At 42.7% G+C, this 107,625-nt stretch overlaps 4 protein-coding genes and 2 long non-coding RNA genes across 9 annotated transcripts; 3 read left to right on the forward strand and 3 right to left on the reverse strand.

Annotated features, from left to right (window-relative positions):
- Positions 1 to 1,547: 1,547 nt before the first annotated feature.
- LOC310669963 (multifunctional methyltransferase subunit TRM112-like protein) lies at positions 1,548 to 2,024 on the reverse strand. The gene has a single exon (XM_083458538.1). The coding sequence runs from the start codon at positions 1,983 to 1,985 to the stop codon at positions 1,608 to 1,610; it is 378 nt and encodes a 125-aa protein (XP_083314664.1). The 5' UTR covers positions 1,986 to 2,024; the 3' UTR covers positions 1,548 to 1,607.
- Positions 2,025 to 5,205: 3,181 nt separating this feature from the next.
- Positions 5,206 to 26,349, reverse strand: LOC310669962 (DGAT1/2-independent enzyme synthesizing storage lipids-like). The gene is made up of 3 exons (XM_083458537.1): positions 25,227 to 26,349; positions 5,713 to 5,814; positions 5,206 to 5,496 (listed from the first exon to the last, which is right to left on the reverse strand). Exons 1-3 carry the CDS (start codon positions 25,275 to 25,277, stop codon positions 5,305 to 5,307), a joined length of 345 nt encoding a protein of 114 aa, XP_083314663.1. The 5' UTR covers positions 25,278 to 26,349; the 3' UTR covers positions 5,206 to 5,304.
- On the forward strand, positions 12,658 to 74,197 carry LOC310669964 (DGAT1/2-independent enzyme synthesizing storage lipids-like). Of its 3 annotated transcripts, none has more exons than XM_083458541.1 (7): positions 12,658 to 12,819; positions 14,293 to 14,668; positions 15,897 to 16,061; positions 17,528 to 17,718; positions 18,114 to 18,174; positions 18,654 to 18,793; positions 19,396 to 19,927. In XM_083458541.1, the coding sequence occupies exons 2-7, from the start codon at positions 14,389 to 14,391 to the stop codon at positions 19,498 to 19,500; spliced, it is 942 nt and encodes a 313-aa protein (XP_083314667.1). In that variant the 5' UTR covers positions 12,658 to 12,819; positions 14,293 to 14,388; the 3' UTR covers positions 19,501 to 19,927. The 3 variants fall into 3 exon arrangements, with proteins under 3 accessions (XP_083314667.1, XP_083314666.1, XP_083314665.1); XM_083458540.1 differs by lacking the exons at positions 14,293 to 14,668; positions 15,897 to 16,061; positions 17,528 to 17,718; ... (1 more) ...; positions 18,654 to 18,793; positions 19,396 to 19,927 and adding exons at positions 63,705 to 64,079; positions 70,209 to 70,373; positions 71,843 to 72,033; ... (1 more) ...; positions 72,972 to 73,111; positions 73,713 to 74,197 and having other exon boundaries at positions 12,690 to 12,819; XM_083458539.1 differs by lacking the exons at positions 12,658 to 12,819; positions 14,293 to 14,668; positions 15,897 to 16,061; ... (2 more) ...; positions 18,654 to 18,793; positions 19,396 to 19,927 and adding exons at positions 62,083 to 62,236; positions 63,705 to 64,079; positions 70,209 to 70,373; ... (2 more) ...; positions 72,972 to 73,111; positions 73,713 to 74,197.
- On the forward strand, positions 40,533 to 48,029 carry LOC310669965 (DGAT1/2-independent enzyme synthesizing storage lipids-like). The gene is made up of 7 exons (XM_083458542.1): positions 40,533 to 40,668; positions 42,146 to 42,521; positions 44,339 to 44,503; positions 45,971 to 46,161; positions 46,577 to 46,637; positions 47,094 to 47,233; positions 47,832 to 48,029. The coding sequence occupies exons 2-7, from the start codon at positions 42,242 to 42,244 to the stop codon at positions 47,934 to 47,936; spliced, it is 942 nt and encodes a 313-aa protein (XP_083314668.1). The 5' UTR covers positions 40,533 to 40,668; positions 42,146 to 42,241; the 3' UTR covers positions 47,937 to 48,029.
- Positions 54,267 to 58,041, reverse strand: LOC310669967. Its single transcript, XR_014507463.1, has 2 exons — positions 57,843 to 58,041; positions 54,267 to 54,625 (listed from the first exon to the last, which is right to left on the reverse strand). It is a non-coding gene; the product is annotated as an uncharacterized lncRNA (long non-coding RNA).
- Positions 74,198 to 79,423: 5,226 nt separating the features above from the next.
- LOC310669966 lies at positions 79,424 to 106,762 on the forward strand. Of its 2 annotated transcripts, none has more exons than XR_014507461.1 (3): positions 79,424 to 80,850; positions 104,318 to 104,693; positions 106,518 to 106,762. It is a non-coding gene; the product is annotated as an uncharacterized lncRNA (long non-coding RNA). The 2 variants fall into 2 exon arrangements; XR_014507462.1 differs by lacking the exon at positions 79,424 to 80,850 and adding an exon at positions 90,444 to 90,563.
- Positions 106,763 to 107,625: the final 863 nt, after the last annotated feature.

Consider the following 107,625-nt stretch of genomic DNA (forward strand, 5'->3'; position numbering starts at 1 on the left):
TACTCCTGTCATTCATCATTGTGCCATACAGTGGCATGTAAGAAAATGTGTTCTGCAGTTGCTGTGCCTCCTTAATGGCTTGGGAAACACCCACACCTCCAACTAAGCTGGCATGGTTTTGAAATGGGCTGGCACACCCCCCATTAAGGTGTTATCCACCCTGCATTGTTGAAACTCTCACTATGTGGGTAGTGAGAACTTCAATCAATAATGCTATCAGGGTGACAAGAATGGAGCCACTGCTGAATGAATACCACATAAAAATTGCAACAAGTGTGACTGATTTCCCCATGACTGCTTACTTGGATATTTTCTGTAGATATTTCTGCAGATTTCATTATTCTAGTATCATTATTTTAGTAAAAGGAACCGGTCACTTTGAGGAATTTTGTCAAAAAGCAGGATATAAATCTAAATAACTTAAACTGTGTAAAGAGTAAGCATACTGTGACTAAACTTGCACTAAATTTTTATTGCCATGGCACAATCTACATCCGCGGCACTTTGCAAATGATTCTAATTGTCAGGCCTGAGGAATCTCTCCCTCCCTTCCTGATGTTTTCAAGGAGCCAGGAGAAAACAAGAAGGCTTTTAAGTATGATTTATTCAGTCACTGCTGTAACACAAAGAATTCCAGTCTTTACACCATCATGGAATTATTCATTCTGACTCCTCCTCATTTCCCCTCCCCCAGCAGCATCGACTCCTATGGAAGCTTTCCATTGCCAAACATTGTTGTGTACGCTGCTCTGGTACCCTCAGCGACTGCTGCATCCTAGGGGATGGAGGATCTCCCATCTCTGCCTGGTTTTTTCTCTCATAGTTTGGCTGCAATTCAAAGCCGTCTCTCTCCCCCCTGTCAGCTCCAGGAGAAGGGGGGGGGGGAGAGATTCCTCTCATCCGTCTGCTTCTTCATTCCAGTCCCTGACACCAATACTGTCAGGCATCATAAAGAATATCTACCTCTCATCTCTATAATAACATTCCCCAACACACCCAATGATTTTCAGATTGAAAGCTTGGGCCTTTGTTCACATCATCTTCAGGAACAAATGCCCAACAAATTCTTAAATCCTGATCAGGCTACTCTGGTATTCATAATTGAGGCTATGGCAGAAAGAAATCAGCTAAGATGGAAACTTGAGTCTTTCAGGAGCTAAAAGATAAAGGGGTGTGTGTGTAAGTGTAAGCCTGGTTGCTCCCGCAACTCTAGGTAGCTAAGAACATAATAAAAACACAGCAACACATCATCGATTAAAAGCCTCCTGATACAGGATTGCATTCAGATGTCTTCAGAAATTTGTGTAATTGTTTATCTATTTGACATCAGATGAGGGTGTTCCACAGGGCAGGAGCCACTCCCAACTACGAAGGCAGCTTGCCTGATTCCTTGTAACATCACATCTTGCAGTGAGGGAACCACCAGAAGGCCCTCAGAACTGGATCTTAGTTCACGAGCTGAATGATGAGGGTGGAGACACTCCCAATATTCAGAGCATCTCCTCCCACCAAAAGAAAAATAAGGGTGCTGGGCTTTCCACAGGAACATATCCTACCCCCCTCACCCGCAAGACTTGCTTCTCAAAGCTCCATTGACACAAACCAGCTCAAGTCTCCTCTTTGCTCAGCAACATGTTGGGTATCCCTTTAGTTATGGGAAATTCACGCCCAGTATCTGGGCATTTCAGCACACCTTCCACCACTTCCACCTCCATCAGCACATGATGGACTTTTCGAAGGAAATCCTCATTGCTCTCGAAGTCAGGGATGGGCTCAGGGGACAGGTCTGATCGGTGAACAAAACTCTCTGCTGCCTCTACCAAAGCTGCCCATTCCACCTTGGGTACCATCCGCGCTGTGAACTCCGGGTTGAAATCGACATTGTTCACCTTCACTTCTGTGGCCTGGATACGAAGGGGGAATCCTCCACCGGGCCTCACTCCTCGCACGTGGGAGGTGAGCATGTTGTGCGTCAGGAGCTTCATGTTTTCAGGACAGCGGCCACCAAAGCAAGCGAAGGTAATATGTGCCGGTGGAGACACTCCTCAGGTATACAGTGGCAGGGCCATTTAGTGCTTTAAAGGTTAACACCAACACCAACACTTTGAATTGTGCTCAGAAATGTACAGAGAGCCAATATAGATCTTCCAGGCTGGGTGTTATATGGTGCCAGCGGCCGCTCCTTATCACCAGTCCAGCTACCAGAATCAACACAGAATTAACCTGTGCATCCATGGACAGCTGTGAGTTCATAATGACCCCAAGGTTGTGCACCTGATCCTGATTATTCAATACCTTCTGAATAATCCTATTATTCAATACATGGCAGCACGGCTTAGGTTTGCAAAGTTGCATCTGAAAAAACCACAATACTTCTGGAACAATGTCCTTTGGACAGATGAGACCAAAGTGGAGAAGTCTGGCCTTAATGCACAGCACCACCTTTGACGAAAACCAAACAGCATATCAGCACAAGCAGCTTGGGGGGGTGTGATTTGGGCTTGTTTTGTAGGCACAGGAGCTGGGAACCTTGTAGTCATTGAGTCAACCATGAACTCCTCTGTATACCAAAGTATTCTAGAGACAAATGTGAGACAATTTGCCCGCCAGCTGTAGCTTGTTCAAAATTAAGTCATGCTGTTAACAGGACAAGGATCCCAAGCATACCAGGAAATCTACCACAGAATGACTGGAAAAAAACAGAATCAATGACCTAGTCAAAGTCCAGACCTCAGACCAATTGAAATGCTGCACAATACTTTAAGATAGTTGTGCATATACAAATGCCAGCAAACTTCAATGAGCTGAAGTGAATGTGAGAGACTGATAAAGTCCTACGGAAAATGATAGCTTCTTATTGTTGCTAAACGTGGTTCTACAAGCTATTTAATAATAAGATGTACTTAGTTTTTCACACATGGCTTTTCCATATTGTCTTTATTCCTGTTAAAAAATGGCATGGTGTAATGTGTCATGTGTTGCTGTTCATCTGAGGGGGGGTGTATAATCACATTTTTAAATGTGGAATTGTTCCCAATGTAGTAAACATTCATACAGATTTGTTTTGGGGTGCCTCATAGGAATCATAGAATAATAAAGTTGGGGTGAACCACAAGGGGCATCTATGCCAACCCACTTGAAGCCGAATCACTCCTTTTCGAGAGCAGATGGGCCTCATGCCTTCCTCCACAGACATCCTATTGGGAGAAAGCCAGCTAATGGGTGCTAGACGAGCAGGCCTCTGAGTTCCTGGGCCCTTGACCAGGACTTGCCAGCCACAGCTGCTTTGTTGACCCCTTGGGATAACTCTGTGTACCTGCAGAGGTCTGCAAAACACAGGTTCAAACCAAGTGAAAGCTTATCTCTCTTGTTACAGTCAACAGGCCTTAAACCTGTTCAACGTTGACTGTATTGTTTCCTACATTGTCCTTTGCTTTTTCTTTGAGAAAAAGCATTTTAGTTGCACTTGCTCTGATGTTGTTAATGCTCTCTAAGTGATACTCTTCAGTTGGAAAAAAGTGTTCTAAAGTTGTTGCTCTAAAATTTTACTGATGTTCTATTTCATATAGTATCATGATTATGTTGTCCAGGTCTTGAGACTCTATTAGCATGCACAAAAACATCTACATATGGGATGAGTTCCACTTTCAAACTGTTCAACCATTTTGCAAGGAAGGCAGCCATGTCTGTCCCCTCTTCTTACTCTGGGACCCCCTCCCATCTCAGATTCCTTCCCTTGACCCCAGTCAAGGGAATATTCAACTTGAATATTCCTCAAGTTGAAGCTGTAAAACTGAGGCAACTTACTTTAGCTGTTTAACTGCACTTGGATTACCCTGATCCAGATTCATTGCTGAATTGACTGTTTTCGTTAGGTCAGTTGCTATTTCCACCAATTATGGCTATCTTTTTGTTTTCTCTACTTTTTTCCTGTATGTTTAGAAAGGTTGAGCCATTATAGGACTCAAATCTTGGAGCGACTTTATAAACATAAAAGAGTTGTGAATTATAGACATTACTCTTTCACTTGTAATATTATTTCATGTTTCAGTTAAGCACTCGCCTTCCCATTATAAAAAGGGAATTATGGGTGTATTGCAGGATAGGGCAAGAAAGCACTCGTATGTCTTTGAAAACGTAGGACCTTCTGCACACACAGCAGGTGCTGGGTTACTGAGCTAGGGTCCCTTCCAGATAATTAATAAACAATCCAGCACAATTCTGTGTATATCAGCTTAGCTTTAATAACATAATTATTAATGCTTCCTATAACAGACATCTCATCAGAAACACTGCAACTGTTTTATATGGACTAGTTAGCTTTGCAATGCTTATCAAATCGTTCTGAAAGAGCTCTTAACATACACACAGTTTTTTCCTCCTAGAAAGTGCGTGTTATGGAGAAAGCTAAAGGCATCAGAACCAGAGGCAACTCATTTATTCCAGCTATAGAAGCACAATATGTAACTTCTTTCATGCAAATGTCTTTGTATACTGAGATGTGTTGCATGATAGTCCTTGTCGCTCAATCCTGAAAAGTGGCTTCTTCAACATGGAGGGTTGGGCCAGAGCAGCCAGGGTGAGGAACCCCCACTAGGAAACTGCTCATCTGTCAGTGAATCCAGCCCACTCTCTTTATGGTTTTTTTTTTACCAAGAGCACTGTATGAGAATGGCAGAGATACAACCAAACATAAGTGCCTTGGGCTGCTTGGTACGTATTAGTTTTCCTGCATAGTTGTTACCTCCAGCTATGTGAGGAAAACTGCAGAAATGCTATTGAGTTATATTTCACTATGCTCAGTGCTATTTTTCCAGAAAAAGAGGTGCCTGAACTCACTATGAACACCTCCCTCGTTCTCTTAGAATGGCAATGGTTGGCAGGGCTAGTGACAGAAATCAGTCACCTCCTGGTTCCATGCCTGAAAACAGCACAGCAGGGCATGGGTGAAAATAGCAGAGTAGCATGGAGTCACATTCACGTACAGAGTTGCAATAAGTCACAGTGCTTATTGGGTCCCCCACTGGGGGAGCGGGGTTGCAGGGACCCTCCGGGGCAGATTCTGGGGCATATGGTGGGGAGAAGAAGTCCTATTGCATGAGCAGATCTTTGTGCAGCACTACATAAAATGCATAGGTTTTTCGTGGTCTCAACAAGTTCCGGAGAGGGAAAGCTGACTGATGAACATAATGAACAAAAGTCGTATAGAATGAGCAAGTCAGTAGGCAGAATACAATTTATACAACTGAAAGAGAGAAACCAACAGGAAAACAATATTCTACTTTTTTACTTCCTTGTGTAGAGTTAACTTACTTTTTCAGCCAGCTCTGCAGCTGTTATATTTGGATCATATGGGATGGGTTCTCCAATATATGTCCTCAGTTTCACTGGAAATGGCCCATATCCGGGAAGGCAGATAAGTCGTGTTTTCCCATATAACCACTTGTCAGCCCTATGTATGAAAGGGAAAAGAGTCTGTAAAAAAGCGATCCCATATCAAATTTGAAATTAGTTGGCATTCTGAGTTTTTAGCAATCCCAATCAATCCATCCCAGACATGAGGTTAAATAATTTGAGTGCATATTTTTTAAGAGACATCACAATTTTTTCAGATAAGTATACATTGAATAAACTACTAGTAGGTACGAAATAGATTTTTTAAAAAAATATCATTGTACTGTATATTATTAATCTGTTTATTGCCTGATATCAGATCTCTTGATCAACCAAGGAATATAAGATATTTTTCTCACTTGACTTTCCAATGTTCCTGTATGTTTCACAAACATTTTGTGTAAACATAGGGATGATGGGCTGAAAGAATAAAAGAAATACAAAATCAAAAGAAAGGTGAAAACTGGAGAATTACTGCACCCCACCTGCCCCACCTTTATTTTGGTTAAGGACTAGGAATAATGCTCCCCATCTGGGATTACAATGACAAGCCAGATGCAATTGACTTCAAATTGCACATGCTGTCCCCCAGATTTTCAAGAATTGAAGAGGAAAAAAGCTATTTTTCTTTTTAAATGTACCGTATTTTTCACCCTATAGGACGCACTTTTCCCCCTCCAAAAATGAAGGAGAAATGTGTGTGCATCCTATGGGGTGAATGCAGGCTTTCACTGAAGCCTGGAGAGTGAGAGGGGTCGGTGCGCACCTAGACAGTGAGAGGGTGCTAGATCAAGGATGTCAACACATTATGTCTTATCTAGGATAATCGTGAAGGCAATGCAAATTGGAGAAAGATCACTCACCACTTTTGCCTCCAAAGCTACCCGAGCGAAACCAGTGCTGTTATCTCGCTTTATTGGCTGAGGGAGCCAGCGTATAGCTTCTGGGTCATGTGGCCAGCAGGAATAAGCTGCTTCTGGCGAACCAAAACAGCGCATGGAAATGCCGTTTACCTTCCCGCCAGAGCGGTACCTATTAATCTACTTGCACTTTGACGTGTTTTCGAACTGCTAGGGTGGCAGGAGCTGGGACCGAGCAACTGGAGCTCACCCAGTTGCAGGGATTCAAACCACTGACCTTCTGATCGGCAAGTCCTAGGCTCTGTTGTTTAACCCACAGCGCCACCAGTGTCCCGTTGGAAACATAGCCTGATTCAAATAAGGTGCCTGAAACATTATTGGAAGAAGAGGTTGAGGGTGTAAATGGCCAAAAGCAAGCCTGCAGCTTCCAACTTTCTTTTTTGTGTGAACACTCCATCTCATTCTGGGCTCATCCATTGTTGTAACTCAGATGGGAATCTGTCAGGGCAACTTGTCACTGGGAAATGAAGTGAGGCATGCTTTGAGAGGATTGCCCCAACAGCATAGGTGGGATACAATGAAATATCAACACTTGGTTACGAGTTTTATTTTTCCTTACATTCCTCATGGTCACATCCATCATCTTGCTGATATTTTATTTGTATGTTGCCTGATACATGGTTTGATATTTTATAGAATTGTTTTATGTCACATTTCACATATTTTTTGACAAAAAGCATGATTTGAATTTAATAATTTACCTGGTAGCCGATATATGCTATGATCACATATTGAAAAGCACTCTCTCCCTGTCTCCTTGAAAAGTCTAGCGACAAGGAAGAAATAGTCAATAGTACAAACTGGGTGATAATAGATAATAAGCACTGGTCCTTTAGGGAGATGTTCCATGCCAAAAACTTCATAACCTGGAAACAATACAAAATGCCACAAATAAGTATTACTTTGTGAAAAATAAATGAAAGATTGCAATCTTTTATTGGAAGAAAACAGTGCAGTTCAGAAAACTGAAATTTAAGATCAGGTAAAAACCTCTCCTATATGTTTCAGTGTTCTGGATGCTAGGTTGTCATCTATACAGATCAAGACTTTCTCTGTTGTGATCCCAGAACAAATATCTCTGCTGGAATATTCCTTCCTTGCTTACTTTTGGGTGCAGGTGAAAACATTTTTGCCTAGTCTTTGAGTATGCTAAAACTGTGACACTCTTTCAATCTCCTTTAAGCATTTAGATGTGTTATAATACTCATATCTTCAGACCATTCTCTGAATCACTTTATACAAAATGAGAAAATAGTTTCCCAGACAGATGCACCCTTGACCAATGTCCTAAGTAGCCACAGGGTTTCATCCTTATGACCCAAACTTGGTTTTAGTAATGTATTTCTGATTTATGCTTCAACATCTAAAGCAACATCACTCTGGGAAGCGATGAGAACATAAGATGGATCCTCTTGATCAAGCCAAAGCTCTCTGTATTCCATCATCCATCCAAATTAGCAGCCATCCAAATTAGCAGCCATCACCACATCCTACGCTGGCAGATTCCAAATGTCCAATACTGTCAGGTGGAGGTGAAGGACTCAAGTCCAGCATTCATTTGTCAGTTAAGTCAGAGCAGTAATCGCATACATATAGGTTGGTCCATTTTACTCTGTCATGTAGTGCCTGAAATTCAGTCACAGACTCATTAAAAACTGAAATTCATCAAGCGGTTTACAATATGATGATGATCATATCTATCTACATCTACATCTATGTCTACATCTATATCTATTGTCAGGCTTTGGGGGGTTTTATCCCCCCCTCCCCCGGTGGCAGCAAGAAGCAGAGAAAAACAAGAAGAGTTCTTACTAATGAGTTTATTCAATCATCACAGCGAGTGACAATGGCATTGCTCCAACTAAGATCCTCTCCACTCCCTTCCTACCAACAGCACTTTTCCTTACAGTGGCCTCCAGGGGCTAATTGTCTCTGAGTCCTTTGCTCTTGCACTCTCAACGAACGCCGGGTTCTGGGAGAAGGGGGGTCAGAAATACTCTCCAGTGATAACATCTCAGCTGGCTGCTCTGGCTCTGTCTCCTCACCAGGGCATATCTGTAACTTGCCTTGGAATGCCCCAAAATTTGCTATCAGCCTCAGTTTTTTGCTGGTTATTCATCTTCTTGTAAAAACAGAGCAAAAATGAGGATGCACAGAGAACCAAATAGACTACTCTCAATAATGGATAAAGCAAATCAGAAGCATAACTAACCACCCTGGGTGATCCACTGAGCTCAGGTATTGCTGTGAGTCATGAAGGCCGCTCCCTGCAAGGCCCTTTCCACCTGGCCTAGGGGCTGGGGCCCAGACTCACCAGCTCTGCTAAAGCGGTGCCTGGTGAGACCAGAGGGACATTGCCTGACAACAAACCCTAACTATTGGATTATTTTGCCCCATCTTTTAGTGCCTGCCAAACAGCTGTGACATGCTTATGATAATGTTTTATTCTTTTGTTAGTTAGTTATGCTGTTTTAAATGTGCATTTTATATTTGACCTCACTTAGCAGTGGGTTTTTTTAAAAAATGTTTAAGTTTTGTTTTTTCTTAACTTATTTTGTGGAATGTGTATTCTGTAGTTGACCTCCTTTCTAATGTTTTATTTTGAAATCTTTGGGATAATTTAGTTTGTTTGTTTAGTTAATTATGTTGCTTTGACTGTATACTCTATATTTGACTTTCTTCAGATTGTCTTATTGATGTTTTAATGTGTTTTAAACTGCTTTTGAGATTTTTCTCAAAATATAAAGTGGTATAGAAATGAAATAAATAATTAGATAATCTAATAATTAAATAAATGGTACTACTATTGCAAACAAAAGTGGGCCTAAAAAGGTTGATGAGGGCGTTCTCAGGATACTGCCAAAGAGAACACCTGGCTGTGAATTGCAAGAAGTCAAACTAAAGAAAACTAAATTTTCAAGAAATTATAGGACCCATAGGTGGTATGTGAATAATCTGTTGATTGAACAAGTTAAAGTCTTTAAATACCTTTGCCCTATTTTTCATTCAGCAGGGTCATGGGGAGCACATCAGAAATATGCAAAGGAAAAAGCATCTCAAAGCGCCAAAATTCTGACAGGCTTTTTACATACAAAGGTGGCAATCGTATACCATCAGACCTGTTTAAAGCTAAACCCCTGGCACAGTTATTATATGGGCTCAGATTTGGACAGGGCCTCACCTTGGATCTACAGAAGCTGTTCAACCTAACTTCCTAAGGCAATTTGTTTCTGTTCCATCCTGTGTTCCAAATGCTTCATTGCGCTTAGAGGCTAGTCTCCCCTCAGTTGAATTACAGGTTTGGTGTAGGACATTTCATTATTGGCTTTGCCTAAATTTAAACCCCACTGGTCTACTACCCTTAGTATTGTAAAATGGTCATCAGAGTGCTTGGACTAAAATTGTCAACCAAAAGCTTTACTTTTCTGGTTTATCATCACAACAGTTATTAACACTGGGATTCAGTAAAGTAAATAATTAAATTAGACAGCACCTAATTGAACGACAGAATAATTTGGCCACAATAAGGCAATTTTGTCCATGGTATGATTATTTTCTACCTAGTCATTTTGACAGTTGGGCACCCTATTTGCGAAATTTAACAATTCCAAAATACAGTCATGCTTTCACTTTCGCAAGCTTGAATAAACTGCCTTCAGCTGTACTTGAGGGTCAATTTCAGAAAATTCCACTGGAAAAACAATGATGTCCATTTGGAGATGGCTCATGAGCTTCTGGTTGAGCTTCTGGTTGAGTCAGTGGCTCATGAGCTTCTGGTTGCACTCTTTATAAAGATTTGAGGAGTGAGGGTATTACCCTTCTACTATTGTCCATGCTGGGTTGCTCAACCATTGCTACTGTGTCCTTTCTTCCAGCAGATCAAGATGACCAGGTGGCAGCAAAACCAGCAAAATACAAGGTTTTTAATGGGGGCAATTAGAATAAGATCTATTATTTGATTATTTGATTACTGATGTGTACCTCCAAAATGTATTTTGTATAGTTAGGTTTTTACCTCTATCTTCAGTACATTTTATTTTATTGTATTCCAATGGCTAGTGGCTGAGGCAAATAAAGATTCTTCAGATCAACTTCTCAGGTTTTATGAGGATTTATAAAGGGAAATGATCTATCTGACAATGGGCTCAGCACAAACCCCGCTATCGATGCATTTCTGTTCTGCCTTGCCACTCCCTTGCAGAAACCTGAACCAGGGTATGCCCTGCCTAGGTAAAGGTAAAGGGACCCCTGACCATTAGATCCAGTCGTGGCCGACTCTGGGGTTGTGGCACTCATCTTGCTTTATTGGTTGAGGGAGCCGGGTGGCCAGCATGACTAAGCCGCTTCTGGTGAACCAGAGCAGCACACGGAAACGCCATTTACCTTCCCGCTGGAGCGGTACCTATTTATCTACTTGCACTTTGAAGTGCTTTCGAACTGCTATGTTGGCAGGAGCTGGGACCGGGCAACAGGAGCTCACCCCGTCGCGGGGATTTGAACCACCGACCTTCTGATTGGCAAGTTCTAGGCTCTGTGGTTTAACCCACAGCGCCACCCGCGTCCATACCCTGCCTAATGGGCCTTTAATTTACTGAGACAGTCTCATGGTTGCCACAGAAGGAATGATTCCTGAGCTGCCCCAGGACCTATAGGTTTTATGATCAAGAGCCATGAGTTACTTCCCTCCCTTGGGACAGTGAATTCTCAAAACTTATTGTGAAAGTGAGCAGAGAGGGAGAGATTTCTTGGCAGTGATGGGAGACTGAGTATTGGAGGGATTGTTCTGTGGTATTACGGCAGAGGATAAAGGTGTAGTGTAACTTGATTTTGTTTGAAATGTATAGCACAGGATAGTACGCACCCTGGAAATGATCTCTTTCAGCTTCTGCCTTCTGGAAGAAGGTATAGGGTTATAAAGGCCAGGACTAGCCGCCTGAGAAACAGTTTCTATGCAAATGCAATTCTGGTTCTAAACACAGCATAAGGGGTCTCTATGTATAGTGTATTTTAAAATGGGGTTTTAGAGTTTTTAGGGGGTTTTGAATGTTTTATTTAGTTTTTTATGTTGTTTTATGTAGTTTTGTGGTAGTTTCATGTAGTTTTTATGTAGTTTTTCAAATTTCATTGTTCTGCATGGGACAATGACAATAAGGATATGGTAATCATAATCGTAATTGTTATGAATAGATTGTGGACTTCCCTTTTTTTGCCGCCATGGTGAACAATGGTTCTCACCATAGCATTAAACTCTCCAACGTGGTCACCATGCACAGAGATTCTTCTGTTTTTTAAGCTATATCCGAATTCAGACTTGAGAAGCAGGCATGTTCTGGAAGAAGGAGACAAGTTAACCTGCTGCTGAATGAATCAGCCACTGAGTGCCAAGGTCTCCATCTGGATAAGATTTTAATCATAATTGGATTGGTATGTGGTAGAGAGAAGCCTTTGTTTTCTCTTTATATATTCACCATGCTTTTTTTATAATATGGCATCTCTTCACCGAAGCAAAACATTAGTTACTAATGGATTGCAATTATTAATGGATTGCAAGAGGGAATCAATCAGAACTTTATAATGCTTATGGATTAATTCAAAGAATGAAACTGCGTGGAACATATTGGGATGTTCTGTGGCAATACCCTCCCACGGAGGATTATAACTTTGACTTATTATGGTGTTGATGAGATATCAGCTTGTTATATTCTTGTTATAGAATTGGGAATTAAGGTAGGCACTTGACAGGTTGGCTCTCAAGTGTCATCCTCAACACTCTCAAGTGCCTTCCTCAACACTAAAGCAAAGAGGGCTCCCTCATATTCTCAGGAGTGTCAGGCGATGAAGTAGAACAGTGCCTGGAAGGGAATCAGCAGCTTGCAAGGCAACATCTCACTCTGGAAAGCCTGTGGTTTTTATCTGCCTTTTAGAAGACAGGAGTGCCTGGCTTCCTGTGGTCCATGGGGTCACAAAGAGTTGGACACGACTAAACAACTAAGTGGTTTTAATGAGTTTTAATCAGCTTTAACTCTTCTTCAAGTGATTCATGAAGTGACTAGTGAAGATAAGATACATGTGCTTTTATGTTTTCTGGTTCTGTTTGGCTTTTACAAGCCATGGATATTTGTTCTTAATGAGTCTATGACTGAATCGCAGAGTGTTGCGAGTACAATTCCTACCTTTATTCCTTAGTCAAGAACTGGTTTTCTGTGACCCAATATGTTATTGTACATTATAAATGTTCTTGTAGGTGTGACTCCATACTTATGTATGATTACAAATGGCCACGACTTCCCAGAAGCAGCCTCCCCATGTCTTATCTCTTTTTCACAATGCTTGGTTTGTTCATACAGATGGCACACCCACCACTGTCTCTTTAAACCTCCACATAAAGGGACATGTCTCCATAGTGGTGGAAATTAGCCTACGAAAAAGTAGAGCACCAGACAAGACTTTTGCTGCTCTCAGAGAGAGGTGACCAACGTGAAGGCAATTTAGGCTTACCAGGAATGTAAGTAAAAGGTTTTGTTCATAGAAACATAAAATGTAAAGTTGGAAGGGGCCCAACGGGTTGTCTAGTCAACCCCCTGCAATCTCAACAAATGATTCTTGCTTAGTTTTGCAAATGTGCTAGTAGTTGTGTTATTTGTCAGTTTCTGTGCATGCGTCAGCAGAGAGAGAGAGACAGAAATTCTGCCTTGTCTATGTGTGTGTGTAAAAACCAGTTGTATGGAAATCTTAGCCTGTTTCCACATTGTCAACTTAAAACACAGCTAGGATGTTCTCTATTTACGGAGATGAAATTAAGCACTTACAGCTTTTCAGATATTATAACACTGAGAAGCAGAAATTAAATTCCTCCCTATAACACAGCTATTATTGGAATCAAAACAGCTGGGGTATAAAGCCTGCAAACCCTTATCAGTTTTGTCACTTTTCCCATACTTTTTTGTTGAAAGATGTAGTGGAGATAAAGTAAAAAAATATGCAATATAACTATGTAAAGGTCTGTTTTCAGCTGACTTAGTAATTTGTAGACAAAAATGCAATGGTTGTGTATTGTGGCATGGTCCCCAATAACCCAACCGGGAAGAAGTTCTAGAGGCAGTGATAACAGGGTTTGGCCATCGGCATCTGTTCTTCTCTGGCAGCAATGCTGCTATTCCACTTCACATCCCCAGAAAGAGGCACTTTGCAGTGAATTCCAAAATGCTGCCACCCATCAGCTCACTATTTCCCCCACCCTCCCTCTTGTTCAGTGTTGTGTTCGCTCCATATAATTTGAGTCAAGTGGATAGCCTCAGTACAAGAAACAACTGTGTAGCAGAGATCGCTTTTACTTTGGAGGCACAAAGACACACACTCTCTCTGCTACAAGAAGTCTTCACTCTCTGAGCCCAGAGAGCGTTTCGACGTATAAAGTTTTTGCTGAGGAAAAGTGCACACAGAAAGTGCAAAGTCCGCATGCTCAAAAAAGTCCTGCAACTGCCAGAGTTCCCTCTGTGCAGACGTCTTGCAATGTGTCTAACTTCCTTCAGATAAGCTCTTCACAAATCCGACACATTTTCCCCAGATCATTCCAACAGTATCCATGTCTCCAATGCCCCCAAACAGCGAATGATGTGAATGTAACTTGAGTTCTTTATCTATCCTGGGATATGTGTTAGTTTGCCCAGCAACACAAAGAGGACAGTCACAAGATGCATGCAGCTGCACTTTTAGGAGGCGGGGAACCCTTTCTGCTGACTCAAAGAGAAGTGACCCTTTCTCACTTTCCTTAATACTTCAGCAGTGGACTGAAACCAGCTTGCTTTACAAGAAATAAATGGAGTCATACACTTGTCATTTTGTATCTACTTGTATCTACTTGGCAAGTTACAGTGGGGAAAACTAGGAAAATATTAAATAGCAGGAGATTTCATGTAATCATGAACGCTTCTGGAATGGCAGTTCAAACTGATATACTGCATTTTCTGTTTTCCAGGTAAACAGTGGGGGGAAATACCATCAAAACCAAAGAAGGTTTAACTGGATTGGCTTCCTTCCTTGGCATACACGTGGGGCTTCATATCAGGAAACCATGAGCTTCTTTACTCAAATGCTGGGAAACTGGATTAGTTTTCCTTACTTGGAAGAATACCTGAGCTCAAGGACTTACTCTTGGTGGTTGAGTATGCTTCTGATTTTGCCTTGTTCAATCATTATAATGACGTATTTGTTTATCTGTGCAATCTCATTTTTGCTATATGTCTACAAGAAGAGGAATAACCAGCAAGAAACTGATTTTGATACCAAATGTTGGAAAAAGCCAAAGCAAGTTACGGCTCAAATTTTAGATACATATGGAAAGATATGGCATGGTGAGTAAATGTTTCTTTCATACCAATAATTCAGCTACTATACTTTCATAGGACTGAGCATCAGAATTTCAGACTTGAGGCCCTGGAACAATAGTTACCACTACTGGTGTTTACCATGTGGTGGGTACACAGCAAATTTAATGAGTATATCTTTGTGTAGTGAGACTTTGAGGGTGCAATTTTGTTCAGCATGGTAAATCTCTAGGTAACCCTGAAGCATACTCCAACGCTCGCTCCCAAACTCGCACCAACCTGCCCGCACAGAAGAGCCTGCCGGCTCTTGCCCCAGCTGCATGGCAGCTAACTGTTTCAGTGCCATGCCCGGAGCACCATGTAACGTTGTGGGTGTGGCACGATGCATCCTGTTGCATGTGCTGAGCTGTGGGTTCCTTTGCTGGCTTTTCCGCTGTCGTCGCACTCTCCCAGCACCGCCCAACGTGATGTGCCAGCGCAGAACGGTGGGGAATGCTAGCAGCAGGAGAGGAAGATCTCTGGACGGGATCCGCCGCACACCAACAGCACCGACGGCAGGAACAAGTCCCGACAAATAAGAGTGCATGGATCCCAGCCGAAACAGTTAGCCGCCATGCAGCGGGGTGTGTGGAGGCAGTGGGTGGACATCACAGAACTGTGTCACCCAACATTTTGTTCCCCCCTAGCATGGAACCCACACCCACCTTCGTACGCCCCTGTGCGTTGGGCGCTGGAACCCCCGTTAGTTGGCTCTGTGAGTCACTGCGTCTGCAACCATTCTAAAGGTAAACAATTATCTCCATAAAAAAAGTCAACAACTTTGGGGTCCCCTGTTAAGAAACGCTCGACAACTCTGGGCAACCTAGGGGTGCCTGGTGGATCTTTGCACCCTGACACCGAAAATGCTTAAGATGGCCCTGATGAAAGTTTCAAGGAGATTAAAATAGCAAGTCACAGTTTTAGCGCACTCAAAGACTAGGCAATTTTTTCCCCACCTGCGCCCAAAATTAAGCAAGGAATGAAGATTCCAGCAGAGGAGAAATATCATTTATTATGTGAGCACAACAGAGAAAGTTCTGGCCCATGTGGATGACAACCTAGTATCCAGAATGCTGCAACATATAGGAAAGCTTTTTAACTGATCGTAAATTACAGTTTTCTGAACCACAGTGTTTTCTTCCAATAAAAGATTGCAATATTCCATTTATTTTTCAACAAAATAACATTTATTTATTGCATTTTATATTATTTCCAGGTTATGAAGTTTTTGGCATGGAACATCTCCCTAAAGGACCAGTGCTTATTATTTATTATCACGCAGTTAGTACTATTGACTATTTCTTGCTTATCGCTAGACTTTTCAAGGAGACAGGGAGAGAGTGCTTTTCAATATGTGATCATGCAATATATCGGTTTCCAGGTTAGTTATTAAATTTAAATCATGCTTTTTTTCTTAAAATATGTGAAATATGATATAAAATAAAGCTATAAGATATTAAACAATGCTATAAAATATAAAACAGCGTATCAGGCAAGTAGGTGAAAAACAACACATGAAATATCAGCAGGTGTCCTCACAAAAAAGGAAGTTGGAAACTGCAGGCTTGCTTTCGGCCATTTACAACCTCAACCTCTTCTCCCAATAATGTTTCAGGCATCGTATTTGAATCAGGCTATGTTTCCAATACAGCATGTCAACCTGAGTCTTTTGGCCCTTGATCACAGATTGCAGGAAAACCTGACCTGACCTCAAAACAGCTATGAGAGTGCTTCTGCTTCTTCTTCTTCTTTTACTCTAGTAATTGCAAGACAATTCCTGTGCTTCCATGCAGAAATTCCATGCTTTCTTGTACAACTTGTCTACATTCTTCCTCAGGGATCTAAGAACTGAAGGAATCTGGATAATGTGACATCTGATCTCTATGCTGTAACTGGAGGCTCTCATATAATAATTGCTGCTTAGTTTAATACTAGAATAGGACAAGATTTAGGAAAATGCATCTCTAAGTTGTTGATTTCCTCAAGTACAAAGAGTTTTGCAAAATTCAATCATTAGTAAAGATGGATGTTCCTTACTGGAAAGAACAACGCAAAGTATGGGATTCTGCTTTGGAGCATCTGCACTAGCAAACCACCTGTGCAAAATCCTCTGTGGCTGCTGGGATGGGGTGGGAGCTAATGGCCAATCAAGCCCTCCCACACACAGCTTTTATGCCCCCATGTGACACTGCAATCAAACACATGTGGCACCCTTGTTGTAGTGTTCATGGCCCTCCACTGCCACTCCCCCCACATTATCTTCCTCTGATGACACCACAAAAAGGTCATGGAAGGAAGGAAGGAAGGAAGGAAGGAAGGAAGGAAGGACGGACTAAGCCCAAAGTGTGCTCTTTGGGGGTATTCTACTGGTTCATTAATGTAGCATATATTCTCCACCCATATATCCGTAGATGAATCTCTGCTGTTTTGCACCAGCAAACCCTCCTCTGTGCCATGTGTTTATCTCTCTCTCTGTCTATATACTATATCCAAAAGCTCTGCAGCCTAAAGGGATTGAAGTTTTGGGTGGTGCAGCAAGCACTATGGAATGTATTTTTATCATAATGCAAACTTGAATGTACTACAAACTTGACTTGAGGAATCCATTTCCAAAAAGGTGGCCACCTCAGCACTCAACCCCACTCAATGTGCTTTCCAAAAAAAGCCTACTGTTAGAACATCTGAGCAAAAGAGGAATTAGCAGAAAGTCCCCCTCCATGAAATCCTAATTGAAATGGACTGGCAGAGAGCTATGCTTGTGATCCATAATAGTGCAATATCTTTGGAAGATATTGCACTACTGTATTGTATCCACACTCTTCTTCTATTTGGGTCTTATTTTGTCAGGATGGAAGACGGCTTTAGATGCAGCCGGGTTGAAAGATTTCAATAAAACTGAATGTGTGGAAATTTTGAAGAAAGGCCATTCAGTGGGCATTTCCCCTGGTGGAGGTAGAGAAGGAAACTTCAGTACTGACTACAACATAATGTGGGGTAACCGCACAGGTTTCGCTCAGATAGCTTTGGAGGCAAAAGTGGTGAGTGATCTTTGTGCAATTTACATTGCCTTCAGGATTATCCTAGATAAGACGTAATGTGTTGACATCCTTGATCTAGCATCCTAAGTAGTTGAGGATGTCAAATTCCCTGGTTGGGGGTCAGATGATATCTGTATTTCCCACCCCTGCTTTTTTTTTTTTTAAAGCTATTATAATCACTTACATTTAAAAAGAAAAATAGCTTTTTTCTTTTTCAATTCTTGGAAATCTGGGGGACAGCATGTGCAATTTGAAGTCAATTACGTCTGGCTTGTCATTGTAATGCCAGATGGGGAGAATTATTACTAATCCTTAACCAAAATAAAGGTGGAGCGGGTGGGGTAAAGTAATTCTCCAGTTCTCAGCTACCTTTGATTTTGATTTTATTCTTTTAGCCCATCATCCCTATATTTACACAAAACATTTGTGAAGCATACAGGAACATTGGGAAGTCAAGTGAGTATCAAGAAATCTGCTTTCAGGCAATGAAGATTTTATAATAATATACCGGTACATTTTTTTAGAAACAGAATATCTTTTTACTACCTTCTAGTAGAGTTTATTCAGTGTACACTGATCTGCAAAAGCTGTGCTGCCTGTCTCAGGACTGAGTGAACATGTCCTTGCTAAGTTTTTTCTTAGATTTAAAAGATAGCTATAATCTATAAAAGTGGTAGGAACCCCAACATGGAGAGGAACTGAGCAGGAAAAATACCATATTCTGCAGTCTGTTCTACAACTTATGACCTTGATTTTTAAAGAGCAGAGAAGAGCTGGCAGAATATGCTGCTTTTTCTTTTCCAAAGGACTCATACTATTTAACGCTTCCTCTCTGGGATGGATTGACTGGAATTGCTAAAAACTCAGAATGCCAACTAATTTCAAATTTGAGATGGGATCGCTTTCTTACACATTCTTTTCCCTTTCATACATAGGGTTGACAAGATGGTTATATGAGAAAACACGGCGTATCTACCTTCCCGTTTATGGAGGATTTCCAGTGAAACTGAGGACATATATTGGAGAACCCATCCCATATGATCCAAATATAACAGCTGCAGAGCTGGCTGCAAAAGTAAGCTAACTCTACACCTGGAAGTAAAAAAGCAGGATTCCCCCCCCCCCCCCCGTTGGTTTCTCTTTTTCAGTTCTATAAAATGGTTTCTGCCTACTGACTTGCTCATTCTATATGACCAAAGAGATAAACTCCATTCTACTCTGCTATTTTCACCCGTGCCCTGCTGTGCTGTTTTCAGGCAACGAACCAGGAGGTGACTGTTTTTTCTCACTAGCCCTGTCAGCCCTTGCCATTCTAAGAGAACGAGGGAGGTGTTCATAGTGAGTTCAGGCACCTCTTTTTCTGGAAAAATAGCACTCAGCATAGTGAAATATAACTCAATAGCATTTTTGCCATTTTCCTCATATAGCTGGAGGGAACAACCATGCAGGAAAACCAATACGTACCAAGCAGCCCAAGGCACTTATGTTTGGTTGTATTTCTGCCATTCTCATACAGTGCTCTTGGTAAAAAAAAAATCTGTAACTGAAAAAAAATGGGATTCTTTATTCTAATGGTTCTGATCGCTTTAGCATTTCCTCACAGATATGAATAACTGTGAATATCCATTTTGCAATATATTGATGTAATACAATATTCCTTTGTTCTTCTTTCAACAGACAAAGACTGCAATTGAAAATCTTCGGGATAAATACCAAAAAAGGCCAGGAAATATATTAAGAGCTATTTCAGAACGATTTGATGAGCATTACAAAGCTGACTAGTCCATATAAAGCAGTTGTAATGTTTATGATCATGCATTTGTAATAGAAAACTTTAATTATAATGTAATTAAAGCTAAGATACACAGAATTGTGCTGGATTGTATATTAATTATTGTGAAGGGTCATTAGCTCATTAGCTCAGCCCCTGGTGTACATGCTGAAGGGCCTAAGTGCCTTCTTGTCCTATCCTGCAAAACTCCCAGAATTCCCCTTTTGGAGACTTACACTGGTAGCACCAGAATCAAAGAGTGTAACGGGAAGGCGAGTGTTTAATTGAACCTTGAAATAATGCTATATCTGAAAGAGTAATGTCTACAAATCTTCTGTATCAAAACAGTGACACTTCTTTTATGTTTATAAAGGGCTGTTCCAAGATCTGAGCCCTGTAAAGCCTCTCTTCCTTCCGGAGGGGAGGGATTGTGAGCGGGAGACGATTCCCGTGTCACTCTCATCATCGCTGGCGCGCCATGCCTCCCAGTTGGGCACCCAATCAGGGGCCACCGCGGGGGCATGGTTTAGCTGCTCAAATGTGGCCGTGCCAGCTCTCCCCACCATTGCGCTTCAGATTTTCCACGAGTCAAGTGTTCCTGCTCATCATGATCTTGTTTGAGCCAAGCACGTGGAAGAGTTACAAATTCGGAAGTTCCTGTTCCGATTCTGGAGTTGTGAGGTTTGGAGGAAGGGGTCCAGTGATTTTACCTGCATTTGTACTCTTATTTCGCCTTAGTAATTTTTGTGGGGCATCTGGAGGGTTCCTGGCTGTTGTTTTGCTTTAGTTAGAGTGAGGTCTCGGGTGGCTGCGGGTCGCTCCAGCACTGCCGACAGCACTGTTCTCCCAGGCTCCTCACCAATCCGGCGAGCCTCTTGGGCTCGGGTGGTGGTTAGGCATTGGAATGTGTTGTTGGTGTATGGAAGGGCAAGGTGTGGCCATCGCCTACCCCTTCGCTTATGAGTATTCTGTTAAAGGAATCCGGTGGTCGTGGATCCTGTCCGATGCCCTGTGTGGCGGGGGGCCTCTCCGAATGGGTGGAGTCAAATTTGCTGTGGTCCAATGCCTAAGCCAATACATTCTCACGTGCTGTAATCAATAAAGTTGTGGCCCTTTCTTGCCCATTAACCTAATATACTGTCTCCACGTGTCTTCATTACCTAAGCGGGGATTGGGTCCTCGAATCACAACACAAATCTTTCTGCAAAAGCTCTTGTGTATGCTCATTGAGTCTCAGGACTTGGACAGCATAATGACGATACTAAAACACTCACTTGCTGAACAAGAACATGGAATACATGGAGTAGGCTTTGTTGTGTGGCGAATCCCCTCCCCCCAAGTGAAATGAACAGACTGGACACATTATTTAAGGTTAATGGGCATAAAAATGCCACAACTTTATTGATTACAGGAATTGGAAGGTATTGGCCTTAGGCATTGGCTCCTATCGACTACCCGGCATGGGGACCGGGAAGGGTTATCCACCAGCCATGGGAGTCCTGTTGAAGTACACCAACTAGGATCCCACGGGTGTCACCGCTCGGGGGCGTGCCGGAGGCCCTCACCTCCCTAGGTTTCAGACAGGGCAACGCCCCCCGGAGTCCTCTACCGGACTACCCGTTTCATTGGGGGAAGGTGATGGTGCTTCCTTCCCCCCTTCATTTGCATAACAGTTAACCCCTGCTAATGCCTAACCGCCAATACCGAAGAAGTTGTGACGTTTGCTACGAGGTAGGCGAAAAAACCAAAAGGCTGGAAGTGCGCCAAGTTGGAAAAATTCCTATGAGGCCCCTTGCGGTGACCAACCGGAGTCCATAGCAAGGTCAAAGCTAGCTAAGCCTAAAGGGTGAGTGGGATGGGAAAACCGGGCAGCTGGAACGGGGCAAAGACGGCGGTCCCCGGGCGTACCTGGCCTTAAATGGGCTAGGCCACACCTCTCCTGCCCGTCAATTGGCAGGCAGGGTCGCGGACACGCACGGGGATTGCCTCTTTTCACGGGGGATAAAACCAGCCCCCTCGTGTGTGGGAAGGGGTGGCCCGCAACCCCCCCTCCTCTCGAGCTCGGAAGTGGCTCTATCAAAAACGATCTTATGAAGCTCTTGTCAAAAGTCCCTACCGGCATTAATGAACGACTTTCAACTCTTTGAATAAAAATCACCAAAAACCAACAGGTTACCATTCTAACTGCTTATGCACCAACACGGGATGTCGATGAAAACATTAAAGATAATTTTCACTCTCAGCTGGATATCAGGGTTTTATATAGTGCAAGTGTAGAATTCTTTGTTTTTGTTGCAGAAATTAAATCTTGTAGCAGCAAGGGTGTTTCCGATGCTGCTATAGCCTCAGGGCCAAACTCCCTTTCCAACATATGTTTCGATTGGATGTTTTGCCATTGTTTTTCACTGGTTAATCCATACTTTACTTGCAAAGTCTTATGTTCCACAAATTTGTAATTTTCATCAATTAATTGATTCAATGTCAAAATACCTTTTTTCATCCAATTTTGCCAAATTATTACAGTATTTTTCGCTCCATAAGGTGCACCAGACCATAAGGCGCACCTAGTTTTTAGAGGAGGAAAACATGAAAAAAAATATTCTGAATCAAATGTTGTACTAAACTATTAGTAGGAGGGAGGGATTCCCGTTGCAGCCAAAGGATTGTTTGAGGCCACCACGAAAGAGCTGATCTTAAGCTTGAAACCAGGACTTGCTCTTTAACCATGCTGCTCCTCCAGTTGCCAATGCCATCCATGTAACCTGTGTGAAGATCAAGCGTGGGTTGTGTCCAGGAACCTGGATGGATTTCTTTCATGTGTGTGCATGTTTTCATCTTTAAATAAGCAGCCCATGCACGTTTCCGGCTCTTATGGCCATTGAGATTAGCCTGGCCGTCTCAGTGGAAATCTGGGGAGGCTGAGGTGGACTTTCCAGTGGTCAAAGTGTGGTTGTGTCTTCATGCCCAGCATCTATTTCCTGCCCTCTTTCCCCACTGCACCCCGCATCCTGCTTCAAAGGAGGAGGGAAGGAAGGGGAGCCATGGATCCTCTGCTCGCAACTGCAGTGGATTCCCTCCGCTTTGAAGCAGGAAAGTGGGAGAGGAGCTGCTTACATGAGTGTAAGCTGCTCCCCTCCCTCTTTCCTGCTTCAAAGGGAGCCAGGGAGGAGGGAGGGACGAATGGAATCCCCTTCCCTCCCTCCTCCCCAGCTCAGCAGCAGCGGTTCTTGCTGGCCTTACAATGAGCTGGACAGCAGCCCCGTCCATCCCATCCCTCCTCCCGCCTCGCTGTAAAGCCAGCCAAAGCCACACACAGGCTCTACGCAGCTCTTGCTTTAAAGGGAGAGCTGCGCAGAGCATGTCAGCAGCAGCGGCTCTTGCTGGCTTCGCTCCCTAAGACGCACAGACATTTCCCCTTACTTTTTTGGGGGGGTTGCGTCCTATGGAGCGAAAAATACTGTACTTGATTTCCAATTTTTATTTTTGGGTTGGCCCATATTGTTAATTTCTCATGCCGAAAGGGGTCAGACTTATTATTTTTATTTATATTCATCCAAATTTTTATAGGTGCTTTAATAGTCTCCAGGATAATAGGATGTTTCATAAAATTGGAGCCGAGTTTACTCAGCAGGTAGGCCAGGTGATATAGTTCCAGATTTGGGAGACCAAAGCCACCTTCCTTAGTTGGAAGTTACATTTTATGTAGTGATATTTTTGGTGGCTTTGTACCCCATAGGCATGATCTAAATAGTTGATTTGTTTTTTGGAAGTAAAATTTGGGAATATATATTGGTAATCCTCAAAGAATATATAAAAGCTTTGGAACAACACTCATTTTGAGGACATTAACCTTTCCCCAAATTATTCACCTTTCCCCAATTATTAACCTTTCATTAATAATTTGATTCAAATTTAATTTTACAATTTGGTCTATATCCAATGAAATCATTATACCCAAGTCTTTGCACTTCTGAATTTGTTGGTTTCTATACTATGTAGCCCTTGGCCCAACTGGTTAAATCTCTGATTTTGTCCAATTTATAGAATATCCCGATATTCTGCCAAAGGTTTTTATTTTCTGCATAATTTTTGGAATTGTTTCTCCTGGTTTTGTAATAAATAAAAGGATATCATCCACAAATAATGAAATTTTGTATTTATCTTTGTTGTGTTTTACACCTTTGATATGCTCATGCTTCCAAACTACTCTTAAGGACCATCTACTTTCGGAGTTCCCTGATAACATTGAGGAACACTGGACCAAAATAAAAACATCCATTGTTGCAGCCCATGAACACCTGATGGATAAAAAAATGCTCAAGAGATCCAGCACTTAGCCAACACTCATGATGCATACAGTTTCTTTAAATCCACAAAGACCATCTATGGGCCACTAAATCATGGCATATGCCCCCTATGCTCAACAGACAGTACCACACTTCTAAAAGATAAAAAAGCTATTGCACTGTGATGGAAAGAACATTACCAACATCTCCTTAACCACAACTCTCTGTAGCTGCTGAAGTCCTATCACAAATTAGAGATGAGCTTGCAGTATCTCCAAATCGGGGAGAGTTGTGTACAGCTATTAACCAAATGAAAAACAACAAAGCGAGCGGATCTGATGGGATACTTACCTGTATATGGTGTTTATTGACATGACTAAGGCCTTCGACACTGTAAATCGTGTTTCCCTTTGGACTATACTTATGAAAATTAGTTGCCCAGATAACATCATTCGGTTCCTCCATGATAATATGACAGCAACAATCACAGATAACAGTGAACCATTCACAGTGCGTTCAGGTGTTAAACAGGGTTGTGTTATCGCCCCAACTCTATTCATTCTATTTAATGCCATGATCCTGCACTTTGTTGAAGGGAAACTCCCCACCAGAGTAGAAATTATATATCTAACATATGGAAAGCTCTTTAATCTGAGTAGGCTGAAAGCAAAGAAAGCAAAGAGTAGGCTGAAAGCTAATAGAGTCTTCCCTTTCTCAAGTCTGTCAGCCAACTCTCAACTGCAGAGTCTTGTCCTTTGTTCACTTAGTTCAATTTCTGAGTCTAACTCTTCCCCTGGGCTCTGGGGGGCCACGTTCCCGACACAAGAGAGGATGAAGGAAGATACTGAAGCGGTGAAATTCATAAAGAGGCTCTAGATAAGATGACCATTTTGGAATTAAATCAAAAAGATCTGATTCTTTGTCTGAGAGGTATATCAGAAGATGTGATGGTGGAATTAAGTGAAAAAATAATAAAATAGCTTACTAGCCTGATTGAATTGGAAGAAGAAACGGTTAGCGTGGCGGTGGACAAAAATTTTCATGTGAAATCTAGATAGGCTAAAGCAAAAACAAGCAAACAGACTGCTGAGTGACTGTTTGTTGTTTTTTAATTCAAAGAGAATTCAGGACAGAGTAATACAGATTCACTACAATGATTACAATGACAAGCCAGACGCAACTGACTTCAAATAGCACATGCTGTCCCCCAGATTTTCAAGAATTGAAGAGGAGAAAAGCTATTTTTCTTTTTAAATGTAAGTGATTTCAATAGCTTTTTTTTTTAAAAAAAGCAGGGGTAGGAAATAGTTGGAACTCCAGATATCATTTGACCCCTAAACAGGATGTTAGCAGTCCTCAACTGCTTAGGATGCTAGATCAAGGATGTCAACACATTAAGTCTTATCTAGGATAATCGTGAAGGCAATGCAAATTGCACAAAGATCACTCACCACTTTTGCCTCCAAAGCTACCCCAGCGAAACCAGTGCTGTTACCCCACATTATGTTGTAGTCATTACTAAAGTGTGATTCTCTACCTCCACCAGGGGCAATACCCAGTAAATGGCCTTTCTTCAAAATTTCCACACATTCAGCTTTATTGAAATCTTTCAAATTGATGGAATTTAAAAGTATCTTCAGCCCTGAAAAAAGAAGCCCCAAATAGAAAGAAAATGCATTTTATATAACGCTTATTTAGGAAATATTGTGGACGCTATACAAGTGTCATTATTCCAAAGATATTGCACTGTTACAGATCACAAGCATAGTTCTCTGCCAATCCTTTTCAAGTAGGATTTCGTGGAAGTGCTGAGGTGGCCACCTTTTTAGACATGTGTTCCACAAGTCAAGTCTGTAGTACAACAGAATGACATTCAAGTTTGCATTATGATAAAAATACAGGCCACAGTGCCTTGCGGCATGCATAGAGAGACAGATACACACATGGCACAGATGAGCCCATGCTGGCTGAATCCTGCCTACACCAACATAAGTTCATCTTTTCATGCACAGGTAAGTGGGTGGAGATTATATGCTGCATTAATTCACCCAATGGACAAATTCACCCCCCAAACAGAGCACTCTGTGCTACTGGGCATTTTTGGGCTCTGTACTTCCTTCCTTCCTTATTTAAATAACCCTTTGGTGGTGTCATAGTTCCTTACTGTGGCTGCTGTGTGCATGCAGAGGAAGATGATGTGTGGGGAGTGGCAGTGGAGGGCCATGAACACTCCAGCAAGGGTGTCACGTGGGTTTGATTGCAGTGTCACATGGGAGCATAAAAGCTTTGTGTGGGAGTGCTTGATTGGCCATGTGTTCGGGTGGGGCCCTGTTTTCTGGTATCTTTGTACCTGAAGAAATCATCAAGTTGGAGAACCAGTTTCCTACGCCTTGTCCTATTCTGGCATTAAAGTCAGAAGCAATCATATGCAGTTACAGCACAGAAATCAGATGTCACTTTATCCAGTTGGCCCCATTTTTTAGATCCCTGAGGAAGAATGTAGAAAGTAACCTCATAGCTGTTATGAGGCCAGATAAGGTATTCCTGGAATCTGTGATCATGGGCCAAAAGACACAGGAGCTGGGCATGTTTAGCCTGGAGAAGAGGAGGTTAAGGGGTGATATGATAGCCATGTTCAAATATATAAAAGGATGTCATATAGAGGAGGGAGAAAGGTTGTTTCCTCCTGCTCCAGGGAAGCGGACACGGAGCAATGGATCCAAACTACAAGAAAGAAGATTCCACCTAAACATTAGGAAGAACTTCCTGACAGTAAAAGCTGTTCGACAGTGGAATTTGCTGCCAAGGAGTGTGGTGGAGTCTCCTTCTTTGGAGGTCTTTAAGCAGAGGCTTGACAACCATATGTCAGGAGTGCTCTGATGGTGTTTCCTGCTTGGCAGGGGGTTGGACTCGATGGCCCTTGTGGTCTCTTCCAACTCTATGATTCTATGATTCTATGACATGCTGTGTTGGAAACATAGGTAAAGGTAAAGGGACCCCTGACAATTAGGTCCAGTCATGGCCGACTCTGAGGTTGCGGCGCTCATCTCGCTTCCGGGTACAGCTTCCGGGTCATGTGGTCAGCAGGACTAAGCTGCTTCTGGCGAACCATGCTTCTGGGTTATTGGAGATCATGCCACAATACTCAGCCATCATATCATTATGTGAGATGAGTTCTTCAGAGGTCCAGAATATGAGAAGTCCATGTGAAATCTACCATATTTTTCGCTCCGTTAGACGCACCTTGTTTTAGAGGGGGGAACACGAAAAAAAAATTCTCACCCTCTCTGCTCAGCACCCCTTCAGCGAAGCTGCATGAAAAACGGAACCCCTTCCATTTCTCCTCCCGCTTGGCTTAAGGGTCGCTGCTCAGCTCTCTGCTGAAGCTGGGAGAGTCTTCCTCTCCTGGCTGCAGCGAAAGGAACCTGAATCCTGCGGAGTGCAGTGGGAACTCGCGCTGTGCTCCGAAGGCTTCAGGCGGCTATCCCTGAAACGTGGAGAGCGAGAGGGCTCCCTCTGCGCTTCGGAGCCTTCGCGTTGCTATCGCTGAAGCCAAGGAGCCTGCATTCGTTCCATAGGACACACACATTTCCCCCTAATTTTTGGAGGGGGAAAAGTGCATCCTATAGAGTGAAAAATACAGTAATAATAAATAATTCAGATTGTAATTTAGTTTTTTGTTTTGTTTTGTTTTTGAATTGGATTATGATTTGATTTGATTTGTTATTAATTGGATGTTCTTAATGGGAAATTTATAAAAAATATTATTATTATTATTATTATTATTATTATTATTATTATTATTATTTAAAAACATCCTTTCCACCCACCCTTGCTAGGAATAGGGGAGCCCTCATCACTGGTATTTGAGGAATGATGAATTCCAGAGGTGCACTGTTTCAGCTAAAACAACATGTTTTTATCTCACATATATCTGAGTCTGCATGCAATGCTTTCCCCCTGTTGGCGTGGACAGTAGTGTACAGTTGACATTAGCTACCATCCATATCTATCCCAGCTTCAAATCAACCCTGACTAAAAGAAATGAACATCCTAGCTGTGTTTTAAGTTGACAGTGTGGAAACAGGCTAAGATGTTCATGCAACTAATTTTTACACACACACACAAACACAGAGAGAAAGAGAGAGAGAGAGAGAGAGAGAGAGAGAGAGAGAGAGAGCACATCTCTCTCTCTCCCTCTCTCTCTGCTGACACCTGCACAGGAAGTAACAAATAATACAACTACTAGGACATCCTAAAAAGCAGAGGCATCACCTTGCCAACAAAGGTCCATATAGTTAAAGCTATGGTTTTCCCAGTAGTGATGTATGGAAGTGAGAGTTGGACCATAAAGAAGGCTGATCACCGAAGAATTGATGCTTTTGAATTATGGTGCTGGAGGAGCCTCTTGAGAGTCCCATGGACTGCAAGAAGATCAAACACATCCATTCTTAAGGAAATCAGCCCTGAGTGCTCACTGGAAGGACAGATTGTGAAGCTGAGGCTCCAATACTTTGGCCACCTCATGAGAAGAGAAGACTCCCTGGAAAAGGGAGGGGGAAATTGAGGGCACAAGGAGAAGGGGAAGACAGAAGACAAGATGGTTGGACAGTGTTCTCGAAGCTACCAGCATGAATTTGAACAAACTGCGGGAGGCAATGGAAGACAGGAGTGCCTGGCGTGCTCTGGTCAATGGGGTCACGAAGAGTTGGACATGGCTAAATGACTAAAAACAACAACAGGACATTTGCAAATGAAGCAGGGTCTACTATGGTTTCAAACTGAATGAGAGACTTTGATGAGATTCCTGCATTGAAGAGGGTTGACTAGATGACCCTTGGAATCCCTTCCAGTTCTACACTTTATGATTCTAGGAACAATTTTTTTTACTAACATTCCTGGTAAGTCTAAATCGCCTTTGCTTCAGTCACCTCTCTGTGGATGCAGCAGAAGTCCTGGCTGGTGCACTTTTTTGTAGGCTAATTTCCACCCCTATGGAGAAACGTCCCTTTCTGTGGTGCTTTAATGAGACTGTGATGAGTGTGCCAGTTGTATGAAGAAACCAAGCATTGTGAAAAAGACTACAAAGAGGTTGTGCCCATTTGTAATTAAAGATTATGAAGCCACACCTACAATAGCAGCCATGTCACATAACCAGCTATTGACTAAGGGGTAAAGGTAGGTATTGTGACAACTGTGTTACCTCCATTTGCTGGTGGCTTCTCCCACTATAATATGTGTATGAGATAGGAACATGATGTAAAACACAAACCTTAATAACATGTTCGGTTTATAATATTGAATCCTAGTGCTGCTCCAGTAAAAGCTCTTTAATTGGCACCATTTAATTATGCAGCATGTATTGCTTGCTTTGGAGCCCCAGAAATTCCAGGTTGACATGCTCTGATATCACAGGGTCTCTGGCAAATACACTACTCTCAATAATGGATGAAGCAAATCAGAAGCATAACTAACCACCCTGGGTGATCCACTGAGCTCAGGTATTGCTGTGAGTCGTGAGGGCCACTCCCTGCAAGGCCCTTTCCACCTGGCCTAGGGGGTGGGGCCCAGACTCACAGCTCTACTAAAGCGGTGCCTGGTGAGACCAGAGGGACATTGCCTGACAACAACATGTTCAATACTGTCAGGTGGAGGTGAAAGATCCAAGTCCAGCATGCGTTCATCAGTTAAGTCAGAGGAATAATCGCATACATACATGTTGGTCCATTTTACTCTGTCATGCAGTGCCTGCAATTCAGTCACAGACTCATTAAAAACTGAAGTTCATCAGGCAGTTTACAATATGATGATGATCATATCTATCTACATCTACATCATCTACATCTACATCTACATCTGCATCATCTACATCTACATCTATATCTATAGTTTTATCCTTCCCCCTCCCCCAGTGGCAGCAAGAAACAGAGAAAAACAAGAAGAGTTCTTACTAATGAATTTATTCAATCATCACAGCGAGAGACAATGGCATTGCTCCAACTGAGATCCTCTCCACTCCCTTCCTACCAACAGCACTTTTCCTTACAGTGGCCGCCAGGGGCTAATTGTCTCTGAGTCCTTTGCTCTTGCACTCTCAACGAACGCCGGGTTCTGGGAGAAGGGGGGTCAGAAATACTCTCCAGTGATACTCTCTCAGCTGGCTGCTCTGGCTCTGTCTCCTCACCAGGGCATATCTTTCTAAGGTAAAGGTAAAGGTAAAGGTACCCCTGCCCGTACGGGCCAGTCTTGACAGACTCTAGGGTTGTGCGCTCATCTCACTCTAGGGGCTGGGAGCCAGCGCTGTCTGCAGACACTTCCGGGTCACGTGGCCAGCGTGACGAAGCTGCTCCAGCGAACTGGCACCAGAGCAGCTCACGGAACGCCGTTTACCTTCCCGCTAGAAAGCAGTACCCATTTATCTACTTGCACTTATTTGTGCTTTCGAACTGCTAGGTGGGCAGGAGCTGGGACCGAACGACGGGAGCTCACCCTGCTGCGGGGATTCGAACTGCCAACCATGCGATCGGCAAGTCCTAGGCGCTGAGGTTTTACCCACAGTGCCACCCGTGTCCCTTTATATCTTTCTAAACATATCTGTAACTTGCCTTGGAATGCCCCAAAATTTGCTATCAGCCTCAGTTTTTTGCTGGTTATTCATCTTCTTGTAAAAACAGAGCAAAAATGAGGAAGCACAGAGAACCAAATACACTACTCTCAATAATGGATAAAGCAAATCAGAAGCATAACTAACCACCCTGGGTGATCCACTGAGCTCAGGTATTGCTGTGAGTCATGAAGGCCGCTCCCTGCAAGGCCCTTTCCACCTGGCCTAGGGCCTGGGGCCCAGACTGACCAGCTCTACTAAAGCGGTGCCTGGTGAGACCAGAGGGACATTGCCTGACAACAAACCCTAACTATTGGATTATTTTGCCCCATCTTTTAGTGCCTGCCAAACAGCTGTGACATGCTTATGATAATGTTTTATTCTTTTGTTAGTTAGTTATGCTGTTTTAAATGTGCATTTTATATTTGACCTCACTTAGCAGTGGTTTCTTTAAAAAATGTTTACCGTATTTTTCGCCCTATTGGACGCACCAGCCCATAGGACGCACCTAGTTTTCAGGGGGGGAAATCAAGGAAAAAAATATGTTTTCCCCCCCGCAGCTCTGGGAGCAGCGGACAGGCTGCACACAGCCTGTGCGCTACTCCAAGACCTTCTCCCTGCTTTTGCGGGAGGTGGAGGAATTCCCCCACCTCCCCCAAAAGCCCACAGGAGCCCTGCGCGACTCCTACGGGCTTTTCGACCAGGAGGGAAAAGGGACTGAAATGGCCAGTCAGTCCCTTCTCCCTCCTCGGGAAAAGCCCCCAAGAGAGGCGCGCTCTTCAAAGGGTTCGTGGCTCCTGCTGGCTTTTCTACGTGGCTCCTGCTGGCTTTTCCAGCTCCTGCTGGCTTTTCCATCCTCTGGGGCTGACGATGGGGGAAGCGCTCCTTTCCCCCCCGCCAGCCTCAAAGCCGGGTTGGAGGGTAGCGGGAAGGCGTCGCGCGCCTTCCCGCTGCCCCCCATCCTCTGGGGCTGACGATGGGGGAGGCGCTCCTTTCCCCCCCGCCAGCCTCAAAGCCGGGTTGGAGGGTAGCGGGAAGGCGTCGCGCGCCTTCCCGCTGCCCCCCATCCTCTGGGGCTGACGATGGGGGAAGCGCTGCTTTCCCCCCCGCCAGCCTCCAAGCCGGGTTGGAGGGTAGCGGGAAGGCGTCGCGCGCCTTCCTGCTGCCCCCCATCCTCTGGGGCTGATGATGGGGGAAGCGCTCCTTTCCCCCCCCCCGCCAGCCTCCAAGCCGGGTTGGAGGGTAGCGGGAAGGCGTCGCGCGCCTTCCCGCTGACCCCCATCCTCTGGGGCTAGCCATGGGGGAAGCGTTGCTTTCCCCCCCGCCAGCCTCAAAGCCGGGTCGGAGGGTAGCAGGAAGGCGTCGCGCGCCTTCCCGCTGCCCCCCATCCTCTGGGGCTGGCGATGGAGGAGGCGCTGCTTTCCCCCACCGCCAGCCTCAAAGAGCAGACTCTCCTGGCTCCAGCGGAAGCAACACAAAGCCTCCAGAGCACAGGCTTTGGAGGCTTCGCGTTGCTATCGCTGACGCCAAGGAGCCTGCATTCGCCCCATAAGACGCACACACATTTCCCCTTCATTTTTGGAGGGGGAAAAGTGCGTCTTATAGGGCGAAAAATACGGTAAGTTTTGTTTTTTGTTAACTTACTTCGTGGAGTGTGTATTCCGTAGTTTACCTCCTTTCTAATGTTTTATTTTGAAATCTTTGGGATAATTTAGTTTGTTGCTGTTTTTTTTAGTTAATTATGTTGCTTTGACTGTATACTCTATATTTGACTTTCTTCAGATTGTCTTATTGATATTTTAATGTGCTTTAAACTGCTTTGAGATTTTTCTTAAAATATAAAGCGGTATAGAAATGAAATAAATAATTAGATAATCTAATAATTAAATAAATGGTACTTCTATCACAAACAAAAGTGGGCCTAAAAAGGTTGATGAGGGCGTTCTCAGGATACTGCCAAAGAGAACACCTGGCTGTGAATTACAAGAAAACTAAAGTCAAACTAGAGAAAACTAAATTTTCAAGAAATTATAGGACCCATAGGCGGTATGTGAATAATCTGTTGATCGAACAAGTTAAAGTCTTTAAATACCTTTGCCCTATTTTTAAGTCAGCAGGGTCGTGGGGAGCACACCAGAAATATGCAAAGGAAAAAGCATCTCAAAGCGCCAAAATTCTGACAGGCTTTTTACATACAAAGGTGGCAATCGTATACCATCAGACCTGTTTAAAGCTAAACCCCTGGCAAAGTTATTATATGGGCTCAGATTTGGACAGGGCCTCACCTTGGATCTGCAGAAGCTGTTCAACCTAAGTTCCTAAGGCAATTTTTTTCTGTTCCATCCTGTGTACCAAACGCTTCATTGTGCTAGTCTCCCCTCAGTTGAATTACAGATTTGGTGTAGGACATTTAATTATTGGCTTTGCCTAAATTTAAACCCCACTGGTCTACTACCCGTAGTATTGCAAGATGGTCATCAGAGTTTTACTTTTCTGGTTTATCATCACAACAGTTATTAACACTGGGATTCAGTAAAGTAAATAATTAAATTAGACAGCACCTAATTGAGTGACAGAATAATTTGGCCACAATAAGGCAATTTTGTCCATGGTATGATTATTTTCTACCTAGTCATTTTGACACTTGGGCACCCTATTTGCAAAATTTAACAATTCCGAAATACGACATGCTTTCACTTTCGCAAGTTTGAATAAACTGCCTTCAGCTGTACTTGAGGGTCAATTTCAGAAAATTCCACTGGAAAAACAATGATGTCCATGTGGAGATGGCACTATTGAGTCAGTGGCTCATGAGTTTCTGGTTGCACTCTTTATAAAGATTTGAGGAGTGAGGGTATTACCCCTCTACTATTGTCCATGATGGGCTGCTCAACCATTGCTACTGTGTCCTTTCTTCCAGCGGATCAAGATGACCAGGTGGCAGCAAAATCTGCAAGGTTTTTGGTGGGGTCAATTAGAATAAGATCTATTATTTGATTATTAATCTAAACCTCCAAAATGTATTTTGTATAGTTAAGTTTTTACCTCTATCTTCAGTACATTTTCTTTTCTTTTCTTTTATTCCTATGGCTAGTGGCAGATGCAAATAAAGATTCTTCTGATCTGAACTTCTCAGGTTTTATGAGGATTTATAAAGGGGTGCTGCATCATTACTCCAAATGTCACCAGGAAATGATCTATCTGACAATGGGCTCAGCACAAACCCCGCTATCGATGCATTTCTGTTCTGCCTTGCCACTCCCTTGCAGAAACCTGAACCAGGGTATGCCCTGCCTAGGTAAAGGTAAAGGGACCCCTGAACATTAGGTCCAGTCGTGGTCGACTCTGGGGTTGTGGCACTCATCTTGCTTTATTGGCAGAGGGAGCCGGGTGGTCAGCATGACTAAGCCGCTTCTGGTGAACCAGAGCAGCACACGGAAACGCCGTTTACCTTCCCGCCGGGGCGGTACCTATTTATCTACTTGCACTTTGAAGTGCTTTCGAACTCCTGGGTTGGCAGGAGCAGGGACCAGGGAACGGGAGCTCACCCCGTCGCGGGGATTCAAACCCACAACTTTCTGATCGGCAAGTCCTAGGCTCTGTGGTTTAACCCACAGCGCCACCCGCATCCATACCCTGCCTAATGGGCCTCTAATTTACTGAGACAGTCTCATGGTTGCCACAGAAGCCATGAATCCTGAGCTGCCCCAGGACCTATAGGTTTTATGATCAAGAGCCATGAGTTACTTCCCTCCCTTGGGACAGTGAATTCTCAAAACTTATTGTGAAAGTGAGCAGAGAGGGAGAGATTTCTTGGCATTGATAGGAGACTGAGAATTGGAGGGATTGTTCTGTGGTATTACGGCAGAGGATAAAGGTGTAGTGTAACTTGATTTTGTTTGAAATGTATTGTTATGAATAGACTTCCGTTTTTTGCCGCCATGGTGAACAATGGTTCTCACCAGAGCATGCAGCCGATTAAGGATAATTTGAGAGTAATTTCATTGCAAACTCCCCACCCCAGGTCGGGGGGAGCGCTCTCACTCACAGATTGCCCAGTAGCTGCCTCCCGCTCCTACGGAATGCCCTGCATGCATTGGAAACTCTCCAACGTGGTCACCATGCACAGAGATTCTTCTGTTTTTTAAGCTATATCCGAATTCAGACTTGAGAAGCAGGCATGTTCTGGAAGAAGGAGACAAGTTAACCTGCTGCTGAATGAATCAGCCACTGAGTGCCAAGGTCTCCATCTGGATAAGATTTTAATCGTAATTGGATTGGTATGTAGTAGAGAGAAGCCTTTGTTTTCTCTTTATACATTCACCATGCTTTTTTTATAATATGGCATCTCTTCACCAAAGCAAAAAATTAGTTACTAATGAATTGCAATTATTAATGGATTGCAAGAGGGACTCAATCAGAACTTTATAATGCTTATGGATTAATTCAAAGAATGAAACTGCGTGGAACATATTGGGATGTTCTGTGGCAATACCCTCCCACAGAGGATTATAACTTTGATTTATTATGGTGTTGTTGAGATATCAGCTTGTTATCAGATGGGAAAGTATTGAAAGAAAATATTGGAAGTCTGCCCAGATTAATGGCCAGATGCCAGACCACTTTCGGTTTTGAGAAAAGCAAGGTGGTGAAAGGTCACTACACAGTAAAACTGAGTCCTTGGAGCAGGGGGGAAATGCAGGAAATGATTGATTGCAACAAGAAAGGAAGGTTGAACATTTAAAAAAAAAAAACATTCCACACAGAAAGTTACCAGATATAAACTCCTCTTGCAAATTAAAGGATATGGAACAGTTAAATACGAATGAAAGTCAATGCATCAGTGGCTGATAAAATAAAGGATCAACATAGGAACTGTATTATTTGGGTTAGATTGGATTGAAGCAGCAAAAAGGAATCAACATCTCCTAAAAAATCTCCTAAAATCAGAACATGGGAACTCAACCAAAATGTTTAATTTGAAATCTGACAATTGGCTTTTAAAATTGGATTATGATTTGGTATTGTATTAATGTGGTCTATATTGGATTGTTATTAATGAAAAATTATTAAAAATTATTATATTTAAAATGCAATGTATTGTTGTGGACTGCTGCAGGCTATGGTGGATGATGGGGATTGCTCGCCCTGAGTGACCCGATTGCTGCAAATAGGCAGGAAGGGAGCTTGGGCAAAGCACCTTCTCTAAAAAAGCCCATAAGGAAAATTCTGGTTCCGAGGGGTCCAGTGGTGTCGGAGAACGCTCCCTAGGAGTCTCCAAAGCTCCGAAGGGAGCCACGGAAGCTCCAATATTGAACGCAGAGACACTGTGCATTCAAGACCTCTCAGCAAAACACCTCAAGTGCTACCATTAAAGCAGCAACTTCTCTATAAAGGAAAAAGAAATCAGACCAATTTGGGCAATTTTATATATATATAATATTTGGACAAACATATATATATATATATATATATGCAGGTTTTGGTGTCCTCGGGTGTCTTCCCGTGTAAAAGTTGGGGTGTCTAGGCGACGTTTCGACGAGGTCTCACTCGTCATCTTCAGGCTGGTGCTTTCGGCTTCTTGTTACTGGAACAGAGCAGGATCTCAGTGTTTGAGTTCCTATAAATACTGTTGAGGAGGTGTGGTGTATAGCCTCCAATGTTCTGGGCAGAGAGGAGGTTCCCAGGCTAGTGTGCCTTTTCTTCTTTTGTTCCTTAATTACTTGAGGGATATCTTGAGTGATTTCTTGAGTGATTTCCTGAATCCCACTTAGGTGGGTCATTAGGTGTGGATTAGTTGCTAAAGCCTTCGTGTCTTGAACTCTTGAACTTTGTGAAGAGTTTTTCTGAGAAGATGGCTGTACTGCACTTGGTTGTGCTCTGGCTTGGCTTCGTGTATAGGGGCGAGCTGTGGTTTTGTGGCCTGTGCCAGCCAGATCTGTGTAGGGATTGCAGGGGGGTGCAGCATCCGGAGGTGCCACCCTGGTTTGGCTACTGGATGGTGTCTGTAATTTATCTGTGGAGAGGGTCTGGGTTTGGGTCTGGTGTGGTTGATTGGTGATGGCGTTCTGTGTGCCTCTGGATCTGGTGTCAGATTTTGTGGGGAGGGCTAATTTCCAGATGTCTGGCAAGCGGGATGTGTCGTCACGCTTGTTCATGTTGTGAGGGTGTTTCTCTATCTCGATGGCTTCCATGATTATTCTCTTGTGGTGATGTTCCATGTTAAAGAGCAATTTGGAATCTGCAAAATTAATTTCGTGTCCTGTTTCTTTCATGTGTTGGAAAAGAGAGGAAGTTTTTTCTTCTTTTTTGACGGCATTCTTGTGTTCTGCGATACGTGCATTTATTCGTCTGTTTGTTTGTCCAATGTACGTGGCTGGGCAGACTTTGCAGGGTATTTCATAGACCCCTTGGTTTTCCAACTGAATTTTATCCTTGGGGTTTCTGAGGATATTGGCTATTTTTTGGTTGGTGCAAAAGGCTGTTTTGATATTGTGTTTAAGGAGGATTTTGCTAATTTTATCTGTAGTGCCCTTGATATAAGGAAGGAGGGCTATGCCATTGTTTTCTTCTGTGTCTTGGTTTTTGGGGGGTGTTTCTTTTTGGATTAGCTTCGTAACCCTGTTTTGCTGGTATCCATTGGCAATTAACACATTTGAGAGATTCTGTAACTCAGTTGTCAAGTGGTCTTCGTCAGCCAGGCGTTTGGTTCTGGAGATGAGAGTCTTGGCTACGGAGTTTATTTGTGCAGGGTGGTGGTGTGATTGTGCATGTAAGTAGCGGTTGGTGTGTGTTTTTTTCCGGTAGATAGTGTGTCCTAGGGAGCCATCAGGTTTTTTGTAGATTAGGACGTCAAGGAAGGGAAGTTGGTTGTTGGCTTCTATTTCCATAGTGAATTGTATTTTGGGGTGTAGGCTGTTGAGATGTGTGAGGAAGCTATCCTGGATAGCTTCCTCACACATCTCAACAGCCTACACCCCAAAATACAATTCACTATGGAAATAGAAGCCAACAACCAACTTCCCTTCCTTGACGTCCTAATCTACAAAAAACCTGATGGCTCCCTAGGACACACTATCTACCGGAAAAAAACACACACCAACCGCTACTTACATGCACAATCACACCACCACCCTGCACAAATAAACTCCGTAGCCAAGACTCTCATCTCCAGAACCAAACGCCTGGCTGACGAAGACCACTTGACAACTGAGTTACAGAATCTCTCAAATGTGTTAATTGCCAATGGATACCAGCAAAACAGGGTTACGAAGCTAATCCAAAAAGAAACACCCCCCAAAAACCAAGACACAGAAGAAAACAATGGCATAGCCCTCCTTCCTTATATCAAGGGCACTACAGATAAAATTAGCAAAATCCTCCTTAAACACAATATCAAAACAGCCTTTTGCACCAACCAAAAAATAGCCAATATCCTCAGAAACCCCAAGGATAAAATTCAGTTGGAAAACCAAGGGGTCTATGAAATACCCTGCAAAGTCTGCCCAGCCACGTACATTGGACAAACAAACAGACGAATAAATGCACGTATCGCAGAACACAAGAATGCCGTCAAAAAAGAAGAAAAAACTTCCTCTCTTTTCCAACACATGAAAGAAACAGGACACGAAATTAATTTTGCAGATTCCAAATTGCTCTTTAACATGGAACATCACCACAAGAGAATAATCATGGAAGCCATCGAGATAGAGAAACACCCTCACAACATGAACAAGCGTGACGACACATCCCGCTTGCCAGACATCTGGAAATTAGCCCTCCCCACAAAATCTGACACCAGATCCAGAGGCACACAGAACGCCATCACCAATCAACCACACCAGACCCAAACCCAGACCCTCTCCACAGATAAATTACAGACACCATCCAGTAGCCAAACCAGGGTGGCACCTCCGGATGCTGCACCCCCCTGCAATCCCTACACAGATCTGGCTGGCACAGGCCACAAAACCACAGCTCGCCCCTATACACGAAGCCAAGCCAGAGCACAACCAAGTGCAGTACAGCCATCTTCTCAGAAAAACTCTTCACAAAGTTCAAGAGTTCAAGACACGAAGGCTTTAGCAACTAATCCACACCTAATGACCCACCTAAGTGGGATTCAGGAAATCACTCAAGAAATCACTCAAGATATCCCTCAAGTAATTAAGGAACAAAAGAAGAAAAGGCACACTAGCCTGGGAACCTCCTCTCTGCCCAGAACATTGGAGGCTATACACCACACCTCCTCAACAGTATTTATAGGAACTCAAACACTGAGATCCTGCTCTGTTCCAGTAACAAGAAGCCGAAAGCACCAGCCTGAAGATGACGAGTGAGACCTCGTCGAAACGTCGCCTAGACACCCCAACTTTTACACGGGAAGACACCCGAGGACACCAAAACCTGCATTCCTGTACCCGTGAAAATCTACGAAAGCAAATATATATATATATATATACACACACACACACACACACATATATATATGGACAAACATATATATATATATAGGATCCACACCACGGAGGTAAAGAGAAGCCGCCCCCCTCCGTCATGGCATAAAATCTGGAGGGACTAAGAGAAGAATAAATGACATACCCCTTCCACCCCATTGTAAATTGATAATAATGCTACCTCTGAACTTTTGATCAGCTTTAACCCAGTGATTTCTGTGATCTCTTTAAACATACTTTGCCAAAAAAATTGCACATATTTACACCCCCACCCCATTTGAACATAATTCCGCTTCCTGGCATCCCCTCCAACATAACACCGAATATTCCTTGTTTATTTGATTTAATCTGACTGGTGTTAAATACCATCTCTAAAAAATTTATAATAATTTTATTTTATTCTTATGGACAGCCTTTTCAACATAGACTGAAATTAGTGGAGCTCCATTTTTAAGACTGAAATTAGTGGAGCTCCAACCAGGGCTTTTGTTGAACCAATAAATCTTAAATAATTAACGGCTGGAGTCATCTCGTGGGGCGGGGAGGAGACCCAAGCCTTGCATTCTTGATCCCCCTTTTCTACTTATATTTTATAAATTTCACTGATTTCCCTTTTTATAACTGTATTTTCTTCTTTATCGCCTCTTTTTGTAGAGCAGTCTCTATCCTCCTACATTATCTGTTCACAGACCAGAAATGCTACAACACATGGCTCTTGACCAGCTCACTAGGTCCTGGTCTCCATGGCAACCATGAGACCATCTCAGTAAATTAAAGGCCCAACACATAAGACAGAACATATCCTAGTTCAGGTCTCTCCAAGGGAGTGGGAAGGCAGAGATCCATTCGTAGGGACATTTGTGCTGAGCCCATTGTCTGAGATGGATAATTTGATGGTGAAATTCAAAGTGATGATGCAGTGCCCTTCTATAAGGCTGGGGGATCCATAAAGGTGGTCTGTTCCCAGAGACTTATGGTATCTGGTGGGTTCCTGAATACTCAGGAATTTTCAAGTTGGCATGCTCACCACTTCTGTCAAAGTCTTGCTATAGAATTGGGAATTAAGGTAGGCACTTGACAGGTTGGCTCTCAAGTGTCATCCTCAACACTCTCAAGTGCCTTCCTCAACACTAAAGCAAACAGGGCTCCCTCATATTCTCAGGAGTGTCAGGCGATGAAGTAGAACAGTGCCTGGAAGGGAATCAGCAGCTTGCAAGGCAACATCTCTCTCTGGAAAGACTGTGGTTTTATCTGCCTTTTAGAAGACAGGAGTGCCTGGCTTCCTGTGGTCCATGGGGTCACAAAGAGTTGGACACGACTAAACAACAAAGTGGTGTTAATGTGTTTTAATCAGCTTTAACTCTTCTTCAAGTGATTCATGAAGTGGCTAGTGAAGATAAGATACATGTGCTTTTTATGTTTTCTGGTTATGTTTGGCTTTTAGAAGCCATGGATATTTGTTCTTAATGAGTCTATGACTGAATCGCAGACAGAGTGTTGCGAGTACAATTCCTACCTTTACTCCTTAGTCAAGAACTGGTTTTCTGTGACCAGTATGTAATTGTCATTATGAATATTCTTGTAGGTGTGACTCCATACTTTATGCTTGATTACAAATGGCCACAACTTCCCCATGTCTTCTCTCTTTTTCACAATGCTTGGTTTGTTCATACAGATGGCACACCCACCACTGTCTCTTTAAACCTCCACATAAAGTGACATGTCTCCATAGTGGTGGAAATTAGCCTACGGAAAAGTAGAGCACCAGACAAGACTTTTGCTGCTCTCAGAGAGAGGTGACCAAAGTCAAGGCAATTTAGGCTTACCAGGAATGTAAGTAAAAGTTTTTGTTCATAGAAACATAAAATGTAGAGTTGGGAGGGGCCTAACGGGTTGTCTAGTCAACCCCCTGCAATCTCAACAAATGATTCTTGCTTAGTTTTGCAAATGTGCTAGTAATTGTGTTATTTGTCAGTTCCTGTGCAGGGATCAGCAGAGAGAGAGAGAGAGAAATGCTGTCTTGTCTATGTGCGTGTGTAAAAACCAGTTGTATGAAAATCTTAGCCTGTTTCCACATTGTCAACTTAAAACACAACTAGGATGTTCGCTACTTGTGGATATGAAATTAAGCACCTACAGCTTTTCAGATATTATAACACTGAGAAGCAGAAATTAAATTCCTCCCTATAACACAACTATTATTGGAATCAAAACAGCTGTGCTATAAAGCCTGCAAACCCTTATCAATTTTGTCTCTTTTCCCATACTTTTCTGTTGAAAGATGTAGTGAAGATATAGTAAAATAAAAAATATGCAATATAACTATGTAAAGGTCTGTTTTTAGATGACTTAGTAATTTGTAGATAAAAATGCAATGGTTGTGTACTGTGGCATGGTCCCCAATAACCCAACTAGAAAGAAGTTCTAGAGGCAGTGATAACAGGGTTTGGCCATCGGCATCTGTTCTTCTCTGGCAGCAATGTTGCTATTCCACTTCACATCCCCAGAAAGAGGCACTTTGCAGTGAATTCCAAAATGCTGCCACCCATCAGCTCACTATTTCCCCCACCCTCCCTCTTGTTCGGTGTTGTGTTCGCTCCATATAATTTGAGTCAAGTGGATAGCCTCAGTACAAGAAACAAGTGTGTAGCAGAGATCGCTTTTACTTTGGAGGCACAAAGACACACACTCTCTCTGCTACAAGAAGTCTTCACTCTCTGAGCCCAGAGAGCGTTTCGACGTATAAAGTTTTTGCTGAGGAAAAGTGCACACAGAAAGTGCAAAGTCCACATGCTCAAAAAAGTCCTGCAACTGCCAGAGTTCCCTCTGTGTAGACGTCTTGCAATGTGTCTAACTTCCTTCAGATAAGCTCTTCACAAATCCGACACATTTTCCCCAGATCATTCCAACAGTATCCATGTCTCCAATGCCCCAAAACAGTGAATGATGTGAATGTAACTTGAGTTCTTTATCTATCCTGGGATATGTGTTAGTTTGCCCAGCAACACAAAGAGGACAGTCACAAGATGCATGCAGCTGCACTTTTAGGAGGCGGGGAACCATTTCTGCTGACTCAAAGAGAAGTGACCCTTTCTCACTTTCCTTACTACTTCAGCAGTGGACTGAAACCAGCTTGCTTTACAAGAAATAAATGGAGTCATACACTTGTCATTTTGTATCTACTTATATCTACTTGGCAAGTTACAGTGGGGAAAACTAGGAAAATATTAAATAGCAGGAGATTTCATGTAATCATGAACGCTGCTGGAATGGCAGTTCAAACTGATATACTGCATTTTTTGTTTTCCAGGTAAACAGTCGTTGAAAATACCATCAAAACCAAAGAAGGTTTAACTGAATTTGTTTCCTTCCTTGACATACACGTGGGACTTCATATCAGGAAACCATGAGCTTCTTTACTCAAATGCTGGGAAACTGGATTAGTTTTCCTTACTTGGAAGAATACCTGAGCTCAGTGGCTCACTCTTGGTGGTTGAGTATGCTTCTGATTTTGCCTTGTTCAATCATTATAATGACGTATTTGTTTATCTGTGCAATCTCATTTTTGCTATATGTCTACAAGAAGAGGAATAACCAGCAAGAAACTGATTTTGATACCAAATGTTGGAAAAAGCCAAAGCAAATTACCTTTCAAGTTTTAGATATATTTGGAAAGATATGGCATGGTGAGTAAATGTTTCTTTCATACCAATAATTCAGCTACTATACTTTCATAGGACTGAGGATCAGAATTTCAGACTTGAGGCCCTGGAACAATAGTTACCACTACGGTTTTAACTGTGTGGTGGGTACACAGCGAATTTAATGAGTGAGACTTTGAGGGTGCAATTTTCTTGAGCATGGTAAATCACTAGGTAACCCTGAAGCATAAACTCTGGACACAAACCATGAAATTTGTCAGCACAGGATGTGATGATGAAGTGATGGCTGCTAATTTGGATGGACACTGCGTGAAAGAGGATGATGGAATACAGAGAGCTTTGGCTTGATCAAGAGGATCCATCTTATGTTCTCATTGCATCCCAGAGTGTAATGTTGCTTTAGATGTTGAAGCAGAAATCAGAAACTCATTATTAAAACCAAGCTTGGGTCATAAGGATGAAACCCTCTGGCTACTTAGGACATGGTCAAGGCTGCATCTGTCTGGGAAACTTTTCTCTCACATTGTATAAAGTGAATCAGGGAATGGCCTGAAGATGCCTGAAATCAGAGCTCTTAGGGATGGGGAAATAATGTGCAACACTCTGTAGGGAAGGGTAATATTGTTCTTCAAATAAAAAAGGCTCAGGAAAATATAGTATTATAACCCATATGAAAGTCAGGGGCATCTTAACCATTGGCGCTAGGGGTGCACAGGACCCGGGTGCCGGGCTCACAGTGGTGCCAGGCTGAGAGTCCAGGGCCGAGCGTTGGAGTCTAGGGAAGAGCTGCCGACAGCCGAGCGGAGCAGAGCCCGTCGGAGTTCTTCTTCTGCAGGCAGCTCTTCCCCGGACTCCAACGCTCACTCCCAAACTCCCACCAACCTGCCCACAGCAGAAGAGCCTGTCGGCTCTTGCCCCACCTGCACGCAGCTAAGTATTTCAGTGCCATGCCAGGAGCACCATGTAACGTTGTGGGCACTGCACGATGCATCCTGTTGCATGTGCCGAGCTGTGGGTTCCCTTGCTGGCTTTTCCGCTGTCGTCTCATGCTCCCAGCACCGCCCAACGTGACGTCCCAGCGCAGAACAATGGGGAATGCAAGTGGCAGCAGAGGAAACATCTCTGGACAGGATCCGCCGCGTGCCAACAGTGCCGATGGCAGCAACAAATCCGACGAATAGGAGCGAATGGATCCCAGTTAGCTGCCATGCAGCGGGCGGTGTGGAGGCAGCAGGCAGCAGGGCGGTGTGGAGACAGCGTGGCAACTGTGCCGCCTGATATTTTGTTCCCCCCTAGCATGGAACCCGCACCCACCTTCATGCGCCCCTGTGCGTTTGGCGCTGGAACCCCCGTTAGTTGGCTCTGTGAGTCACTGCGTCTGCAACCATTCTAAAGATAAACAACTATCTCCTAAAAAAAACTCAACAACTTTGGGGTCCCCCCTTAAAAAAAGGTCGACAACTCTGGGCAACCTAGGGGTGCCAGGCGGATCTTTAAGACGTCCCTGATGAAAGTTTAAAGGAGATTGAAACAACAAGTCACAGTTTTAGCTCACTCAAAGACTAGGCAATTTTTTTCCACCTACGCCCAAAATAAAGCAAGGAATGAAGGTTCCAGCAGAGGAGAAATATCATTTATTATGTGAGCACAACAGAGAAAATTCTGGCCCATGTGGATGACAACCTAGTATCCAGAATGCTGCAACATATAGGAAAGCTTTTTAACTGATCGTAAATTACAGTTTTCTGAACCACAGTGTTTTCTTCCAATAAAAGATTGCAATATTCCATTTATTTTTCAACAAAATAACATTTATTTGTTGCATTTTATATTATTTCCAGGTTATGAAGTTTTTGGCATGGAACATCTCCCTAAAGGACCAGTGCTTATTATCTTTTATCACCCAGTTTGTACTATTGACTATTTCTTGCTTATCACTAGACTTTTCAAGGAGACAGGGAGAGAGTGCTTTTCAGTATGTGATCATGCAATATATCGGTTTCCAGGTTAGTTATTAAATTTAAATCATGCTTTTTTTCTTAAAATATGTGAAAAATGATATAAAATAAAGCTATAAGATATTAAACAATGCTATAAAATATAAAACAGTGTATCAGGCAAGGAGGTGAAAAACAACACATGAAATATCAGCAAGAGTCCTCACAAAAAAGGAAGTTGGAAACTGCAGGCTTGCTTTCGGCCATTTACAACCTCAACCTCTTCTCCCAATAATGTTTCAGGCATCGTATTTGAATCAGGCTATGTTTCCAATACAGCATGTCAACCTGGGTCTTTTGGCCCTTGATCACAGATTGCAGGAAAACCTGACCTGACCTCAAAACAGCTATGAGAGTGCTTCTGCTTCTTCTTCTTCTTCTTTTACTCTAGTAATTGCAAGACAATTCCTGTGCTTCCATGCAGAAATTCCATGCTTTCTTGTACAACTTGTCTACATTCTTCCTCAGGGATCTAAGAACTGAAGGAATCTGGATAATGTGACATCTGATCTCTATGCTGTAACTGGAGGCTCTCATATAATAATTGCTGCTGACTTTAATACTAGAATAGGACAAGATTTAGGAAAATGCATCTCTAAGTTGTTGATTTCCTCAAGTACAAAGAGTTTTGCAAAATTCAATCATTAGTAAAGATGGATGTTCCTTACTGGAAAGAACAACGCAAAGTATGGGATTCTGCTTCGGAGCATCTGCACTAGCAAACCACCTGTGCAAAATCCTCTGTGGCTGCTGGGATGGGGTGGGAGCTAATGGCCAATCAAGCCCTCCCACACACAGCTTTTATGCCCCCATGTGACACTGCAATCAAACACATGTGGCACCCTTGTTGTAGTGTTCATGGCCCTCCACTGCCACTCCCCCCACATTATCTTCCTCTGATGACACCACAGAAAGGTCAAGGAAGGAAGGAAGGAAGGAAGGAAGGAAGGAAGGAAGGACCGAGCCCAAAGTGTGCTCTTTGGGGGTATTCCACTGGTTCATTAATGCAGCATATATTCTCTACCCATATATCTGTGGATGAATCTCTGCTGTTTTCCACCAGCATAGCCTCCTCTGTGCCATGTGTTTATCTCTCTCTCTCTGTGTATATACTATATCCAAAAGCTCTGCAGCCTAAAGGGATTGAAGTTTTGGGTGGTGCAGCAAGCACTATGGACTGTATTTTTATCATAATGCAAACTTGAATGTACTACAAACTTGACTTGAGGAACCCATTTCCAAAAAGGTGGCCACCTCAGCACTCAACCCCACTCAATGTGCTTTCCAAAAAAAGCCTACTGTTAGAACATCTGAGCAAAAGAGGAATTAGCAGAAAGCCCCCCTCCATGAAATCCTAATTGAAATGGATTGGCAGAGAGCTATGCTTGTGATCCATAATAGTGCAATATCTTTGGAAGATATTGCACTACTGTATTGTATCCACACTCTTCTTCTATTTGGGTCTTATTTTGTCAGGATGGAAGACGGCTTTAGATGCGGCCGGGTTGAAAGATTTCAATAAAGCTGAATGTGTGGAAATTTTGAAGAAAGGCCATTCAGTGGGCATTGGCCCTGGCGGAGGTAGAGAAGGAAACTTCAGTACTGACTACAACATAATGTGGGGTAACCGCACAGGTTTCGCTCAGATAGCTTTGGAGGCAAAAGTGGTGAGTGATCTTTGTGCAATTTGCATTGCCTTCAGGATTATCCTAGATAAAATGTAATGTGTTGACATCCTTGATCTAGCATCCTAAGTAGTTGAGGATGGCAAATCCCCTGTTTGGGGGTCAGATGATATCTGGAGCTCCAAGTATTTCCCACCCCTGCTCTTTTTTTTTAAAAAAAGCTATTATAATCATTTACATTTAAAAAGAAAAATAGCTTTTTTCTTTTTCAATTCTTGAAAATCTGGGGGACAGCATGTGCAATTTGAAGTCAATTACATCTGGCTTGTCATTGTAATGCCAGATGGGGAGCATTATTACTAATCCTTAAGCAAAATAAAGGTGGAGCGGGTGGAGTGAAGTAATTCTCCAGTTCTCAGCTACCTTTTGATTTTGATTTTTGATTTTATTCTTTTAGCCCATCATCCCTATATTTACACAAAACATTTGTGAAGCATACAGGAACATTGGAAAGTCAAGTGAGTATCAAGAAATCTGCTTTCAGGCAATAAAGATTTTATAATAATATACATTTTTTTAGAAACAGAATATCTTTTTACTACTTTCTAGTAGAGTTTATTCAGTGCACACTGATCTGCAAAAGCTGTGCTGCCTGTCTCAGGACTGACTGTTTTTTCTTAGATTTAAAAGATAGCTATAATCTATAAAAGTGGTAGGAATCCCAACATGGAGGGGAACTGAGCACGAAAGAAATCATATTCTGCAGTCTATTCTACAACTTATGACCTTGATTTTTAAAGAGCAGAGAAGAGCTGGCAGAATATGCTGCTTTTTCTTTTCCAAAGGACTCATACTATTTAACGCTTCCTCTCTGGGATGGATTGACTGGAATTGGTAAAAACTAAGAATGCCAACTAATTTCAAATTTGAGATGGGATCGCTTTCTTACAGACTCTTTTCCCTTTCATACATAGGGTTGACAAGATGGTTATATGAGAAAACACGGCTTCTCTACCTTCCCGTATATGGAGGATTTCCAGTGAAACTGAGGACATATATTGGAGAACCTATCCCATATGATCCAAATATAACAGCTGCAGAGCTGGCTGAAAAAGTAAGTTAACTCTACACCTGGAAGTAAAAAAGCAGGATCCCCCCCCCCCCCGTTGGTTTCTCTTTTTCAGTTCTATAAAATGGTTTCTGCCTACTGACTTGCTCATTCTATATGACCAAAGAGATAAACTCCATTCTACTCTGCTATTTTCACCCGTGCCCTGCTGTGCTGTTTTCAGGCATGGAACCAGGAGGTGACTGTTTTTTCTCACTAGCCCTGTCAGCCATTGCCATTCTAAGAGAACGAGGGAGGTGTTCATAGTGAGTTCAGGCACCTCTTTTTCTGGAAAAATAGCACTCAGCATAGTGAAAAATAACTCTATAGCATTTCTGCCATTTTCCTCATATAGCTGGAGGGAACAACCATGCAGGAAAACCAATACGTACCAAGCAGCCCAAGGCACTTATGTTTGGTTGTATTTCTGCCATTCTCATACAGTGCTCTTGGTAAAAAAAAAATCTGTAACTGAAAAAAATGGGATTCTTGATTCTAATGGTTCTGATCCCTTTAGCATTTCCTCACAGATATGAATAACTGTGAATATCCATTTTGCAATATATTGATATAATACAATATTCCTTTGTTCTTCTTTCAACAGACAAAGACTGCAATTGAAAATCTTCGGGATAAACACCAAAAAAGGCCAGGAAATATATTAAGAGCTCTTTCAGAACGATTTGATAAGCATTACAAAGCTGATTAGTCCATATAAAGCAGTTGTAATGTTTATGATCATGCATCTGTAATAGAAAACTTTAATTATTATGTAATTAAAGCTAAATTAAGATACACAGAATTGTGCTGGATTGTATATTAATTATTGTGAAGGGTCATTAGCTCATTAGCTCAGCCCCTGGTGTACATGCTGAAGGGCCTAAGTGCCTTCTTGTCCTATCCTGCAAAACTCCCAGAATTCCCCTTTTGGAGACTTACACTGGTAGCACCAGAATCAAAGAGTGTAACGGGAAGGCGAATGTTTAATTGAACCTTGAAATAATGCTATATCTGAAAGAGTAATGTCTACAAATCTTCTGTATCAAAACAGTGACACTTCTTTTATGTTTATAAAAGGCTGTTCCAGGATCTGAGCCCTGTAAAGCCTCTCTTCCTTCCAGAGGGGAGGGATTGTGAGCGGGAGACGATTCCCGTTTCACGCAGGTGGCATTCTGCCCCCTGCACTCTCATCATCGCTGTTGCGCCACGCCTCCCAGTTGGGCACCCAATCAGGGGCCACCGCGGGGGCATGGTTTAGCTGCTCAAATGTGGCCGTGCCAGCTCTCCCCACCATTGCGCTTCAGATTTTCCACGAGTCAAGTGTTCCTGCTCATCATGATCTTGTTTGAGCCAAGCACATGGAAGAGTTACAAATTCAGAAGTTCCTGTTCCGATTCTGGAGTTGTGAGGTTTGGAGGAAGGGGTCCAGTGATTTTACCTGCATTTGTACTCTTATTTCACCTTAGTAATTTTTGTGGGGCATCTGGAGGGTTCCTGGCTGTTGTTTTGCTTTAGTTAGAGTGAGGTCTCGGGTGGCAGCGGGTCGCTCCAGCACTGCCGACAGCACTGTTCTCCCAGGCTCCTCACCAATCCAGCGAGCCTCTTGGGCTCGGGTGGCGGTTAGGCATTGGAATGTGTTGTTGGTGTATGGAAGGGCAAGGTGTGGCCATCGCCTACCCCTTCGCTTATGAGTATTCCATCAAAGGAATCCGGTGGTCGTGGATCCTGTCCGATGCCCTGTGTGGCGGGGGGCCATGGCATGACCCTCGGTGACATCAGGGGAGAGCTTATAGTTGTATTTGCATCAACAGGCTCCCCCTACTGGTGGTTAACCCCTCATCAGACTCACCCCTCTCCGAGTGGGTGGAGTCAAATTTGCTGTGGTCCAATGCCTAAGCCAATACCTTCTCACATGCTGTAATCAATAAAGTTGTGGCCTTTTCTTGCCCATTAACCTAATATACTGTCTCCACGTGTCTTCATTACCTAAGCGGGGATCGGGTCCTCGAATCACAACACAAATCTTTCTGCAAAAGCTCTTGTGTATGCTCATTGAGTCTCAGGACTTGGACAGCATAATGACGATACTAAAACACTCACTTGCTGAACAAGAACATGGAATACATGGAGTAGGCTTTGTTGCGTGGCGAGTCCCCTCCCCCCAAGTGAAATGAACAGACTGGACACATTATTTAAGGCTAATGGGCATAAAAATGCCACAACTTTATTGATTACAGGAATTGGAAGGTATTGGCCTTAGGCATTGGCTCCTATCGACTACCTGGCATGGGGACCGGGAAGGGTTATCCACCAGCCATGGGAGTCCTGTTGAAGTACACCAACTAGGATCCCACGGGTGTCACCGCTCGGGGGCGTGCCGGAGGCCCTCACCTCCCTAGGTTTCAGACAGGGCAACGCCCCCCGGAGTCCTCTACCGGACTACCCTTTTCATTGGGGGAAGGTGATGGCGCTTCCTTCCCCCCTTCATTTGCATAACAGTTAACCCCTGCCAATGCCTATACCGAAGAAGTTGTGACGTTTGCTACGAGGTAGGTGAAAAAACCAAAAGGCTGGAAGTGCGCCAAGTTGGAAAAATTCCTAGGAGGCCCCTTGCGGCGACCAACCGTAGTCCATAGCAAGGTCAAAGCTAGCTAAGCCTAAAGGGTGAGTGGGATGGGAAAACCGGGCAGCTGGAATGGGGCAAAGACGGCGGTCCCCGGGCGTACCTGGGGTTTTTTGGGCTAGGCCACACCTCCCCTGCCCGTCGATTGGCGGGCAGGGTCGCGGACACGCCCGGGGATTCCCTCTTTTCACGGGGGATAATACCAGCCCCCTCGTGTGTGGGAGGGGGTGGCCTGCAAACCCCCCTCCTCTCAAGCTTGGAAGTGGCTCTATCAAAAACGATCTTGTGAAGCTCTTGTCAAAAGTCCCTACCGGCATTAATGAACGACTTTCAACTCTTTGAATAAAACTCACCAAAAACCAACAGGCTACTATTCTAAGTGCTTATGCACCAACACGGGATGTCGATGAAGACATTAAAGATAATTTTTACTCTCAGCTGGATATCAGGGTTTTATATAGTGCAAGTGTAGAATTCTTTGTTTTTGTTGCAGAAATTAAATCTTGCAGCAGCAAGGGTGTTTCCGATGCTGCTATAGCCTCAGGGCCAAACTCCCTTTCCAACATATGTTTCGATTGGATGTATTGCCATTGTTTTTCACTGGTTAATCCATACTTTACTTGCAAAGTCTTATGTTCCACAAATTTGTAATTTTCATCAATTAACTGATTCAATGTCAAAATACCTTTTTTCATCCAATTTTGCCAAATTATTACAGTATTTTTCACTCCACAAGGTGCACCAGACCATAAGGCGCACCTAGTTTTTAGAGGAGGAAAACATGAAAAAAAATATTCTGAATCAAATGTTGTACTAAACTATTTAAAGCAGCAAAGCAGGCGGCTCCTGTCCACTTTGCTGCTTTAAGCGCGCCTCAGAGGAGGGAAGGAAGGGTAATCATGGCTTATCTAAGTCCAGTTAATAATGCTGAGCCTGACTTTATATGCATCTCAAAGCCCTTGACATATATACATTATAATGACATGCAGAGATAAGCCTCCTGCAGAGGAGCAGGGGAGGAGAAGGGAGAGAGCCATCATAGCTCAATGGGGAGAGCATGGAGATGATCCCATCCCAAGTTCAGTCCTTGAAAGATTCTCCAGGTAGGGCTGAGGGTATGTCTCCTGAAACCCTGGTGAGCCTCTGCCCATCGGTGAAGACAAAACTGAGCTAAATGGGCTCAGGGGTCCTGACGTGGTACAGGGAAGGTCCCTCTGTTCCTGTTTAAATTAGCCCTTTCCTCAGAACCACGAGGACTACTATCTTAGTTTGTTTTTAAAGGGAACAGCTGTAACCTCAGTGGCTTTGCATGCAGAACATCACACGTTCAATCCCTGGCTTCTCCAGGCCTGAAGCCCTCTTGAAGTTGCTTTTACAGCTCAGGGGAAAGGGTAGGCAGCCACAGCATCTGTAGACTGTAGCATCCTGAATTAAGGGAGGGAGGGATTCCCGTTGCAGCCAAAGGATTGTTTGAGGCCACCACGAAAGAGCTGATCTTAAGCTTGAAACCAGGACTTGCTCTTTAACCATGCTGCTCCTCCAGTTGCCAATGCCATCCATGTAACCTGTGTGAAGATCAAGCGTGGGTTGCGTCCAGGAACCTGGATGGATTTCTTTCATGTGTGTGCATGTTTTCATCTTTAAATAAGCAGCCAGTGCACGTTTCCGGCTCTTATGGCCATTGAGATTAGCCTGGCTGTCTCAGTGGAAATCTGGGGAGGCTGAGGTGGACTTTCCAGTGGTCAAAGTGTGGTTGTGTCTTCATGCCCGGCATCTATTTCCTGCCCTCTTTCCCCACGGCACCCGGCACCCTGCTTCAAAGGAGGAGGGAAGGAAGGGGAGCCATGGATCCTCTGCTCGCAACTGCAGCGGATTCCCTCCGCTTTGAAGCAGGAAAGTGGGAGAGGAGCTGCTTACATGAGTGTAAGCTGCTCCCCTCCCTCTTTCCTGCTTCAAAGGGAGCCCGGGAGGAGGGAGGGATGGATGGAATCCCCTTCCCTCCCTCCTCCCCAGCTCAGCAGCAGCGGTTCTTGCTGGCCTTACAATGAGCCGGACAGCAGCCCCGTCCATCCCATCCCTCCTCCCGCCTCGCTGTAAAGCCAGCCAGAGCCACACACAGGCTCTACGCAGCTCTTGCTTTAAAGGGAGAGCTGCGCAGAGCATGTCAGCAGCAGCGGCTCTTGCTGGCTTCGCTCCCTGAGACGCACAGACATTCCCCCTTACTTTTTTTTGGGGGGGGGGTGCGTCCTATGGAGCGAAAAATACTGTACTTGATTTCCAATTTTTGGGTTGGCCCGTATTGTTAATTTCTCATGCTGAAAGGGGTCAGACTTATTATTTTTATTTATATTCATCCAAATTTTTATAGGTGCTTTAATAGTCTCCAGGATAATAGGATGTTTCATAAAATTGGAGCCGAGTTTACTCAGCAGGTAGGCCAGGTGATATAGTTCCAGATTTGGGAGACCAAAGCCACCTTCCTTAGTTGGAAGTTGCATTTTATGTAGTGATATTTTTGGTGGCTTTGTACCCCATAGGCATGATCTAAATTGTTGATTTGTTTTTTGGAAGTAAAATTTGGGAATATATATTGGTAATCCTCAAAGAATATATAAAAGCTTTGGAACAACATTCATTTTGAGGACATTAACCTTTCCCCAAAGGGAAAGGTTTAGAGGTCTCCACCTTTCAATATCAAAAGAAATCTCATTAATAATTTGATTCAAATTTAATTTTACAATTTGGTCTATATCCAATGAAATCATTATACCCAAGTCTTTGCACTTCCGAATTTGATGGTTTCTATCCTATGTAGCCCTTGGCCCAACTGGTTAAATCTCTGATTTTGTCCAATTTATAGAATATCCCGATATTCTGCCAAAGGTTTTTATTTTCTCCATAATTTTTGGAATTGTTTCTTCTGGTTTTGTAATAAATAAAAGGATATCATCCGCAAATAATGAAATTTTGTATTTATCTTTGTTGTGTTTTACACCTTTGATATGCTCATGCTTCCAAACTACTCTTAAGGACCATCTACTTTCGGAGTTCCCTGATAACATTGAGGAACACTGGACCAAAATAAAAACATCCATTGTTGCAGCCCATGAACACCTGGTGGATAAAAAAATGCTCAAGAGATCCAGCACTTAGCCAACACTCATGATGCATACAGTTTCTTTAAATCCACAAAGACCATCTATGGGCCACTAAATCATGGCATATGCCCCCTATGCTCAACAGACAGTACCACACTTCTAAAAGATAAAAAAGCTATTGCACTGTGATGGAAAGAACATTACAAACATCTCCTTAACCACAACTCTCTGTAACTGCTGAAGTCCTCTCACAAATTAGAGATGAGCTTGCAGTATCTGTAAATCGGTGAGAATTGTGTACAGCTATTAACCAAACGAAAAACAACAAAGCGAGCGGATCTGATGGGATACTTACCTGTATATGGTGTTTATTGACATGACTAAGGCCTTCGACACTGTAAATCGTATTTCCCTTTGGACTATCCTTATGAAAATTAGTTGCCCAGATAACATCATTCGGTTCCTCCATGATAATATGACAGCAACAATCACAGAACAGTGAACCATTCACAGTGCGTTCAGGTGTTAAACAGGGTTGTGTTATCGCCCCAACTCTATTCATTCTATTTAATGCTATGATCCTGCACTTTGTTGAAGGGAAACTCCCCACAAGAGTAGAAATTATATATCTAACATATGGAAAGCTCTTTAATCTGAGTAGGCTGAAAGCAAAGAAAGCAAAGAGTAGGCTGAAAGCTAATAGAGTCTTCCCCGGGAAAAGGGGGTCGAACTGCCCTTTCTCAAGTCTGTCAGCCAACTCTCAACTGCAGAGTCTTGTCCTTTGTTCACTTAGTTCAATTTCTGAGTCTAACTCTTTCCCTGGGCTCTGGGGGGCCACGTTCCTGACACAAGAGAGGATGAAAGAAGATACTGAAGCGGTGAAATTCATAAAGAGGCTCTAGATAAGATGACCATTTTGGAATTAAATCAAAAAGATCTGATTCTTTGTCTGAGAGGTATAGCAGAAGATGTGATGGTGGAATTAAGTGAAAAAATAATAAAATAGCTTACTAGCCTGATTGAATTGGAAGAAGAAACGGTTAGGGTGGCGGTGGACAAAAATTTTCATGTGAAATCTAGATAGGCTAAAGCAAAAACAAGCAAACAGACTGCTGAGTGACTGCTTGTTGTTTTTTAATTCAAAGAGAATTCAGGACAGAGTAATACAGATTCACTACAATGATTACAATGACAAGCCAATCGCAACTGACTTCAAATAGCACATGCTGTCCCCCAGATTTTCAAGAATTGAAGAGGAGAAAAGCTATTTTTCTTTTTAAATGTAAGTGATTTCAATAGCTTTTTTTAAAAAAAAAAAAAAAAAAAGCAGGGGTAGGAAATACTTGGAACTCCAGATATCATTTGACCCCTAAACAGGATGTTAGCCGTCCTCAACTGTTTAGGATGCTAGATCAAGGATGTCAACACATTAAGTCTTATCTAGGATAATCGTGAAGGCAATGCAAATTGCACAAAGATCACTCACCACTTTTGCCTCCAAAGCTACCCGAGCAAAACCAGTGCTGTTACCCCACATTATGTTGTAGTCATTACTAAAGTGTGATTCTCTACCTCCACCAGGGGCAATGCCCAGTAAATGGCCTTTCTTCAAAATTTCCACACATTCAGCTTTATTGAAATCTTTCAAATTGATGGAATTAAAAAGTATCTTCAGCCCTGAAAAAAGAAGCCCCAAATAGAAAGAAAATGCATTTTATATAACGCTTATTTAGGAAATATTGTGGACGCTATACAAGTGTCATTATTCCAAAGATATTGCACTGTTACAGATCACAAGCATAGTTCTCTGCCAATCCTTTTCAAGTAGGATTTCGTGGAAGTGCTGAGGTGGCTACCTTTTTAGACATGCGTTCCACAAGTCAAGTCTGTAGTACAACAGAATGACATTCAAGTTTGCATTATGATAAAAATACAGGCCACAGTGCCTTGCGGCATGCATAGAGAGACAGATACACACATGGCACAGATGAGCCCATGCTGGCTGAATCCTGCCTACACCAACATAAGTTCATCTTTTCATGCACAGGTAAGTGGGTGGAGATTATATGCTGCATTAATTCACCCAATGGACAAATTCACCCCCCAAACAGAGCACTCTGTGCTACAGGGCATTTTTGGGCTCTGTACTTCCTTCCTTCCTTATTTAAATAACCCTTTGGTGGTGTCATAGTTCCTTACTGTGGCTGCTGTGTGCATGCAGAGGAAGATGATGTGTGGGGAGTGGCAGTGGAGGGCCATGAACACTCCAGCAGGGGTATCACGTGGGTTTGATTGCAGTGTCACATGGGAGCATAAAAGCTTTGTGTGGGAGTGCTTGATTGGCCATGTGTTTGGGTGGGGCCCTGTTTTCTGGTATCTTTGTACCTGAAGAAATCATCAAGTTGGAGACCCAGTTTCCTACGCCTTGTCCTATTCTGGCATTAAAGTCAGAAGCAATCATATGCAGTTACAGCACAGAAATCAGATGTCACTTTATCCAGTTGGCCCCATTTTTTAGATCCCTGAGGAAGAATGTAGAAAGTAATCTCATAGCTGTTATGAGGCCAGATAAAGTATTCCTGGAATCTGTGATCATGGGCCAAAAGACACAGGAGCTGGGTATGTTTAGCCTGGAGAAGAGGAGGTTAAGGGGTGATATGATAGCCATGTTCAAATATATAAAAGGATGTCATATAGAGGAGGGAGAAAGGTTGTTTTCTCCTGCTCCAGGGAAGCGGACATGGAGCAATGGATCCAAACTACAAGAAAGAAGATTCCACCTAAACATTAGGAAGAACTTCCTGACAGTAAGAGCTGTTTGACAGTGGAATTTGCTGCCAAGGAGTGTGGTAGAGTATTCTTCTTTGGAGGTCTTTAAGCAGAGGCTTGACAACCATATGTCAGGAGTGCTCTGATGGTGTTTCCTGCTTGGCAGGGGGTTGGACTCGATGGCCCTTGTGGTCTCTTCCAACTCTATGATTCTATGATCCTATGACATGCTGTGTTGGAAACATAGGTAAAGGTAAAGGGACCCCTGACCATTAGGTCCAGTCATGGCCGACTCTGAGGTTGCGGCGCTCATCTCGCTTCTGGGTACAGCTTCCGGGTCATGTGGTCAGCAGGACTAAGCTGCTTCTGGCGAACCATGCTTCTGGGTTATTGGAGATCATGCCACAATACTCAGCCATCATATCATTATGTGAGATGAGTTCTTCAGAGGTCCAGAATATGAGAAGTCCATGTGAAATCTACCATATTTTTCGCTCCGTTAGACGCACCTTGTTTTAGAAGGGGGGAACACGAAAAAAAAATTCTCACCCTCTCTGCTCAGCACCCCTTCAGCGAAGCTGCATGAAAAACGGAACCCCTTCCATTTCTCCTCCCGCTTGGCTTAAGGGTCGCTGCTCAGCTCTCTGCTGAAGCTGGGAGAGTCTTCCTCTCCTGGCTGCAGCGAAAGGAACCTGAATCCTGCGGAGTGCAGTGGGAACTCGCGCTGTGCTCCAAAGGCTTCAGGAGGCTATCCCTGAAGCGTGGAGAGCGAGAGGGCTCCCTCTGCGCTTCGGAGCCTTCGCGTTGCTATCGCTAAAGCCAAGGAGCCTGCATTCGTTCCATAGGACACACACATTTCCCCCTAATTTTTGGAGGGGGAAAAGTGCATCCTATAGAGTGAAAAATACAGTAATAATAAATAATTCAGATTGTAATTTAGTTTTTTGTTTTGTTTTGTTTTGTTTTTGAATTGGATTATGATTTGATTTGATTTGTTATTAATTGGATGTTCTTAATGGGAAATTTATAAAAAATATTATTATTATTATTATTATTTAAAACATCCTTTCCACCCACCCTTGCTAGGAATAGGGGAGCCCTCATCACTGGTATTTGAGGAATGATGAATTCCAGAGGTGCACTGTTTCAGCTAAAACAACATGTTTTTATCTCACATATATCTGAGTCTACATGCAATGCTTTCCCCCCGTTGGCTTGGACAGTAGTGTACACTTGACATTAGCTACCATCCATATCTATCCCAGCTTCAAATCAACCCTGACTAAAAGAAATGAACATCCTAGCTGTGTTTTAAGTTGACAGTGTGGAAACAGGCTAAGATGTTCATACAACTAATTTTTACACACACACACAAACACAGAGAGAAAGAGAGAGAGAGAGAGAGAGAGAGCGCACATCTCTCTTTCCCTCTCTCTCTGCTGACACCTGCACAGGAAGTAACAAATAATACAACTACTAGGACATCCTAAAAAGCAGAGGCATCACCTTGCCAACAAAGGTCCATATAGTTAAAGCTATGGTTTTCCCGGTAGTGATGTATGGAAGTGAGAGCTGGACCATAAAGAAGGCTGATCACCGAAGAATTGATGCTTTTGAATTATGGTGCTGGAGGAGCCTCTTGAGAGTCCCATGGACTGCAAGAAGATCAAACACATCCATTCTTAAGGAAATCAGCCCTGAGTGCTCACTGGAAGGACAGATTGTGAAGCTGAGGCTCCAATACTTTGGCCACCTCATGAGAAGAGAAGACTCCCTGGAAAAGGGAGGGGGAAATTGAGGGCACAAGGAGAAGGGGAAGACAGAAGACAAGATGGTTGGACAGTGTTCTCGAAGCTACCAGCATGAATTTGAACAAACTGCGGGAGCCAATGGAAGACAGGAGTGCCTGGCGTGCTCTGGTCAATGGGGTCACGAAGAGTTGGACATGGCTAAATGACTAAAAACAACAACAGGACATTTGCAAACGAAGCAGGGTCTACTATGGTTTCAAACTGAATGAGAGACTTTGATGAGATTCCTGCATTGAAGAGGGTTGACTAGATGACCCTTGGAATCCCTTCCAGTTCTACACTTTATGATTCTAGGAACAATTTTTTTTACTAACATTCCTGGTAAGTCTAAATCGCCTTTGCTTCAGTCACCTCTCTGTGGATGCAGCAGAAGTCCTGTCTGGTGCACTTTTTTGTAGGCTAATTTCCACCCCTATGGAGAAACGTCCCTTTCTGTGGTGCTTTAATGAGACTCTGATGAGTGTGCCAGTTGTATGAAGAAACCAAGCATTGTGAAAAAGACTACAAAGAGGTTGTGCCCATTTGTAATTAAAGATTATGAAGCCACACCTACAATAGCAGCCATGTCACATAACCAGCTATTGACTAACGGGTAAAGGTAGGTATTGTGACAACTGTGTTACCTCCATTTGCTGGTGGCTTCTCCCACTATAATATGTGTATGAGAAAGGAACATGATGTAAAACACAAACCTTAATAACATGTTCGGTTAATAATATTGAATCCTAGTGCTGCTCCAGTAAAAGCTCTTTCATTGGCACCATTTAATTATGCAGCATGTATTGCTTGCTTTGGAGCCCCAGAAATTCCAGGTTGACATGCTCTGATATCACAGGGTCTCTGGCAAATACACTACTCTCAATAATGGATGAAGCAAATCAGAAGCATAACTAACCACCCTGGGTGATCCACTGAGCTCAGGTATTGTTGTGAGTCGTGAGGGCCACTCCCTGCAAGGCCCTTTCCACCTGGCCTAGGGGGTGGGGCCCAGACTCACAGCTCTACTAAAGCGGTGCCTGGTGAGACCAGAGGGACATTGCCTGACAACAACATGTTCAATACTGTCAGGTGGAGGTGAAAGATCCAAGTCCAGCATGCGTTCATCAGTTAAGTCAGAGGAATAATCGCATACATACATGTTGGTCCATTTTACTCTGTCATGCAGTGCCTGCAATTCAGTCACAGACTCATTAAAAACTGAAGTTCATCAGGCGGTTTACAATATGATGATGATCATATCTATCTACATCTACATCATCTACATCTACATCTACATCTACCTCTACATCTACATCTACATCATCTACATCTATATCTATATCTATATCTATATCTATAGTTTTATCCCCCCCCTCCCCCAGTGGCAGCAAGAAGCAGAGAAAAACAAGAAGAGTTCTTACTAATGAGTTTATTCAATCATCACAGCGAGAGACAATGGCATTGCTCCAACTGAGATCCTCTCCACTCCCTTCCTACCAACAGCACTTTTCCTTACACTGGCCGCCAGGGGCTAATTGTCTCTGAGTCCTTTGCTCTTGAACTCTCAACAAACGCCGGGTTCTGGGAGAAGGGGGGTCAGAAATACTCTCCAGTGATACTCTCTCAGCTGGCTGCTCTGGCTCTGTCTCCTCACCAGGGCATATCTTTCTAAGGTAAAGGTAAAGGTAAAGGTAAAGGTACCCCTGCCCGTACGGGCCAGTCTTGACAGACTCTAGGGTTGTGCGCTCATCTCACTCTAGGGGCTGGGAGCCAGCGCTGTCTGCAGACACTTCCGGGTCACCTGGCCAGCGTGACGAAGCTGCTCCAGCGAACTGGCACCAGAGCAGCTCACGGAACGCCGTTTACCTTCCCGCTAGAAAGCAGTACCCATTTATCTACTTGCACTTATTTGTGCTTTCGAACTGCTAGGTGGGCAGGAGCTGGGACCGAACGACGGGAGCTCACCCTGCTGCGGGGATTCGAACTGCCAACCATGCGATCGGCAAGTCCTACGCGCTGAGGTTTTACCCACAGTGCCACCCGTGTCCCTTTATATCTTTCTAAACATATCTGTAACTTGCCTTGGAATGCTCCAAAATTTGCTATCAGCCTCAGTTTTTTGCTGGTTATTCATCTTCTTGTAAAAACAGAGCAAAAATGAGGAAGCACAGAGAACCAAATACACTACTCTCAATAATGGATAAAGCAAATCAGAAGCATAACTAACCACCCTGGGTGATCCACTGAGCTCAGGTATTGCTGTGAGTAGTGAGGGCCGCTCCCTGCAAGGCCCTTTCCACCTGGCCTAGGGGCTGGGGCCCAGACTGACCAGCTCTACTAAAGTGCTGCCTGGTGAGACCAGAGGGACATTGCCTGACAACAAACCCTAACTATTGGATTATTTTGCCCCATCTTTTAGTGCCTGCCAAACAGCCGAGACATGCTTATGATAATGTTTTATTCTTTTGTTAATTAGTTATGCTGTTTTAAATGTGCATTTTATATTTGACCTCACTTAGCAGTGGTTTCTTTAAAAAATGTTTAAGTTTTGTTTTTTGTTAACTTACTTCGTGGAGTGTGTATTCCGTAGTTTACCTCCTTTCTAATGTTTTATTTTGAAATCTTTGGGATAATTTAGTTTGTTGTTGTTTTTTTAGTTAATTATGTTGCTTTGACTGTATACTCTATATTTGACTTTCTTCAGATTGTCTTATTGATGTTTTAATGTGCTTTAAACCGCTTTGAGATTTTTCTTAAAATATAAAGCGGTATAGAAATGAAATAAATAATTAGATAATCTAATAATTAAATAAATGGTACTTCTATCGCAAACAAAAGTGGGCCTAAAAAGGTTGATGAGGGCGTTCTCAGGATACTGCCAAAGAGAACACCTGGCTGTGAATTACAAGAAAACTAAAGTCAAACTAGAGAAAACTAAATTTTCAAGAAATTATAGGACCCATAGGCGGTATGTGAATAATCTGTTGATCGAACAAGTTAAAGTCTTTAAATAGCTTTGCCCTATTTTTCAGTCAGCAGGGTTGTGGGGAGCACACCAGAAATATGCAAAGGAAAAAGCATCTCAAAGCGCCAAAATTCTGACAGGTTTTTTACATACAAAGGTGGCAATCGTATACCATCAGACCTGTTTAAAGCTAAACCCCTGGCACAGTTATTATATGGGCTCAGATTTGGACAGGGCCTCACCTTGGATCTGCAGAAGCTGTTCAACCTCAGTTCCTAAGGCAATTTGTTTCTGTTCCATCGTGTGTACCAAATGCTTCATTGCGCTTAGAGGCTAGTCTAGCCTTTTCAACATAGACTGAAATTAGTGGAGCTCCATTTTTAAGACTGAAATTAGTGGAGCTCCAACCAGGGCTTTTGTTGAACCAATAAATCTTAAATAATTAACGGCTGGAGTCATCTCGTGGGGCGGGTAGGAGACCCAAGCCTTGCATTCTTGATCCCCCTTTTCTACTTATATTTTATAAATTTCACTGATTTCCCCTTTTATAACTGTATTTTCTTCTTTATCGCCTCTTTTTGTAGAGCAGTCTCTATCCTCCTACATTATCTGTTCACAGACCAGAAATGCTGCAACACATGGCTCTTGACCATACAACGTCTAGGTCCTGGTCTCCATGGCAACCATGAGACCATCTCAGTAAATTAAAGGCCCAACACATAAGACAGAACATATCCTAGTTCAGGTCTCTCCAAGGGAGTGGGAAGGCAGAGATCCATTCGCAGGGACGTTTGTGCTGAGCCCATTGTCTGAGATGGATAATTTGATGGTGAAATTCAAAGTGATGATGCAGTGCCCTTCTATAAGGCTGGGGGATCCATAAAGGTGGTCTGTTCCCAGAGACTTATGGTATCTGGTGGGTTCCTGAATACTCAGGAATTTTCAAGTTGGCATGCTCACCACTTCTGTCAAAGTCTTGCTATAGAATTGGGAATTAAGGTAGGCACTTGACAGGTTGGCTCTCAAGTGTCATCCTCAACACTCAAGTGCCTTCCTCAACACTAAAGCAAACAGGGCTCCCTCATATTCTCAGGAGTGTCAGGCGATGAAGTAGAACAGTGCCTGGAAGGGAATCAGCAGCTTGCAAGGCAACATCTCTCTCTGGAAAGACTGTGATTTTATCTGCCTTTTAGAAGACAGGAGTGCCTGGATTCCTGTGGTCCATGGGGTCACAAAGAGTTGGACACGACTAAACAACAAAGTGGTTTTAATGAGTTTTAATCAGCTTTAACTCTTCTTCAAGTGATTCATGAAGTGGCTAGTGAAGATAAGATACATGTGCTTTTTATGTTTTCTGGTTATGTTTGGCTTTTAGAAGCCATGGATATTTGTTCTTAATGAGTCTATGACTGAATCGCAGACAGAGTGTTGCGAGTACAATTCCTACCTTTACTCCTTAGTCAAGAACTGGTTTTCTGTGACCAGTATGTAATTGTCATTATGAATATTCTTGTAGGTGTGACTCAATACTTTATGTTTGATTACAAATGGCCACAACTTCCCCATGTCTTCTCTCTTTTTCACAATGCTTGGTTTGTTCATACAGATGGCACACCCACCACAGTCTCATTAAACCTCCACATAAAGGGACATGTCTCCATAGTGGTGGAAATTAGCCTACGAAAAAGTAGAGCACCAGACAAGACTTTTGCTGCTCTCAGAGAGAGGTGACCAAAGTCAAGGCAATTTAGGCTTACCAGGAATGTAAGTAAAAGTTTTTGTTCATAGAAACATAAAATGTAGAGTTGGGAGGGGCCTAACGGGTTGTCTAGTCAACCCCCTGCAATCTCAACAAATGATTCTTGCTTAGTTTTGCAAATGTGCTAGTAATTGTGTTATTTGTCAGTTCCTGTACAGGGATCAGCAGAGAGAGAGAGAGAGAAATGCTGTCTTGTCTATGTGCGTATGTAAAAACCAGTTGTATGAAAATCTTAGCCTGTTTCCACATTGTCAATTTAAAACACAACTAGGATGTTCGCTACTTGTGGAGATGAAATTAAGCACCTACAGCTTTTCAGATATTATAACACTGAGAAGCAGAAATTAAATTCCTCCCTATAACACAGCTATTATTGGAATCAAAACAGCTGTGCTATAAAGCCTGCAAACCCTTATCAATTTTGTCTCTTTTCCCATACTTTTTTCTTGAAAGATGTAGTGGAGATAGAGTAAAGTAAAAAATATGCAATTTAACTATGTAAAGGTCTGTTTTTAGATGACTTAGTAATTTGTAGATAAAAATGCAATGGTTGTGTATTGTGGCATGGTCCCCAATAACCCAACGAGAAAGAAGTTCTAGAGGCAGTGATAACAGGGTTTGGCCATCGGCATCTGTTCTTCTCTGGCAGCAATGTTGCTATTCCACTTCACATCCCCAGAAAGAGGCACTTTGCAGTGAATTCCAAAATGCTGCCACCCATCAGCTCACTATTTCCCCCACCCTCCCTCTTGTTTGGTGTTGTGTTCGCTCCACATAATTTAAGGCGAGTGGATAGCCTCAGTACAAGAAACAACTGTGTAGCAGAGATCACTTTTAATTTGGAGGCACAAAGACACACACTCTCTCTGCTACAAGAAGTCTTCACTCTCTGAGCCCAGAGAGCGTTTCGAAGTATAAAGTTTTTGCTGAGGAAAAGTGCACACAGAAAGTGCAAAGTCCACATGCTCAAAAAAGTCCTGCAACTGCCAGAGTTCCCTCTGTGTAGACGTCTTGCAATGTGTCTAACTTCCATCAGATAAGCTCTTCACAAATCTGACACATTTCCCCCAGATCATTCCAACAGTATCCATGTCTCCAATGCCCAACAGTGAATGATGTAACTTGAGTTCCTTATCTATCCTGGGATATGTGTTAGTTTGCCCAGCAACACAAAGACGACAGTCACAAGATGCATGCAGCTGCACTTTTAGGAGGCGGGGAACCATTTCTGCTGACTCAAAGAGAAGTGACCCTTTCTCACTTTCCTTAATACTTCAGCAGTGGACTGAAACCAGCTTGCTTTACAAGAAATAAATGGAGTCATACACTTGTCATTTTGTATCTACTTGTATCTACTTGGCAAGTTACAGTGGGGAAAACTAGGAAAATATTAAATAGCAGGAGATTTCATGTAATCATGAACGCTTCTGGAATGGCAGTTCAAACTGATATACTGCATTTTCTGTTTTCCAGGTAAACAGTGGGGGAAATACCATCAAAACCAAAGAAGGTTTAACTGGATTGGCTTCCTTCCTTGGCATACACGTGGGGCTTCATATCAGGAAACCATGAGCTTCTTTACTCAAATGCTGGGAAACTGGATTAGTTTTCCTTCCTTGGAACAATACCTGAGCTCAGTGGCTCACTCTTGGTGGTTGAGTATGCTTCTGATTTTGCCTTGTTCAATCGTTATAATGACATATTTGTTCATCTGTGCAATCTCATTTTTGCTATATGTCTACAAGAAGAGGAATAACCAGCAAGAAACTGATTTTGATACCAAATGTTGGAAAAAGCCAAAGCAAATTACCTTTCAAGTTTTAGATACATTTGGAAAGATATGGCATGGTGAGTAAATGTTTCTTTCATACCAATAATTCAGCTACTATACTTTCATAGGACTGAGCACCAGAATTTCAGACTTGAGGCCCTGGAACAATAGTTACCACTACCGGTGTTTACCATGTGGTGGGTACACAGCGAATTTAATGAGTATATCATCGTGTAGTGAGACTCTGAGGGTGCAATTTTCTTGAGCATGGTAAATCACTAGGTAACCCTGAAGTATAAACTCTGGACACAAACCATGGAATTTGTCAGCACAGGATGTGATGATGTGGTGATGGCTGCTAATTTGGATGGACACTGCGTGAAAGAGTATGATGGAATACAGAGAGCTTTGGCTTGATCAAGAGGATCCATCTTATGTTCTCACTGCATCCCAGAGTGTAATGTTGCTTTAGATGTTGAAGCATAAATCAGAAACACATTACTAAAACCAAGCTTGGGTCATAAGGATGAAACCCTCTGGCTACTTAGGACATGGTCAAGGGTGCATCTGTCTGGGAAACTATTCTCTCACATTGTATAAAGTGATTCAGACAATGGCCTGAAGATGCCTGAAATTAGACCTCTTAGGGATGGGGAAAGAATGTGCAACACATATGAAAGTCAGGGGCATCTTAACCATTGGCGCTAGCGGTGTACGGCACCCGGGCACTGGGCTCACAGGGGTGCCAGGCTGAGAGTCCAGGGCCGATCGTTGGAGTCAAGGGAAGAGCTGCCGACAGCCGAGCGGAGCAGAGCCCGTCGGAGTTCTTCTTCTGCAGGCGGCTCTTCCCCGGACTCCAACGCTCGCTCCCAAACTCAGACCAACCTGCCCACAGCAGAAGAGCCTGCATGGCAGCTAACTGTTTCAGTGCCATACCCGGAGCACCATGTAACATTGTGGGCACTGCACGATGCATCCTGTTGCATGTGCCGAGCTGTGGGTTCCTTTGCTGGCTTTTCCGCTGTCGTCACACGCTCCCAGCACCGCCCAACGTGACGTCCCAGCGCAGAACAATGGGGAATGCAAGTGGCAGCAGAGGAAACATCTCTGGACAGGATCTGCTGTGCGCCAACAGTGCCGACGGCAGCAACAAATCTGACTAATAGGATCAAATGGATCTCAGTTGAAGAAGTTAGCTGCCATGCAGCAGGCGGTGTGGAGGCAGTAGGCAGACAGCGTGGCGACTGTGCCGCCTGATATTTTGTTCCCCCCTAGCATGAAAGCATGAAACCCGCACCCACCTTCATGCGCCCCTGTGCGTTTGGCGCTGGAACCCCCGTTAGTTGGCGCTGTGAGTCACTGCGTCTGCAACCATTCTAAAGATAAACAACTATCTCCTAAAAAAAACTCAACAACTTTGGGTGTAGGAAAATGGTTGCTTATATATATTAGCATGGAAAGAAGTTTCTTACTGGACAAAGCAAGATGCTGCTTGCAGCATGGACAACGCGTGAACAGTTCATGCCAATGTAGCGATTGGTCTGTGTAACACGATCTGAGGGGGCGTGATGTACTGTACATTCTTTATCTGCTAGCTGAGAGATTGTTGCAGGACTTTTGCAGAGAACTCCTGCAGAGACTTCAATAAAGGTGGGCAGCAGCTTTTGAGCTGTGTGAGAGAGAGCCCTTAAAAATCCAGCTTGGTGTGTGAAATTCTTTTCAAGCTAACTTGGTGAAAAACTGCCTCATCCCAATAAAGACGAGCAGGTTTCGTCATTTGGCGCCCCGTGTGACTGACTTCGGACTTCACGTTGCTTCTCAGCGCTCACCTACGCCCGGCAAGGGTTCCAGACGCGTCCTTCATCCGTTCTTCTTCGGATCCCAGGTGAGAGCGCTCCCTTACGTTTTCTGCTACCATGGGGCAGTCCCTTTCACCACAACAAAAGAATTTTTTTGATGAACTTAAGTTTCTTCTTGCCAGCAACAATCTTGTTGTGAATGATGCTGATCTCAAAGCCTTAATTGAAGCTCTTGACACCCATTTTCCATGGTACCCCCAAGATGGGACATGGAATTTGAAGGATTGGGAGAAAATAGGACATTTTTTTCAAAATCACCCGGAGATTGATGCAAGAATTTTACATGCTTGGTGCCAAGTTCACAAGGCTATCTCCTTTCTAAATCCTGCTAACATTCTCCTTGCGGTAAAGCCTCCTGTACCTTCTGTGTTTTTGTGTCCCTGCCTGCCAACGGCACAAATTTTGGACCTGCCGGCTTCTGTCTCTTCGAAAGCTCCAGATCCTCCTGTATCTACAGCTCCCCCACCCTCCCTCCCTCTACATTCCTGGCCTCTCGGCGCCACGTACGCCCCCTCCTCCACCCCTCTCCAAGCAGCTCTTCCACCGTTAATTGCCTTTGATTCTGCTACACCTAATCTTTTCCCTGTGCTTGCTCCGGTCGCCCCCGCTGGAGGGCCTCACAGACATGAACAATTTGACTTGCAATTTATGAAGGAGTTATCTTCCTCTGTTGCCGCTGTTGTGCCATCTCCTCCAGCCCCTCCCATGCTTACACAGGCTGAGGTACTCGATGGACTGCCGGGAGGGAGAAATTTCCTTACCATTGCTCAGCAATTGCCCCTGGATCCTCAGTATTGGGAAGCTACCACCGTTGCCGTCACTCAGGATGCTTTGGCTTCAGTCCCAGATGACAAAAACAAGGGAGGGGGTCATTGGGGCACTCTTAAAAGGCAAGTTCAGGATGTGGCAGCCCAAGAAGTGATTGTACGTCAGTTTGCATTTGACAATGCCAATGAAGACTGTAAACAAGCGCTGCGCCCTTTGATGACAACTCCTGATATAGCCATTGCAGATATGCTCAAGGCCTGCCACTCTGTGGGCAAGGCTCGTCTGCTGGCCACTGTTCTGTCCTTTACTGGATTTCAAAATTTTGCTAAGGACAAGACATGAGAAAAGCTTGCAGTGGTTTTTCTTCTGCCATGGGGGGGGGGGGCAGAGGCACCTGTGTGATTCAGTTCACAAAAGACAGGCCGCACCGAAAACATTTTACAATCTTTTTTCCTCTCCCCCTGAACAGACTCTCACATAGAGATGTTGCTTTTCACTTTTTGGCTCTGTTCCCAGAAATATGTTGCAAATCAATGTACCCAGATAAGGTTGCCTTGACTCCGAGAAACGAAAGCCCCTTTGTTCTCGCCTCTGGATTTTTTACAGCGATTTTTTTTTATGGCTTGGCTCGTGTGTATTTTTTTGTCTTAGAGGAAAATGCATTTTTTAAAAATGTTTTGTTGTTATGGGAAAAACCCCATACTTTGAAGACTGACAACGGCTCTGCATATATTTTTCTGGCTTTTTCTGACTTTTGCTCTCTGTGGGATATTAAGTTGCTTTACAGGACAAGCAATCATTGAGCGTGCCCATTTGACTTTTAAGACTCTCCTCAACAAGCAATTGGGAGGTCGTTCAGCTATTGTCTCTGAAATACCTAATATTGTGCATCAAGTGTTATTCACCTTAAATCATCTGTTGTATCCTCACAACGGGAATTTTACACCTGCTGAGTTTCACTTCAGGAGGGAAGAAGTGTTGCAGCACCCTTTAGTGTCTTACAGGTTGCTTCCAGACCCAGAGTGGAAAGGTCCAACTTCCCTGATTTCCTGGGACACCAGCATCTTGAGACCATTTTTCACGCTGTCTGTCGGTGGAGATCTGCCATCTGACCTCAATCCACACTGCAGCTGGAGACATCACCACATTCCTTCCAACTGTGCCTTCTACAGCTGTTCCTGTGTTTCCTGGCATGCTGAAGAGCCATCTCCGTCCTTATCGCATTGGCCTTCCTACTCCCTGGGAAGCCACTTTGATGACCAAATACCAGTACAGTTTTGCTGCATCTTGCCTGGGGAATTGCCTGGGTTTTATTCCCCAATTACGACTACCCCATTTGTGTTGCTACTTACAACTGGGGTTGGAATTTTTTGATTCAGTACAAGGAACCGTGAATGTAGCCTATTTATAGCAAATGGGCTCTTGTGTTTGCAAAAATGGTTGTGTTGCCTCTTCTGGATTGTGGTTTTTACATGCCAATAATCGAGCCACGAAATATCACGCAGGTTGCTCTGAAGCAGCTATTGGAGTGATCTACCATTCTCATCCTTATTGCCCCCGTGAACAATCAGTTTGGCATGGGCCCCACAACTCTAAATACCTGCAGAACTTTGTAAGACGCCGCCGTGATGCTCCCTTACAAAAAGCAAGAAAACCTGAGATATATCATCAGATTTGGAGTAATAATACCTATGTTAAAGATATAAATCAGTTTGCATCTATGCTTAATTTTTCTGATTGTTGGGTGTGTATGCATATTCTTCCTCAATCAAAGCGGTTTGGCATTTATTATTGCATGGTATTTTAGTAAATGCTTTATATAAGATTAGTAATAATATTAATGATGATTGTATAAGTTTATCTCCTGTGTTTTTGTCGCTTGTAGAAACAGCGTCTCATTGCTTTCATTTTAATCATAATACAAAGAAATTTTTAGGTCATTATCCTTATTGTAATTGGACTTATGAGTATGTTAATGGATCCTCTTGTTTTCTTAACGTTACCACTATGAGTGGTAGGCCACAAGTTTTAGTTAATAATGTCACAACCTATATGACTTATGATCAACAAGCTGCGTGTAGAAATTTTTATGTTTGGTTGGATTGGATGAGGAAGAGTAGCAGAACTACGTGTCTGCTTCAATCTGATTTATGGTTATTTTGTGGCACAAAAGCCTACAAAGAAACCCCCTCTTCTGCCCTCTTTAGGTGTAGCTATGAATTACCGTGATTTGCATAAGTTGGCAAATTGGACAGCTGCTTTGTTCAATTCTACAATTTTGGCTTTAAAGACAATTAACGCAGAAATGTCACAAATAAGAGATGTTGCTCTTCAAAGTCGTCATGTTTTAGATATTATTCTCGCCTCTAAAGACGGGGTTTGTGCTTTAATTCATTTTCATTTTGGTATGTATATATCTGATTAATCAAATCAATATTTGTGCAACAATTAATTGTTGGAACAAATGATAGCTAATAATCCTTTGAATCCACCTTAGGGTTTTGACCCATGGGAATGGCTTTTCTCTTGGTTACCTAATGGTGAATGGTTAAGAAAAATTTTGTTGATTATAATTGCATTAATTGTTGGATTTATAATTTTCTGTTGTTGCATTCAATGCTTACCTTCCTTGCTTGCTCAATGCAGTGCCTGGTGGAATAAACCACGTCCAGCCTCTGGGCTGACTAGAAGGATTTATGTGGCACAATATAAACGCTTAGCAAATTCCGTGTATGATGCTGATTAAAGTTGTTTTCATTTGCGCTTAAATATATAAAGAAAAGAGGGCATGTAGGAAAATGGTTGCTTATATATATTAGCATGGAAAGAAGTTTCTTACTGGACAAAGCAAGATGCTGCTTGCAGCATGGACAACGCGTGAACAGTTCATGCCAATGTAGCGATTGGTCTGTGTAACACGATCTGAGGGGGCGTGATGTACTGTACATTCTTTATCTGCTAGCTGAGAGATTGTTGCAGGACTTTTGCAGAGAACTCCTGCAGAGACTTCAATAAAGGTGGGCAGCAGCTTTTGAGCTGTGTGAGAGAGAGCCCTTAAAAATCCAGCTTGGTGTGTGAAATTCTTTTCAAGCTAACTTGGTGAAAAACTGCCTCATCCCAATAAAGACGAGCAGGTTTCGTCATTTGGGGTCCCCTGTTAAGAAACGCTTGACAACTCTGGGCAACCTAGGGGTGCCTGGTGGATCTTTGCACCCCGACACCGCATATGCTTGAGATGGCCCTGATGAAAGTTTCAAGGAGATTAAAACAGCAAGTCACAGTTTTAGCGCACTCAAAGACTAGGCAATTTTTCCCCCACCTGCGCCCAAAATTAAGCAAGGAACGAAGATTCCAGCAGAGGAGAAATACCATTTATTATGTGAGCACAACAGAGAAAGTTCTGGCCCATGTGGATGACAACCTAGTATCCAGAATGCTGCAACATATAGGAAAGCTTTTTAACTGATCTTAAATATCAGTTTTCTGAACCACAGTGTTTTCTTCCAATAAAAGATTGCAATATTCCATTTATTTTTCAACAAAATAACATTTATTTATTGCATTTTATATTATTTCCAGGTTATGAAGTTTTTGGCATGGAACATCTCCCTAAAGGACCAGTGCTTATTATTTATTATCACGCAGTTTGTACTATTGACTATTTCTTGCTTGTCGGTAGACTTTTCAAGGAGACAGGGAGAGAGTGCTTTTCAATATGTGATCATGCAATATATCGGTATCCAGGTAAGTTATTAAATTTAAATCATGCTTTTTTTCTTAAAATATGTGAAATATGATATAAAATAAAGCTATAAGATATTAAACAATGCTATAAAATATAAAACAGCGTATCAGGCAAGTAGGTGAAAAACAACACATGAAATATCAGCAAGAGTCCTCACAAAAAAGGAAGTTGGAAACTGCAGGCTTGCTTTTGGCCATTTACAACCTCAACCTCTTGTCCCAATAATGTTTCAGGCATCATATTTGAATCAGGCTATGTTTCCAATACAGCATGTCAACCTGGGTCTTTTGGCCCCTGATCACAGATTGCAGGAAAACCTGACCTGACCTCAAAACAGCTATGAGAGTGCTTCTGCTTCTTCTTCTTTTACTCTAGTAATTTCAAGACAATTCCTGTGCTTCCATGCAGAAATTTCATGCTTTCTTGTACAACTTGTCTACATTCTTCCTCAGGGATCTAAGAACTGAAGGAATCTGGATAATGTGACATCTGCTTTCTATGCTGTAACTGGAGGCTCTCATATAATAATTGCTGCTGACTTTAATACTAGAATAGGACAAGATTTAGGAAAACGCATCTCTAAGTTGTTGATTTCCTCAAGTACAAAGAGTTTTGCAAAATTCAATCATTAGTAAAGATGGATGTTCCTTACTGGAAAGAACAACGCAAAGTATGGGATTCTGCTTCGGAGCATCTGCACTAGCAAACCACCTGTGCAAAATCCTCTGTGGCTGCTGGGATGGGGTGGGAGCTAATGGCCAATCAAGCCCTCCCACACACAGCTTTTATGCCCCCATGTGACACTACAATCAAACACATGTGGCACCCTTGTTGTAGTGTTCATGGCCCTCCACTGCCACTCCCCCCACATTATCTTCCTCTGATGACACCACAGAAAGGTCATGGAAGGAAGGAAGGAAGGAAGGAAGGAAGGAAGGAAGGAAGGAAGGACCGAGCCCAAAGTGTGCTCTTTGGGGGTATTCCACTGGTTCATTAATGTAGTATATATTCTCTACCCATATATCTGTGGATGAATCTCTGCTGTTTCCCACCAGCAAAGCCTCCTCTGTGCCATGTGTTTATCTCTCTCTCTCTGTGTATATACTATATCCAAAAGCTCTGCAGCCTAAAGGGATTGAAGTTTTGGGTGGTGCAGCAAGCACTATGGACTGTATTTTTATCATAATGCAAACTTGAATGTACTACAAACTTGACTTGAGGAACCCATTTCCAAAAAGGTGGCCACCTCAGCACTCAACCCCACTCAATGTGCTTTCCAAAAAAAGCCTACTGTTAGAACATCTGAGCAAAAGAGGAATTAGCAGAAAGTCCCCCTCCATGAAATCCTAATTGAAATGGACTGGCAGAGAGCTATGCTTGTGATCCATAATAGTGCAATATCTTTGGAAGATACTGCACTACTGTATTGTATCCACACTCTTCTTCTATTTGGGTCTTATTTTGTCAGGATGGAAGACGGCTTTAGATGCGGCCGGGTTGAAAGATTTCAATAAAGCTGAATGTGTGGAAATTTTGAAGAAAGGCCATTCAGTGGGCATTGGCCCTGGCGGAGGTAGAGAAGGAAACTTCAGTACTGACTACAACATAATGTGGGGTAACCGCACAGGTTTCGCTCAGATAGCTTTGGAGGCAAAAGTGGTGAGTGATCTTTGTGCAATTTGCATTGCCTTCAGGATTATCCTAAATAAGACGTAATGTGTTGACATCCTTGATCTAGCATCCTAAGTAGTTGAGGATGTCAAATTCCCTGGTTGGGGGTCAGATGATATCTGTATTTCCCACCCCTGCTTTTTTTTTTTTTTAAAGCTATTATAATCACTTACATTTAAAAAGAAAAATAGCTTTTTTCTTTTTCAATTCTTGGAAATCTGGGGGACAGCATGTGCAATTTGAAGTCAATTACATCAGGCTTGTCATTGTAATGCCAGATGGGGAGCATTATTACTAATCCTTAAGCAAAATAAAGGTGGAGTGGGTGGAGTGAAGTAATTCTCCAGTTCTCAGCTACCTTTTGATTTTGATTTTTGATTTTATTCTTTTAGCCCATCATCCCTATATTTACACAAAACATTTGTGAAGCATACAGGAACATTGGAAAGTCAAGTGAGTATCAAGAAATCTGCTTTCAGGCAATAAAGATTTTATAATAATATACATTTTTTTAGAAACAGAATATCTTTTTACTACCTTCTAGTAGAGTTTATTCAGTGTACACTGATCTGCAAAAGCTGTGCTGCCTGTCTCAGGACTGAGTGAACATGTCCTTGCTAAGTTTTTTCTTAGATTTAAAAGATAGCTATAATCTATAAAAGTGGTAGGAATCCCAACATGGAGGGGAACTGAGCACGAAAAAAACCATATTCTGCAGTCTGTTCTACAACTTATGACCTTGATTTTTAAAGTGCAGAGAAGAGCTGGCAGAATATGCTGCTTTTTCTTTTCCAAAGGACTCATACTATTTAACTCTTCCTCTCAGGGATGGATTGACTGGAATTGCTAAAAACTCAGAATGCCAACTAATTTCAAATTTGATATGGGATCGCTTTCTTACAGACTCTTTTCCCTTTCATACATAGGGTTGACAAGATGGTTATATGAGAAAACACGGCTTCTCTACCTTCCCGTATATGGAGGATTTCCAGTGAAACTGAGGACATATATTGGAGAACCCATCCCATATGATCCAAATATAACAGCTGCAGAGCTGGCTGAAAAAGTAAGTTAACTCTACACCTGGAAGTAAAAAAGCAGGATTCCCCCCCCCCCCCCCGTTTGGTTTCTCTTTTTCAGTTCTATAAAATGGTTTCTGCCTACTGACTTGCTCATTCCATATGACCAGACAGATAGACTCCATTCTACTCTGCTATTTTCACCCGTGCCCTGCTGTGCTGTTTTCAGGAATGGAACCAGGAGGTGACTGTTTTTTCTCACTAGTCCTGTCAGCCATTGCCATTCTAAGAGAACGAGGGAGGTGTTCATAGTGAGTTCAGGCACCGCTTTTTCTGGAAAAATAGCACTCAGCATAGTGAAAAATAACTCTATAGCATTTCTGCCATTTTCCTCATATAGCTGGAGGGAACAACCATGCAGGAAAACCAATACGTACCAAGCAGCCCAAGGCACTTATGTTTGGTTGTATCTCTGCCATTCTCAAACAGTGCTCTTGGTAAAAAAAAATCTGCAACTAAAAAAAATGGGATTCTTTATTCTAATGGTTCTGATCCCTTTTGCATTTCCTCACAGATATGAATAACTGTGAATATCCATTTTGCAATATATTGATATAATACAATATTCCTTTGTTCTTCTTTCAACAGACAAAGACTGCAATTGAAAATCTTCGGGATAAACACCAAAAAAGGCCAGGAAATATATTAAGAGCTCTTTCAGAACGATTTGATAAGCATTACAAAGCTGATTAGTCCATATAAAGCAGTTGTAATGTTTATGATCATGCATCTGTAATAGAAAACTTTAATTATTATGTAATTAAATCTAAAGTAAGATACACAGAATTGTGCTGGATTGTATATTAATTATTGTGAAGGGTCATTAGCTCATTAGCTCAGCCCCTGGTGTACATGCTGAAGGGCCTAAGTGCCTTCTTGTCCTATCCTGCAAAACTCCCAGAATTCCCCTTTTGGAGACTTACACTGGTAGCACCAGAATCAAAGAGTGTAACGGGAAGGCGAGTGTTTAATTGAACCTTGAAATAATGCTATATCTGAAAGAGTAATGTCTACAAATCTTCTGTATCAAAACAGTGACACTTCTTTTATGTTTATAAAAGGCTGTTCCAAGATCTGAGCCCTGTAAAGCCTCTCTTCCTTCCGGAGGGGAGGGATTGTGAGCGGGAGACGATTCCCGTGTCACGCAGGGGGCATTCTGCCCCCTGCACTCTCATCATCGCTGGCGCGCCACGCCTCCCAGTTGGGCACCCAATCAGGGGCCACTGTGGGGGCATGGTTTAGCTGCTCAAATGTGGCCGTGCCAGCTCTCCCCACCATCGCGCTTCAGATTTTCCACGAGTCAAGTGTTCCTGCTCATCATGATCTTGTTTGAGCCAAGCACGTGGAAGAGTTACAAATTCAGAAGTTCCTGTTCCGATTTTGGAGTTGTGAGGTTTGGAGGAAGGGGTCCAGTGATTTTACCTGCATTTGTACTCTTATTTTGCCTTAGTAATTTTTGTGGGGCATTTGGAGGGTTCCTGGCTGTTGTTTTGCTTTAGTTAGAGTGAGGTCTCGGGTGGCTGTGGGTCGCTCCAGCACTGCCGACAGCACTGTTCTCCCAGGCTCCTCACCAATCCAGCGAGCCTCTTGGGCTCGGGTGGCGGTTAGGCATTGGAATGTGTTGTTGGTGTATGGAAGGGCAAGGTGTGGCCATCGCCTACCCCTTCGCTTATGAGTATTGCGTTAAAGGAATCCGGTGGTCGTGGATCCTGTCCGATGCCCTGTGTGGCGGGGGACCATGGCATGACCCTCGGTGACATCAGGGGAGAGCTTATAGTTGTATTTGCATCAACAGGCTCCCCCTACTTGTGGTTAACCCCTCATCAGACTCACCCCTCTCCGAATGGGTGGAGTCAAATTTGCTGTGGTCCAATGCCTAAGCCAATACCTTCTCACGTGCTGTAATCAATAAAGTTGTGGCCCTTTCTTGCCCATTAACCTAATATACTGTCTCCACGTGTCTTCATTACCTAAGCGGGGATCGGGTCCTCGAATCACAACACAAATCTTTCTGCAAAAGCTCTTGTGTATGCTCATTGAGTCTCAGGACTTGGACAGCATAATGACGATACTAAAACACTCACTTGCTGAACAAGAACATGGAATACATGGAGTAGGCTTTGTTGTATGGCGAGTCCCCTCCCCCCAAGTGAAATGAACAGGACTGGACACATTATTTAAGGTTAATGGGCATAAAAAGGCCACAACTTTATTGATTACAGGAATTGGAAGGTATTGGCCTTAGGCATTGGCTCCTATTGACTACCATGGGGATCAGGAAGGGTTATCCACCAGCCGTGGGAGTCCTGTTGAAGTACGCCAACTAGGATCCCACGGGTGTCACCGCTCGGGGGCGTGCCGGAGGCCCTCACCTCCCTAGGTTTCAGACAGGGCAACGCCCCCTGGAGTCCTCTACCGGACTACCCTTTTCATTGGGGGAAGGTGATGGCGCTTCCTTCCCCCCTTCATTTGCATAACAATTAACCCCTGTCAATGCCTATACCGAAGAAGTTGTGAGGTTTGCTACAAGGTAGGTGAAAAAACCAAAAGGCTGGAAGTGCGCCAAGTTGGAAAAATTCCTAGGAGGCCCCTTGCGGCGACCAACCGTAGTCCATAGCAAGGTCATAGCTAGCTAAGCCTAAAGGGTGAGTGGGATGGGAAAACCGGGCAGCTGGAACGGGGCAAAGACGGCAGTCCCGGGGCATACCTGGCCTTAAATGGGCTAGGCCACACCTCCCCTGCCTGCCGATTGGCGGGCAGGGTCGCGGACACGCCCGGGAATTCCCTCTTTTCGCGGGGGATAAAACCAGCCCCCTCGTGTGTGGGAGGGGGTGGCCCGCAACCCCCCCCCCTCCTCTCGAGCTCGGAAGTGGCTCTATCAAAAACGATCTTGTGAAGCTCTTGTCAAAAGTCTCTACCGGCATTAATGAACGACTTTCAACTCTTTGAATAAAACTCACCAAAAATCAACAGGTTACCATTCTAACTGCTTATGCACCAACACGGGATGTCGATGAAGACATTAAAGATAATTTTTACTCTCAGCTGGATATCAGGGTTTTATATAGTGCAAGTGTAGAATTCTTTGTTTTTGTTGCAGAAATTAAATCTTGCAGCAGCAAGGGTGTTTCCGATGCTGCTATAGCCTCAGGGCCAAACTCCCTTTCCAACATATGTTTCGACTGGATGTATTGCCATTGTTTTTTCACTGGTTAATCCATACTTTACTTGCAAAGTCTTATGTTCCACAAATTTGTAATTTTCATCAATTAACTGATTCAATGTCAAAATACCTTTTTTCATCCAATTTTGCCAAATTATTACAGTATTTTTCGCTCCACAAGGTGCACCAGACCATAAGGCGCACCTAGTTTTTAGAGGAGGAAAACACGAAAAAAAACATTCTGAATCAAATGTTGTACTAAACTATTTAAAGCAGCAAAGCAGGCGGCTCCTGTCCACTTTGCTGCTTTAAAGCGCGCCTCAGAGGAGGGAAGGAAGGGTAATCATGGCTTATCTAAGTCCAGTTAATAATGCTGAGCCTGACTTTATATGCATCTCAAAGCCCTTGACATACATACATTATAATGACATGCAGAGATAAGCCTCCTGCAGAGGAGCAGGGGAGGAGAAGGGAGAGAGCCATCATAGCTCAATGGGGAGAGCATGGAGATGATCCCATCCCAAGTTCAGTCCTTGAAAGATTCTCCAGGTAGGGCTGAGGGTATGTCTCCTGAAACCCTGGTGAGCCTCTGCCCATCGGTGAAGACAAAACTGAGCTAAATGGGCTCAGGGGTCCTGACGTGGTACAGGGAAGGTCCCTCTGTTCCTGTTTAAATTAGCCCTTTCCTCAGAACCACGAGGACTACTATCTTAGTTTGTTTTTAAAGGGAACAGCTGTAACCTCAGTGGCTTTGCATGCAGAACATCACACGTTCAATCCCTGGCTTCTCCAGGCCTGAAGCCCTCTTGAAGTTGCTTTTACAGCTCAGGAGAAAGGGTAGGCAGCCACAGCATCTGTAGACTGCAGCATCCTGAATTAAGGGAGGGAGGGATTCCCGTTGCAGCCAAACGATTGTTTGAGGCCACCACGAAAGAGCTGATCTTAAGCTTGAAACCAGGACTTGCTCTTTAACCATGCTGCTCCTCCAGTTGCCAATGCCATCCATGTAACCTGTGTGAAAATCAAGCGTGGGTTGTGTCCAGGAACCTGGATGGATTTCTTTCATGTGTGTGCATGTTTTCATCTTTAAATAAGCAGCCCATGCACGTTTCCGGCTCTTATGGCCATTGAGATTAGCCTGGCTGTCTCAGTGGAAATCTGGGGAGGCTGAGGTGGACTTTCCAGTGGTCAAAGTGTGGTTGTGTCTTCATGCCCGGCATCTATTTCCTGCCCTCTTTCCCCACTGCACCCCGCATCCTGCTTCAAAGGAGGAGGGAAGGAAGGGGAGCCATGGATCCTCTCATCGCAACTGCAGCGGATTCCCTCCGCTTTGAAGCAGGAAAGTGGGAGAGGAGCTGCTTACATGAGTGTAAGCTGCTCCCCTCCCTCTTTCCTGCTTCAAAGGGAGCCCGGGAGGAGGGAGGGATGGATGGAATCCCCTTCCCTCCCTCCTCCCCAGCTCAGCAGCAGCGGTTCTTGCTGGCCTTACAATGAGCCGGACAGCAGCCCCGTCCATCCCATCCCTCCTCCCGCCTCGCTGTAAAGCCAGCCAGAGCCACACACATGCTCTACGCAGCTTTTGTTTTAAAGAGAGAGCTGCGCAGAGCATGTCAGCAGCAGCGGCTCTTGCTGGCTTCGCTCCCTGAGACGCACAGACATTTCCCCTTACTTTTTTGGGGGGGTTGCGTCCTATGGAGCGAAAAATACTGTACTTGATTTCCAATTTTTATTTTTGGGTTGGCCCATATTGTTAATTTCTCATGCTGAAAGGGGTCAGACTTATTATTTTTATTTATATTCATCCAAATTTTTATAGGTGCTTTAATAGTCTCCAGGATAATAGGATGTTTCATAAAATTGGAGCCGAGTTTACTCAGCAGGTAGGCCAGGTGATATAGTTCCAGATTTGGGAGACCAAAGCCACCTTCCTTAGTTGGAAGTTACATTTTATGTAGTGATATTTTTGGTGGCTTTGTACCCCATAGGCATGATCTAAATAGTTGATTTGTTTTTTGGAAGTAAAATTTGGGAATATATATTGGTAATCCTCAAAGAATATATAAAAGCTTTGGAACAACATTCATTTTGAGGACATTAGCCTTTCCCCAAAGGGAAAGGTTTAGAGGTCTCCACCTTTCAATATCAAAAGAAATCTCATTAATAATTTGATTCAAATTTAATTTTACAATTTGGTCTATATCCAATGAAATCATTATACCCAAGTCTTTGCACTTCCGAACTTGATGGTTTCTATACTATGTAGCCCTTGGCCCAACTGGTAAAATCTCTGATTTTGTCCAATTTATAGAATATCCCGATATTCTGCCAAAGGTTTTTATTTTCTCCATAATTTTTGGAATTGTTTCTTCTGGTTTTGTAATAAATAAAAGGATATCATCCGCAAATAATGAAATTTTGTATTTATCTTTGTTGTGTTTTACACCTTTGATATGCTCATGCTTCCAAACTACTCTTAAGGACCATCTACTTTCGGAGTTCCCTGATAACATTGAGGAACACTGGACCCAAATAAAAACATCCATTGTTGCAGCCCATGAACACCTGGTGGATTAAAAAATGCTCAAGAGATCCAGCACTTAGCCAACACTCATGATGCATACAGTTTCTTTAAATCCACAAAGACCATCTATGGGCCACTAAATCATGGCATATGCCCCCTATGCTCAACAGACAGCACCACACTTCTAAATGATAAAAAAGCTATTGCACTGTGATGGAAAGAACATTACCAACATCTCCTTAACCACAACTGCCCTTTCTGAAGTCTGTCAGCCAACTCTCAACTGCAGAGTCTGTCCTTTGTTCACTTAGTTCAATTTCTGAGTCTAACTCTTCCCCTGGGCTCTGGGGGGCCACGTTCCTGACACAAGAGAGGATGAAGGAAGATACTGAAGCGGTGAAATTCATGAAGAGGCTCTAGATAAGATGACCATTTTGGAATTAAATCAAAAAGATCTGATTCTTTGTCTGAGAGGTATATCAGAAGATGTGATGGTGGAATTAAGTGAAAAAATAATAAAATAGCTTACTAGCCTGATTGCATTGGAAGAAGAAACGGTTAGCGTGGCGGTGGACAAAAATTTTCATGTGAAATCTAGATAGGCCAAAGCAAAAACAAACAAACAAACTGCTAAGTGACTGTTTGCTGTTTTTTAATTCAAAGAGAATTCAGGACAGAGTAATACAGATTCACTACCAGAGTAAATAACAAATATTTGACAGATACACTGAAAAATAACAAAATCCCTTATTGTTGGGTATATCCTCAAGCACAATCTTTTACATGTAAAGGAAGAAAACAAAGGTGGCAGGATCCCACTGAAGCAGACTAATTCTGGAGAAAATATGGGAAAGAATTAGCAGGAGGAAGGTTTGAAAGCAGAACAGGAAGAAGAACCAACAGAGGTTAAAACAAGAGACAAAGAGACAAGAGACAAATAAAGAACAAGATGAATGTAAATGAACTTAATAATAAACTGAAAGAAACAAGATTGAACATGTGGTTAAAAAGTTAAATTTGGATGTGATTTTCTTTCACACACATTGTGAAGAACCATAGAAGAATTTTGATTAATAAAAGATTGGAAAAGGACTTTGTAGCCTTTGATGCAACAAAGAAGAGAGGCATGGTAATGTATATAAAACCTGAACTGGATCCAAAGAAGAACAAAGAAGAATATTGATAACTCAAATAACATCAAAAGGAGAAAAAACATTGCCAATACAGTAGGTGTGTATGCACCAAATCAGAAAAAGCTGGCCTTGAAGAAATATTTCTTATTGGGAAATAAGAGTTGAAATATCATATTGATGGGAAATATGAATAGTGTAGCTTCCCTGGAATGGGATACGATTATAAGAAAAATTGATACCGAATACCTGGGGGGGGGGGGCGGGGAGATTCGTCCCATCCCTCTGCTGCTTCATTCCAGTCCCTGACACCAATACTGTCAGGCATCATAAAGACTATCTACCTCTCTTCTCTCTAATAACATTCCCCAACACACCCAATGATTTTCAGATCGAAAGTTTCTGCCTTTGTTCACATCATCTTCAGGAACAAATGCCCAACAAATTCTTAAATCCTGATCAGTCTACTCTGGTATTCATAATTGAGGCTATGGTAGAAAGAAATCAGCTAAGATGGAAACTCGAGTCTTTCAGGAGCTAAAGGATAAAGGTGTGTGTGTGTGTGTGGGTGGGTGTGTGTGGGTGTGTGGGTGGGTGTGTGTAAGTGTAAGCCTGGTTGCTCCAGCAACTCTGGGCGGCTGAGAACATAATAAAAACACAGCAACACATCATCGATTAAAAGCTTCCTGATACAGGGTTGCATTCAGATGTCTTCAGAAAGTTGTGTATTTGCTTATCTATTTGACATCTGATGAGAGGGTGTTCCAAAGGGCGGGAGCCACTCCCAACTACGAAGGCAGCTTGCCTGATTCCTTGTAACATCACTTCTTGCAGTGAGGGAACCGCCAGAAGGCCCTCGGCACTAGACCTCAGTGTCCGGGCAGAACGATGGGAGTGGAGATGCTCCTTCAGGTATACCGGACTAAGGCCGTTTAGGGCTTTAAAGGTCAACACCAACACTTTGAATTGTGCTCAAAAATGTACAGGGAGCCAATATCTTCTAGGCTGGGTGTTATATGGTCCAGCGGCCGCTCCTTATCACCAGTCTAGCTACCAGAATCAACACAGAATTAACCTGTGCATCCATGGACAGATGTGAGTTCAAAATGACCCCAAGGTTGTGCACCTGATCCTGATTATTCAATACCTTCTGAATAATCCTATTATTCAATACATGGCAGCACGGCTTAGGTTTGCAAAGTTGCGTCTGAACAAACCACAAGACATCTGGAACAATGTCCTTGGACAGATGAGACCAAAGTGGAGATGTCTGGCCTTAATGCACAGCACCACCTTTGACGAAAACCAAACAGCACATCAGCACAAGCAGCTTGGTGATTTGGGCTTGTTTTGTAGGCACAGGAGCTGGGAACCTTGTAGTCACTGAGTCAACCATGAACTCCCCTGTATACCAAAGTATTCTAAAGGCAATTTCCCCGACAGCTGTAGCTTGGCCAAAATTGGGTCATGCTGTTAACAGGACAAGGATCCCAAGCATACCAGGAAATCAATGACCTAGTCAAAGTCCAGACCTCAGCCCAATTGAAATGCAATTGAAATGCTGCGCAAGACCTTAAGATAGCTGTGCATAAACAAATGCCAGCAAACTTCAGTGAACTGAAGTGATCTAAGAGACTGATAAAGTCCTACAGAAAATGTTAGCTTCTTATTGTTGCTAAATGTGGTTCTGCAAGCTATTTAATAATAAGATGTACTTAGTTTTTCACACATGGCTTTTCCATATTGTCTTTATTTCTGTTAATAAATGGCACGGTGTAATGTGTCATGTGTTGCTGTTCATCTGAGGGTGGGTGGGTGTGTGTATAAACACATTTTTAAATGTGGAATTGTTCCCAATGTAGTAATGCTATGGTTTTCCCAGTAGTGATGTATGGAAGTGAGAGCTGGACCATAACGAAGGCTGATCACTGAAGAATTGATGCTTTTGAATTATGGTGCTGGAGGAGCCTCTTGAGAGTCCCATGGACTGCAAGAGAATCAAACGCATCCAATCTTAAGGAAATCAGCCCTGAGTGCTCACTGGAAGGACAAATCATGAAGCTGAGGCTCCAATACTTTGGCCACCTCATGAGAAGAGAAGACTCCCTGGAAAAGACCCTGATGAGGGCACAAGAAGCAGGGGACAACAGAGGACGAGATGGTTGGACAGTGTTCTCGAAGCTACCAGCATGAGTTTGACCAAACTGCGGGAGGCAATGGAAGACAGGAGTGCCTGGCATGCTCTGGTCCATGGGGTCACGAAGAGTCTGACATGACTAAGTGACTAAACAACAACAACAACAACAGGACATTTGCAAACAAAGCAGGGTCTACTATGGTTTCAAACTGAATGAGAGACTTTGATGAGATTCCTGCATTGAAGAGGGTTGACTAGATGACCCTTGGAATCCCTTCCAGTTCTACACTTTATGATTCTATGAACAATTTTTTTACTTACATTCCTGGTAAGTCTAAATCGCCTTTGCTTCAGTCACCTCTCTATGGATGCAGCAGAAGTCCTGGCTGGTGCACTTTTTTGTAGGCTAATTTCCACCCCTATGGAGAAACGCCCCTTTCTGTGGTGTTTTAATGAGACTCTGATGAGTGTGCCATTTGTATGAAGAAACCAAGCATTGTGAAAAAGATTACTAAGAGGTCGTGCCCATTTATAATTAAAGATTATGAAGTCACACCTACAATAGCAGCCATATAACAACATACTGGGTCACAGAACACCAATCGTTGACTAAGGGGTAAAGGTAGGTATTGTGATAAGTATGTTACCTCCATTTGCTGGTGGCTTCTCCCAGTATAAGACGTGTATGAGATAGGAGCATGATGTAATACACAAACCTTAATAACATGTTCGGTTTACAATATTGAATCCTAGTGCTGCTCCAGTAAAAGCTCTTCCATTGGCACCATGCTGCATTAATTATGCAGCATGTATTGCTTGCTTTGGAGCCCCAGAAATTCCAGGTTGACATGCTCTGATATCAAAGGGTCTCTGGCATCTGGCACATGTTCAATACTGTCAGGTGGAGGTGAAGGATTCAAGTCCAGCATACATTTGTCAGTTAAGTCAGAGCAGTAATCGCATACATATACGTTGGTCCATTTTACTCTGTCATGCAGTGCCTGCAATTCAGTCACAGACTCATTAAAAACTGAAATTCATCAAGCGGTTTACAATATGATGATGATCATATCTATCTACATCTACATCTACGTCTACATCTATATCTATTGTCAGGCTTTGGGGGATTTTATCCCCCCCCTCCCCCGGTGGCAGCAAGAAGCAGAGAAAAACAAGAAGAGTTCTTACTAATGAGTTTATTCAATCATCACAGCGAGAGACAATGGCATTGCTCCAACTAAGATCCTCTCCACTCCCTTCCTACCAGCAGCACTTTTCCTTACAGTGGCCACCGGGGGCTAATTGCCTCTGAGTCCTTTGCTCTTGCACTCTCAATGAAGGCCGGGTTCTGGGAGAAGGGGGGTCAGAAATACTCTCCAGTGATAACATCTCAGCTGGCTGCTCTGGCTCTGTCTCCTCACCAGGGCATATCTTTCTAAACATATCTGTAACTTGCCTTGGAATGCCCCAAAATTTGCTATCAGCCTCAGTTTTTTGCTGGTTATTCATCTTCTTGTAAAAACAGAGCAAAAATGAGGAAGCCCAGAGAACCAAATACACTACTCTCAATAATGGATAAAGCAAATCAGAAGCATAACTAACCACCCTGGGTGATCCACTGAGCTCAGGTATTGCTGTGAGTCGTGAGGGCCGCTCCCTGCAAGGCCCTTTCCACCTGGCCTAGGGCCTGGGGCCCAGACTGACCAGCTCTACTAAAGCGGTGCCTGGTGAGACCAGAGGGACATTGCCTGACAACAAACCCTAACTATTGGATTATTTTGCCCCATCTTTTAGTGCCTGCCAAACAGCTGTGACATGCTTATGATAATGTTTTATTCTTTTGTTAGTTAGTTATGCTGTTTTAAATGTGCATTTTATATTTGACCTCACTTAGCAGTGGGTTTTTTTTAAAAAAATGTTGTTAACTTACTTTGTGGAGTGTGTATTCCGTAGTTTACCTCCTTTCTAATGTTTTATTTTGAAATCTTTGGGATAATTAAGTTTGTTGTTTTTTTTAGTTAATTATGTTGCTTTGACTGTATACTCTATATTTGACTTTCTTCAGATTGTCTTATTGATGTTTTAATGTGCTATAAACCGCTTTTCGATTTTTCTTAAAATATAAAACGGTATAGAAATGAAATAAATAATTAGATAATCAAATAATTAAATAAATGGTACTTCTATCGCAAACAAAAGTGGGCTAAAAAGGTTTATGAGGGCGTTCTCAGGATACTGCCAAAGAGAACACCTGGCTGTGAACTACAAGAAAACTAAAGTCAAACTAAAGAAAACTAAATTTTCAATAAATTATAGGACCCATTGGGGGTATGTGAATAATCTATTGATCGAACAAGTTAAAGTCTTTAAATACCTTTGCCCTATTTTTCAGTCAGCAGGGTTGTGGGGAGCACACCAGAAATATGCAAAGGAAAAAGCATCTCAAAGCGCCAAAATTCTGACAGGCTTTTTACATACAAAGGTGGCAATCGTATACCATCAGACCTGTTTAAAGCTAAACCCCTGGCATAGTTATTATATGGGCTCAGATTTGGACAGGGCCTCACCTTGGATCTACAGAAGCTGTTCAACCTAAGTTCCTAAGGCAATTTGTTTCTGTTCCATCCTGTGTACCAAACGATTCATTGTGCTAGTCTCCCCTCAGTTGAATTACAGATTTGGTGTAGGACATTTCATTATTGGCTTTGCCTAAATTTAAACCACACTGGACTACTACCCTTAGTATTGCAAGATTGTCATGAGAGTGCTTGGACTATAATTGTCAAACAAAAGCTTTATTTTTCTGGTTTATCATCACAACAGTTATTAACGCTGGGCTTCAGTAAAGTAAATAATTAAATTAGACAGCACCTAATTGAACGACAGAATAATTTGGCCACAATAAGGCAATTTTGTCCATGATATGATTATTTTCTACCTAGTCATTTTGACACTTGGGCACCCTATTTGCAAAATTTAACAATTCCGAAATACAGACATGCTTTCACTTTCGCAAGTTTGAATAAACTGCCTTCAGCTGTACTTGAGGGTCAATTTCAGAAAATTCCACTGGAAAAACAGTGATGTCCATGTGGAGATAGCACTTTTGAGTCAGTGGCTCATGAGTTTCTGGTTGCACTCTTTATAAAGATTTGAGGAGTGAGGGTATTACCCCTCTACTATTGTCCATGCTGGGTTGCTCAACCATTGCTACTGTGTCCTTTCCTCCAGCGGATCAAGATGACCAGGTGGCAGCAAAATCTGCAAGGTTTTTAGAGGGGGCAATTAGAATAAGATCTATTATTTGATTATTTGATTACTGATGTGAACCTCCAAAATGTATTTTGTATAGTTACGTTTTTACCTCTATCTTCAGTACATTTTATTGTATTGTATTTCAATGGCTAGTGGCTGAGGCAAATAAAGATTCTTCTGATCTGAAGTTTTATGAGGATTTATAAAGGGGCGCTGCATCATCACTCCAAATGTCACCAGGGAATGATCTATCTCAGACAATGGGCTCAGCACAAACCCCACTATTGATGGATTTCTGCCTTCCCACTCCCTTGCAGAAACCTGAACCAGGGTATGCCCTGCCTAGGTAAAGGTAAAGGGACCCCTGAACATTAGGTCCAGTCGTGGTCGACTCTGGGGTTGTGGCACTCATCTTGCTTTATTGGCGGAGGGAGCCGGGTGGCCAGCATGACTAAGCCGCTTCTGGTAAACCAGAGCAGCACATGGAAACGCCTTTACCTTCCCGCTGGAGCGGTACCTATTTATGTACTTGCACTTTTAAGTGCTTTCAAAGTGCTAGGTTGGCAGGAGCAGGGACCGAGCAACAGGAGCTCACCCCGTTGTGGGGATTCAAACCACCGACCTTCTGATCGGCAAGTCCTAGGCTCTGTGGTTAAACCCACAGTGCCACCCGTGTCCATGCCCTTCCTAATGGGCCTTTTATTTACTGAGACAGTCTCATGACCCACAGAAGCCATGATTCCTGAGCTGCCCCAGGACCTATAGGTTTTATGATCAAGAGCCATGAGTTACTTCCCTCCCTTGGGACAGTGAATTCTCAAACTTATTGTGAAAGTGAGCAGAGAGGGAGAGATTTTTTGGCAGTGATGAGAGATTGAGAATTGGAGGGATTGTTCTGTGGTATTACGGCAGCAGATAAAGGTGTAGTGTAACTTTTGATTTTGTTTGAAATGTATTGTTATGAATAGATTGCGGACTTCCTTTTTTTGCCGCCATGGTGAACAATGGTTCTCACCAGAGCATGCAGCCGATTAAGGATAATTTGAGAGTAATTTCATTGCAAACCCCCCACCCCAGGTCGGGGGGAGCGCTCTCACTCACAGATTGCCCAGTAGCTGCCTCCCGCTCCTACGGAATGCCCTGCATGCATTGGAAATTCTCCAACGTGGTCACCATGCACAGAGATTCTTCTTTTTTTTAAGCTATATCCGAATTCAGACTTGAGAAGCAGGCATGTTCTGGAAGAAGGAGACAAGTTAACCTGCTGCTGAATGAATCAGCCACTGAGTGCCAAGGTCTTGATCTGGAGAAGATTTTAATCATAATTGGATTGGTATGTGGTAGAGAGAAGCCTTTTTCTCTTTATATATTCACCATGCTTTTTTTATAATGTTGGCATCTCTTCACCGAAGCAAAAAATTAGTTACTAATGGATTGCAATTATTAATGGACTGCAAGAGGGAATCAACCAGAACTTTATAATGCTTATGGATTAATTCAAAGAATGGAACTGTGTGGAACATATTGGGATGTTCTGTGGCAATACCCTCCCACAGAGGATTCTAACTTTGATTTATTATGGTGTTGATGAGATATCAGCTTGTTATCAGATGGGAAAGTATTGAAAGAAAATGCTGAAAGTCTGCCCACATTAATGGCCAGATGCCAGACCACTTTCGGTTCTGAGAAAAGCAAGGTGGTGAAAGGTCACTACGCAGTAAAACTGAGTCCTTGGAGCAGGGGGGAAATGCTGGAAATGATTAATTGTGAGGGGGCCACTAGGGGCACCTTGACAGATGGCTGCCAATAATGTCTTCTCCAGCTTCCACGAGGTAATTAGAGGCTGATATGGGGAGTATATCAGTCTCCCTTCGTCTTTTCAGAGAATTGAAAAGACGCTGCCTCGCCTGCTGTTGCCATAAATCACCCCCGAGTTCAGAATGAAGGAGGGGGTGAGAGGCACTAGGCGGATAGCCCTTGGGCAGGTTCGGAGCTCCCTGCCAGCTACTTTCAGGAGCGAGTCTGGTTGCGATGTTTAAAAAGAGGAAAAGAATAGGAGCAACAAACGCACATGCTTCAAGAGAAGTCAGGAATGCTTTTATCTGCTAATAATTTTACCACTGAGAGAAGAAGAGCGAGACAGAAGGACGAAAGTAACAGAGATAACATCAGAGAACTGCCGACATGTTGGTATGTGAAACGGTACGAAAGGTGGGGGAAGACTTTTTTATTTTAGCTTTATGTGAGTATCTAATAACCCTCCCCCTCAAAAAACCGTCTCGACGACCAATTTGCAAGTGGGAGTGAAAATGAACTGTGTGAAAAAATAGTATGTCTGTGAAAGATTTGGAAAGAAGTGAGTCTCTCTCAGTGACGCAGCAAGAAATTTTTCGATGCATAGGCAGACCTCGGCTGCAAGATGGATGGTCTAGGGAGGAAGAGCCGCTTGGATGTCAGGCTGGAATCGTAAATCTGAAAGGGCTGTTATCCTCCTGGAAGACTAATTATGAGGCAGGGGGTCTGGAAAGTAAACGAGTGGACATTTAGATTGTATTTCATCGGAATGACAAGATGGTGTGTCTGCTCGAAAACTTGACTGTTGGATTTTTATGAGAGACATACAAGAGAGCATTACAAAACCCACACAGAGACAAAATAAGACTGTTCCTTTCAATCCACTTGTGGAGAAAACTCGGAGGTGACAGATAAGGAAAATGAATAATGACAAAGATGAGAAGATGGGACTGGAAACATCATTGTAGTGAGGAAAGCAGTAGGAATTTGGATCTTTGGATTCCTGACGATCGAGGAGCATGGGTACCCCCCACACAAAAAAATTTAATTTGGAAAACAATTGGACTTTATGATGTGTATTGATATAATTTGGACTAATTGGTATGATATGTTTAATCTGGCAAATGGAAACTTAATAAAAATTATTGGGGGGCGCGCGATGATTAATTGCAACAATAAAGGATGGTTGAATTTTTTGTTAAAAAAAAAACATTCCACACAGAAAGTTACCAGATATAAATTCCTCTTGCAAATTAAAGGATATGGAACAGTTAAATACGAATGAAAGTCAACACATCAGTGGCTGATAAAATAAAGGATCAACATAGGAACTGTAAATAAAGGATCAACATAGGAACTGACCCGATTGCTGCAAATAGGCAGGAAGGGAGCTTGGGCAAAGCACCTTCTCTAAAAAAGCCCATAAGGAAAATTCTGGTTCCGAAGGGTCCAGTGGTGTCGGAGAACGCTCCCTAGGAGTCTCCAAAGCTCCGAAGGGAGCCACGGAAGCTCCAATATTGAACGCAGAGACACTGTGCAATCAAGACCTCTCAGCAAAACCCCCCAAGTGCCACCATTAAAGCGGCAACTTCTCTATAAAGTAAAAAGAAATCAGACCAATTTGGACATTTTTTTATATATTTGGACAAACATATATATATATATATATATGATCCACACCAGGGAGGTAAAGAGAAGCCCCCCCCCCTCCGTCATGGCATAAAATCTGGAGGGACTAAGAGAAGAATAAATGACATACCCCTTCCACCCCATTGTAAATTGATTATAATGCTACCTCTGAACTTTTGATCAGCTTTAACCCAGTGATTTCTGTTATCTCCTTAAACATACTTTGGCAAAAAAATTGCACATATTTACACCCCCACCCCATTTGAACATAATTCCGCTTCCTGGCATCCCCTCCAACATAACACCCAATATTCCTTGTTTATTTGATTTAATCTGACTGGTGTTAAATACCATCTCTAAAAAAATTTATAATAATTTTATTTTATTCTTATGGACAGCATTTTCAACGTAGACTGAAATTAGTGGAGCTCCAACCAGGGCTTTTGTTGAACCAATAAATCTTAAATAATTAACTGCCGGTGTCATCTTCTGGGGGGGGGGAGACCCTTGCCTTAAATTCTTGATCCTCCTTTCCTACTAATATTTTATAAATTTCACTTATTTCCCCTTTTATAACTGTATTTTCTTCTTTATCGCCTCTTTTTATAGAGCAGTCTCTATCCTCCTACATTATCTGTTCACAGACCAGAAATGCTGCAACACATGGCTCTTGACTATAAAACCTCTGGGTCCTGGTCTCCATGGCAACCATGAGACCATTTCAGTAAATTAAAGGCCCAACACATAAGACAGAACATACCCTAGTTCAGGTCTCTCCATGGGAGTGGGAAGGCAGAAATCCATTCGTAGGGACGTTTGTGCTGAGCCCATTGTCTGAGATGGATAATTCAATGGTGAAATTAAAGTGATGATGCAGTGCCCTTCTATAAGGCTGGGGGATCCATTAAGGTGGTCTGTTCCCAGAGACTTATTGGCATCTGGTGGATTCCTGAATACTCTCAGGAATTTTCAAGTTGGCATGCTCACCACTTCTCTCAAAGTCTTGCTATAGAATAGGGAATTAAGGTAGGCACTTGACAGGTTGGCTCTCAAGTGTCATCCTCAACACTCTCAAGTGCCTTCCTCAACACTAAAGCAAACAGGGCTCCCTCATATTCTCAGGAGTGTCAGGCGATGAAGCAGAGCAGTGCCTGGAAGGGAATCAGCAGCTTGCAAGGCAACATCTCTCTCTGGAAAGCCTGTGGTTTTATCTGCCTTTTAGAAGACAGGAGTCCCTGGCTTCCTGTGGTCCATGGGGTCACAAAGAGTCGGACACGACTAAACAACAAAGTGGTTTTAATGAGTTTTAATTAGCTTTAACTCTTCTTCAAGTGAATCATGAAGTGGCTAGTGAAGATAAGATACATGTGCTTTTTATGTTTTCTGGTTCTGTTTGGCTTTTACAAGCCATGGATATTTGTTCTTAATGAGTCTATGACTGAATCGCAAACAGAGTGTTGCGAGTACAATTCCTATCTTTATTCCTTAGTCAAGAACTGGTTTTCTGTGACCCAATATGTAATTGTACATTATAAAAATTATTGTAGGTGTGACTCCATACTTTGTGTTTGATTACAAATGGCCACAACTTCCCAGGAAGCAGCCTCCCCAAGCCTTCTCTCTTTTTCACAATGCTTCTTTTGTTCATACAGATGGCACACCCACCACTGTCTCTTTAAACCTCCACATAAAGGGACGTGTCTCCATAGTGGTGGAAATTAGCCTACAAAAAAGTAGAGCGCCAGACAAGACTTTTGCTGCTCTCAGAGGGAGGTGACCAAAGTCAAGGCAATCTAGGCTTACCAGGAATGTAAGTAAAAGTTTTTGTTCATAGAATCATAAAGTGTAGAGTTGGAGGGGGCCCAACGGGTTGTCTAGCTAACCCCCTGCAATCTCAACAAATGATTCTTGCTTAGTTTTGCAAATGTGCTAGTAGTTGTGTTATTTGTCAGTTACTGTGCATGGGTCAGCAAAGAGAGAGAGAGAAATGCTGTCTTGTCTGAATGTGTGTGTAAAAACCAGTTGTATGAAAATCTTAGCCTGTTTCTACATTGTCAACTTAAAACACAGCTAGGATGTTTGCTACTTGCGGAGATGAAATTAAGCACTTACAGTTTTTCAGATATTATAACACTGAGAAGCAGAAATTTAATTACTCCCTGTAACACAGCTATTATTGGAATCAAAACAGCTGTGGTTTAAAGCCCACTTACCCTTATCAACCCCTTCATGGATCACTGCCTTGCCGTGGCGAAGGGGCTTGAATAACTCAGAGAAGCTATGAGCTATGCCATGCAGGGCCACCCAAGATGGACAGGTCATAGTGGAGAGTTTTGACCAAACATGATCCACCTGGAGCAGGAACCGGCAAGCCACTCCAGTATCCCTGCCAAGAAAACTCCATGGACAAAGACAACAGGCATATAAAAGTTATGACGTTGGATGATGAGCCCCTCAGGTCGGAAGGCGTCCAACATGCTACTGAGGAAGAGCGGAGGACAAGTACAAATAGATTCAGAGCTGATGAAGCGGCTGGGCCAAAGCCGAAAGGACGCTCAGTTGCGAATATGCCTCGAAGCGAAAGGAAAGTCCAATGCTGTAAAGAAAAATATTGCATAGGAACCTGGAATGTAAGAACCATGAGCCTTGGTAAATTGGATGTGGTCAAAAATGAGATGGCAAGAATAAATATTGACATCCTGGGCATCAGTGAACTAAAATGGACAGGAATGGGCGAATTCAGTTCGGATGACCATCATATATACTACTGTGGGCAAGAATCCCGTAAAAGAAATGGAGTGGCCCTCATAGTCAACAAAAGAGAGAAAGAAAGTCAACATAGTCAACAAAAGAGAGAAACAAAAGCTGTACTGGGATGCAATCTAAAAAATGATAGAATAATTTCGATACGAATCCAAGGCAGACCTTTTAACATCACTGTAATCCAAGTTTATGCACCAACTACTGGTGCTGAAGAAACTGAAATTGACCATTTCTATGAAGACTTACAACACCTTATAGAAGTGACACCAAAGAAGGATGTCCTTCTCATTATAGGGGATTGGAATGCTAAAGTAGGGAGTCAAGAGATAAAAGGAACAACTGGCAAGTTTGGCCTTGGAGTTCAAAACAAAGCAGGGCAAAGGCTAATAGTTTTGCCAAGAGAACAAGCTGGTCATAATGCAGTAAAGATGGTAATGAACTTACTATCAACTGGTTCCTTTAGATGGAGGATGAATGACTCTCTGTTTAGAGATGAGGAAATAACCAAGAAGGCCCAGAAAACCCTGCAAGATTATTTTGAGATAAATTTGAACACCATGGTGGAGAAAAGAACTGTTTGGGACGCAAGCAAAGCTGTTATGAGCGGGTTTCTGATACAACAGAATGCACTCAAGAAGATACTACAACAGGAAAAAAGAGAAAAGATATTGGAAAAGATTAAGGAAGGTGAAAAGAGATTGAGAACAAAACCAAAATCACAGGAAATTTTAAGAGAGATAAAGTTATATCAAGTACAATACATGCAAATGATAAATCAAGAGATTGAATGGAAGATCAGACAAATGAGACAAAGAACCTTCGAGTCAGCAAATAAATGTGGAAAGTTATTGGCATGGCAAATAAAGAAGAGACAGAAAATGAACACAATAACAAATTTGGAAGTGGAAGGAAGAATTACCATATTTTTCGCCCCATAGGACGCACCGGCCCATAGGACGCACCAAGTTTTTTGGGGGGGAAATAAAGGGGAAAAAATTATTTCCCCCCCAGGCGCTTGTGGGGCCGGCAGTGGGGAGAAGCGCTCTTCTCCCCACCGCCCACCTGCAGACCAGGTCCGGGGACAGTGGGAAGACGCGCTGCGCCTCCCCGCTGTCCCTGGAGCTTGCGGGGCTGGCGGCGGGGAGAAGCATGCGTCTCCCTGCCGTCAGCCTCCAAACCACATCGGGAGACAGTGGGATGGCAGCGTTCCGCCTCCCCTCTGTCCCCCGATCTTGTGGGGCTGGCGCTGCGGCTCTCCTGAAGCCTGGAGAGCGAGAGGGGTCAGTGCGCACCGACCCCTCTCGCTCTCCAGGCTTCAACGAAAGCCTGCATTCGCCCCATAGGATGCACACACATTTCCCCTTCATTTTTGGAGGGGAAAAAGTGCGTACTATAGGGCGAAAAATACGGTATACAGAACCCAGTTGAAATTAGGAGTGCTTTTCAAAAATACTGTAAACAGCTCTATTCTCAACAACCACAGAAGGAAGCAGATATAGAGGAATTTTTGAAAGTGAATGGGCTACCGAAAATATCTCAAGAAAGTAGATCTAAACTGAGCTACAGGATAACAGAACAAGAGGTTGAGAGTGCCATTCAGAATATGCAATTGGGCAAGTCTCCAGGACTTGATGGGCTGACTTCAAGATACTACAAATCATTGAAAGACTGGTTGAAGCCTTTGAAGGAAGTCTGTAATGACATACTTCAGGGGAAAAGGGAAAGAAGCCTTTGTAACACTTATACCAAAGACAGAATCTGAAAAACACCAACTTAAGAACTACCGCCCTATATCATTGCTTAATGTGGATTACAAAATTTTTGCAGACATTTTGGCTAGAAGATTAAAGAAAGTTTTAGTAGAGGAATCATAGAATAGAATCATAGAATCATAGAATCATAGAGTTGGAAGAGACCACAAGGGCCATCGAGTCCAACCCCCTGCCAAGCAGGAAACACCATCAGAGCACTCCTGACATATGGTTGTCAAGCCTCTGCTTAAAGACCTCCAAAGAAGGAGACTCCACCACACTCCTTGGCAGCAAATTCCACTGTCAAACAGCTCTTACTGTCAGGAAGTTCTTCCTAATGTTTAGGTAGAATCTTCTTTCTTGTAGTTTGGATCCATTGCTCCGTGTCCGCTTCTCTGGAGCCGCAGAAAACAACCTTTCTCCCTCCTCTATGTGACATCCTTTTATATATTTGAACATGGCTATCATATCCCCCCTTAACCTCCTCTTCTCCAGGCTAAACATGCCCAGCTCCCTTAGCCGTTCCTCATAAGGCATCGTTTCCAGGCCTTTGACCATTTTGGTTGCCCTCCTCTGGACACGTTCCAGTTTGTCAGTGTCCTTCTTGAACTGTGGTGCCCAGAACTGGACACAGTACTCCAGGTGAGGTCTGACCAGAGCAGAATACAGTGGCACTATAACTTCCCTTGATCTAGATGCTATACTCCTATTGATGCAGCCCAGAATTGCATTGGCTTTTTTAGCTGCCGCGTCACACTGTTGGCTCATGTCAAGTTTGTGGTCAACCAAGACTCCTAGATCCTTTTCACATGTACTGCTCTCAAGCCAGGTGTCACCCATCTTGTATTTGTGCCTCTCATTTTTTTTGCCCAAGTGCAATACTTTACATTTCTCCCTGTTAAAATTCATCTTGTTTGTTTTGGCCCAGTTCTCTAATCTGTCAAGGTCATTTTGAAGTGTGATCCTGTCCTCTGGGGTGTTAGCCACCCCTCCCAGTTTGGTGTCATCTGCAAATTTGATCAGGATGCCCTTGAGTCCATCATCCAAGTCGTTGATAAAGATGTTGAATAAGACCGGGCCCAAGACAGAACCCTGTGGCACCCCACTAGTCACTCTTCTCCAGGATGAAGAGGAACCATTGATGAGCACCCTTTGGGTCCGGTCAGTCAGCCAGTTACAAATCCATTGAGTGGTAGCAGAGTCAAGACCGCATTTTACCAGCTTCTTTACAAGAATATCATGGGGCACCTTGTCAAATGCCTTGCTGAAATCAAGGTAGACTACATCCACTGCGTTCCCTTCATCTACCAGGCTTGTAATTCTGTCAAAAAATGAGATCAGGTTCGTCTGACATGTCTTATTTTTCAGAAATCCATGCTGACTATTGGTGATCACAGCATTCCTTTCTAGGTGCTCACAGATTGTTTGCTTAATGATCTGCTCCAGAATCTTCCCTGGTATTGATGTCAGACTGACTGGGCGGTAATTATTTGGGTCCTCTCTTTTCCCCTTTTTGAAAATAGGGACAACATTTGCCCTCCTCCAGTCTGCTGGGACTTCGCCTGTTCTCCAGGAATTCTCAAAGATGATTGCCAGTGGTTCTGAGATCACATCTGCCAGTTCTTTTAATACTCTTGGATGCAGTTCATCTGGCCCTGGAGACTTGAATACCTCTAAACTAGCCAAGTATTCTTGTAGTATCTCCTTAGTTATTCTGGGCTGTGTTTTCTCTGCTGAATCATTTGCTCCAAATTCTTCAGGTCGGGCATTGTTTTCTTTATCGGAGAAGACTGAGGCAAAGAAGGCATTGAGGAGTTCAGCCCTTTCTGTGTCCCCTGTTTGCATTTCACCATCTTCTCCTCTGAGTGACCCCACTGTTTCTTTGTTCTTCCTTTTGCTACGAACATACCCATAAAAGCCTTTTTTGTTGCTTTTAACCTCTCTAGCAAGCCTGAGTTCATTTTGTGCTTTAGCTTTTCTGACTTTGTGTCTACACGTGCTGGCTATTTGTTTGAATTCCTCTTTGGTGGTTTCCCCCCTTTTCCATTTTTTGTACACATCCTTTTTTAATCTTAACTCAGTTAAAAGTTCTTTAGATAGCCACCCTGGCTTCCTTAGGCACCTTCCATGTTTCCGTCTCATTGGTATTGCCTGAAGTTGTGCTTTTACTATCTCCCTCTTAACAAACTCCCAGCCATCATGAACTCCCTTTCCTTTTAGTATTACTGTCCATGGGATCTCACCCAGCACTTCCCTAAGTTTTATGAAGTCGGCTTTCTTAAAGTCAAGAAATTGAGTCCTAGTATGCTTGGCTGCTCCTTTCCGTTGTATAGTAAACTTCAGAAGAGCATGATCACTTGCGCCTAATGATCCTTCCACTTCTACCCCATTAACCAGGTCATCGACATTGGTTAGGACCAGATCTAAAATGGCTGTTCCTCTTGTTGCTTCTCCCACTTTCTGGACAATGAAGTTGTCTGCAAGGCCAGTGAGGAATCTGTTTGACCTTATGCTCTTGGCTGAGTTTGACATCCAACAAATATCTGGGTAATTGAAGTCCCCCATTACCACTATCTCCCTTCCTTTTGCATGCTTGGCCATCTGTTCCAGGAAGGCATCATCTATGTCCTCCGTTTGGCTTGGGGATCTATAGTAAACTCCCACAATGAGGTCACTGTTATTCTTCTCTCCCTTAATTTTGACCCAAATGCTCTCACTTTGGCTTTGAGGTTCTAAATCTTGGATCTCTTCACAGGTATACACATCCCTGACATATAACGCCACTCCTCCTCCTTTCTTGTCTGGTCTGTTTCTCTGAAATAGATTGTATCCCTCCATTTTTACATTCCAATCGTGGGACTTATCCCACCAGGTTTCAGTGATGCCTATTATGTCATATTTAGTTTGCTGTACCAAGAGCTCAAGCTCATCTTGTTTATTTCCCATGCTTTGTGCATTAGTGTACAGACATTGAAGTCCATTAGTCATTCCCCCGTGTCTCTTATTTAAGGATTTTTTCCTCCCACCACTAGGTCTGCTTGCTGTTTGCTCCATTTGGTCTATGACATTTGGATGATCATCTTCATCAATTGATAGACTCCTACCTTCAGGAGCACTGTCTCCCTCCCCCACATTAGTCAGTTTAAAGCCTTCCTGATGAGGTTTCTGAGTTTTTGGCAAAAACTTTCCTCCCAACCGTTGTGAGATGCAGCCCATCGCTTGCCAGAAGTCCATCTTCAAGAAACTGCAGTCCGTGATCTAAGAATCCAAACCGTTCCTGTTTACACCATTTGCGAAGCCACCTGTTTACTTCCACTATTTTCCCCTCTCTCCCTGGGCCACGTCGTTCAACTGGGAGGACAGATGAGATGACGATTTGTGCATTTAATTGCTTCAATTTCCTGCCCAGAGTCTCGTAGTCTCTTTTGATCTTCTGGTAGCTATTGCTTGCAGTGTCATTGGTTCCCACATGAACCAAGAGGAAGGGGTATTTGTCAGTGGGTTTTATGATTCCTGGCAGTCGTTCAGTTACATCTTGGATCTTAGCCCCGGGGAGACAGCACACTTCCCGAGACATCTTGTCAGGCCCACAGATCACTGCTTCTGTTCCCCTCAGTAGGGAATCCCCTATCACCACTACACGCCTCCTCTTAGATTTGGTCGGGGTTCTTCCGTGAGCGGTCCGTTCCAAGGTCGCCTGCACATTCCCTGAGGACTGACTTTGCTGCTCATCTTCATATACTTCATAGATTCATAAGGACCAAGCAGGCTTTCTTCCAGGAAGGCACTTATCTGATAATGTAAGGAATATAATAGACATTTTGGAACTTTTACAGGAAAGGATAAACACAAAAGCAGTTTTGATATTTGTGGACGCGGAGAAAGCCTTTGACAATATTTCTTGGAGTTTTATGAAGAAGAATCTCCAAGGAATGGGGGTAGGCCAAGAATTTGAAAATGGTATAGGTGCAATCTATTCTGAACAAAAAGCTAAACTAATTGTTAATAATGTTGTGACTGAGGAGTTCAGAATAGAAAAAGGAACACGACAAGGTTGCCCAATCTCCCCATTGCTTTTTATATCAGTCCTGGAGGTGCTGTTGAACATGATTAGAAAGGACCATTTGGTCAGAGGGATACAGGTCGGAGCTAAACAATATAAATTAAGAGCATTTGCAGATGACCTAGTTTTGACATTACAGGAGCCAGAATCTAGTGTGAAAAGAGTTTTGGAACTGATTCAGGAGTTTGGTCGATTGGCAGGTTTTAAATTGAATAAGACAAAGACAAAGGTCTTGGAAAAGAATCTAACAGAAATTGAGAAAGAAAGGTTTCAGAATGAGACAGGCTTGACAGTGGTGAAAAAAGTAAAATATTTGGGAATTACTATGACCGCAAAGAATGGGAATTTATATAAAGACAATTATGATAAATGTTGGATGGAGATAAAAAAAGATTTAGAAATATGGTCAAATTTTAAACTCTCACTATTGGGTCACATTGCTGTGATAAAGATGAATGTATTGCCAAGAATGTTGTTTCTATTCCAGACATTGCAAATTATTGATAAAACCGACTGTTTCAAGAAGTGGCAGAAAGATATATCCAGATTTGTCTGGCAGGGCAAAAAGCCAGGAATAAAATTTAAATTATTAACTGATGCAAAGGAAAGAGGAGGCTTTGCCCTGCCAGACTTAAAACTTTATTATGAAGCAGCAGCTTTCTGCTGGCTGAAGGAATGGCTACTTCTTGAAAATACAGATACACTGGATTTAGAAGGATTTAATAATGTGTTTGGTTGGCATGCATATCTATGGTATGACAAAGTTAAAGTGCATAGAATGTTTAAAATTCACATTGTCAGGAAAGCACTGTTTAATGTATGGACTAGATATAAAGACTTACTTGAAAATAAGACCCCAAGGTGGTTGTCTCCAATGGAAGCAAAAGCTCTAAAAAGACCCAGTATGGAGGCCAATTGGCCAAAATATTGGGAGATTCTAGAACAAGATGGAGACAAATTGAAATTGCAGAGTTTTGATAAATTAAAAAGCAGAGTCCATGATTGGCTTCATTACCATCAGATAACGGAGGCTTATAAATTGGATAGAAAAATTGGTTTCCAGGTGGAAAAATCAAAATTGGAAACAGAACTGTTAGAACCCAAAACTAAGATCTTGTCAAGAATGTATAACTTGCTGTTGAAATGGAATACACAGGATGAGGAAGTGAAATCAGTAATGATGAAGTGGGCACAAGATGTTGGTCATAATATAATGCTAGCTGACTGGGAACGGTTATGGACCACTGGTATGAAATTTACGGCATGTAATGCCTTAAGAGAGAATATTATGAAAATGATATACAGATGGTACATGACACCAGTCAAGCTAGCAAAAATATATCATTTGCCCGATAATAAATGCTGGAAATGTAAAGAAACTGAAGGTACATTCTTTCACCTTTGGTGGACGTGCCCAAGGATCAAGACCTTCTGGGAGATGATCTATAATGAATTGAAAAAAGTGTTTAAATACACCTTCCCAAAAAGCCAGAGGCCTTTCTCCTGGGCATGGTCAGCCAACAGGTGCATAAGAAGGATAGGACATTCTTTATGTATGCTACAACAGCAGCAAGAATACTCATCGCACAGTATTGGAAGACACAGGAGCTACCCACGCTGGAAGAATGACAGATAAAAGTCATGGACTATATGGAATTGGCAGAAATGACTGGCAGAATCAGAGACCAGGGAGAAGAGACGGTGAAGGAGGATTGGAGGAAGTTTAAAGACTATTTACAGAAACACTACAAGATAATGAATGTTTGACGACACCAGATTGAATGTAAAAGGTAATTAGTAAAAAAAAAGTTTAAAGATTAAAAAGATCTAATATTTTAAGACATAAGGAAATGTAACTATATTAAGATATTAAAATTATGACAAAATCATATTAAGACAGAGGGAAGGAATTTGCTGATAGAATATATGATCTGGAATACAGAGAAGGGAGGTCTGGGGAGGTCGGAGAAATAAGTCAATGCAAAGAATATAACGAGGATAAAAATTGTTTTTAATTTTTTCTCTCTTATTTTTCTTTTTCATATTTTTTGCTGTTTTGTGTTTGTATGTGATTGTATTTTTCTATTTTTTTGTTGTATTGTGTTTTATCTTTTGTCGCCTTATATCTATTGTAAAACTGAATAAAATATTTTTTTTTTAAAAAAGAGAACAAGCTGGTTATCACAAACACTCTTTTCCAACAACACAAGAGACAACTCTACACATGGACATCACCAGATGGGCAGCATCGAAATCAGATTGATTATATTCTCTGTAGCCGAAGATGGAGAAGCTCTATACAGTCAGCAAAAACAGAGACAGGATTAATATTGGCTAAGAAAGTGAAATATTTGGGGGTTAATATGATGGCGATAAATGTGAACTTGTTTAAGGATAATTATGAAAAATGCTGGTCTGAAGTGAAAAGGGATTTAGAAATATGGTCAAACTTGAAACTATCACTGTTAGGCCGAATTGCTGTTATAAAGATGAATGTATTGCCAAAGTTGTTGCTTTTTGTTTCAAATATTGCAAATCGTGGACAAAATGGACTGTTTCAAGAAGTGGCAGAAAGATATTTCTAGATTTGTCTGGCAGGGCAAGAAACCTCGAATAAAATTTAAGATATTAACAGATGCGAAAGAAAGAGGTGGATTTGCCCTGCCAGACCTTAAACTTTATTATGAATCAGCCGCATTTTGCTGGCTGAAAGAATGGATGCTTCTTAAAAATACTGATCTTTTAGATCTGGAAGGTTTTAACAATGTATTTGGTTGGCATGCATATTTGTGGTATGACAAGGTTAAAGTTCACAGAGCTTTTAAAAATCATATTATCAGAAAAGCATTGTTTAATGTTTGGATAAGATACAAGGATTTGTTAGAAAATAAAACCCCAAGATGGTTGTCACCAATGGAAGCGAAGGCATTGAAAAAACTCAATATGGAGGCCAAATGGCCGAAATATTGGGAAATTCTGGAGCAAGAGGGAGACAGGCTAAAATTGCAGAGTTTTGAAAAATTGAAAAACAGAGTGCGAGATTGGCTCTATTATTATCAAATAATGGAGGCATATAATTTGGACAAAAAATTAGGCTTCCAGGTGGAAAAATTAGAAACAGAATTGTTAGAACCCAAAGTTAAGAATTTGTCAAGAATGTATAACTTGCTGCTGAAATGGAATACTCAAGATGAAATGGTGAAATCTGCTATGATTAAATGGGCACAAGATGTCGGGCATAACATTATGATGGCTGTCTGGGAACAGTTATGGACCACAGGTATAAAGTTTACGGCATGCAATGCCTTAAAGGAGAATTTAATGAAAATGATTTACCGGTGGTACATAACACCAGTCAAGTTGGCAAAAATCTATCATTTGCCCGATAATAAATGTTGGAAATGTAAAGAGACTGAAGGCACTTTCTTCCACCTTTGGTGTTCGTGCCCAAGGATTAAGACCTTCTGAGAGATGATATATAATGAAATGAAAAAGGTATTTAAATATACCTTCTTGAAGAAACCAAAGGCCTTTCTCCTGGGCATGGTCGGCCAATTGGTGCCAAGGAAGGATAGAACCTTTTTTATGTACGCCACAACAGCAGCAAGAATACTCATCGCAAAGCATTGGAAGACACAAGTTCTACCCACTCGGGAAGAATGGCAGATGAAGCTGATGGACTATATGGAAATGGTGGAAATGACTGGCAGAATCCGAGACCAGGGAGAAGAGTAGATGGAAGAAGATTGGAAAAAAATTAAAATATATTTACAGAAATATTGCAAAATTAAGGAATGTTAGAAGAATATTGGAATGAAATTATATGGTTTTAGCAGAAATGTTATAAAGAATTAAGTAAAAACTGATTGTTAATGGGCTAAAGTGGAAAATTTAGTTAGAGTTAATTTATAGAACAAAAATTGAGAAAGAGGTAAAGGATTTGCTGAATTAGCATTTGAACTAGAATACAAAAAAGGGAGGTGTGAGGAAGTTGAGGAAACAAGTAAATGAAAGATAATGATATGGAATTTGGATGTGTTTCTTTTTTCTCTTTATTATGTATTGGGTTTTTTCTTGTTTTTGCCGTATTGTTAAATTTTTCAGTGTGTCTTTTTTCTTTTACACTTTTTTCTGTAATTATAAAACCTTTAATAAATATCTTTAAAAAAAATAATATATATACAGTCAGCTCAGATCATCAGCTTCTTATAGCAAAATTTAAGCTTAAACTGAAGAAAGTAGGAAAAACCACTGGGCCGGTAAGATACAATCTAAGTCAAATCCCTTATGAATACACAGTGGAAGTGAGGAACAGGGTGGAAGTGAGGAACAGGTTTAAGGATTTAGATTTGGTGGACAGAGTGCCTGAAGAACTATGGATGGAGGCTTATAACATTATACAGGAGGCAGCAACTAAAACCGTCCCAATGAAAAGGAAATGCAAGAAAGCAAAGTGACTGTCCAACGAGGCCTTACAAATAGTGGGGGAGAGAAGGCAAGCAAAATGCGAGGGAGATAGTGAAAGATACAGGAAATTGAATGCAGATTTCCAAAAAATAGCAAGGAGAGACAAGAAGGCCTTCTTAAATGAGCAATGCAAAGAAATAGAGGAAAACAATAAAATGGGGAAAACCAGAGATCTGTTTAAGAAAATTGGAGATATGAAAGGAACATTTTGTACAAAGATTACCATAATAAAAGACAAAAGTGGAAAGGACCTAACAGAAGCAGAAGACATCAAGAAGAGGTGGCAAGAATACACAGAGGAACTATACCAGAAAGAAATGGATGTCTCGTATACCCCAGGTAGTGTGGTTGCTGACCTTGAGCCAGACATCCTGGAGAGTGAAGTCAAATGGGCCTTCGAAAGCACAGCTAATAACAAGGCCAGTGGAAGTGATGATATCCCAACTGAACTATTTAAAATTTTAAAAGATGATGCTGTTAAGGTGCTACACTCAATATGCCAGCAAATTTGGAAAACTCAGCAGTGGCCAAAGGATTGGAGAAGATCAGTCTACATCCCAATCCCAAAGAAGGGCAGTGCCAAAGAATGCTCTAACTACCGCACAATTGCACTCATTTCACACGCTAGCAAGGTTATGCTTAAAATTCTACAAGGCAGGCTTAAGCAGTATGTGGACGGAGAACTCCCAGAAGTGCAAGCCGGATTTCGAAGGGGCAGAGGAACAAGAGACCAAATTGCAAACATGCGCTGGATTATGGAGAAATCTAGAGAGTTCCAGAAAGACATCTACTTCTGCTTCATTGACTATGCAAAAGCCTTTGACTGTGTCAACCACAGCAAACTATGGCAAGTTCTTAAAGAAATGGGAATGCCTGATCACCTCATCTGTCTCCTGAGAAATCTCTATGTGGGACAAGAAGCTACAGTTAGAACTGGATATGGAACAACTGATTGGTTCAAAATTGGGAAAGGAGTACGGCAAGGCTGTATATTGTCTCCTTGCTTATTTAACTTATATGCAGAATTCATCATGTGAAAGGCTGGACTGGATGAATCCCAAGCCGGAATTAAGATCGCCGGAAGAAATATCAAAAACCTCAGATATGCAGATGACACATCCTTGATGGCAGAAAATGAGGAGGAATTAAAGAACCTTTTAATGAGGGTGAAAGAGGAGAGCGCAAAATATGGTCTGAAGCTCAACATCAAAAAAACGAAGATCATGGCCACTGGGCCCATCACCTCCTGGCAAATAGAAGGGGGGAAAATGGAGGCAGTGAGAGATTTTACTGTCTTGGGCTCCTTGATCACTGCAGATGGTGACAGCAGCCATGAAATTAAAAGACGCCTGCTCCTTGGGAGATAGGCGATGGCAAACCTAGACAGCATCATAAAAAGCAGAGATATCACCTTGCCAACAAAGGTTAAAGCCATGGTTTTCCCAGTAGTGATGTATGGAAGTGAGAGCTGGACCATAAAGAAGGCTGATCGCCAAAGAATTGATGCTTTTGAATTATGGTGCTGGATGAGGATCTTGAGAGTCCCATGGACTGCAAGAAGATCAAACCTATCCATTATGAAGGAAATCAGCCCTGAGTGCTCACTGGAAGGACAGATCGTGAAGCTGAGGCTCCAATACTTTGGCCACCTCATGAGAAGAGAAGACTCCCTGGAAAAGACCCTGATGAGGGCACAAGAAGCAGGGGACAACAGAGGATGAGATGGTTGGACAGTGTTCTCGAAGCTACAATCATGAGTGTGACCAAACTGCGGGAGGCAACGGAAGACAGAAGTGCCTGGCGTGCTCTGGTCCAGGGGGTCACGAAGAGTCGGACACTACTAAATGACTAAACAACAACACCTTATCAATTTTGTCTCTTTTCCCATACTATTTTGTTACAAGTTGTAGTGGAGATAGAGTAAAATAAAAATTCAACTATGTAAAGGTCTGTTTTCAGATGACTTAGTAATTTGTAAACAAAAATGCAATGGTTGTGTATTGTGGCATGGTCCCCAATAACCCAACTAGAAAGACGTTCTAGAGGCAGTTATAACAGGGTTTGGCCATTGGCATCTGTTCTTATCTGGCAGCAGTGCTGTTTTCCATTTCACATCCACAGAAAGAGGCACTTTGCAGTGAATTCCAAAATGCTGCCACCCATCGGCTCACTATTTTCCCGACCCTCCCTCTTGTTTGGTGTTGTGTTCACTCCACATAATTTAAGTCGAGCTGCACTTTTAGGAGCTGCACTTTTAGGAGGCGGGGAACCATTTCTGCTGACTCAAAGAGAAGTGACCCTTTCTCACTTTCCTTAATACTTCAGCAGTGGACTGAAACCAGCTTGCTTTACAAGAAATAAATGGAGTCATACACTTGTCATTTTGTATCTACTTCTATCTACTTGGCAAATTACAGTGGGGAAAACTAGGGAAATATTAAATAGCAGGAGATTTCATGTAATCATGAACGCTGCTGGAATGGCAGTTCAAACTGATATACTGCATTTTTTGTTTTCCAGGTAAACAGTCGTTGAAAATACCATCAAAACCAAAGAAGGTTTAACTGAATTTGTTTCCTTCATTGACATACACGTGGGACTTCATATCAGGAAACCATGAGCTGCTTTACTCAAATGCTGGGAAACTGGATTAGTTTTCCTTACTTGGAAGAATACCTGAGCTCAAGGACTTACTCTTGGTGGTTGCGCATGCTTCTGATTTTGCCTTGTTCAATCATTATAATGACGTATTTGTTCATCTGTGCAATCTCATTTTTGCTATATGTCTACAAGAAGAGGAATAACCATCAAGAAACTGATTTTGATACCAAATTTTGGAAAAAGCCAAGGCAAATTACGTTTCAAGTTTTAGATACATTTGGAAAGATATGGCATGGTGAGTAAATGTTTCTTTCATACCAATAATTCAGCTACTATACTTTCATAGGACTGAGCATCAGAATTTCAGACTTGAGGCCCTGGAACAATAGTTACCACTACGGTTTTAACTGTGTGGTGGGTACACAGCGAATTTAATGAGTATATCATCGTGTAGTGAGACTTTGAGGGTGCAATTTTATTGAGCATGGTAAATCACTAGGTAACCCTGAAGCATAAACTCTGGACACAAACCATGGAATTTGTCAGCACAGGATGTGATGATGTGGTGATGGCTGCTAATTTAGATGGACACTGCGTGAAAGAGGTTGATGGAATACAGAGGGCTTGATCAAGAGGATCCATCTTATGTTCTCATTGCATCCCAGAGTGTAATGTTGCTTTAGATGTTGAAGCATAAATCAGAAACGCATTACTAAAACCAAGCTTGGGTCATAAGGATGAAACCCTCTGGCTACTTAGGACATGGTCAAGGGTGCATCTGTCTGGGAAACTTTTCTCTCACATTGTAAAAAGTGATTCAGACAATGGCCTGAAGATGCCTGAAATTAGACCTCTTAGGGATGGGGAAAGAATGTGCAACACTCTGTACAGAAGGGTAATACTGTTCTTCAAATAAAAAAGGCTCAGGAAAATATAGTATTATAACCCATATGAAAGTCAGGGGCATCTTAACCATTGGCGCTAGGGGTGCACGGCACCCGGGTGCCAGGCTCACAGGGGTGCCAGGCTGAGAGTCCAGGGCCGAGCGTTGGAGTCTAGGGAAGAGCTGCCAACAGCTGAGCGGAGCAGAGCCCGTCAGAGTTCATCTTCTGCAGGCGGCTCTTCCTCGGACTCCAACGCTCGCTCCCAAACTCGCACCAACCTGCCCGCAGCAGAAGAGCCTGTCGACTCTTGCCCCAGCTAACTGTTTCAGTGCCATGCCCAGAGCACCATGAACGTCGTGGGCACTGCACGATGCATCCTGTTGCATGTGCCGAGCTGTGGATTCCTTTGCTGGCTTTCCCGCTGTCGTCACACACTCCCAGCACCGCCCAACGTGACATCCCAGCGCAGAACAATGGGGAATGCAAGTGGCAGCAAAGGAAACATCTCTGGACAGGATCCGCCGTGTGCCAACAGTGCCGATGGCAGCAACAAATCCGACGAATAGCAGCGAATGGATCCCAGTTAGCTGCCATGCAGCGGGCGGTGAGGAGGCAGCAGGTAGACAGCGTGGCAACTGTGCCGCCTGATATTTTGTTCCCCCCTAGCATGGAACCCGCACCCACCTTCATGCGCCCCTGTGCGTTTGGCGCTGGAACCCCTGTTAGTTGGCTCTGTGAGTCACTGCGTCTGCAACCATTCTAAAGGTAAACAATTATCTCCTTTAAAAAAGTCAACAACTTTGGGGTCCCCTGTTAAGAAACGCTCGACAACTCTGGGCAACCTAGGGGTGCCTGGTGGATCTTTGCACCCCGACACCGCATATGCTTAAGATGGCCCTGATGAAAGTTTAAAGGAGATTGAAACAAGAAGTCACAGTTTTAGCTCACTCAAAGACTAGGCAAATATTTTCCCACCTGCGCCCAAAATTAAGCAAGGAACGAAGATTCCAGCAGAGGAGAAATATCATTTATTATGTGAGCACAACAGAGAAAGTTCTGGCCCATGTGGATGACAACCTAGTATCCAGAATGCTGCAACATATAGGAAAGCTTTTTAACTGATCTTAAATTTCAGTTTTCTGAACCACAGTGTTTTCTTTCAATAAAAGATTGCAATATTCCATTTATTTTTCAACAAAATAACATTTATTTATTGCATTTTATATTATTTCCAGGTTATGAAGTTTTTGGCATGGAACATCTCCCTAAAGGACCAGTGCTTATTATCTATTATCACGCAGTTTGTACTATTGACTATTTCTTGCTTATCGCTAGACTTTTCAAGGAGACAGGGAGAGAGTGCTTTTCAGTATGTGATCATGCAATATATCGGTTTCCAGGTAAGTTATTAAATTTAAATAATGCTTTTTTTCTTAAAATATGTGAAATATGATATAAAATAAAGCTATAAGATATAAAACAATGCGTATCAGGCAAGTAGGTGAAAAACAACACATGAAATATCAGCAGGTGTCCTCACAAAAAAGGAAGTTGGAAACTGCAGGCTTGCTTTTGGCCATTTACAACCTCAACCTCTTCTCCCAATAATGTTTCAGGCATCATATTTGAATCAGGCCATGTTTCCAATACAGCATGTCAACCTGGGTCTTTTGGCCCTTGATCACAGATTGCAGGAAAACCTGACCTGACCTCAAAACAGCTATGAGAGTGCTTCTGCTTCTTCTTCTTTTACTCTAGTAGTTGCAAGACAATTCCTGTGCTTCCATGCAGAAATTCCATGCTTTCTTGTACAACTTGTCTACATTCTTCCTCAGGGATCTAAGAACTGAAGGAATCTGGATAATGTGACATCTGCTTTCTATGCTGTAACTGGAGGCTCTCATATAATAATTGCTGCTGACTTTAATACTAGAATAGGACAAGATTTAGGAAAATGCATCTCTAAGTTGTTGATTTCCTCAAGTACAAAGAGTTTTGCAAAATTCAATCATTAGTAAAGATGGATGTTCCTTACTGGAAAGAACAACGCAAAGTATGGGATTCTGCTTCGGAGCATCTGCACTAGCAAACCACCTGTGCAAAATCCTCTGTGGCTGCTGGGATGGGGTGGGAGCTAATGGCCAATCAAGCCCTCCCACACACAGCTTTTATGCCCCCATGTGACACTGCAATCAAACACATGTGGCACCCTTGTTGTAGTGTTCATGGCCCTCCACTGCCACTCCCCCCACATTATCTTCCTCTGATGACACCACAGAAAGGTCAAGGAAGGAAGGAAGGAAGGAAGGAAGGAAGGACCGAGCCCAAAGTGTGCTCTTTGGG

The sequence above is a fragment of the Podarcis tiliguerta genome (genome assembly GCF_965153285.1).
Source record: "Podarcis tiliguerta genome assembly, contig: HAP1_SCAFFOLD_109, whole genome shotgun sequence".
In the NCBI taxonomy this organism is placed as follows: domain Eukaryota; kingdom Metazoa; phylum Chordata; class Lepidosauria; order Squamata; family Lacertidae; genus Podarcis; species Podarcis tiliguerta.

Coding starts and splice junctions, on each gene's coding strand:
- LOC310669964 (XM_083458541.1), top strand. CDS start 14,389: ATGAGCTTCTTTACTCAAATGCTGGGAAACTGGATTAGTTTTCCTTAC. Junction 14,669..15,896: donor ATATGGAAAGATATGGCATG/GTGAGTAAATGT, acceptor TATTATTTCCAG/GTTATGAAGTTTTTGGCATG. Junction 16,062..17,527: donor TGCAATATATCGGTTTCCAG/GTTAGTTATTAA, acceptor TTATTTTGTCAG/GATGGAAGACGGCTTTAGAT.
- LOC310669965 (XM_083458542.1), top strand. CDS start 42,242: ATGAGCTTCTTTACTCAAATGCTGGGAAACTGGATTAGTTTTCCTTAC. Junction 46,162..46,576: donor TAGCTTTGGAGGCAAAAGTG/GTGAGTGATCTT, acceptor TTATTCTTTTAG/CCCATCATCCCTATATTTAC. Junction 46,638..47,093: donor CAGGAACATTGGAAAGTCAA/GTGAGTATCAAG, acceptor TTTCATACATAG/GGTTGACAAGATGGTTATAT.
- LOC310669963 (XM_083458538.1), bottom strand. CDS start 1,985: ATGAAGCTCCTGACGCACAACATGCTCACCTCCCACGTGCGAGGAGTG.
- LOC310669962 (XM_083458537.1), bottom strand. CDS start 25,277: ATGTGGGGTAACAGCACTGGTTTCGCTGGGGTAGCTTTGGAGGCAAAA. Junction 5,815..25,226: donor TAGCTTTGGAGGCAAAAGTG/GTGAGTGATCTT, acceptor TTATTCTTTCAG/CCCATCATCCCTATGTTTAC. Junction 5,497..5,712: donor CCTTGGTTGATCAAGAGATC/TGATATCAGGCA, acceptor TTTCAAATTTGA/TATGGGATCGCTTTTTTACA.